Here is a 142,611-nt window from a genome sequence, read left to right as displayed (position 1 = left end):
GCAACTTAATACTGGAGGGGGTTCGGATGATAACCTAAAGGTGGACTTTTTAGGCATAGATGCAGTTGGATGGCGGTCTATGTACTTTGTCGTAATGCCCAATTAAATCTCACTATACTCATCATGATATGTATGTGCATTGTCATGCTCTCTTTATTTGTCAATTGCCCAACTGTAATTTGTTCACCCAACATGCTGTTTGTCTTATGGGAGAGACACCTCTAGTGAACTGTGGACCCCGGTCCAATTCTCTTTACTGAAATACAATCTACTGCAATACTTGTTCTACTGTTTTCTGCAAACAATCATCTTCCACACAATACGGTTAATCCTTTGTTACAGCAAGCCGGTGAGATTGACAACCTCACTGTTTCGTTGGGGCAAAGTACTTTGGTTGTGTTGTGCAGGTTCCACGTTGGCGCCGGAATCCCTGGTGTTGCGCCGCACTACATCCCGCCGCCATCAACCTTCAACGTGCTTCTTGGCTCCTCCTGGTTCGATAAACCTTGGTTTCTTTCTGAGGGAAAACTTGCTGCTGTGCGCATCATACCTTCCTCTTGGGGTTCCCAACGAACGTGTGAGTTACACACCATCACATGTGTAATTTCTTCCTATCACAGAGCTTCTCAACATCGACTCTAGCCTTGACATTATCCTTTGACTTCCCGGGAATGTTTAGGCACGTGTGAAATAAGGACTCCGCGACATTCTTTACGGTGTGCATCACATCGATGTTATGGGGAAGTTCGAGGTCCTTGTAATACTCGAGCTTCGTTAAGGCTGCCTCGTGAGTCCAGTTGTGCGTTACACCATATCCCTCAAATTGATGGCCAGCTTCCGATGCCGCTGGCACGAGAGCACGTAGCTCGGCATCAACAGCTATACCATCGAACTTTGGCACCTCTGTTACTTCATGCACAACTTTGCCTTTCTTGAAGTTCTTTTTGTCTTCTCTGAACGGATGCCTCCGTTTGAGGTACTGCCAATTCGTGTCAAACGCAACATACTTGCGACCCTTATTTAGCCAAAGGAACTCAAGTTGATGCCCGCACACTGGGCATGGCCATTTACCAGCTGTACACCATCCGCATGTTAGGGCGTACCCGGGCATGTCATGCATGGTATACTGCAACCAAACTTTCATGCAGAAGTTTGTCTTTGATGCTCGGTCGTACGTCAACGTCCCGTGGTGCCAAGAGTGGTTCAAATCATCCACAATCGGCTGCATGTAGACACTCAAGTTCTTCCCCGGGTAATGGGGCCCTGGAATGATCAGCGACAGAAACATGGTCTTCCTCGTCATTAGGACTCCGGGAGGGAGATTGAGCGGAATTACAAACATGGGCCAACAACTGTAAGTGGCAGTCGACATACCATATGGATTGAAGCCATCTGTAGCTATCACAATTCTGACATTCCGAGCATCTGCTGCCCTTTGGGGTATTTTCTATCAAAGTTCTTCCATGCATTGCCATCAGATGGATGTCCCATCTTCGTCCGCCCCTGATTGTCCTTTATTCGAGTCCCCATCTTGTGCCACGTCATCTGTTTGGCGGTCTCCTCAGTCAAGTAAAGCCGCTGGATTCTTTTTATGAATGGGAGATACCGAAGAATCGACTTTGCGATCTTTGACTGCCTCACCTGACCATCCTTTCCCGTTACCTCTTCATACCTAGAGGCCTTACAAATGGGACAGTACTTGTCCTCCGCAAACTGTTTCCAGAAGAGAACGCAGCCTTTTGGACAACAGTCTATCCTTTGATAATCCATGTTGAGCGCCGACATGAGTTGCCTCGTCTCGTGCAGGCTTTTAGGCAGACAATGCCCCTTGGGCAACATGTTACCAGTTGTTCTCAGACTTGCTTCGAATCCGTCACGGGTGGTATTGTACCGGGTCTTGTCGGCTAGACATTGGGAGATGGCATCGAGCTGAGAAATCGCGGCGCCATCGTACAGAGGCGTCTTAGCAGCGGCTATCATATCATAGAAGGCCTTCGCGGCTGGCTCTGGTTCCTCCGGTTCTGGAGGTTCCCCCGGCTCTGGCGGTTCCTCCCGTGAATGTGGCGACTCTGGCATGTGGGCATCGACAAGATCATCTAGAAAGTCTCTAACCCCATCATACTCATTGCCATTGAGCCGCTGCCGCATCACCTCACCTCTGTCACGTTCATGCTCATCAAAGTCGATCTGCGTGACGTAACGAGGCATATACCCATATTGCAGAAGGTGTTTAAACATGTCATCCTTTCCACGACGGTGATGCTTCAAGCAACGATTGCACGGGCAAAGTGGCTGAACCTTCTGTTTTGTACCACGCGCCAACTCCTTCACTAAATGCCAAGTCTTCCTTATCCACTCATCTGTTTTATTAGTCGCACTAACACGGCCGGTGTACATCCATCCATTATCAGCCATCCTCTGCTCTATTAGAAGCCAAACGACAAGCATAGCATTTATATCAAATAGGAAAATGCATCAGATTTTAATTTTTTTACCAGGCAAAACGAATGCATCAACCTACATCTCTACTAGGTGGGATCCTAGCAGCCGCCGGATCCGTAGATTGAGTACGTTCTCCATGCTCTACCCCGGTCCGAGTCAAAATTTCGGTAGCACCTCCCCGCTGCTCTCCCGATACACGTCTCGCCAAAAAGACAAGAGGATGTGCATCCGGAGAACAACGGTGAGGCGCTACCGAAATTCTGACTCGGACCGGAGCAGAGCATGGAGAACGTACCCAACTACGGATCCGCCGACTGTCCCGTAAATGCCGCAAGCGTTACGGTTGAAAATATGCCGACCACTAATGCATATTTATCCGCGTAACGCTTGAGGACGGGAAGTGACACCTAGGTTACGCAACTTGACTTGGAAAATGAATCTAGTGACATAAATAAAATGCGGAGAAGAAGTTGGAAATTTTGCTCACCCTCGGCTGTAGAGGAAGTAGTCGAACAACCGACTGTCGATGTCGGCGACCGTCGAGAAGCGCGTCAAGATCCGGGATCGTCACGCCGGGGTGCTCAAGACGAGGCGGTCACGGCATGGCCTATTACAAATACATATTATTAGAAGAAATTCACATTTGCATTTCTATTTCCATTCACATTCACATTTCTATTTCACATGCACATTACACAATACAAATCCGGGATCGTCATTTCTATTTCACATTCACATTACACATTACAAATCCGGGATCGTCATTTCTATTCACATTACACATTTCTATTTCAGCTATACACAGTTCTATTTCAACCAATACTAAAGCAAAACAAAAATGAAATAAAAGAGCTGCAATTTTATAGGAAGAAAGACAAGCACCTGGGGGATCTGCGGGACAAGCGGCGACGGGAGGAGGGGGCCAGAGGAGGCGGGCAGCAGGCGGCGTCGGGCAGGAGGCGGCGGCGGCTGCGGTGGCGGGCACGAGGTGGCGACGAGAGGAGGGGGCGGGGGCCAGAGGAGGCGGGCAGGAGGCGGCGACGGGAGGAGGGGTCCGGGGCCAGAGGAAGCGTCGGCGGGAGGAGGGGGTTGCAGCGGAAGCTCAGGCGTCGGGCAGGAGGCGGCGGCGCGGGGCTCAGGCGGCGGCGGTGCGGGGCTCAGGCGGCGGCGGCTCAGGCGATTTTGCGGCGGGCGGGAGAAAAATGAGTGGGGGAAAAGTGCGTGCGGGAGCGTGGCCGACCAGGTGAAAATCTCGGCCACCTCATACGCCGAGGGCAACCTCATACGCCGAGGGCCACCCTCGGCTTATGTGTGTCGCCCGGGCCGACCAGGTGGACCCTGGTTTACTCTAGGGTTTCCCTGGCTACGCCGAGGGCAACCTAATACGCCGAGGGCCACCCTCGGCATACTATTTTTATTTTATTTTTTCTTTCCTTGTTTCTTCTAACCATAATTAATATACTAGTGGGAGAATTATTAAGAGAGGTTAGCTAAGGGAGAACCAGCAGGGCAGTTTCCCTTTTGCCCCTTCGATCGGGCGGTCTACCCCGACCTCCATCGGCGGTGCCTCCATAGGAACAAGTAGTAAAATTAATTATATCATCTTACCTAAAGATTCCCTCTGGTACATGAAATCCTAACCTCATAAAATTAATTTTTGGCTCCGTTTACTTTGCCAACTGTGCAAAACGGGGTCGCCGGGACATGCGGTATGGCCGTACCGGGCGCGCGCGTGCACCCATCCGCCAACGCGCGAAACGGAAAACATTTAGCACATAAAATGACGCGTCCTAGACCTAAATTTTTTTTCCCTCCATTTATTGAGCGAAGGAAAGTGTCGCCCCAGTTCAAATCTGGTCAGTTTCCAGCGGATTCGGCGGGACACCGCAGGAAGCGGGAGGGATTCCCAGATGGCTGCCGCGCGCATATGGCATGTGATAGGTGGTGCGTAGGAGGTATCCTACCGCTGCGCGGAGGTCCCGCGCAATACTAAAATGCGCACCATGCAGCTCCTTCACAAAAAAAAAAACCCTTCCGGCACCCCGGAAATGGAAAACCCGTCGCCCGTGGTTCGGATTGGAAATCCGCGACCGGGGCCTTGCTTCCCATCCTAAGGCCCACGCACGTGCCAAATATGGCCTCGTTCCGACAAACTATGTTGTGAAACGGGCCGTTTCCTACTCATTTTCCCTAAAAGCCATAGAACTCCGGACGTGATAGCCCTATTCGTGAAGAGTTTTTCAAGATAATTTCCGTATCCCAGTTCCGTCTTTTGCAGTGGTTACTAGGACACATAAAATGACGCCACGCGGCTCCGCTCGATTTTTTGGCTCCGTTTGCTTTGCCAACTGTGCAAAACGGGGCCGCCGGGACATGCGGTATGGCCGTACCGGGCGCGCGCATGCACCCGTCCGCCAACGCGCGAAACGGAAAACATTTAGCACATAAAATGACGCGTCCTAGACCTAAATACAATTTTCCCTCCATTTATTGAGCGAAGGAAAGTGTCGCCCCAGTTCAAATCCGGTCAGTTTCCAGCGGATTCGGCGGGACACCGCAGGAAGCGGGAGGGATTCCCAGATGGCTGCCGCACGCATATGGCATGTGATAGGTGGTGCGTAGGAGGTATCCTACCGCCGCGCGGAGGTCCCGCGCAATACTAAAATGCGCACCATGCAGCTCCTTCACAAAAAAACCCTTCCGGCACCCCGAAAATGGAAAACCCGTCGCCCGTGGTTCGGATTGGAAATCCGCGACCGGGGCCTTGCTTCCCATCCTAAGGCCCACGCACGTGCCAAATATGGCCTCGTTCCGACAAACTATGTGGTGAAACGGGCCGTTTCCTACTCATTTCCCCTAAAAGCCATAGAACTCCGGACGTGATAGCCCTATTCGTGAAGGGTTTTTCAAGATAATTTCCGTATCCCAGTTCCGTCTTTTGCAGTGGTTACTAGGACACATAAAATGACGCCACGCGGCTCCGCTCAATTTTTTTGGCTCCGTTTGCTTTGCCAACTGTGCAAAACGGGGCCGCCGGGACATGCGGTATGGCCGTACCGGGCGCGCGCGTGCACCCGTCCGCCAACGCGCGAAACTGAAAACATTTAGCACATAAAATGACGCGTCCTAGACCTAAAAACAATTTTCCCTCCATTTATTGAGCGAAGGAAAGTGTCGCCCCAGTTCAAATCCGGTCAGTTTCCAGCGGATTCGGCGGGACACCGCAGGAAGCGGGAGGGATTCCCAGATGGCTGCTGCGCGCATATGGCATGTGATAGGTGGTGCGTAGGAGGTATCCTACCGCCGCGCGGAGGTCCCGCGCAATACTAAAATGCGCACCATGCAGCTCCTTCACAAAAAAAAACCCTTCCGGCACCCCGAAAATGGAAAACCGTCGCCCGTGGTTCGGATTGGAAATCCGCGACCGGGGCCTTGCTTCCCATCCTAAGGCCCACGCACGTGCCAAATATGGCCTCGTTCCGACAAACTATGTGGTGAAACGGGCCGTGGCGGGAGTTTCCACATACATATCCTGGATTTTACCAAGTGCTAGCCCATGTATGCGGAAATCGTCAACGCCGGGTACATGCAAGGTTAGCAAAACCATACATCACACTTGTACATATATGTTAGGGGCAGATGCAAGTTTTCCAACAATTTTGACGCTCCGGTGATCTGTATCTTGGAAAACCCTAGGGCGGGACCCCGTCGATCTACCCCTATAGCTTTCTCCGTGCGAGAGTTTACCAATGTAATTTTTTACTTGTTTTGGTTTATTTAGGATATATGTACATGGAAACCATAGTTTGGGCATACTTTACCATAAAATAGGCTCCATTTGAGCCGTGGCGGGAGTTTCCACATACAGATCCTGGATTTTACCAAGTGTTAGCCCATGTATGCGCAAATCGTCAACGCTGGGTACATGCAAGGTTAGCCAAACCTTACATCACACTTGTACACATATGTTATGGGCATATGCAAGTTTTCCAGCGATTCCGATGCTCCGATGGTCTGTATCTTGAAAAACCCTAGGGCGGGGACCCCGCAGATCTACCCCTATAGCTTTCTCCGTGTGAGGGTTTACCAATGGACTTTTTTACTTGCTTTGGTTTGTTTAGGACATATGTACATGGAAACCATAGGTTGGGCATACTTTACCATAAAATAGGCTCTGTTTGAGCCGTGGCGGGAGTTTCCACATACAGATCCTGGATTTTACCAAGTGCTAGCCCATGTATGCGGAAATCGTCAACAACGGGTACATCCAAGGTTAGCCAAACCTTACATCACACTTGTACACATATGTTATGGGCATATGCAAGTTTTCCAGCGATTCCGACGATCCGATGGTCTGTATCTTGAAAAACCCTAGGGCGGGGACCCCGCAGATCTACCCCTATAGCTTTCTCCGTGTGAGGGTTTACCAATGGACTTTTTTACTTGCTTTGGTTTGTTTAGGACATATGTACATTGAAACCATAGGTTGGGCATACTTTACCATAAAATAGGCTCTGTTTGAGCCGTGGCGGGAGTTTACACATACATATCCTGCATTTTACCAAGTGCTAGCCCATGTATGCGGAAATCGTCAACGCCGGGTACATGCAAGGTTAGCCAAACCTTACATCACACTTGTACATATATGTTAGGGGCAGATGCAAGTTTTCCAACAATTCTGACGCTCCGATGATCTGAATCTTGGGAAACCCTAGGGCGGGGACCCCGCAGATCTACCCCTATAGCTTTCTCCGTGCGAGAGTTTACCAATGTAATTTTTTACTTGTTTTGGTTTATTTAGGACATATGTACATGGAAACCATAGTTTTGGCATACTTTACCATAAAATAGGCTCCATTTGAGCCGTGGCGGGAGTTTCCACATACAAATCCTGGATTTTACCAAGTGTTAGCCCATGTATGCGGAAATCGTCAACAACGGGTACATCCAAGGTTAGCCAAACCTTACATCACACTTGTACACATATGTTATGGGCATATGCAAGTTTTCCAGCGATTCCGACGCTCCGATGGTCTGTATCTTGAAAAACCCTAAAGCGGGGACCCCGCAGATCTACCCCTGTAGCTTTCTCCGTGTGAGGGTTTACCAATGGAATTTTTTACTTGCTTTGGTTTGTTTAGGACATATGTACATGGAAACCATAGGTTGGGCATACTTTACCATAAAATAGGCTCTGTTTGAGCCGTGGCGGGAGTTTCCACATACAGATCCTGGATTTTACCAAGTGCTAGCCCATGTATGCGGAAATCGTCAACGCTGGGTACATGCAAGGTTAGCAAAACCTTACATCACACTTGTACATATATGTTAGGGGCAGATGCAAGTTTTCCAACAATTCTGACGCTCCGGTGATCTGTATCTTGGGAAACCCTAGGGCGGGGACCCCCCAGATCTACCCCTATAGCTTTCTCCGTGCGAGAGTTTGCCAATGTAATTTTTTACTTGTTTTGGTTTATTTAGGACATATGTACATTGAAACCATAGGTTGGGCATACTTTACCATAAAATAGGCTCCATTTGAGCCGTGGCGGGAGTTTCCACATACAGATCCTGGATTTTACCAAGTGTTAGCCCATGTATGCGGAAATCGTCAACAACGGGTACATCCAAGGTTAGCCAAACCTTACATCACACTTGTACACATATGTTATGGGCATATGCAAGTTTTCCAGCGATTCCGACGATCCGATGGTCTGTATCTTGAAAAACCCTAGGGCGGGGACCCCGCAGATCTACCCCTATAGCTTTTTCCGTGCGAGGGTTTACCAATGGATTTTTTTTGCTTTGCTTTGTTTAGGACATATGCACATGGAAACCATAGGTTTGGAATGAAATAGACCCCGGATGAGCCGTAGCAGGAGTTTCCACCGATTCGGACGCTCCGGTGGTTTGTATCTAGGGAAACCCTAGGGCGGGGACCCCGCAAATCTACCCCTAGGGTTAGGGTTAGGGTTTGAGTTAGGGTTAGCAATGGACTTTTTTTCTTTTTTTTAGGACATATGTACATCGATAGCAGATGTTGGGCCTACTGGCTCCCGTCGACCCGTCTACGAAGAGCGTCATTCGTGGGATCTACATGAGCCATCTACCATTTTTTCCTTTAAAAAGTAACTATTTTTACATAATTCATACTAGTACATAAATAAAACAAACATAATATAAAGTAAATGAGAGAGAAGAAAAAAAGAAAAAAAAAATGTATGCCGAGGGTGGCCGTCGGCATAGGTGGGTGATGCCCTATGCCGAGGGTGGCCCTCGGCGCCTCACTGACGCCGTGACCGAGCCGTCCCGGCCGGAGCGGGACCGGAGCACATGCCTGTGGTACGCCGACGGCCTGGCATACGCCGAGGGTGGCCGTCGGCGTAGCTCTCTCTACGCCGAGGGTTTCATACGCCGAGGGGCTCGGTGGGCTGCTGCCATGGACCGGACGTACGCCGACGGCCCCGACATTTGGCCGTCGGCGTACGCCACGGCCGTCGGCGCAGCGAGCCATTCCTGTAGTGATCATTAAGTAGGAGGCAACTATTACTTGATTTCTCTCAACGTGCAAGCATGACACATCATTAAATCCACCTAAGCTACCCTTCCGTTTCCATTATGTACGTGCAACCCCATTCCGTTGCATTGAGCAAATTGCACTTGACTGTTTCCAACTAGAAATTATTGACAAACAAGAAAAATGAAGCCCATTACGTTTAATCTTCTTCCCAGGCCTGCTTCTTCCCAACAACAACTTCCAGAAAACGAAAAGATGGCCTCTTCCTCTCCCCCGCTAATGAATTTAATGAATGGAAAAGGGAAAGTTTGTCGTTCCTATTAAATCCATTCGAACCCAATTCATGCCTCCTGTCCTTAGATGGACCAGTTCAGCCGAGGCTGCCTTTGTCTCCCGCGAGCATGTCGAGGCTGAGGCTTCCATCGCCTCCTCCGTGATCCATGTCACACATGCCTATCAAGATATAGGAGTATTAGGTCTCTCTCTCTCTCTCTCTCTCTCTCTCTCTCTCTCTCTCTCTCTCCATTTAAGCTATGTGTTTTTCTCGCAAATTCAGTTATGTGTTCTTCCCGCAGATGTGTTTCAACAACAGGGATTTCTGGTGGGAAATTGCAGTTTCAGGATAATTGTTTGATTCTGTATTCTGATATTTTTGTAAGTCTTCTTTTACCTTTTTGGTGATGTGGGCAGGAATGAACTTATTCACTTATATTCTACCATTTCAGATTCACTCGACAGTCCAATGTTAATATGTACAGTTACAATTTTTCTACCATCCTGGAAGTGTAAAATGGGAGTTCTCAGTTTATGAAACTGATGTATCATTACTCGAAATGTTTGATAGGTAATTTGTAAAGAGTTTCATTCTATGCCCCCTGCAAAATTCCATGCCCCTGATTCTAAAGTCTCATGCTGCTTTCCATTGGAATAGCCCGCTCTTAATATTTTCCTATTTCAGGTCAAAGATATCACAGATGCTGGAAAAAATTATGTTACCGACACCTAGCTACACACAAAAGTTAGCCTATTTGTTTGGTTCCTACACCTAGCTACACACATAGAAACATTGGTTACCGATAATTACGAGCACTTTTCTACTCATTGCCGTTGGAAGAGAGTCAAATCAACTCTTCTGGGAAAGCTCATTTTTTGTAGCTCGTCGAAGCTAGCCTCTCGGCAAAGATAATTTTGTTTACCTCCTACCAAATGCATAGCCTTGCTTAGCTAGGATATAACCAACTTTGCTTAGGACCCAAAGGCACCCTAAGAGCTTTTTTAATTTGCTGACTTTTTTAAAAAGCACATGGATATAATACACACATGATTTCAGTGTTAGGCCAACTGGAGTCCTATAGTGTCGAATTCATATCAAAGTCCGTTCGATTGGACAACCCTACACACGGAAAAATTCCTTTGAATCATCATTTTCGAAGTGGTGAAAATTATCATTTGAATTAGGGATTCAATCTACTAAGCAAATAACCCTGCACAAGGGAAACATTATCCTATGAATTATCATTTTCGATTTGATGAAAATTATCCTTTGAATTAGGCATTATATTGTACAAAGCAAACAACCTAACACAACACTAAAAATTATCCCTATGAATTATCGTTTCCGAATTGACAAAAAATAATCTTTGAATTAGGGATTCAGTTCAACGAAACAAACAACCCATTAAAGGGAAAAGTATATCCTTTGAATCATCATTTCTGAATTGATGAAAATTATCCTTTGAATTATGGATTCAATTCTACAAAGCAAACAACCCTGCACAGGGAAAAAAATTATCCTCTAAATTATCATTCCCAAATTGATGAAAATTATCCTTTGAATTAGGGATTCAATTAATTCAACGAAGCCTACAACCCTGAACAACGAAAATAAAATAATCTTCTAAATTATAATTTCCAAATTGATGAAAATTATCCTTTGAATGAAGCATTCAGTTTTAGGAAGCAACCCTGCATTTGGTAGGTGCTAATAAAAATGGTTGGAAGAACATGGTAAAACGTTATAACAATGCGAGTCCTCCCGAATTCTGAAGGAAAATGATTCGTTGCCCCCGGGGGATAAGGCGCTCCCAGCCTCCGGCTCGCGCGACGCACGATTGCGTGCCAATGCGTGGTCCTGGTAAAGCCACGTCATAGTTGGGGCCCACACCACCGTTTCCCTGCACGCGAGTCTCTTCTTCCCCAAATCCATACGGGACAAACAGGAGCTTGGCCCCAGCGCCGTCGCCGCCTCCCAGCCGCCTCCTGAGCCACGCGCCGCCGCCTCCCGTTCCACGCGCCGCCGCCTCCTAGCCGCTCGCCGGCGCCGCCTCCCGGCCGCTCGCCGCCGCCGCCTCTGTGCCACGCGCCGCCGCCTCCCGTTCCACGCGCCGCCTCCTAGCCGCTCGCCGGCGCCGCGTCCCAGCCGCTCGCCGCCGCCGCCTCCCGTGCCACGCGCCGCTGCCTCCCGAGCCACGCGCCGCCGCCTTCCAGCCGCTCGCCGGCGCCGCCTCCTAGCCGCTCGTCGGAGCCTCCTCTTAAGCCGCGCGTTGCAGCATCCCAGTGGCTCAATGCGTGCGGCCGCCTCCCTGTGTGCGACACCCATCACAAGCACGGCGCCGACGACCCGGCGAGACCATGCACCGCCACTGCGGCTCCGCCTCCGGTATGAGGAAGCCAGCCCATGCTCACCCCGCAAGTGCCGCTTCGTCATTGATTTTCTGCAGGCGGCGGTCCACAGAGCAGCTGATGCGGAGTTTTTTTTCTTTGCTACGAGCGGTGGTTACCGGAGCTGCAAACGTTGCGGGGTGATGCTACTAAGGGAGGGCGCCGGTGCTACCGGCGGTCGACGATACTGCTGTCTAGTCCAATTCGAGATGCTACTACTGGTTGTCACGGGTGCTACTAGCAGAGGACATCGATGCTACGTGTGGTCGTCGCCGATGCTACCAGCATAGGGCTATCCATCGCCCATGCTAGAATTGTTTTATGGTTTTGCTATGTTAGTATATAAATTTTGCTACTAAGTATTTGCGGTGATGTATTGGGCGAAGTTTGTTTTGACACAATAGCAACGATCTCGCCAAAGACCTTGTAAAAAATGCTATGATGCTTTTTTTTTTTGCTATAATTGTTTTGTTGTTTTGCTACTTTAGTATAGAAATTTTGCTACAAGGTCTCCGACGAGGTCATCATCAATTTTTTTCGATGATATTTGGGTTTTGCTACATTAATATTTTTCTGCTACAATAGCATAATTTTTTGCTACGAGGTCTCCGGCGAGGTTTCCGGCGAGCTCAGCCTTTTTATTTAATTTCGTGACTGAACCGTTTTTTGCTACAATGTAGCAAAAGCGGGTTATTTTTTTGCTGCCGGGAGGTGTTTTTTTGCTACATTCAGTAAAACCAGATCTGGCCGTCCAAGATGGCTGATCCAACGGCTGGCGACCCGGGGGCTAGGAAATCAGATCCCCCGGGGGACGCCCAGCAGTTTCCAATTCTGAATGGGTTCCGCTGAATCAGTGGGAGGTAGTATATACAGTAAGGGAGTGATTGGTTGCTCGCATGGGATTTCTCATGTTTCTTTATTTGGCCCGGAGGATGCTGTATGAGGGGAAACGGAGCTTGATCCATGTTGTGCACTATGTTTGGTTGCCAACAATCTTAAGACCAACGTGTTTCGAAGGCCACAAATCGTGTTTTTTTTTGACTCCGTTGATGCAAAGCATAATGTTTGGCAGCCGCATAAGGCCTGATACGGTCACCTTGCATCACGATTAGTGAGGTTACCATCGACAGGTCAGAAGTTTAGGGTATCGTCAAGCGGGTGGGACTTACGACAACCACAATTACTATCGTGATGTATAAAAGCCCCAAGAATATAAAACACATATGATTGGAGTTTAAGGCCAACTGGAATTTGTAGTGTTGATTCTTTTTATCAATGTACGTTCGATTGGACAACCCTGAAGGGAATAAAAAAATCTTTTGAATTATAGTTTCCGAAAGGTCTCAGAATTTATAAACGATGTCCTTTTAATTAGGGATTCAATTTTACCAAACAAACGCACTAAACACACGTTTTCAGTTAGGGACCTTGGACCCGTCTCCTCCCTACAGTTTCGGAGGCGATTTCTTGGAAACACCTAGTCAATCCACCTCGTCGGCGCCGACTCGCTGGTTCCCCTTCCCTCCGCCGCCCGCTCTGGCGGCGGGAGGGTGGGGGAACCCCGGATCTCGTCGTGTACATAGTGTAGGCTTGAGTTGGGTGACCACCGTGCACGCTCGTTCCCCGGCTGGATCCCGGAGCGGCGGATCCAGATCTAGAAACCTGAGCTGCTGGTGTTGGAGTTCGGCGGTGGTGCTGGCTTGGCGAAGGATGGAGGCTCTCTGCAGTTCGAGTTTCGACAACTTTCCGTCCGTAGGGGGTCATCTTTGTTCCAAGGTTTGGAAGATGCAGCTTGGAAGATGCAGCGGGCGGCGCGTCGTCGATGCGTTTGGTTCCTCGCCATCGTGTTATTTCTATCTTTGTGGGGTGTCTTTCTGTAATTTCTGGACTTTAATATAATCCGTGGTTTCTCGCAATTTTTTTTTACCAAACAAACAACCTTAGATAGAGAAAGCAATTATAACAATCCGAATTCTCCTGAATTTTGAATGGGTTCGATGAGCTGGTCAAAAGTGTTACAGTAAACATGGCTTTGTCAAATTACACGAACCAATCGGCCGTCCGGAGGCTTCCCGGCCACAAGAGGCCTTGGGTCACATGCAAATTTGTCCCCCAAAAAATACGAAACTTAAGCATATTTGCTCACGCTTGTACTCTACCTTGTAGTAGAAGTTTCTTGGTCCACCATTATGAATGACAGACAATAGGGTAGAGCATCCCAAGATTAACAATCTGACCTCACACCATCCAACTGCAAACTCCGGTCAATCAGTTACCCTACCTTTATCCTACTGCAGTGGGCATACCATAACACTCAATGGATGCTTTGACAGACGCATGGTTCTAGAATCCACAAGAACGAGCGGTGCGTAGGAGATTCAATCGACTATCATTTCCAAAAAAACACGCATCCCAGATTAGCTTCTATGTACACATCAAAAAGACGAAAGAACGGGGTTTTCAGAGGCGTGGGCATGCACACATTACTCCTATGAGCACCTCCGAGAAACTGCGTCTAAGAAATTTCATCCGACGTATCTTAAGATTGACACCATGGACGCCTCTCTGTCGACGGAAACGTCGCCTTCCACTGAAAAATATTCCGCCTTTAATAAAACACCAAAATGTTAAATCTAAGATTTAAACTCTCGTGAGCTGGGGGTGCCACCGCCCTCCTAACCACCTAGCTACGTGATGGTTATCAGACGGAACTCAGTCGTGAGCTTAAAGCCATGGGAAGTTTGGGAACTGAGGAGTGAACACGTACGTACGTACGTTGTGGTGCCGGCACCAACCCAGTCCGTATTGCGCGCACGTACGCATCAGACGGTTAGACAGCAAGCACTAGCAGACGATAAAAACTAGCGTGGAGGCAAGGTAAAAATGTGTAGCGTGTAGAAGCGAAGCAAGTAAAAGATGGGTTCCCAAAGTAAAGCGCCGCTAAAGAAACCAATCAGACACGATAGGAAAAGAGTCTTTCGTAAAAGAAGAAGCTCGAGCAGTAATATTTTTTCTAAAAAAAGGGTAAAACTTTACTTTTGGCTTTCCATGTGGCGACAGAATGAGTGGGATGCACTGTAACAAATATTCTGAACCTCGTAACGGCGACAGGAAGGTGCCGCCGGAGGACAGATCGCTCGCCGTTCCGACCATGTTATACTAGCTAGGCCGTAGCTAGGGTAGTTGCGCTTGCGCATTCGGATCCGTGTGCCGTCAGTTTTGTGGGAGCAGGAGCTCCGACGACGTCACACCGCGCCTGCAGGCGGCAGGCCACCGCGGAGCTACCACAAAGCTAACTTGTTGCTGAGCTCGCTGGATTCATTCACATCTTCCCCAAATCGGTTCATTCCGTTTGGCCGCCCTAAGAGCATGTCTAACAGGCCCCGTATTTTTTCGCCCCGTATAACACGAGTAAAGGGTCCTGTATCCGGTTTTCGCCGGCCAAAAACTCGGACGAGCTAGCAGAGCCCGTATCCCCACCCGAGTTTCCGGCACCTCAAAACAGGGTGTTTTGACAATTTGGATATTAAAACCAACACAACATTGACATAAAATAAATGTTTTACATCACACAATAATCGTCATAATATTACAATAAATGTTCTAATGGAAGAATTAAACAAATAACAATTGTTTCACACATACAAGAATAGGAAATGAATGTTTTACACATACAACAATGGGAAATGAATGTAAAAACTCATTGGCCATGCAACTGCCAATGGTGATCAATCAGATCTTGGGTGAGCTGGTGATGAGTCTCGGCATTTTCAATGCCTCGATGAGCTGCAAGAATAGCTTCAATCCGATCAGGGTTCCTCTCGGGCTGCACTCGGACGCCAACATTGTCATAGAAACATGGCAAGTTCAAACCTCTTTCATCTTCAATGATCATGTTGTGAAGAATGACACAACATGTCATGACATCAACAAGAGTTTCCTTGTCCCAAAACCTAGCAGGACCCCGGACAATTGCAAACCTTGCTTGCAAGACACCAAAAGCTCTCTCAATATCTTTGCGGCATGCCTCTTGATTTTTGGTGAAGCAAGCTTCCTTTCTTGTCAAAGCCCTGTCCTTTTTCTCTTTTATGGACTTGACAAAGGTTGCATAGTTAGGGTAAATACCATCTGTGAGATAGTATCCCATGGTGTACTCATTGTTCATAACTTTGTAGTTACAAGGTGGAGCTTCACCCTTAACTAGTCTTGCAAACAAAGGGGATCTATTCAAGATGCTGATGTCGTTGAGTGTCCCCGGCAATCCAAAAAAAGCATGTCAAATCCATAAGTCTTGAGAGGCCACAGCTTCAAGAACAATGGTAGCATCACGGCTTTTGCCACAATACATTCCATGCCATGCTTTTGGATAATTTTTCCATGTCCAATGCATGCAATCCAAACTACCAAGCATCCCCGGCCACCCCCTCTTTTCATTGATCTCCATGAGCCTTTTTGTATCATCCTCATTTGGAGCTCGGAGATACTTCTCTCCATACAACTTGATCACCATCTTGGCAAACATACGCACGCAATCCGTGGTTGTTTGCACACCAATGCGAAGGTACTCGTCGGTATAATCTGCTGGTATACCGTATGCAATAACCCTCATGGCGGCAGAATTTTTTTGATATGGGCTAAATCCCATGACTTGGGCAGCATTTCTTCTTTGCTTGAAATAATTGCAATTTGCCTCGCAATCTTTGACGATTCTCTCGAACAAAGACCTACGCATTCGGTAACGTCTACGGAAGAGGCGGGGAGGATAGGTCGGTACCTCGGCGAAATAATCTTGCATCATCTGTTCGTGGCCGAGCGCGCGGTTCCGCGGAATGCACATACGCCCCATCACGGATCCTTTCCGCTGATCCAGCAGCTTCATGCGGTCCTCCGTTTGCTTCAAGCCGAACAGCAGCACCATCATCTCTGTGTCGTCGTCGTTGAGCAACTCGTCGATGTCGGAATCATCGGAATCCGACGACGACCAATCGGTCGACGTCACCTCCAAATCCACCATGTGCACATCCTCCGAAGCCATCTACCACGGGGTACCATACATCAGCCCGAAATCCGACCAATTTACCGGCGGCAACGAAGAAGAACGCGGTGGAATACTCACCGGCGACAAACGGCGGAGAAGACCACGGGCCGACGGCGCGCGCGCGAGGAGGACGCGGAACTTGGCGGGGGTGCGCGAGGAGGTGCGGCGGGCGTCGGCCGCAGGTCGGCGCGGGTCGGCGGACGGCGGAGGGGCGCGGATCTGACGGATCCCGGCGGCGGCGCGCGGGTGGCTGCGGCGGCGCGCGGGGGGAAATGGATGGGGACAACTGAAATGTCCGCGCGCGCTTTCGGAATTGGGATAGTGGTTTCGCCCACTATCCCCGCTCTCACCCCGCACAAGTAGAGGGCGACGACCCGCCCCGTAGTCCAAAACAGCAAAAAACGATGCGGGGGGCATTTTTACGGGGCGTGCTAGACGGCCGGGTAGACGCGAAACCCTCAAATCGGCGGTTATTATACGGGTTTGCCCCTTTTACGGGGTCTGTTAGACCTGCTCTAAGCTATACGGACCACTTATCCACTTCAGGTCTTCAGTTTAAGCACCAGTACTTCATCAGCCAACTCCCAATCATCTTTCCTTAATTAATCTCATGCTTGTTTCCTCACTACTTTATCAGACTTGCAACAGATGATGGCCAGTTCGTAATGGAACCCAAATTAAAGTACAGGCGAGCAGTTCCTGTCACCAGCCCCAAATGATTACATAAATGAAGCCAGGGTAACGGGCCTAATGGTCGAGTTCCCCAAAGACATGACTCGTGAGAGACAATGGCGTGGGCGTGGTATGGCTTGTGCGGAAGCATGCATTTGGCAGCAACCGGGAGTAAGAGCATCTCCACTCGTCCCCCCGAACAGGCCCCCGGCGAGCGTTTTTTCCATCCGGACGGCGAAATTCGGCCCAGTCGCGCCCCCGGTTCCTCGTTTTCGTCCGGATTTGGGCCTAAATTCATCCGGCGATCCCACGCCCCCCCGGCCCCCCGGGGAGCGCTCGGGGACTCCGGACGAAACGAAAGCGCGCGAAACGGCGAGGAAACTTCCCGCGCGTCTGGTGGCCCCAACTTGTCGGCGAGAGAAACCGATCGTCGTCCTCATCGCATCGTCTTCCGCGCGCTGTAAAAGCCTGCCGCCGGCATGCATTCGCCGGCCACGCGGCGAGTTAATGTCGTCGTCTTCCGCGCACGCATCGTCTTCCGCGCGCACTAAAGGCTGCCGCCGGTCAGCTCGCCGCGGACGCGTCGCAATCCACGCGGCATTTAATCCCCGCGCCAGCCACGCCTATATACGCCGGTCCGCTCGCCGCGAGGCGTACCCCGTGCTCCACTCTCCCTCCACTCTCCCTCTACTCTCAAGATGGCGTTCTACGACGACGACGGCGCAGCCAACAACGGCTTCCCCCGCCGGTCGCTGCACGCGTGGGAGGGGCACCTCCTCCACCAGGCGGGGTACCCCTGCCCGCCGGACACGAGGCCTCCCGGCGGCGGGTGGCGGCTTAGTGCTGGCGGCGTACCAATCCCGCCGCCGCCTCGGGGCCACGCCCTCGACGTCGCCATCGAGGAGGCGCGGATGACCTTGACGGACGAGGAACGCGCCGAGCCACGCCACCACCCCGACAACTACACGGCGTGGAACTCGTACTTCTGCGGCGGTGGGAGCGGGAGGCGGCGGCCTACGACGGCCCGCCGCCTCCGCTGCGGCGCAACAACGCCGCGGGCCGCCGACGGTGGTGGAGCGCGCCGGGCCGGACACTCGAGGCCGTCGTCGAGCACATCGAGGGCGGCAACTCCCCGGTGCTCACGATGCCCCCTCTATCGGCATCGAGGGCATCGGCGAGCCGCCGTCGGGGAAGCGTCACGGCAGCCACGGCGCATGGCTGCCGGCTCGTCGTCTTCCGGATCGGCGTCAAGGTCATCCTTGGCGCCGGTGAAGAGGAGGAGGCGTCGTCGCCTTCGACGCCGGTGCGCGTCAAGAAGGAGCCGGCGTCTCCGCCGGCGACCGAAGAGGCGCAGCAGCGGCGCCCTCGTCATCAGAACGACCTTCCGCGCCGCGAGCGGCCGGAAGAACGAAGAAAGAGGCCGCCGCCGCAAGCCAGCTCGCCGAGGAGGAGGCGAAGCGCGCGGAGGACGCCGCGATGGCGGAGGCGATCGCCGGTCGGCGCACGACATGGAGGAGGAGAAGCGCGCGGACGACGCCGCCTTGGGCCCAGGCCGGCGCGGCGGCGCGCCGGGAGGCGGAGCGACGGCGGCGAGCTGCTTGGACACGGCCGCCGCACGCCAACTCGCCGCCGCGCCGCTCCAACCGCCAACGACGATGTCGCGCGGTACCGCCGTCCTACGACACCTCCATCCGGCGTGCCGTCCCCGTCGTCGACCTCGAGTCCTCCGACGACGGCGGTACAAGCCATCCCGGGGTGGGGAGACGCCGGCGCAGCGACGGCCAGGCCGCGCAGCCGAAGGCCAACGACGACGGCTCCGACGACGACGGCGACGGCGACTACACGGTGTTCTACCGCCATTTGGGCATGTAGAGCGCCGTGTTTTAAAATTAGCGTTTGAATTCCCCTAGCCGAATTCGAAATATAGTCGAATTCGGCCTCTATGTATGAACTCCGCCCGTTTTAGTCTAAATATCATTAAATTTAGTCTATATTCACCCGAATTTAGCCGAAGTTTGTCAAGTTTCCGTTTTTTAAATTCGCATCGTCGACTTCGCCTGGGCACGCGGCTGGGAAACTACTACTCCCCACGCCAAATCTTCCTCCAATCCGGACGAAAATTTCGCCGGATTTGGGCGTGGGGAGCGCCAACGAGTGGGGATGCTCTAAGCACCAGCAAGGACGACGCGCATGAACTCGTCTATCAGCCGGCGCTATCATGCATCATCCCCAACCACTGCACCATCTAAAACAATTTCGTTTCAGCTAGCTGCTCCCGCGCGCGCTTGTCAGCTTGGGTGAGTGTGCGACTAATTAAACCAGGCCCACGCACGAATCATGCGTGATCTAACTGCTGGCGCACGCGATAATGCTACATTTCGTGGTGGTGGTAGTACTTAGACAAATGTAGTACGTCAGCAAGTTACCAGATGTTTTACTTTAGGCATCGAATGATCTATCTCGTTTCTCTGTCAATGCCTCTCTACATAGAGAAGCTAGCTAATCCGCTGCTTCGTCAGCAATCAGAGAGGAGGTGGCAGGTTTTACCAGATGTTATACTACTTTAACCATCGATCTGTCTCGTCTCTCTGTCAATGCATCTACGTAGAGAAGCTAAGCTAACCCGCGCGCTGCTTTCTTTTGAAAGGCGTGGGCTTTTGCTCGTCACGTCAAATCTTGCCCTTCGTCAGAGTGAAAGATGTGGTGGTTTCATCCTGCTGCATCTTTGTATTACCACTCTTCTCCCCTTTCCATGAATCCATGATGTGCTAATTTCGTGTCGAAACGCTAAAGGCAGACCGACGCTACTCGTAGCTTCTTTTCGTCCCGTTCAACGGCAGCATCAAGTAAACGTTTGCAGCGTCAGGCCCGAGAAAGCTCGAAACTTTCGGGTGAGATCCATCCATCCATCCAAGAAGAACAAGCCGTATGTTCAGACTTCAAACGAAGCACAAGGAAACATAACTTAATGGAGCAGATTTGTCAACGGCGCAAATATCCGTCACCTGTCGATAGATCGGGTACAGCTAGCTAACTGCCCCATGCTGATGACATCTGAATGCGCCGGCCTAAGGATTATCCGCTCAGAAAAAGCCGTGTGGATCATCATCCGATGGATGGCGTTCAATATGTTTCATGTGTGGATAAAACAAATCTGGGCGGACAGCGGTAGTTCGATTGCAATTCGGATTTGGAAGGGTCCAGAAGCAAGACGACGATAGGGACAAGGTACAGAGAGGACGACAAGCGGTGAGGTAGCAAAATGGAACAAAGTTCAGTCTGATCCGTTGTTTTCTTCTGTACGAGATAAGCATATGTAAAACCAGGGCAGCTTAAGAACCGAACAATCTTGATCGTAGTTTAGTTGAATGGAAGAGGCCCAATGTACGCCCGTGACGGCGAAGAAAATGACCTGTGTAAATGGTGCTGTGAACTCGAGTTTGGTACACATCAATATAATAGTGAAAACGCAGAAATCCTAACAAACATGACCAAATCAAAGTTAATTAGATCACACGTAAAGTTTAATTAGAATGCTATTGTACCACTGACGGAAGACCCCACTCTTGTTCTCCATGCATACGAATTTGAAAAGGTGTAAATAGATATTAAAACTCATACTTTTGTCGTTTTAAACTGAGATGGAGGCAAATTTTCATGTGATTTGCTCCATTCTTTTGAACCAAAAGGATGAAATAGTGCCACAATAGTATTTTTTTATCCCTATGTTATTCGTCCACTTTTTCTTTGAACCAAACAAGTCATACCTACATCGGCATAATATTCCGTCACATTGCTCAAATGTATGTGTTATATGATGTGCCTAATAAAGGGGAAGGTACCTTTCAAGGATTTAGAAGGATAACAGATGAGGAAATTCATGATCTCACAATCCACGGATTCAATACTCCTCTAGTGCCGGTGGCAACGCGAGGAAGTGTGCCAACTTTGGTATTTTAACATCTTGGAAGGAGAGTTCATAGTGACCGAATTAACATGGAGGAGGAAGTACCCTGAACTATCTAAGAGGCTTGGAGCAATACCACTAAGGATGTGGCTATCCACACCCTGATGCCGTACGTGTTGTTCTAAATATAACCTTTTTATATGAATAATAAAGGTTACAATACATCGTACATGGCTTCAAACCATGGATCAAGAAGTGCCTATCTACATAAAAATAAGAAAATGATGGAAGGAACTATTTAAGAAGATACCAAGATGGTACGCTTATCCCTCGACAACTCTGACTCGAAGGTACTGCATCTACAATCTTCAAGGGCCTCTTTTGTGCTCCATTGCAGCTAATGTCCTGCAAATGGCTCTCCAAACTATCTATCTGACATATGCAATGCCTATGAGGATGTCACCAAACTGTTCTACTCAGCAGTTTGTTAGCTTCTTTTTTAGGGGGAGCAATTTTGTTAGCTTGCATCAGGTCCTAATAAAACATATAAACCCTGTTCTTCAACAGGTAATCCTGGTTTGGGCTTAGCCTTTTTATTGGTCGTTTGGGCTTAGTCTAAGCGGCAGTACAAATCGGTAGCTGGAGCGTCAAACCTGGGCTTAAAATAAGCCCACCAGGCCCGTGAACACATGCCCGGGTGATATTGCGCAGTGACGTGGCCCTAGGCCGGTAAACCAGAGGCCCAGCACGCAGCACGGCATCCACCACCCAAAATCGCGAGCATCTCCGGAGCGCCGACGGCGAGTTCGATTGGGTAGGCGGAAGCTAGGGTTTAGGTCTTGGTTCCGGAGAGCGACAGGAGTAGAAGCGTCGGCGGAGGCGGAGGCGATGGCGTCAGCGGAGGAGGAGATCGCGGTGAAGGAGCCCCTGGATCTGATAAGGCTCAGCCTCGACGAGCGCATCTACGTCAAGCTCCGCTCCGACCGCGAGCTCCGCGGCAAGCTCCATGTAAGCGCTCCGGATTCTCTTCAGATTGCTTGTTGTAGCCTGCGCGGCCTATTCCTGTTTCTGGTTCACGGGGGGTGGAACAAATTCCTGGTTACACTGGCCTGCAGTGCAGCGATTCGTTTTGCGCGAGGAGGGAGGAGCTTTTAGGCTCCTGATTCCGTCCCCTTTTTGTTTGTTTAGGTCTTATATCCTTGCTGCTTCTAGTACTGTCATCACTGAAGCAAATGCGAGCTAAAGCCTAATGTAATTTAGGAGCTTAATGCGTTCATGTGCAAGAGCAGAAAAATACCATGGTAGCAAGTTCACACAGATAAAAATAAGCACTTTAATAACATAAAACATAGGGCGTTCAACAGGTTTCTTTGTAACACTGGTTACACTGGCCTGCTGTGATTCGTTGTGCGCTAGGAGGAGCTTTTAGGCTCCCGATTTTGTCCCCCTTTTGTTTGTTTAGGTCTTATATCCTCGCTGCTTTTAATACTGTCGTCACTGAAGCAAACGCAAACTAAATGTGTCGGTTTATGCCTAATGAAATTTAGGTGCTTAATGCGTTCATGTTGAAGGACAGAAAAATACCTTGGTAGCAAGCATTTCAATAACATAGAACATAGGGCATTCAACAGGTTTCTTTGTAACACTGGTTACACTGGTCTGCAGTGATTCACATGCACAAGGAGATGAGTTTTTAGGTTCCCATTTTCATCTCCTTTTTTTTTTCCTGTTTAGGTCATATCCCCACTGTTTTCTCCAAATATCTTCACTGTGCTTCATACCCAAAGTGATCCAAATGTGTCAGTTTAATTGTACTGCGATGTAAAATGTTTGGTATGTTTTTGTGCAATATAACAGAAAAATGTGTTGGTAGCGATTCGACATAGATAATGACAACCATCTCAATAACAGAATACTGCGAGGGATAGCAGGTTGGTTGGTAGCATGGGATGAGTTCTGGGTGTATGTGCTTGTTATTTTAAGTATGCCTTTGGCAACATGGTGATTTTTGTTTACTAATTTGTTGAGAATTATCGGGATCACAACGTGATATATATGATGTGCATGTTTCAATCCTATGTTGCGCTGCTCTGCAATGGCTTTGCTGTTAATACATGTAAGGCATAGTGGGATGATAGCTGCTGATGTCTCCCTTGTTGCCCAGGCATATGATCAGCACTTAAACATGATCCTTGGAGATGTTGAGGAGATTGTAACAACTGTTGAAATCGATGATGAAACATATGAAGAAATAGTGCGGGTAAGTTTTTGACCTTTTGTTCTTATTTTGTGATTACTTTGTGATGTCAACACTTCTGGAGGTCATGTTAGGAATGTCCGACACAGACCACCATCGACGAATGATGGCAATTGTTGCATGAAAATGTCCAATTTTGGGATTTGTTCAGCGTGTGTATTTGAAATGTATGAGTAATATTGCCCAAGGCATGCCAAAACATCCTTGCACACATGTTTCTCATGGATTGCCAGTATTTCATGGATTTCTGACATTATTATCCACTAAATATCATAAAAAACAAGGCGTATTGAACCTTCAATATCCTGGAGCTCTGTGAGTCTGATATAGTCTGGCGTTTTATCCATTGAATATCACGAGGGAATAGTTATTTGAATCTTTAATAACCCTGGAGCTTTATGAATGACTTGTTTTGGATGTATGTAATTATACAAGACAAGCTTATCTTTAAATTTGTCAGGAATATGTTGGTATACTAACTACTTGCAAATGCTGTACATTTGGCAGACTACCAGGCGTACCATCCCCTTCCTTTTTGTCCGAGGAGATGGTGTTATATTGGTTTCTCCGCCTCTGCGAACTGCGTGAGCCATGAAGTTTGATGGGAGGATCCTGCTGATTGCCAACTATGAATGATGTGCATTTGGTCAGCTGATGAAATGGATTGTGCGTTATCTGTTGCACTATCATTGTTGGACTGTAGTCTTAGCCTGTGATACAGCTGTGTAACAACTCCTTGTGTTTGAATTTATTGACTGAGCTGATAATATGGATTATGTGTTATGTGTTGCACCATCAATCTTGCTTGGATTAACAGTATGTGGTCTTGCACACTTGCAAGCTCTGTGATCGTTTTGTTGTACTAATAGGTGCATAGATTGGTAAAATCTACCATCCACTGCATCTGGCGTGGTCTTGCACTCTCGCTGGAATCTTTTGCTTCTTTGAACTGTTGCTTGATGCTTAGAAGCGTTGTTATCTCAGTTCTCAGCACTGCAATTCTGAAATATGAGATGTTCCGTGAAATTCACCAGCCATGGAAAACCAGGAATTGTTCGATTCCCAGGCCACTATGGCTCCTGGAAAAACAAGCAGAACATCGTGATTCCCTCAGAAAAAAAAGAAGAGAACACCGTGAAGGGCAAATTCGTGATTCTGCAGAGACGGAGACCACATCTGAAATATTCTTCCTGGCAAGTTGAACAAGGTAGATAAACGGGGACAGGCCAAACTGGAAGTCGCCTTCTTTGCTTACCTTCGCTCCGCCGGAACAGATTCGCCGCTTCGCCATCCATGGGCGTCACCAAGGAGGACGTGGAGGCCGCCGTCGCCGCCGCGCTCAGCCCGACCCATCTCGTAAGCCTCCTTCCCATCCCCCTAAACCCCTCCCGCCATGCGCCTTCTCCGCCTTAAACCCTAACTGCTGTTCTTGCTTCGATTTTCAGGTGGTCACCGATACATCCGGCGGGTAAGCAGCCCACACAAATCCGTCGAAACTTTTCCTTTCTTGTTTCTAATCTTGTTCGATTGGTAGTCTTGATGTGGTTGGTTGATTCGTTGGTGCCAAGGTGCGGCGCGAGCTACGAGATCGAGGTGGTGTCGGACAAGTTCGAGGGGAAGCGGCTGCTGGAGCGGCACCGGATGGTCAACACCGCGCTGGCGCCGCACATGGCCGAGATCCACGCCGTCTCCATCAAGAAGGCGCTCACCCCGGCGCAGGCCCAGCCGGAGCCCGCCGCCGCCGACAAGGCGCAGGCTTGATTTCGCTCGCTACAAGCACAATCGTCGTCTCTGTCTGAATAATGTAGTAGCGGATGCATTTGCAGAACTGGAACTTTCGTAGTACCGATGCTCTATGCTGCTTAACTGATTAGATTTCACTGCGCCGTGCCTATGTGAATGTGATTACTCAATCTGCTTGCTGTAATCTGTTCCGCTGAATCATGTCCCTGAATCATAGTATGTCATATATGGTACGCGGTGATGAATCTGATGACGTTTTATCGCTGCAAGTTTGTTGGTTGGATTGCCGTCTGATATAGTACTGTTACTTTGGAGTTCAGATAGCACATTGTTTTCTCTCCATGATGAAGCCTACAAACGTTCCAGGTTGCTGCTGCTGCCGTGTTGGACTGCCATATATTCCAAATATCTCCAAAGGCATTGGAAAATAGCATATGCCTAGCCTGTGTTGGTACCTGCATCGTACGTAATTCTAGTGGATTCGGTAAAATAGAAACAACGCACTCTATCTTTCTGATTCTGTTTCTCGGCTCAGATGGATAGGTACTTCCGCTGCCATATCTAATTCAACATTTAGGAAAAACTAACCTGAAATACAAAATAATTCTGTACCATCAGATTCATCGAAGACCACAAAAGGATGACAGCCATACTAACACAACCAATGGTGACCCGCTCCACTGCACTGAAGAGAAGAAGCCGCGTCTGCTATGGGAGGAGCAGACATATGTCCCTCTCAGGCTCTCACAAAGACGAGCTCACAAACATTCTAATCAATTGAGAACATCAATACTCAATACTGCTAATTTTTTTTTATTTCATGTATGGAACTACCATGGTAATTTTTTTTTATTTCACCATTAGTAGGTAAAATGTGATGGGAAAATGAGAAATTAACCCAAAAGAGGAAGGCGACACCATGTTGAAATGGCATCAGATTCTTTTGATGCAAAAAATGTACTAGTAACTGTTTTAAGCCTCAATGTGCCTGCAAAGTTACATATTCGACATCCGAATGCTTCAACTTAAGTTTTAATGCGCATGGCGTCTATTTTCCAACCTACCTCATAAGGTCAGAAATGTAGATACTAATTTACGCATACAAGAAGATGGCAACAATATAAATTTCGTGTGTTGCTACTTATTAAAAGTATGGGCATCACCATCTATATCTATCAGGATTCACATATAACTTCTTCAAATTGTTTTACTAAATCTGACAGCAACCACAACATTAATGGCCATACAAAAAAAAACATTGCTAGTGTCAAAGTTTGTATCGACCTGTCCAAATTAGGGAATATTACAGTTCCAATGTAAATGCTAAACCAGTTTGTCTTACATTATTTTACTAGTTTCTCTCTTATATAGTCCCATTGGGCCTAACTGTACTTTATACAGGTATATAGGAAATAAAATCAGAACATCAAAGAAAACCAAAGGTATAAAATTGGGGCATCTAGCTAAGAACATAACTGTTGGAAAAAAGCTAACAACAGATAGTTCTATCTCCTATAAGATACATTGTTTCCTGCCTCAGCAACTCACATAACTACGGACTGCTTTGCAATTTTTTTTTAAAAAAACCACAGATGTGGAAAATCTCAGTAACCACTAGGACTGAACTGAAGAACTAAAAATTTCGAAAAGTGGCTAGCATACATTTTAAGGCATATAGTCAGCTGACTCCTTCCTACCAATAACTTTTAAGATTAACAGTGGTAAACACTGTCCTAAAAAACAAGTATATACTGAATAAATATATTACATTTGTTCCTCCAGATGTGTCAATGAAGTTTCAATTTGACATATAAAATGCTCCGGTTCAAGTCCATTCTAGTTTGTTGTCGATTTCCACCTGTGGTGTGGCTTATGCTAAAAAAAAACCTATGTACAGTGTAAAGAGAACCATAGTAAACTACCATGGTAGTTCCTTAGAGGGCCGTTCAACTTGATTACATAGAAAACAATGTGGCTTTAAGTTATAAGTTTATGGGGAAATTCAAGTTGATAGTGACACTTCAGAAGTACAGTAAAGTAATTCTAGCAAACCATGTATAGAAAATAACTGGAATCAATTTCGTAAGTACGGTTACCTTCGTATAGAAACTTGTGAATGGATGATAGGTGCCCATATAATTATTTTTGCTTCTAAAAAGTTCCTTAGACTGCATCGACTCAAGTTGAACCATGAAAATATAAGATTACACCCGTACAAATATTGCAAGAACACTCTCCACATATTGCACTACATGTGGCATCGCCGTGTAATTCACAAATATCTTCTGCGGTATAACGGACTTGCTCAACATCCATGTAGCAACGCCATAAGGATTAGGATTCCTCTCCCATATTTCGAGGCAGCGTTGGTTGTAGTCAGCACCATGGAAAGCAGCTAAGCCAAGACCGTCATCCTCCGCTTGGATGATCTGAACAGTGTCAACACGTTTAGCCCTAAAAGGATTCACGATCACAGCTAGCCTTTGTTTATCCGTATCAAACGCAACTATAGCACTGCTACTCAACCAGTAAAGGGCGCTACCAACAAGTGTGCTTGAACTGGAAATATCCATACAAATACCCCTGTACTTATCTGGAAGAACTGTTGAGGTGAGATCACCCCATAAGCCGGTGTTGGAGGAGTAAACACCCGTGACGGTTTGATCGCCATCGCCGACATAGGTGCGCAGCAGGACCACTTTAAAAGGCCACAACTGACAGCTACCATGGACGTGACCCTTGTCGTTGGCAGACAGCGCCGCCACGGTGTAGATTATGTAGATCTCTGGTGGAAAGTCCACAAGGCTGCAGTTGTTGGTGATGGGGTCCCACACCATGACTTGATGCTTCCGCCAGTTGAGGAGGAGCACACGTCCATGGCGACACTCGGCCAAATCCCAGCCCAGCCAATTGTTGAGCCGTAGGGAGAAGCACTTGGGAGGTATGCGGCAGGGTGAGTCCAGCGTCGGTGTGAAGATAATGCTCCAGCCAGGTTGCGAGAAGACGCCTAGGTGGGGAGGCCTCTGGTGGTGGAGATGGAAGCGTTGGAGAAAGTGGGAGTCGGCCGTGAGACGCCGCCAACGCTTGCAGACAAGCGAGTCACGCAGGAGGTAGGACTGCTGTGGGGGCAGGCGAAGTAGGATCTCGTGGAGTAGGTCGTCGTCTTCCAGAGGAGGTGACAGTACCACGGATGACGGTCGGCACCGGTGGCTGGTCATGTCACTCCATGAAGTTGCTATTGGAGAAGGGAGGTATTGTCGAGGCTGCTGAACCGCGATGCCTTGAATCTATATTGCTGCGTATATTATAGTAAGTCAGGGGTTGGAGTACAACACGTAGAGATCTAGTATTGCAATACAAGGAAATCCTAGGATCAGCACGGCGTTGGCAGGTAGTAAAACATATATCAAATGTACTCAACACCATTGGCAAACCATAATTTGGCGCCAGCACCAAGTCAAACTGGAGGTCCATTGTCAAGGCCAACACTGCCGACATAACCCAACCATTTCAGACTTCAGTTAACAAGTACATACTGACATACTATTAGATACAGATAGATAGATTGATAGATGAAGCACTACGCCAGTCAACATATTAGTTGATTTCCGCAGGACAGCTGCAGTACATGTAGCCATACACATTGACATAATCAGACTTCAGTCGCATCCCAGGCTGCGCACATCATCCAGAGAATAGCTGCTCCTGCTTCAAACTGCTAATGGCACCTCTGCACAAACACATGTTACATTAGTTAATTCAGCAGTGTGGCTCATTATTTTTAGCCAGAACATTTGAACACTAATAGGTAAAATACTACTCCCTCCATCCCACGAAAGTCGTCTTAGATTTGTCAAAATTTGGATATATCTAGACACTATCTAGTATGTGTGTAGATACATACAGATTTAGACAAATTCTAGACAAGTTTCATGAGACGGAGGGAGTATTAGAAAGCGATAAAAGAGGAAGATCAGCATGAACAAACTAGCAACCTGAAATACAAAATAATCCTGTACCAGCAGATTTTTCAGAAGAGAACATGCAACTAGTTTTAAGCTTCAATGTGCAAATCAAGCTGCCAATTTGACACCCATTTAGTGTGTTTCTTGTCTACTTCAAATTTGAGGCAGCTCTAGCGATAAAACCACTTCACTGGATTATGCACATGTACAAGATGAAGACAGCAATAAACTTCTCTCGTATCTATAGGCATAAGCAACAGCAAAATTCAGGTTCATACGAAAAATAATATTGCTGGTGTGTATTGATATGTAAATCCTAGTTCTACGACGTGACATCACCTAGTACACAGATCAATGGTCTCATATTATATTACTGGTTTATATTGTAAATAGTCCGATATAACCAGTATGGGACACAAGTAGAGGATACCACAATTAGAACTCTCAGCTAACAACAAAAGCTTTATAAAAATGGCTTCTATTTCCTGTAGGCTACTGTTTCCTGATGCATACTAATGCCCCTTTCAACAACTGACGAATACACATACCATCTGCTAAGACTACAACAATCATGACACGTGAAAAAAACCCAGTTGTTCTCATATTATAGTATTACTAGTTAATCTCTTAAATAGTCCAATATGACCCTACAGAAATCAGCACATCAAGGAAAATAAGGCATATATATCGGGGCATCCTACTAACAACAAAAATATTGTAAAAAAGCTAACACAAATATAATTCTATCTCTCGCGCGATGATTCTTGAGTCAGGACCTGACATATATGTGGAACACTTATCCAGACCACAACATACATAACACATGAAAATTCAGAACCACATTGGACTGAACAACTGAAAATGCGAAAAAGCGGCAAGTGTACAGTTTAAGCCATGCAGTCACATGCAAGACAAACTTTTCAACAAAAGATGAAATAGTGAAACATGTATACCAGTGTGATTAATAGCAAGATCAACAATGATAAACACTATCTTACAAAAACAATTATTAACAAGAGAAACACAACTATATTTCAGCATTCAAATGTGCCAATAAAGTTCCCATTTGACATACAAGATACTCCAGTTAAGTCTACTTCATAGATTGTTTGTTGTCAATTTTCACTTCTTATGTGGCTCATGCTGAAAATAAAATGTAATGTAGTAGTTGTACAAAGATGATCAACTGTAATTATAGTGGTAGTTCCGTAGATACACCAGATGCTTCTACCCAGTTGCCAATTATATTCAACCTGCAGCCAAGTTGCCGATGTGACACACCAGGTGCTTAAACATAAGTTTTTAGTGCTTCTGTTGTCTACTTCAAATCTAAGGAAGCTCATGGTATCCGATCAGCACAATTGATGTACATGTACAAGAAGAGGACATCGATAAATTTTTGTTTTATCTATAGTCATCATGATTTTATATCTATAGGCAGCAGCAACCACAAAAATCATGTTCATAAAAAATATATACCTGGTGCGTATTGATATGTAAATCCTAGTTCTACGATGTGGCATCAGCTAGTATACAAATCAATGATCTTATATTATATTACTGTTTATCTCATACATAGTCTGATATAACCCTACTATATTAGACACAACTAGAGAAACAGCAGAGCCCAGCTAACAACAGAAATTTCATAAAAATGGCTAACAACAGAAATGGCATTCCATCTCCTGTAAGCTTGCTACTTCCTGACGCATACAAATGATCCTTTCAGTAACTGACGAATACGCAGACCACCTTCCAAGACCACAGCAATCATAACATGTGGAAAAATCAGTCACACCATGCTGGACTGAATAAATGTTCTATCACATATATGTATTTCAAGCCCTCCTATACTCAAGCACTTGCATGACAACTCCTCAACAAACAGATAGAAATAGAATAGTACTTCCACTACTTATTTTATAAGGTACGATAGATATTATAGATTTACGGTTAATACCAAGATCAGCAGTGATAAAAAAAAAAACTCAAACAAGTACCGAGTGTCCAAATAGAACTGTATTACTCCCCAAATCTGCCCAACTAAATTGCTCGTTTGTCATAGTCTCCAACTCAAGTATACTTTGTACTTTGATTGTTGCCAATTTCCACCTTGTATGTGGCTTATGCTGGGTATTTAATTGTGTGCAGGTGAACAATAATACACTACAACGGTAGTAACATAGACACCCGCAGTTCAATGATAACATACAGACATAAAAGACAACAAGGCTATAAGTTCATAAAATAAAAAAGTTCAGTTGATAGTTCACAGTTCAGAAGTACATTGGTTATTCCTATGAAAAATAATTGGATTTAGGAGTCCTGCAATGTTATGACGAGCAGACGAGAAAGTAGTTACCTTCGGCATAGAAACTTGTGAAAGGACGATAGATGCAATTATCTGTGCTTTCGAAAAGTTTCTTAGGCTGCAATGATTCAAGCTGAATCATGTAGACAGATGACTGCACCTGCAATAAGATTGCCTGAACATCCTCCATATAGTGCAGTATATATGATTTGCCATCAATCCTAGACTCCAATCCAAGAATCTTCTGCAGTTCAACAGTCTGCCGCAACACGCCCGTGGGAAATCCATAAGAATCAATCTTCCTGTCCCAGATTTGCAAGCAGCGGCGGTAATGGAAGTCGCACAAAGCAGCAAAGCCAACAGTGCCATCCTCTGCCTGGATGATCTGAAGATTGCCACCGCGAGGAGCACCAGCAAACCTCCCGGTCACAGCTGCTCTCTGTGCCTCCAAATCAAACTTAAGCATGAAAGTGCTTTCCAGCAGCCAGTAAAGGGTGTTACCAACAAGTGTGCGGCGAAGAGCGATGTCAATAGCCCTGCCCGAGAAAACCTGTTGAGATGAGATCGCTCCACATGTCGGTCTCGGAGGAGTAAACACTAGCCAATACTTCGGTTCATAATCATCATCTTCATCCGAAAGATCATCGTCGTGCTCGTTGCGATGATCGCAACCACTTTAAAAGGGCTTGAGTGGCAGGCGCCATGCACGTGCCCCGATCGCCGGCGGCGCGAGCACCGCCACTGTGTATCCCCATGTGGCTGAACTGCGGCGGAAAGGCCACAACGCGGCGGTCATCAGTGATGGGGTCCCACACAATTACCCGACTCCGCATGTCGTCGTTGATGAGCACGCGTCCGTGGCGGACGTCGAGGCACATCTGGCTGGATCTGATACGTGGGCGCATGGAGAAGCGCTCAGGAGGGATGCGGTAGGGCGGGTCCAGAGTGGAACTGAACGACATGCCGCCCCTAGTACATGAGAAGACGCCTAGAAGGGGCGGCTTTTGGTGGTGGATGGGGAAGCGGCGGAGGAACTTGGGGTCGGTGGCAAGGCTTCGCCAGCGCTTGGAGACGGTGGACGCACGCAGGAGGTAGGGCGGCTGCGGTGGGAGGCGCAGCATGATCTCATGGAGGAGATCGTCGACATCCAGCGGATGCACCACTTCCGGCGACAACGGCAAGGGTGGGCGGCGGCGGCGGCTCATGTCGCCCTCACCCCTCGGTCGCTATTGGATTGGGGGACTGGAGAGAGAAATCCTTATTCAACCCTACCAAACCCTATTTGACACTTGGTCAGAATTTGTTGCCTAATATAGCACTAGTTCATTTTGAGCACTAACAGTGTTAAACAACATGAAAAGACACTTTTGACCCTGGTGCACTATGTGGCCAATTTTTTAAAGACAAGCAAAAATACTGTGCCGTATTTGTTCATGGACTTTAATTGAAAAACTCCGTCATCGGAATTTAATTCAAAATGCTCAAAAGTTGGGCAAAATCTCCCCTGTAAGTTGACACCATATCCCCGCACACAGTTCATACCTACATGGAGAATAGATCGCAAAACATCTACAAGTACCATAACATCCAGGTTCACACATGTCACATCCGTGTTCACATTCACCACATACAGCACATAATTTCTCCTTCACGACATTGCGAGTATTTTCTCTTGTACTGCATTTTTTTTACGGAAAATCACAATTAGCCGTATTTACGAAGGTATCAAATATTCTTTTCATTTTCATTCCCTTACATCCAGTAGCCAAATTCATTTCCTATAGGAGCAAATCGGAAGAATCATTCAGTATTCATACATTTTTTTTTTTTGGAACATGGACGTCATTGTATGAATTCAGCTCGAAAAGGAAGCAAGAGAAGCAAATCACAAAAACTAATCATACAAACTTATCTGAAACGTGGACGTAATTGGAGGAGCAGGCGACGCTCGTTGCAGGCACTCGCGCTCGCGGAGATGGTGATGTCGACGCATTTCTGTAGGAGCAGGTGCTCCACTCAAGGCTTCCGCGACGGCGCTGGCGGAGGAGGAAGTGCTGGAGCGCAGGCTCGAGGGTGCACCAGCCGAGCCACTCGTCGCCGACCACCACGACGGCGCGGCCGCGCCTTGCCAGCCCTCCGCCGCCATGCCGGGCTCGCCATCCATATCCTTGACCCTAACCTGTCCGCCCTCCACAGCCACCCCCTAGTCTCCCATAGCTCTCAGCCTCTTGCCACTGCTTCTATGCGCCGGCGCCGCCGCCGCCGCCGCCGCTAGAGCTCTTTTATCGGCTGAGTCGGGGGACATGGACGAAGGTTAGATTTCTTTTCCCCAGCATTACATAGTGGTTAAGTGAAGGGGTATTTTTGTCTATGAGAAGAAAAAACAATCACGGCAGAGGACCAGAGGTAACGGGCTGGACGGCGATGCAGATATTTTGACTATGTTAAATAGGTAAATTTATTTTTACAGGATCAAATGGGAAGTTCTAATGAAAAAATATCTCAGCCACCTCTCCCAAACCGCCTTCGGTTAAAGCGTCTAAGAGCATGTCTAACCGACCCGGTATCAAAAAAATTGTCACGCACGAACCAACCCCTTATTTCATCCCGTATTTAAAAAAAATGCAAAACCCGGAAGAATTTATAGATAGTTCTTCATATTGACCATAGATAGAGGATATACAAAATTGCGTGATTCTACTGGATCGCGACTTCTACAATGCTAGGGATCCGTCGAGGATGATGATTTTTGCAGTGGCGGCGGCCTCCGAGCCTTCATCTCCTTGACGGCGTGATGGCCTGCGCCGCCTCCTCCACGTCCGCACGAGCCTTGTCGGCGGCCTCCTTCTTGGACGCGGTCACCGCCTCCAAGAAGAAGGGGTCCTCCCCCTCCTCCGCCTCCTCTTCCTCGTCGCCGGCTCGCGGCGCTCCGCCGCTGGAGCTCCCCTCCCATGCGGCCTTCCACGCGCGCTCCTGCTCTCACGCGCTCCGCCACTTCTCGAAATCGTCCGCTCATCGGCTTCAACGGCGGGTCGACCTTGTGGTAGCGCCCGCCCTCCGCAAAGTCCCGGAGCGTCGGCGGCATCCACTCGGAGCCGACGTACTTGCACGCCGCACGCCGACTCCCGGCGGCGGAGAATTTGCAGTGGCAGCGCCACGCCTCCTCCACTGTGGCCGGCTCGCGGGAACGCTTCGATCCGGCGGCGGGCGAGAGGCTGCTCCTACGCTGTGCGCTCATGGCTGACGGCGGTGCAAATGCGGCGGCGTGCGCGTGGGAATTCCTCCCAGGAGTGGTTATGGCTGGCGGCAGCGCACGACGGGGCTAGGGTTGCGAGTGAGGGGTTGGAGCCCCACTCGCACCTTCACCCTCTATTTGTAGGGGGCGGCGGGGTGAGTTTGACGGGCCCCGTATTCTGCCGATACGGGTCGGAAGCTCAGATCTGACATACCGCGAAGTACCTATTCGCATCCTGGAAGAAGCTTTCAGAACCACCCGTACCCGAAGTATCAAGTTTCTGAAGATCCAATGGAGTAATCACACTGAAGAAGAAGCCACATGGGAGAGAGAAGACTTTATGAGGACTGAGTACCCAGATCTCTTTAGTACCTAGTTTTCTCAGATCTCGGGACGAGATCTTTTGTAAGGGGGAAGGGTTTGTAACATCCCAAGTTTCAACAATAATAAACAAGAGAGATATTTTCCCCAAAGTCAACATTTGCAATTAACAAAAACTTTTTCTATGCATATAAGTGCCACATATAGGTTCATGCAATTGAGTGATTTTCTTTGGTGCAATTGCCATGATGAGTGTTGGTATGCTTAACCATTGCTATGTGAACCCTAATCAAGATCACTAAACCCTAATTTGAAGGGAATTGGAGAAAATGGGAAAAACCCATTTTCCACTCACATACACATTATGCAAAATATCAAATCCTCAACCAAGGCCAAGATTGCTTGCTCCCTTGCTTCTAAAATACTTCAATATGATAAACTAACACTTTTGCATCCTTGAATCAAGAATCAAATACCAAGAAATCAAAAATCCTACATACATATGATAATGGTCACTTCTCCCCAAAATATTTTCTTCACCTCTTTACCCCCCTGGCTTTCTCAATTCTTGAACTAAACTTGGTCAACCAAAGCCCTGCCATCCAAGACCATGTCAAGGTGAGCAACTTTGATGTTGACCATCATGACTAGAGTTGACTAGGTTGACAAGAATAATAGTGTCAAGAAGGGATGCTGAAATAAAGAGAAGATCATGTCACTTTTGACATTTTGCAAAACAACTCCAAATTGAGTGCCACCACCACCAATACTTCACATTAATTATATAAATGAGATTCACCAAAATGATTTCCAAAATTCAAATAAAATTCTCTTGCGGCCATTATGTCGAACAGGTGGCAGGCATGATTTCCAAATTGAGTTACACACTATTGTCCACTGGTTTCTTCACTAAACCCCTTTTAACTTTGATCATTACACTCTCTTACAGCCCCTGCATGATCCCAGTACTTGCCTTGGTCGATTAAAGTGAGAGGAGGAAGAAGAAAAACCCTAAAACTATGCCATGTCATGTACCCCGGCCACCTTTGGGCATCCCTCTCTCTGGCCTCCCTCTCAACCTTTCCTCTTGTCTTCAAGCATCTCTGAAGCACAAGGATCACGCCAGTACCACTCGATCGATCGCCAACGCACCCCATTGGCCGGAACGCCCGCGTCCAAAACCTTGCCAGCACACGCCCGTGCACGCGGTGAGCGCGCACTGGCCGCGCCAGGACGCCGTGCACTCGAGCGCGACCGCCCTCCCCCTGCATCCCTACCACGGCGTTGAGCAGCTACTCCCCGCCCTCTACAAGCTAGACACAAGCCCAGGCCTGCCCCTGCACCTTCGCCGTCGTCCTCGACCGAATGATGCCGCACGCCCTGCCGCAAACCCTGCACGCTCCCGAGCCATCCCGTCGCCTTTCTCCTGCGCCAGCCAGCCGTTGAGCATCGCCAGGACGACGCCTACAAGATGCCGTCCTCGCCTTGCCCTTTCGACCGACGGAGAGGCCACGCCGACGACGCTCCTCCGCAGCACCTCACGGCCTCCATCGCCTGCTATAAATAGAGCTCCTCCGCCCACCATTTCTTCACACACTTTGCTCCCCTCCCTTCTCTGAACAAGCTCCCCACCTCAATTTAGCACCACCTCGCCGGAGCTGCTCGAATCGCAAGCTCGAGTCCGCCGGAGCCCGCGGAAGCTCTGCTTCGATTGGCGCTTCCCCGAGCGCCGCCGCTGCTCCCAGGACTTCCTCATCTACTACACCTTCTCCGCGCCTACTGCTAGACCCCTGCAACGGCCTGGTACTCCCTCCCACCCCCTAGGCTCGCCGCCAGGGAGCTCGCCGCTCGTCGGTGACGACGACGCTCACACGCCGTCGATCTTCTTTCTAATCCTACGGTCGAAATGGAAAATAACGTTTCGCTGTTTAAAGAGGCGCCGACTGGTGGCTGATACGTCTCCAACGTATCTATAATTTCCGATGTTCCATGCTTGTTTTATGACAATACCAACATGTTTTGTTCACACTTTATATCATTTTTATGCGTTTTCCGGAACTAACCTATTGACGAGATGCCGAGAGGCCGATTCTTTGTTTTCTGCTGTTTTTGGTTTCAGAAATCCTAGTAACGAAATATTCTCGGAATCGGACGAAATCAACGCCCAGGTTCCTATTTTTCCCGGAACCATCCAGAACACACGAGAAGGGCCAGAGAAGGGGGACAGGGCCACCAGACCACACCCCGGCGCGGCCAGGGAGGGGGGCGCGCCCCCCTATGGTCTGGGCAGCCCGTGGCCCCTCCGACTCCGACTCTTCGCCTATTTAAGCCGTCGTGACCTAAAACCTCGACACCAATTGACGAAACTCCAGAAAGACTCCAGGGGCGCCGCCACCGTCGCGAAACTCCAATTCGGGGGACAGAACTCTGTTCCGGCACCCTGCCGGGACGGGGAAGTGCCCCCGGAAGGCTTCTCCATCGACACCGCTGCCATCTCCACCGCCATCTTCATCACCGCTGCTACTCCCATGAGGAGGGAGTAGTTCTCCATCGAGGCTCGGGGCTGTACCGGTAGCTATGTGGTTAATCTCTCTCCATGTACTTCAATACAATGATCTCATGAGCTGCTTTACATGATTGAGATTCATATGAGTTTTGTATCACAATTCATCTATGTGCTACTCTAGTGATGTTATTAAAGTAGTTCTATTCCTCCTGCACGTGTGTAAAGGTGACTAGTGTGTGCACCGTGTGGTTCTTGTCGTAGGCTATGATCATGATCTCTTGTAGATTGTGGAGTTAATTATCATTATGATGGTATTGATGTGATCTATCTGGTTATGTTGATCTATCTACACTATAAGGTTACTTAAATATGAACAAATTGTGGAGCTTGTTAACTCCGGCATTGAGGGTTCGTGTAATCCTACGCAATGCGTTCATCATCCAACAAGAGTGTAGAGTATGCATTTATCTATTCTGTTATGTGATCAATGTTGAGAGTGTCCACTAGTGAAAGTATAATCCCTAGGCCTTGTTCCTAAATACTGCTGAGTTACTATCGCTTGTTTATCGTTTTCTTGCGTTACTATTTTGCAATACTACCACCATCAACTACACGCCAGCAAGCTATTTTCTGGCACCGTTGCTACTGCTCATATATATTCATACCACCTGTATTTCACTATCTCTTCGCCGAACTAGTGCACCTATTAGGTGTGTTGGGGACACAAGAGACTTCTTGCTTTGTGGTTGCAGGGTTGCATAAGAGGGATATCTTTGACCTCTTCCTCCCTGAGTTCGATAAACCTTGGGTGATCCACTTAAGGGAAAACTTGCTGCTGTTCTACAAACCTCTGCTCTTGGAGGCCCAACACTGTCTACAGGAAAAGGAGGGGGAAGTAGACATCAAGCACTTTTTAAGGCGCCGTTGCTTGGGAGGAAAGGTAAAAGGTACTCACACTCCGGACCTCGGCTACCAAGCTATTTTCCGTCATTGTAAGTACTCGAAGCTATTTCCTTTAGATCCTGCAATTGCAACTTTTTGTTTCTTGTTTACACTAGTTAGGCATAATGGAAAACAACAAAAAAATTGGTGAGCTTTTTAGTCTTTTTCCTGATTTAGAATTGTTTGATGCAAAAATTAAAAAACCTATGGAACCTTATTTGCATGTTAGTAGCGATGTTATTAGTATGAATGCAATTACTGCTAATGCTATGAAAAAGTCTAAGCTTGGGGAAGCTAGTTTTTGTGATCTTTTTAGCTTCCCATCTTTAGGGGAGAAAATTTGTTCTGATAATGCTTTATCTCCCATATGCGATACCTCTAATGATGCTCCTGATATTTTGAATCCACCTGCTGAAAGTATTCCGTATAAAATACCTATGAAAATTATTGAACGTGTTATGGACAATCACTATAAAGGGGATGGAACAGTCCATCCTAGAGATCATTCTTGTTTTTGCACGAATTATGTGGGTTATTCAAGTGTGCAGTATCTCTATGGATGAAGTGAAGAAGAAGCTATTCTCGGTTTATTTGTCACGGTAAAGCGGCGCATTGGTATAAATTGTTAGAGAATAGGCATTCTCTTGGTTGGGAGGAAATTGCATCTCTCTTTTATTCTAAATTTTATCCTCCGCATGAAGTGCATATTGATAGGAATTATATTTATAACTTTTATCCTCGTGATGGAGAGAGTATTTCTCAAGCGTGGGGGAGATTGAAATCTCTAATGCTCAAATGTCCCATTCATGAGCTCCCCCGTAATGTTATTGTTAATAATTTTTATGCGAGGCTTTCAGGACAACACAAGGACTATCTGGACGCGTGTTCGGAGGGATCTTTCACAAGCAAGGAGGTTGAAGCTAAGTGGGACCTTCTTGATCGGATTGAGGACAACGCTGAAGGATGGGAGAACAATGAAGGTAAAGAGTCAGGTATAAATTATGATTATGAATGCATTGAAGCTTTTATGGATACCGATAAATTTCGAAATATGAGTGCTACTTATGGTCTTGACTCTCAAGTTGCTGCAAATCTTTATAAAGCCTTTGCTTCTCATTTTGAATTGCCTAAAAATAATTTTGATAAGTATCATGAACCTTTTAAAGAGGCTTGCATGAAGAATGAAATTGTTGTTAATTATTGCAATAAGCATGCTCAAACTCCTAAGAATGCTATTTCCTATAAGCATGTTAATTTTTGTGGAATACATAGACCTTGTGGAATTAATCAAATCAAAGATGAATATTGTATCCATCATGCTAATGAAAAAACTAGAAAGTGGTTTAGGGCTATAGATGATCTTGGTAAAAAAGTTTGTGCCCTCTATCCTTTTATTTGTGAAGTTTGCCATGAAGTGGGTCATTTTAATTTTCAATGCTCCTCCAATGATAATTTGAACCCAATGAGTGCTGCAAATTTGTATTGTGATGATGAAATTACTCCTAATCAGCATGATGAACTTACTTTATTTTTGGGGTGTGAAGAACTGTCGAGAAAAATCTCTTTGTTACATATGAGTGATCTTGATATTGATGATGTCCTGCATGGGTGTTTTTCTTATTGCATTGATAATAGCCATACAAATACTTACATACAAAATATTTTAGAAGATGACACCTTGCCAAAATATGATAGGACCGCTGTGTGTTTTCAACTAATTAATGAAAAGGAGGGATTCCCCCAAGTTTCTTCTATTATTTCTGAAAGTAAATCAGGTTATGCGGACAAGCCACCCCTCAAGCCTCTTCCTCCTAAAGAAGGGAACGAGGAGAAGGAAGAGAAGAAGAAAAAGAAGGGAACAAAGAAGAAGAAGAAGAAGGGGAATAAAAAGAAAGAGGTAACATCATATCCCCGCGTATATGAGATAACAATAGGTAACCGTAAGTATGTTGCTCCTAATGATTATTGTGATAATGAATCTGAATATGATGATCTTCCTATGCCCTTTACATACATTAGCAATCATGATTTGAATGAGCACACTACTTTTGATATTGCAAATCTCTGGGAAACTAATTCTGAAAATGATGATGATAATAATTGCCATAGTGTCAGTACTATCCATGCTTCCTCCCATAATGATATAGAAAGCTCTAAGCTTGGGGAAGAGGTGTTTGCAAATCCTTTAGCTACTGGTCATTATGTTCTTGATACATCTCCTTCTAATAACAATAATGGTGTGGACACAGATAAACCGATTGTGAAGGATAACTATTCTATTTCTTATGATGACACTATGCCTCCGATCTCTAATGATTATTATAAAGAATGCTATGATATAGGTTCTAACTATCCTTATGAAACTTGTCATAGTCATGATTGGATTACCAAAAGCAATTCCCTTAATAGGCAACTTGTTTACCATGTTCAAATTCTTGATAATAATCTTGCTCCAATTACTATTAATGAGAATAACTCTTCTTATGCCAAATTTAATGATACTTCTATGCATATGAACCATGATAAGAATGTTTTAAGTGATGGGTATATTGTGGATTTCATCAATGATGCTACTGAAAGTTATTATGAGAGAGGGAAATATGGTCGTATGCATCTTAATAATATTAAGTTTCCCCTCTTTATGTTGAGAATCTTGAAGTTACTCGTGTTTTATCCTCTTATGCTTGTCACTTTGTTCTTCATGAATTCATTTGTGTACAAGATTCCTCTTCATAGGAAGCATGTTAGACTTAAATTTGTTTTGAATTTGCCTCTTGAAGCTCTCTTTTGCTTCAAATACTATTTCCCGCGAATGGATTATTAAAACTGCTGAGCCCATCTTAATGGCTATAAAGAAAGAACTTCTTGGGAGATAACCCATGTGTTATTTTGCTACAGTAATTTGTTTTTATTTTGTGTCTTGGAAGTTGTTTACTACTGTAGCAACCTCTCCTTATCTTAGTTTTGTGTTTTGTTGTGCCAAGTGAAGCCTCTAATCGAAGGTTGATACTAGATTTGGATTTCTGCGCAGAAACAGATTTCTATCTGTCACGAATCTGGGCTGTTTTCTCTGTAGAAAAATCAGAAAAATATGCCAATTTACGTGCGTGTTCCTCAGATATGTACGCAACTTTCATTAGTTTTGAGTTTTCTGATCTGAGCAACGGAAGTATTTATTAGAAATTCGTCTTTATGGACTGTTCTGTTTTGACAGATTCTGCCTTTTATTTCGCATTGCTTCTTTCGCTGTGTTGGGTGGATTTCTTTGTTCCATTACCTTCCAGTAGCTTTGAGCAATGTCCAGAAGTGTTAAGAATGATTGTGTCACCTCTGAACATGTGAGTTTTTGATTATGTACTAACCCCTCTAATGAAGTTTATGAGAAGTTTGGTGTGAAGGAAGTTTTCAAGGGTCAAGAGAGGAGGATGATATACTATGATCAAGAAGAGTGAAAGCTCTAAGCTTGGGGATGCCCCGGTGGTTCACCCCTGCATATTCTAAGAAGACTCAAGCGTCTAAGCTTGGGGATGCCCAAGGCATCCCCTTCTTCATCGACAACATTATCAGGTTCCTCCCCTGAAACTATATTTTTATTCCGTCACATCTTATGCACTTTACTTGGAGCGTCTGTATGTTTCTTGTTTTTGTTTTTATTTGAATAAATGCTTGTATGGGAGAGAGACACGCTCCGCTGGTTCGTATGAACACATATGTTCTTAGTTTTTAATTTTCATGGCGAAGGATGAAACTGCTTCGTTAATTATTATATGGTTGGAATTGGAAAATGCTACATGTAGTAATTGGTATGATGTCTTGAATAACTTGATACTTGGCAATTGTTGTGCTCTTGTTTAAGCTCTTGCATCATATACCTTGCACCTATTAGTGAAGAAATACATAGAGCTTGTTAAAATTTGGTTTGCATAAGTGGTTTCTCTAGAGTCTAGATATTTTCTAGTAAGATGTTTGAACAACAAGGTAGACGATGTATAGTTTTATAATGCTTGTAATATGTCTTTTATGTGAGTTTTGCTGTACTAGTTCGTGCTTGTGTTTGCTTCAAACAACCTTGCTAGCCTAAACCTTGTATCGAGAGGGAATACTTCTCATGCATCCAAATCCTGAGCCAAACAACACTATGCCATTTGTGTCCACCATACCTACCTACTACATGGTATTTTCCGCCATTCCAAAGTAAATTGCTTGAGTGCTACCTTTAAAATTCCATCATTCACCTTTGCAATATATAGCTCATGGGACAAATAGCTTAAAAAACTATTGTGGTATTGAATATGTAATTATGCACTTTATCTCTTATTAAGTTGCTTGTTGGGCGATAACCATGTTCACTGGGGACGCCATCAACTACTCTTTGTTGAATTTCATGTGAGTTGCTATGCATGTCCGTCTTGTCTGAAGTAAGAGCGATCTACCACCTTATGGTTAAGCATGCATAATGTTAGAGAAGAACATTGGGCCGCTAACTAAAGCCATGATCCATGGTGGAAGTTTCAGTTTTGGACATATATCCTCAATCTCAAATGAGAAAATTATTAATTGTTGTTACATGCTTATGCATAAAAGAGGAGTCCATTATCTGTTGTCTATGTTGTCCCGGTATGGATGTCTAAGTTGAGAATAATCAATAGCGAGAAATCCAATGCGAGCTTTCTCCTTAGACCTTTGTACAGGCGGCATAGAGGTACCCCATTGTGACACTTGGTTAAAACATGTGCATTGTGATGATCCGGTAGTCCAAGCTAATTAGGACAAGGTGCGGGCACTATTAGTATACTATGCATGAGGCTTGCAACTTGTAAGATATAATTTACATGATACATATGCTTTATTACTACCGTTGACAAAATTGTTTCATGTTTTCAAAATAAAAGCTCTAGCACAAATATAGCAATCGATGCTTTCCTCTTTGAAGGACCATTCTTTTACTTTTATTGTTGAGTCAGTTCACCTATCTCTCTCCACCTCAAGAAGCAAACACTTGTGTGAACTGTGCATTGATTCTTACATACTTGCTTATTGCATTTGTTATATTGCTCTGCATTGATAACTATCCATGAGATATACATGTTACAAGTTGAAAGCAACCGCTGAAACTTAATCTTCCATTGTGTTGCTTCAATGTCTCTACTATGAATTTATTGCTTTATGAGTAACTCTTATGCAAGACTTATTGATGCTTGTCTCGAAAGTACTATTCATGAAAAGTCTTTGCTATATGATTCAATTGTTTACTCATTGCATTTACATTGTTTCGAATCGCTGCATTCATCTCATATGCTTTACAATGGTATGATTAAGATTATGTTGGTAGCATGTCACCTCAGAAATTATCTTTTATCGTTTACCTACTCGAGGACGAGTAGGAACTAAGCTTGGGGATGCTGATACGTCTCCAACGTATCTATAATTTCCGATGTTCCATGCTTGTTTTATGACAATACCAACATGTTTTGTTCACACTTTATATCATTTTTATGCGTTTTCCGGAACTAACCTATTGACGAGATGCCGAGAGGCCAGTTGCTGTTTTCTGCTGTTTTTGGTTTCAGAAATCCTAGTAGCGAAATATTCTCGGAATCGGACGAAATCAACGCCCAGGTTCCTATTTTTCCCGGAACCATCCAGAACACACGAGAAGGGCCAGAGAAGGGGGACAGGGCCACCAGACCACACCCCGGCGCGGCCAGGGAGGGGGGCGCGCCCCCCTATGGTCTGGGCAGCCCGTGGCCCCTCCGACTCCGACTCTTCGCCTATTTAAGCCGTCGTGACCTAAAACCTCGACACCAATTGACGAAACTCCAGAAAGACTCCAGGGGCGCCGCCACCGTCGCGAAACTCCAATTCGGGGGACAGAACTCTGTTTCGGCACCCTGCCGGGACGGGGAGGTGCCCCCGGAAGGCTTCTCCATCGACACCGCTGCCATCTCCACCGCCATCTTCATCACCGCTGCTACTCCCATGAGGAGGGAGTAGTTCTCCATCGAGGCTCGGGGCTGTACCGGTAGCTATGTGGTTAATCTCTCTCCATGTACTTCAATACAATGATCTCATGAGCTGCTTTACATGATTGAGATTCATATGAGTTTTGTATCACAATTCATCTATGTGCTACTCTAGTGATGTTATTAAAGTAGTTCTATTCCTCCTGCACGTGTGTAAAGGTGACTAGTGTGTGCACCGTGTGGTTCTTGTCGTAGGCTATGATCATGATCTCTTGTAGATTGTGGAGTTAATTATCATTATGATGGTATTGATGTGATCTATCTGGTTATGTTGATCTATCTACACTATAAGGTTACTTAAATATGAACAAATTGTGGAGCTTGTTAACTCCGGCATTGAGGGTTCGTGTAATCCTACGCAATGCGTTCATCATCCAACAAGAGTGTAGAGTATGCATTTATCTATTCTGTTATGTGATCAATGTTGAGAGTGTCCACTAGTGAAAGTATAATCCCTAGGCCTTGTTCCTAAATACTGCTGAGTTACTACTGCTTGTTTCTTTGTTTCTTTGCGTTACTCTGCTGCAATACTACCACCATCAACTACACGCCAGCAAGCTATTTTTCTCGGCACCGTTGCTCTTTGCTCATATATATTCATACCACCTGTATTTCACTATCTCTTCGCCGAACTAGTGCACCTATTAGGTGTGTTGGGGACACAAGAGACTTCTTGCTTTGTGGTTGCAGGGTTGCATAAGAGGGATATCTTTGACCTCTTCCTCCCTGAGTTCGATAAACCTTGGGTGATCCACTTAAGGGAAAACTTGCTCATTGTTCTACAAACCTCTGCTCTTGGAGGCCCAACACTGTCTACAGGAAAAGGAGGGGGAAGTAGACATCAAGCACTTTTCTGGCGCCGTTGCCGGGGAGGAAAGGTAAAAGGTACTCACACTCCGGACCTCGGCTACCAAGCTATTTTCCGTCATTGTAAGTACTCGAAGCTATTTCCTTTAGATCCTGCAATTGCAACTTTTTGTTTCTTGTTTACACTAGTTAGGCATAATGGAAAACAACAAAAAAATTGGTGAGCTTTTTAGTCTTTTTCCTGATTTAGAATTGTTTGATGCAAAAATTAAAAAACCTATGGAACCTTATTTGCATGTTAGTAGCGATGTTATTAGTATGAATGCAATTACTGCTAATGCTATGAAAAAGTCTAAGCTTGGGGAAGCTAGTTTTTGTGATCTTTTTAGCTTCCCATCTTTAGGGGAGAAAATTTGTTCTGATAATGCTTTATCTCCCATATGCGATACCTCTAATGATGCTCCTGATATTTTGAATCCACCTGCTGAAAGTATTCCGTATAAAATACCTATGAAAATTATTGAACGTGTTATGGACAATCACTATAAAGGGGATGGAACTGTCCATCCTAGAGATCATTTACTGTTTTTGCACGAATTATGTGGGTTATTCAAGTGTGCAGGTATCTCTATGGATGAAGTGAAGAAGAAGCTATTCTCGGTTATTTGTGCGGTAAAGCGGCGCATTGGTATAAATTGTTAGAGAATAGGCATTCTCTTGGTTGGGAGGAAATTGCATCTCTCTTTTATTCTAAATTTTATCCTCCGCATGAAGTGCATATTGATAGGAATTATATTTATAACTTTTATCCTCGTGATGGAGAGAGTATTTCTCAAGCGTGGGGGAGATTGAAATCTCTAATGCTCAAATGTCCCATTCATGAGCTCCCCCGTAATGTTATTGTTAATAATTTTTATGCGAGGCTTTCAGGACAACACAAGGACTATCTGGACGCGTGTTCGGAGGGATCTTTCACAAGCAAGGAGGTTGAAGCTAAGTGGGACCTTCTTGATCGGATTGAGGACAACGCTGAAGGATGGGAGAACAATGAAGGTAAAGAGTCAGGTATAAATTATGATTATGAATGCATTGAAGCTTTTATGGATACCGATAAATTTCGAAATATGAGTGCTACTTATGGTCTTGACTCTCAAGTTGCTGCAAATCTTTATAAAGCCTTTGCTTCTCATTTTGAATTGCCTAAAAATAATTTTGATAAGTATCATGAACCTTTTAAAGAGGCTTGCATGAAGAATGAAATTGTTGTTAATTATTGCAATAAGCATGCTCAAACTCCTAAGAATGCTATTTCCTATAAGCATGTTAATTTTTGTGGAATACATAGACCTTGTGGAATTAATCAAATCAAAGATGAATATTGTATCCATCATGCTAATGAAAAAACTAGAAAGTGGTTTAGGGCTATAGATGATCTTGGTAAAAAAGTTTGTGCCCTCTATCCTTTTATTTGTGAAGTTTGCCATGAAGTGGGTCATTTTAATTTTCAATGCTCCTCCAATGATAATTTGAACCCAATGAGTGCTGCAAATTTGTATTGTGATGATGAAATTACCAAGGGCCAGAGAAGGGGGACAGGGCCACCAGACCACACCCCGGCGCGGCCAGGGAGGGGGGCGCGCCCCCCTATGGTCTGGGCAGCCCGTGGCCCCTCCGACTCCGACTCTTCGCCTATTTAAGCCGTCGTGACCTAAAACCTCGACACCAATTGACGAAACTCCAGAAAGACTCCAGGGGCGCCGCCACCGTCGCGAAACTCCAATTCGGGGGACAGAACTCTGTTTCGGCACCCTGCCGGGACGGGGAGGTGCCCCCGGAAGGCTTCTCCATCGACACCGCTGCCATCTCCACCGCCATCTTCATCACCGCTGCTACTCCCATGAGGAGGGAGTAGTTCTCCATCGAGGCTCGGGGCTGTACCGGTAGCTATGTGGTTAATCTCTCTCCATGTACTTCAATACAATGATCTCATGAGCTGCTTTACATGATTGAGATTCATATGAGTTTTGTATCACAATTCATCTATGTGCTACTCTAGTGATGTTATTAAAGTAGTTCTATTCCTCCTGCACGTGTGTAAAGGTGACTAGTGTGTGCACCGTGTGGTTCTTGTCGTAGGCTATGATCATGATCTCTTGTAGATTGTGGAGTTAATTATCATTATGATGGTATTGATGTGATCTATCTGGTTATGTTGATCTATCTACACTATAAGGTTACTTAAATATGAACAAATTGTGGAGCTTGTTAACTCCGGCATTGAGGGTTCGTGTAATCCTACGCAATGCGTTCATCATCCAACAAGAGTGTAGAGTATGCATTTATCTATTCTGTTATGTGATCAATGTTGAGAGTGTCCACTAGTGAAAGTATAATCCCTAGGCCTTGTTCCTAAATACTGCTGAGTTACTACTGCTTGTTTCTTGTTTCTTTGCGTTACTACTGCTGCAATACTACCACCATCAACTACACGCCAGCAAGCTATTTTACGGCACCGTTACTCTTGCTCATATATATTCATACCACCTGTATTTCACTATCTCTTCGCCGAACTAGTGCACCTATTAGGTGTGTTGGGGACACAAGAGACTTCTTGCTTTGTGGTTGCAGGGTTGCATAAGAGGGATATCTTTGACCTCTTCCTCCCTGAGTTCGATAAACCTTGGGTGATCCACTTAAGGGAAAACTTGCTGCTGTTCTACAAACCTCTGCTCTTGGAGGCCCAACACTGTCTACAGGAAAATGAGGGGGAAGTAGACATCAGTGGCCCCCACCTCGTCAGCGCGGCCCGAGCGCACCAGATGCGTGTTGGGCTGCGAAGTAGAATTTAAACCCGTTTCGGCCCAGTAACATTTCCCGCCTAGCCCAGGAATTCAAATCTAGTTTTAATCTTTATTCAAATTTGCTCTGCTGAGTGTTTAGCAAATTTTGAATAGTTTGAATTATGCCAAACTTAATTTAGCAAACTTTATACCGTTGGAAAGCCCATGAATTTATCTATCCAATGCCACTGGCCCCATCTCCAATTTCATGGTAGATTTAATTTGACAAAAAAGACAAGACAGGGACTTTTGAACATTCAAACTTTATTTAAAATTCAACCAGAATAGATTTTGAAGTAATTCCAATTCTAATAAATCACAAATGATGTCCTCTAATTGATTATGCAATAACATAGCCCTGTTGTTTGTATGATCATGGACTAGATCAAATAAAATGGCTATGTAGTCATTTCTAGAGCATTTTAAAGTGGAATTCAAACTCAACCCTAATATGAGAGCTACCTCTCAATTAAATTTTGATCCTAAGTACTAATAACCAGGGGGAATGACTTAGGCTAATGAACCCTTGAGAATTATTACTTAGAGATTTTAATTCATTTAAATGTTAAGTTTTAAAACTATGTGAAGTGTAGCACTTCAATTAAATTGAACTCACATATAATAGATATGAAATGTTGACTTTGGGTCAACCTATATTTCATACCTTATTATTATATGAAGAGATTAAATCTTAATAAGAGGTAATAAAAAGAAATGAATTCTTTTAAAGACCTACATACCAAATTTAAGAAATAGGAATAATGAGAGGAAATTATTTTCTTTCAAATAAAGACAAATCAAATAATCCACCATGCCATGTTTGATTGATACTAGGACTAGTGTGTGAACTCTTTGAGTGTCTCTAGTATAGTATGTGAGCTTGGTTTAGTATTTATACCTCGTATTCGTATATAGACGCTAGTAACGAGGAATACCAAGAGGAGGAGGGCTACTCTCAGGAAGAAGAAGAGAACTTCGATAACTACCCAGCTCAAGGCAAGCTAACCCTTGCTAAACACAAGTGCTTAGCTCTACAAGAGCAAAGGCACCATCACACTTTACTTTTATGTATTACCTATCCCATGTTTTTACTTACATTTACTTTTGCTTATTTATTTCAAAGTACCTCTTTGATTTATGATTTCACTTGGTCTAAGAGTAGAAAAATACTTGGAATAGATTAGCCCCACTCAAAGCTAGATAGCACCCCTCATATAGTTGCTAGAGCTAATCAATTAAAATTGACTACTCTAGATGGGAACATGGTGAAGTGAAATGACTTTGAAAGAAAGTAAAGTGGAGGTGGATTTGAACAAGAGAAGATGGTGATTTTTGATAAAATTGATGATTGAGTTTGAATGCGATACCCTTCCAATTATACAAGTACCCCCACAATACCTGATTATGGGTAGGGCTTAACTAGAAACTTGTGTATTTTAGTATGGGTTCCCTCTGAACAAACATCATAGGGGTTACGCTGCGGCTGCCTCCGTTAAGTGTGGATTGATGTTGAAATGAGGTGAATGTACGGCCCAAGCCTGTGCGGTTCCCGGGTTAACTGCGGTTTCCACCGGGAGGCCAAGCTCATGGGGAGAGGTGCTCATACTAGCATATATAAGTGAAAGGTTTCGATTGATGATCCGCGTACTGTGTTACGATGATTCGGGGTTATCCTCGACGGATGAAGTCAAAAGTTGTGGCACAAGAGTACAACCTCTGCAGAGTGTTAAACCTATTCGAATAGCCGTGTCCACGGTTACGGACGATTGGAAAGGCCATACTATCTCCGTTATCATTAAAATGTTTTGAGTCTAGAATTGAATGGTGGATTGAAAGGTGACGTTATGGTGAACCATAATGAGTTGTGGGAATGACACTAATGTTCCCCCTTGAGTTAGTCTAGCACATGATATAGGCTTTTACCAAAGATTTAGGAAACTAAAACTTGGCTTTATGCAAATAAACCTAGAGCTTAGCACCCCCTTACACTTAATGAGTATTTATCTTAGAGTTAGTTTGCGAGTACTTTAAAAGTACTCATGGCTTTGCCCTGGCTATTCAAATGCCAGACTATGAAGGAGAGCACCGATATCGGGATGACGGACAACGGGACGTCTACGATAACTAGGATCGTCTTCTAACGTCAAGCGTTACTGTGGAATAGATCGTCCACTACTACTTCGCTTCCGCTACTATTTGTGATGTTGAACAATATATTCGTGTAATATTAGATCATGTGATCTATGGTTGTAAGACAATATGTGTTGTAATAAATGATGACTCTATGCTACTTACTATTATGTCTCGCAAAAACATTATTCCTGGGATTGCGATGTACGGCATAATAGGCATCTGGACTTAAAAATCCGGGTGTTGACAAGTTGGTATCAGAGCCATTGTTTGACCTTAGGAGACCCTAGTTAGAATGGACGCTCAAAAACTTAGTTTCAAATTTCATGATTTGACTAGTTATGAAAACCTTATTCACCTTCTTACCTTGAAGAGTCTATTACAAACTTTAAATTCATGCCCTTCTTCAAAGTGAATTAAAATTTGGAACACTTGCACTTATCTAACTTAATCATCTCATCTCTCTACAGATGGATCATGTCGTGGATGCGCAGCCCTTTCTCCAGACTGAGTTCTATCAGTTGGGGAACGGTGGAGAGATCATCTTCGAGAGGGACCTCTTCTCCCTCTCAGAGTTTCTCGGGCGCCCACCACCGGAAGTCTTTGGCGGAATGCTGAATGACCAACCCGGTGGTCAACTTCAGTGGGTGATCATGGTGGACCTTCATGGAAGGTTCACGCTCCCAATGAGCGCAAGGATCCAGTTCTCCTTCGGGGAGAACAATCGGGCGGATGGTCTCGCAAGGGGACTTCAGGAAGGACTCGCACGTCTGTGCGGGCAGAACTTCATGGACTTCACGGATAGTCGCTTTGTGCACTATGCAAGGCACAACTCCCTCGGAGTGCCAATGAACCTGCCGTCACACCCGCAGCTTCGCCACCATGTTGATCATCTTGACTTCATGCTGAGTGAGACCCGCATCGACCTCGACAACTCCCGCGAATACGCCAACCACACTCACATCCAGTTGGCGCAGCAGGCGGACACCATCAGGGTGATCGCCGGAGAACGCAGGGCACTCCGCCGTGCCAACCAGAAGAAGGATCATGCCATCAACCGCCTGAAGGCCAGGATCGCCACTCTGAAGGCGACCATCGCTGCCCAAGCTGAGCAGATCCAGGAGCTGGAAGGCGAAGGTGAAGGGGAGAACATCCAGGGGGACGGCTACTCCTACATCAGCAACGACGACGACTACGAGGAGGAGGAAGACGACGACCTGGAGTTCCACCCTTACGAGGATGGCCACGAGCACTTCGATGCCGGGGTAGACAATGTCTACCCTATCAACGTCGATGGCGAGTAGTCCCGTCTGAGCACTTGCGTCCCGTGTTATGTATCGGTCCTTTGTACCCGCCCCATGTATCGTAGTTTGTTGAAAGGGTTCTTAAAACCCTCCTGAACATTTGGCTTGTAATATGTGCTACCTCCATGACTATGTTTGTGTGTGTGTAATATTATTATTATTATGAATCAAGTTTTAAGTTGTGTGAAAATTTATCCCAAAATGAGCCATAGAAAATTCCCTCTCATCTCATGATCCCTATCACTGTTCAGATGGCACCCCCAACTCGCAACGAAACCGCAATGATGCAGATGTTGCAACAGATGATGACAGAAAGAGAAGCTGAGAGAGTTGACCGTCAAGCCAACCTAGCTGCACTTCAACAACTTGCTCAGGGCAATCAAGGCCATGGAAACCACGACCACCCAGGGTCGAAGCTGAAAAACTTCCAGAACACTAACCCACCGGTGTTCAGCAAGACCGAGGAACCCCTCGATGCTGATGATTGGCTCCAAACTATGGAGAACAATCTCGAGGTTGCCGGAGTGGAGGACAACGAGAAGGTGTTGTTCGCCACCCACTATCTGGCTGGACCTGCACGTGCCTGGTGGACAAGTACCCGCGCCTTGCATGCGGGGAACATGATGACTTGGGAAGACTTCAAACTCAAGTTTAGCAAGTATCACGTGCCCCCGGGTTTGATTAAGAAGATGAGGGATGAGTTCAGGGAACTGAAGCAAGGCAGAATGACCGTGGTGGAATACCGCGACAAGTTCCTCACTTTGTCAAGGTACGCCCCGGATGAGACGGACACCGTCGAGAAGAGGAAGGAGAGGTTCCTGAATGGACTGCACGATGAGATGCAGACTGTGCTGATCAATATCCCCTTTGCTGACTTAGAAGCCCTCGTTGACTCCACCATTCAGATGGAGGGGAAGATACACCAAGCCAATGAGAACCGCAAGCGCCGTATGATGAACCAGAGTGGGCCCAGCAACAACCACAAGTATCGCCCCAACTCAGGTGGAGGGTTCGCCCCAAGAAACAACAAGCCCCCGATGCAGAATCCACGTCCGAGTTATCAGAACCGGAGTGGAGGAAACCCAGTCGGAGGACACAACAACTACAACAACAACAACAACTTAAACCGAGCTCCAACTCGCGCCCCCAAAAAGAACACCAACACCGCTCCAAGGACTCGGGAGCAACGATGTTCCCATCACCCCCAAGGACAAGTCCACCTACAACTGCTCCGAGTTCGTAGGGGCTGGCCACTTCTCCTATGAGTGCCCCAAGAAGCTCGCCAAGACCGCCGCCAACACCTCGGGCCACTGCGCAGCAGAGCGTCGTGTCACCACCAACAAGAAGTTCGCCCCCAACAAACCGATCAACCGCAACTGCCGCCTCTACCACATGAATGCATAAGAAGCTCGGGAAGCCCCGGACGTGGTGCTTTGGGTATGTTCTCTGTTAACTCAATACCCGCAAGAGTGCTGTTTGATTCTGGAGCATCGCATTCATTCATTACCGAAGATTTTGCATGCACTAGTAAGATTCAACCCATCAGTTTGAAGCATGTCATGATAGTTCAAATACCTGGATCAACAACTAAAGCTAGAAAAATGTGCAAAGATGTGCCAATCAGAATACATGAAATAGAATTCTATGCAAATTTGATTGTTCTGGGAGCCAAAGGTTTGGAAGTAGTCCTGGGAATGGACTGGATGGCGAAACATCATGGACTGATTGATTGTGCCAAGAAGGCCATCACCATGACTAGTAGCACCGGAATAATAGTCGAACACATATCTGAACAGATGCCCCGAAAGTTCACTTGTAACCAAAGCCTAGCCAAACCCACCTTGGATCAGATCAGGGTCGTTTGTCGATATCCTGATGTGTTCCCGGATGATCTACCCGGTATGCCCCCAGATCGGGATATCGAGTTTACCATCGAGTTAATCCCCGGAACCGGACCTATAGCCCAGAGAGCCTACAGCATGAACCCGGCAGAGTTAGTGGAACTGAAGAAGCAACTGGATGATATGCTATTCAAGGGTCTGATTCAACCAAGTGCGTCACCTTGGAGATCGCCAGTTTTGTTTGTGGATAAAAAGGACGGTGCCACTCGTTTGGTTACGGACTATCGTAAGCTTAACGATGTCACCATTAAGAACAAGTATCCGTTGCCCAAGATCGAAGATCTGTTTGACCAGCTGACCGGAGCCCAAGTATTCTCGAAGATTGATCTGCGGACAGGATACCATCAGTTGAAGATTCGTGCCACCGATATCCCCAAAACTGCCTTTACCACCAGATATGGATTGTATGAGTACAATGTCATGTCATTTGGATTGACCAATGCCCCCGCTTACTTCATGAATCTCATGAATAAGATCTTTATGAACTTCCTGGACAAGTTTGTGGTTGTCTTCATCGACAACATCCTCATATACTCCAAGTGCGAGGAAGAACATGAGCAACATTTGGAAGTGGTCCTAGATACCCTTCGGGAACATCAGTTGTATGCCAAGTTCAGCAAGTGTGAGTTCTGGTTGAAAGAAGTAGGATTCTTGGGTCATATCTTGTCAGCCGGAGGAATTGCCGTTGACCCCGCAAAAATCAAGACTGTTGAAGAATGGAAAGCCCCAACCACCCAGACTGAAGTACGTGCATTTCTCGGATTGGCGGGATATTACCGCCGATTCGTTGAAGGATTCTCGAGCATAGCAAGACCGATGACCCAATTGTTGAAGAAGGACCGGAAGTTCGAATGGACCGACAAGTGTGAAGAGAGCTTTCAACAGCTCAAGTTAAGATTGACCACAGCCCCAATACTGGTTATGCCCGACATTACCAAGCCCTTTGATGTGTACTGTGACGCCTCCAAGATCGGTCTTGGATGTGTGCTGATGCAAGAAGGCAAAGTGATATCTTACCTATCAAGACAGCTGAAGCAGCATGAATAGAACTATCCAACCCATGACTTAGAGCTAGCAGCGGTGGTGTTAGCACTGAAAGTATGGCGTCATTACCTCATGGGTAATCGATGCGAGGTTTACTCGGATCACAAGAGCCTGAAGTATATCTTCACGTAGAAGGAGCTGAATATGAGACAGCGCAGATGGATAGAGTTAATCAAGGATTACGACATGGAAATCCACTATCACCCCGGCAAGGCCAATGTGGTAGCGGATGCCCTGAGTAGACTGCCGTGTCAGTTGAACTCCATGTTAGCAATTGAGCAACCTAGCCTGTTTGAAGAGTTTGATCAGTTTAGGCTTGAACTGGTTAGCGAAGGATACCTCGCCAGCATTGAACTCCAACCCACCCTGATTAGTCAGATCAAGGAAGCCCAGAAAGGAAATGCTAGCATTGACGGAATCAAGAACCAAATAGCCGCCGGAAAAGCACCGGGATTCACCGTAGATGAAGAAGGAGTGCTATGGTATAACAAGCGTCTTTGCGTGCCGTCAGACTCAGAATTGAAGCAAGTTATTCTGAAAGAAGCCCACGACACCCTATACTCCATTCACCCCGGAGGAACCAAGATGTACCAGGATTTGAAAGAACAATTCTGGTGGCATGGAATGAAGAGAGAAATTGGAAGCTACATCGCCAAGTGTGACATCTGTCAAAGAGTCAAAGCAGAACACCAACGCCCCGCAGGACTGTTGCAACCCCTACAGATTCCCGAATGGAAGTGGGATTCCGTAGGAATGGACTTTATCACCGGACTGCCCAAATCTAGTAAAGGAAATGATTCCATCTGGGTAGTGGTCGACAGACTAACCAAAGTCGCCCACTTCATCCCCGTCAAGACCACCTATCAAGGACCGAGACTCGCAGAGCTATATATCTCAAGGATAGTCAGCCTGCACGGAACCCCGAAGTCAATAGTATCTGACAGAGGATCCCAATTCACCTCCCGATTCTGGCAGAAAGTACATGAAGGACTCGGAACTCGTCTGAATTTCAGCACAGCCTATCACCCGCAGAAAGATGGACAGACTGAAAGAGTCAACCAGATACTAGAAGATATGTTGAGAGCATGTGTGCTAGAGTATGGATCTAAGTGGGAAGACTGCTTGCCGTATGCAGAATTCTCATACAACAACAGCTACCAAGCCAGCTTGCAGATGGCCCCCTTCGAAGCACTGTACGGAAGGAAGTGCCGTACCCCTCTGAATTGGTCGGAAGTAGGAGAGAGTCAAGTCTTTGGACCAGATATTCTCCGAGAAGCCGAAGAGAAGGTTCATAAGATCCGCGAGTATCTCAGGACAGCCCAATCAAGACAGAATAGCTACGCCGACAAAAGACGCCGAGAGATGACCTTCGAGATCGGAGATTTCGTATATCTCAAAGTGTCCCCCCTTAAAGGAATGCAGAGATTCCAGCTTAGAGGAAAGCTCGCACCCCGATATGTCGGACCTTTCAAGGTCCTGAGTCGCAGAGGAGAAGTATCCTATCAGCTAGAGTTACCGGAAGAAATGTCAGCGGTGCACAATGTGTTTCACATCTCGCTACTTCGGAAGTGTTTAGAAGTGCCTGAGAAGACCGAAGTTTTCAAGAACATCGACCATCGAGCTGTGGATATCAACTCAGATCTGACATACCGCGAAGTACCTATTCGCATCCTGGAAGAAGCTTTCAGAACCACCCGTACCCGAAGTATCAAGTTTCTGAAGATCCAATGGAGTAATCATACTGAAGAAGAAGCCACATGGGAGAGAGAAGACTTTATGAGGACTGAGTACCCAGATCTCTTTAGTACCTAGTTTTCTCAGATCTCGGGACGAGATCTTTTGTAAGGGGGAAGGGTTTGTAACATCCCAAGTTTCAACAATAATAAACAAGAGAGATATTTTCCCCAAAGTCAACATTTGCAATTAACAAAAACTTTTTCTATGCATATAAGTGCCACATATAGGTTCATGCAATTGAGTGATTTTCTTTGGTGCAATTGCCATGATGAGTGTTGGTATGCTTAACCATTGCTATGTGAACCCTAATCAAGATCACTAAACCCTAATTTGAAGGGAATTGGAGAAAATGGGAAAAACCCATTTTCCACTCACATACACATTATGCAAAATATCAAATCCTCAACCAAGGCCAAGATTGCTTGCTCCCTTGCTTCTAAAATACTTCAATATGATAAACTAACACTTTTGCATCCTTGAATCAAGAATCAAATACCAAGAAATCAAAAATCCTACATACATATGATAATGGTCACTTCTCCCCAAAATATTTTCTTCACCTCTTTACCCCCCTGGCTTTCTCAATTTTTGAACTAAACTTGGTCAACCAAAGCCCTGCCATCCAAGACCATGTCAAGGTGAGCAACTTTGATGTTGACCATCATGGCTAGAGTTGACTAGGTTGACCAGAATAATAGTGTCAAGAAGGGATGCTAAAATAAAGAGAAGATCATGTCACTTTTGACATTTTGCAAAACAACTCCAAATTGAGTGCCACCACCACCAATACTTCACATTAATTATATAAATGAGATTCACCAAAAAGATTTCCAAAATTCAAATAAAATTCTCTTGCGGCCATTATGTCGAACAGGTGGCAGGCATGATTTCCAAATTGAGTTACACACTATTGTCCACTGGTTTCTTCACTAAACCCCTTTTAACTTTGATCATTACACTCTCTTACAGCCCCTGCATGATCCCAGTACTTGCCTTGGTCGATTAAAGTGAGAGGAGGAAGAAGAAAAACCCTAAAACTATGCCATGTCATGTACCCCGGCCACCTTTGGGCATCCCTCTCTCTGGCCTCCCTCTCAACCTTTCCTCTTGTCTTCAAGCATCTCTGAAGCACAAGGATCACGCCAGTACCGCTCGATCGATCGCCAACGCACCCCATTGGCCGGAACGCCCGCGTCCAAAACCTTGCCCGGCCTGCGCCGTGCACGCGGTGAGCGCGCACTGGCCGCGCCAGGACGCCGTGCACTCGAGCGCGACCGCCCTCCCCATGCATCCCTACCACGGCGTTGAGCAGCTACTCCCCGCCCTCTACAAGCTAGACACAAGCCCAGGCCTGCCCCTGCACCGTCACCGTCGTCCTCGACCGAATGATGCCGCACACCCTGCCGCAAACCCTGCACGCTCCCGAGCCATCCCGTCGCCTTTTCTCTGCGCCAGCTAGCCGTTGAGCATCGCCAGGACGACGCCTACAAGATGCCGTCCTCGCCTTGCCCTTTCGACCGACGGAGAGGCCACGCCAACGACGCTCCTCCGCAGCACCTCACGGCCTCCATCGCCTGCTATAAATAGAGCTCCTCCGCCCACCATTTCTTCACACACTTTGCTCCCCTCCCTTCTCTGAACAAGCTCCCCACCTCAATTTAGCACCACCTCGCCGGAGCTGCTCGAATCGCAAGCTCGAGTCCGCCGGAGCCCGCGGAAGCTCTGCTTCGATTGGCGCTTCCCCGAGCGCCGCCGCTGCTCCCAGGACTTCCTCATCTACTACACCTTCTCCGCGCCTACTGCTAGACCCCTGCAACGGCCTGGTACTCCCTCCCACCCCCTAGGCTCGCCGCCAGGGAGCTCGCCGCTCGTCGGTGACGACGACGCTCACACGCCGTCGATCTTCTTTCTAATCCTACGGTCGAAATGGAAAATAACGTTTCGCTGTTTAAAGAGGCGCCGACAGGTGGCCCCCACCTCATCAGCGCGGCCCGAGCGCACCAGATGCGTGTTGGGCTGCGAAGTAGAATTTAAACCCGTTTCGGCCCAGTAACATTTCCCGCCTAGCCCAGGAATTCAAATCTAGTTTTAATCTTTATTCAAATTTGCTCTGCTGAGTGTTTAGCAAATTTTGAATAGTTTGAATTCTGCCAAACCAAATTTAGCAAACTTTATACCGTTGGAAAGCCAATGAATTTATCTATCCAATGCTACTGGCCCCATCTCCAATTTCATGGTAGATTTAATTTGACAAAAAAGACAAGACAGGGACTTTTGAACATTCAAACTTTATTTAAAATTCAACCAGAATAGATTTTGAAGTAATTCCAATTCTAATAAATCACAAATGATGTCCTCTAATTGATTATGCAATAACATAGCCCTGTTGTTTGTATGATCATGGACTAGATCAAATAAAATGGCTATGTAGTCATTTCTAGAGCATTTTAAAGTGGAATTCAAACTCAACCCTAATATGAGAGCTACCTCTCAATTAAATTTTGATCCTAAGTACTAATAACCAGGGGGAATGACTTAGGCTAATGAACCCTTGAGAATTATTACTTAGAGATTTTAATTCATTTAAATGTTAAGTTTTAAAACTATGTGAAGTGTAGCACTTCAATTAAATTGAACTCACATATAATAGATATGAAATGTTGACTTTGGGTCAACCTATATTTCATACCTTATTATTATATGAAGAGATTAAATCTTAATAAGAGGTAATAAAAAGAAATGAATTCTTTTAAAGACCTACATACCAAATTTAAGAAATAGGAATAATGAGAGGAAATTATTTTCTTTCAAATAAAGACAAATCAAATAATCCACCATGCCATGTTTGATTGATACTAGGACTAGTGTGTGAACTCTTTGAGTGTCTCTAGTATAGTATGTGAGCTTGGTTTAGTATTTATACTCGTATTCGTATATAGACGCTAGTAACGAGGAATACCAAGAGGAGGAGGGCTACTCTCAGGAAGAAGAAGAGAACTTCGATAACTACCCAGCTCAAGGCAAGCTTACCCTTGCTAAACACAAGTGCTTAGCTCTACAAGAGCAAAGGCACCATCACACTTTACTTTTATGTATTACCTATCCCATGTTTTTACTTACATTTACTTTTGCTTATTTATTTCAAAGTACCTCTTTGATTTATGATTTCACTTGGTCTAAGAGTAGAAAAATACTTGGAATAGATTAGCCCCACTCAAAGCTAGATAGCACCCCTCATATAGTTGCTAGAGCTAATCAATTAAAATTGACTACTCTAGATGGGAACATGGTGAAGTGAAATGACTTTGAAAGAAAGTAAAGTGGAGGTGGATTTGAACAAGAGAAGATGGTGATTTTTGATAAAATTGATGATTGAGTTTGAATGCGATACCCTTCCAATTATACAAGTACCCCCACAATACCTGATTATGGGTAGGGCTTAACTAGAAACTTGTGTATTTTAGTATGGGTTCCCTCTGAACAAACATCATAGGGGTTACGCTGCGGCTGCCTCCGTTAAGTGTGGATTGATGTTGAAATGAGGTGAATGTACGGCCCAAGCCACATGCAGTTCCCGGGTTAAGCTGCGGTTTCCACCGGGGAGGCCAAGCTCATGGGGAGAGGTGCTCATACTAGCATATATAAGTGAAAGGTTTCGATTGATGATCCGCGTACTGTGTTACGATGATTCGGGGTTATCCTCGACGGATGAAATCAAAAGTTGTGGCACAAGAGTACAACCTCTGCAGAGTGTTAAACCTATTCGAATAGCCATGTCCACGGTTACGGACGATTGGAAAGGCCATACTATCTCCGTTATCATTAAAATGTTTTGAGTCTAGAATTGAATGGTGGATTGAAAGGTGACGTTATGGTGAACCATAATGAGTTGTGGGAATGACACTAATGTTCCCCCTTGAGTTAGTCTAGCACATGATATAGGCTTTTACCAAAGATTTAGGAAACTAAAACTTGGCTTTATGCAAATAAACCTAGAGCTTAGCACCCCCTTACACTTAATGAGTATTTATCTTAGAGTTAGTTTGCGAGTACTTTAAAAGTACTCATGGCTTTGCCCTGGCTATTCAAATGCCAGACTATGAAGGAGAGCACCAGTATCAGGATGACGGACAACAGGACATCTACGATAACTAGGATCGTCTTCTAACGTCAAGCGTTGCCTGTGGAATAGATCGTCCACTACTACTTCGCTTCCGCTACTATTTGTGATGTTGAACAATATATTCGTGTAATATTGGATCATGTGATCTATGGTTGTAAGACAATATGTGTTGTAATAAATGATGACTCTATGCTACTTACTATTATATCTCGCAAAAACATTATTCCTGGGATTGCGATGTACGGCATAATAGGCATCTGGACTTAAAAATCCGGGTGTTGACAAATACCCCTGTACTTATCTGGAAGAACTGTTGAGGTGAGATCACCCCATAAGCCGGTGTTGGAGGAGTAAACACCCGTGACGGTTTGATCGCCATCGCCGACATAGGTGCGCAGCAGGACCACTTTAAAAGGCCACAACTGACAGCTACCATGGACGTGACCCTTGTCGTTGGCAGACAGCGCCGCCACGGTGTAGATTATGTAGATCTCTGGTGGAAAGTCCACAAGGCTGCAGTTGTTGGTGATGGGGTCCCACACCATGACTTGATGCTTCCGCCAGTTGAGGAGGAGCACACGTCCATGGCGACACTCGGCCAAATCCCAGCCCAGCCAATTGTTGAGCCGTAGGGAGAAGCACTTGGGAGGTATGCGGCAGGGTGAGTCCAGCGTCGGTGTGAAGATAATGCTCCAGCCAGGTTGCGAGAAGACGCCTAGGTGGGGAGGCCTCTGGTGGTGGAGATGGAAGCGTTGGAGAAAGTGGGAGTCGGCCGTGAGACGCCGCCAACGCTTGCAGACAAGCGAGTCACGCAGGAGGTAGGACTGCTGTGGGGGCAGGCGAAGTAGGATCTCGTGGAGTAGGTCGTCGTCTTCCAGAGGAGGTGACAGTACCACGGATGACGGTCGGCACCGGTGGCTGGTCATGTCACTCCATGAAGTTGCTATTGGAGAAGGGAGGTATTGTCGAGGCTGCTGAACCGCGATGCCTTGAATCTATATTGCTGCGTATATTATAGTAAGTCAGGGGTTGGAGTACAACACGTAGAGATCTAGTATTGCAATACAAGGAAATCCTAGGATCAGCACGGCGTTGGCAGGTAGTAAAACATATATCAAATGTACTCAACACCATTGGCAAACCATAATTTGGCGCCAGCACCAAGTCAAACTGGAGGTCCATTGTCAAGGCCAACACTGCCGACATAACCCAACCATTTCAGACTTCAGTTAACAAGTACATACTGACATACTATTAGATACAGATAGATAGATTGATAGATGAAGCACTACGCCAGTCAACATATTAGTTGATTTCCGCAGGACAGCTGCAGTACATGTAGCCATACACATTGACATAATCAGACTTCAGTCGCATCCCAGGCTGCGCACATCATCCAGAGAATAGCTGCTCCTGCTTCAAACTGCTAATGGCACCTCTGCACAAACACATGTTACATTAGTTAATTCAGCAGTGTGGCTCATTATTTTTAGCCAGAACATTTGAACACTAATAGGTAAAATACTACTCCCTCCATCCCACGAAAGTCGTCTTAGATTTGTCAAAATTTGGATATATCTAGACACTATCTAGTATGTGTGTAGATACATACAGATTTAGACAAATTCTAGACAAGTTTCATGAGACGGAGGGAGTATTAGAAAGCGATAAAAGAGGAAGATCAGCATGAACAAACTAGCAACCTGAAATACAAAATAATCCTGTACCAGCAGATTTTTCAGAAGAGAACATGCAACTAGTTTTAAGCTTCAATGTGCAAATCAAGCTGCCAATTTGACACCCATTTAGTGTGTTTCTTGTCTACTTCAAATTTGAGGCAGCTCTAGCGATAAAACCACTTCACTGGATTATGCACATGTACAAGATGAAGACAGCAATAAACTTCTCTCGTATCTATAGGCATAAGCAACAGCAAAATTCAGGTTCATACGAAAAATAATATTGCTGGTGTGTATTGATATGTAAATCCTAGTTCTACGACGTGACATCACCTAGTACACAGATCAATGGTCTCATATTATATTACTGGTTTATATTGTAAATAGTCCGATATAACCAGTATGGGACACAAGTAGAGGATACCACAATTAGAACTCTCAGCTAACAACAAAAGCTTTATAAAAATGGCTTCTATTTCCTGTAGGCTACTGTTTCCTGATGCATACTAATGCCCCTTTCAACAACTGACGAATACACATACCATCTGCTAAGACTACAACAATCATGACACGTGAAAAAAACCCAGTTGTTCTCATATTATAGTATTACTAGTTAATCTCTTAAATAGTCCAATATGACCCTACAGAAATCAGCACATCAAGGAAAATAAGGCATATATATCGGGGCATCCTACTAACAACAAAAATATTGTAAAAAAGCTAACACAAATATAATTCTATCTCTCGCGCGATGATTCTTGAGTCAGGACCTGACATATATGTGGAACACTTATCCAGACCACAACATACATAACACATGAAAATTCAGAACCACATTGGACTGAACAACTGAAAATGCGAAAAAGCGGCAAGTGTACAGTTTAAGGCATGCAGTCACATGCAAGACAAACTTTTCAACAAAAGATGAAATAGTGAAACATGTATACCAGTGTGATTAATAGCAAGATCAACAATGATAAACACTATCTTACAAAAACAATTATTAACAAGAGAAACACAACTATATTTCAGCATTCAAATGTGCCAATAAAGTTCCCATTTGACATACAAGATACTCCAGTTAAGTCTACTTCATAGATTGTTTGTTGTCAATTTTCACTTCTTATGTGGCTCATGCTGAAAATAAAATGTAATGTAGTAGTTGTACAAAGATGATCAACTGTAATTATAGTGGTAGTTCCGTAGATACACCAGATGCTTCTACCCAGTTGCCAATTATATTCAACCTGCAGCCAAGTTGCCGATGTGACACACCAGGTGCTTAAACATAAGTTTTTAGTGCTTCTGTTGTCTACTTCAAATCTAAGGAAGCTCATGGTATCCGATCAGCACAATTGATGTACATGTACAAGAAGAGGACATCGATAAAATTTTGTTTTATCTATAGTCATCATGATTTTATATCTATAGGCAGCAGCAACCACAAAAATCATGTTCATAAAAAATATATACCTGGTGCGTATTGATATGTAAATCCTAGTTCTACGATGTGGCATCAGCTAGTATACAAATCAATGATCTTATATTATATTACTGTTTATCTCATACATAGTCTGATATAACCCTACTATATTAGACACAACTAGAGAAACAGCAGAGCCCAGCTAACAACAGAAATTTCATAAAAATGGCTAACAACAGAAATGGCATTCCATCTCCTGTAAGCTTGCTACTTCCTGACGCATACAAATGATCCTTTCAGTAACTGACGAATACGCAGACCACCTTCCAAGACCACATCAATCATAACATGTGGAAAAATCAGTCACACCATGCTGGACTGAATAAATGTTCTATCACATATATTTATTTCAAGCCCTCCCACACTCAAGCACTTGCATGACAACTCCTCAACAAACAGATAGAAATAGAATAGTACTTCCACTACTTATTTTATAAGGTACGATAGATATTATAGATTTACGGTTAATACCAAGATCAGCAGTGATAAAAAAAAAACTCAAACAAGTACCGAGCGTCCAAATAGAACTGTATTACTCCCCAAATCTGCCCAACTAAATTGCTCGTTTGTCATAGTCTCCAACTCAAGTATACTTTGTACTTTGATTGTTGCCAATTTCCACCTTGTATGTGGCTTATGCTGGGTATTTAATTGTGTGCAGGTGAACAATAATACACTACAACGGTAGTAACATAGACACCCGCAGTTCAATGATAACATACAGACATAAAAGACAACAAGGCTATAAGTTCATAAAATAAAAAAGTTCAGTTGATAGTTCACAGTTCAGAAGTACACTGGTTATTCCTATGAAAAATAATTGGATTTAGGAGTCCTGCAATGTTATGACGAGCAGACGAGAAAGTAGTTACCTTCGGCATAGAAACTTGTGAAAGGACGATAGATGCAATTATCTGTGCTTTCGAAAAGTTTCTTAGGCTGCAATGATTCAAGCTGAATCATGTAGACAGATGACTGCACCTGCAATAAGATTGCCTGAACATCCTCCATATAGTGCAGTATATATGATTTGCCATCAATCCAAGACTCCAATCCAAGAATCTTCTGCAGTTCAACAGTCTGCCGCAACACGCCCGTGGGAAATCCATAAGAATCAATCTTCCTGTCCCAGATTTGCAAGCAGCGGCGGTAATGGAAGTCGCACAAAGCAGCAAAGCCAACAGTGCCATCCTCTGCCTGGATGATCTGAAGATTGCCACCGCGAGGAGCACCAGCAAACCTCCCGGTCACAGCTGCTCTCTGTGCCTCCAAATCAAACTTAAGCATGAAAGTGCTTTCCAGCAGCCAGTAAAGGGTGTTACCAACAAGTGTGCTGCGAAGAGAGATGTCAATACCCCTGCCCAGAAAACCTGTTGAGATGAGATCGCTCCACATGTCAGTCTCGGAGGAGTAAACACTAGCCAATACTTCTGGTTCATAATCATCATCTTCATCCGAAAGATCATCGTCGTGCTCGTTGCTGATGATCGCAACCACTTTAAAAGGGCTTGAGTGGCAGGCGCCATGCACGTGCCCCCGATCGCCGGCGGCGCAGAGCACCGCCCCACTGTGTATCCCCATGTGGCTGAACTGCGGCGGAAAGGCCACAACGCGGCGGTCATCAGTGATGGGGTCCCACACAATTACCCGACTCCGCATGTCGTCGTTGATGAGCACGCGTCCGTGGCGGACGTCGAGGCACATCTGGCTGGATCTGATACGTGGGCGCATGGAGAAGCGCTCAGGAGGGATGCGGTAGGGCGGGTCCAGAGTGGAACTGAACGACATGCCGCCCCTAGTACATGAGAAGACGCCTAGAAGGGGCGGCTTTTGGTGGTGGATGGGGAAGCGGCGGAGGAACTTGGGGTCGGTGGCAAGGCTTCGCCAGCGCTTGGAGACGGTGGACGCACGCAGGAGGTAGGGCGGCTGCGGTGGGAGGCGCAGCATGATCTCATGGAGGAGATCGTCGACATCCAGCGGATGCACCACTTCCGGCGACAACGGCAAGGGTGGGCGGCGGCGGCGGCTCATGTTGCCCTCACCCCTCGGTCGCTATTGGATTGGGGGACTGGAGAGAGAAATCCTTATTCAACCCTACCAAACCCTATTTGACACTTGGTCAGAATTTGTTGCCTAATATAGCACTAGTTCATTTTGAGCACTAACAGTGTTAAACAACAACATGAAAAGACACTTTTGACCCTGGTGCACTATGTGGCCAATTTTTTAAAGACAAGCAAAAATACTGTGCCGTATTTGTTCATGGACTTTAATTGAAAAACTCCGTCATCGGAATTTAATTCAAAATGCTCAAAAGTTGGGCAAAATCTCCCCTGTAAGTTGACACCATATCCCCGCACACAGTTCATACCTACATGGAGAATAGATCGCAAAACATCTACAAGTACCATAACATCCAGGTTCACACATGTCACATCCGTGTTCACATTCACCACATACAGCACATAATTTCTCCTTCACGACATTGCGAGTATTTTCTCTTGTACTGCATTTTTTTTACGGAAAATCACAATTAGCCGTATTTACGAAGGTATCAAATATTCTTTTCATTTTCATTCCCTTACATCCAGTAGCCAAATTCATTTCCTATAGGAGCAAATCGGAAGAATCATTCAGTATTCATACATTTTTTTTTTTTGGAACATGGACGTCATTGTATGAATTCAGCTCGAAAAGGAAGCAAGAGAAGCAAATCACAAAAACTAATCATACAAACTTATCTGAAACGTGGACGTAATTGGAGGAGCAGGCGACGCTCGTTGCAGGCACTCGCGCTCGCGGAGATGGTGATGTCGACGCATTTCTGTAGGAGCAGGTGCTCCACTCAAGGCTTCCGCGACGGCGCTGGCGGAGGAGGAAGTGCACCAGCCGAGCCACTCGTCGCCGACCACCACGACGGCGCGGCCGCGCCTTGCCAGCCCTCCGCCGCCATGCCGGGCTCGCCATCCATATCCTTGACCCTAACCTGTCCTCCCTCCACAGCCACCCCCTAGTCTCCCATAGCTCTCAGCCTCTTGCCACTGCTTCTATGCGCCGGCGCCGGCGCCGCCGCCGCCGCTAGAGCTCTTTTATCGGCTGAGTCGGGGGACATGGACGAGGGTTAGATTTCTTTTCCCCAGCATTACATAGTGGTTAAGTGAAGGGGTATTTTTGTCTATGAGAAGAAAAAACAATCACGGCAGAGGACCAGAGGTAACGGGCTGGACGGCGATGCAGATATTTTGACTATGTTAAATACGAGTAGGTAAATTTATTTTTACAGGATCAAATGGGAAGTTCTAATGAAAAAATATCTCAGCCACCTCTCCCAAACCGTCTTCTAAGAGCATGTCTAACAGACCCGGTATCAAAAAAATTGTCACGCACAAACCAACCCCTTATTTCACCCCGTATTTAAAAAAAATGTAAAACCCGGAAGAATTTATAGATAGTTCTTCATATTGACCATAGATAGAGGATATACAAAATTGCGTGATTCTACTGGATCGCGACTTCTACAATGCTAGGGATGCGCCTACTCGTCGAGGGTGATGATTTTTGCAGTGGCGGCGGCCTCCGAGCCTTCATCTCCTTGACGGCGCGATGGCCTGCGCCGCCTCCTCCACATCTGCCCGAGCCTTGTCGGTGGCCTCCTTCTTGGACGCGGCCACCGCCTCCAAGAAGAGGGGGTCCTCCCCCTCCTCCGCCTCCTCTTCCTCGTCGTCGGCTCGCGGCGCTCCGCCGCTGGAGCTCCCCTCCCATGCGGCCTTCCACGCGCGCTCCTGCTCTCACGCGCTCCGCCACTTCTCGAAATCGTCGCCGCTCATCGGCTTCAACGGCGGGTCGAACTTGTGGTAGCGCTCGCCCTCCGCGAAGTCCCGGAGCGTCGGCGACATCCACTCGGAGCCGACGTACTTGCACGCCGCACGCCGACTCCCGGCGGCGGAGAATTTGAAGTGGCGGCGCCACGCCTCCTCCACTGTGGCCGGCTCGCGGGAACGCTTCGATCCGGCGGCGGGCGAGAGGCTGCTCCTACGCTGTGCGCTCATGGCTGGCGGCGGTGCAAATGCGGCGGCGTGCGTGTGGGAATTCCTCCCAGGAGTGGTTATGGCTGGCGGCAGCGCATGGCGGGGCTAGGGTTGCGAGTGAGGGTTTGGACCCCCACTCGCACCTTCACCCTCTATTTGTAGGGGGCGGCGGGGTGAGTTTGACGGGGCCCGTATTCTTCGGCCCGAATACGGGGCCTGCTAGACGGCTCATTTCGCCCTCACCCCTATCCTGCCGGAATAATATGGGGTTCCAGCATTTTGAGGGGCCTGCTAGACATGCTCTAAGGACGTTGCCACTTTTAGGATGCGTCGGTTTTCAGCCGCATCTACAGATGCGACCCCCAATTTTTTTAAAATTTTACTTAAACATACCATATAAATAAATGTGTTTGAAAATATTGTTTTTAAATTAAGCGTTAACAAATAACAAAGCAAATAAATAGAAGTTGGGCTAGATCAAGGGGCCGACGCCAGTTGATGCCTCTCTTTTGAGCTTCCATGACTGATATACGAGTCAGTGTCGCGGCATAGTCCAACACAGTCAAAGTATTGCGTCGGTGGTGGCTGGCGATTTGAGCGGCGGTGGAGGGGCGGGATGCGAAGGAGAGGAGGCGCGAAGCAATGGTATCGTGTGTGGTCGCTAGCAGGTGGGAACCGACGTCGCTTTTTGTTGCATCTGGCGCCCCCGCAGTATTTCCAGTGTAGCGGGATGGCCTCGTGGACCGCGCCGGAAGCAAAAGAGCTTTGGGACGCGCTACTAGGACGGTCAAACAGCGCGCCCTAAATCCCTTTTGGGACGCTTTGGAGGTCGCGGCTGAAGATGCTCTATTAATTCGAAACAAGACCCTCACATGCTGGTTTCTTGCCAAGTAAGCTAATGATGGTACAATCTAACTGATTTTGATTTGGTGAAGGCGCGAAGGAAGACAGCTGGCCATCCATGCCACTGGTGTTTCCCTCTGTCGGGTCAAGGCCAAAGCGCAGAGAGAAGCCGATAGCGAAAGAAGCAGGGGCTTTCGTTTGTAGAAACCTGGGAACCATCCAGGATGGACAGGTCCACACTGATCAAGCACTCGACGAGTTTGCAAAAATGTTCACTGATCAGGCTGCTGCTGATACGGTGAGGGCACTGCGTGTCCTTTTCAAGCTGACGAACTAAGACGAATCAGGAGATCGAGATGGAATTTCGACAGGGATTACGAGCATGCTATGTCAATATAGCAGACAAAGCTTTTGCCTCCTTCGGACTAAAAAAAGGAAGACTGGCCTCCAGCTTGCTGCATCAGGAATGACACGAGGAAAGCTTCAACCGTGACACTGTAAATGGAAAACCGAGGCATTCTTGTGCCCTGTATGCAACGAGAGGTGACCCCCTTTGCAGTCTGAGACAAGTCTTCTTGTTCCCCTCCGTTCCGACAGCTACACGAACAAATCGGGTCTGTCAGAAATACACCCGTTGCCACGGTCACCCGCTAGCTAACAACACCCATAACGAGGGCCAGCACAGCATTACCAAGTAAAACATATCAGATGTACTCAACTCAACACCAGGCAATTGGCACCCATAATTTGGCGTCAGCACCAAGTCAAACCGGTGATGGATTACAATCGATTGTCAAGGCCAACACAGCCTAATTAACACAAATATTTTAGACTTACGTTGACAAGTACATAATGCTCCATTTGACAGACTTTAGTTGACAAGTACATAATGCTCCATTATGAAGTACTACTCCACAGTTTAACATATTTGAAGATTACGGCAAGACAGCTGCAGTACATGTAGACATAGACATGGACATAATCAGACTTTAGTCGCATCCCAGGCTGCACATCATCTAGTGATAAGCTGCTGCTTCTTCAGACTGCTAAAGACACCTATGCACAAACCCATCTTACATTACTTAACTCAGCAGTATTAACTTCACACTAAAGGAACATGTGGCTCAATAAATTTAGCCAGAACATCTGAGCACTGCCAGGTAAAAAATAGTATAAGAAAGTGATAAAACAGGAAGATCAGTATGAACACATTACCAACCTTTTCCTTTTCTTTTTATCGGGGGAACGCACTAGCAACCTGCTTGCCTGAAAAACAAAATAGTCATGCACCGTCAGATTACTTAGATGAAAACATGAAACTAGTTTTAAGCTTCAGTGTGCAAATCAAGTTGGCAATTTGACACACCTTCAGTGTGTTTGCTCATGCTATAAAATCAGTACCATTGGAGTATGCACATGTACAAGAAGAGGACAGCAGTGGACTTTTCTTGTATCTATAGGCATTATGATTTTATATCCATAGGCATCAGCAACCACAAAACTCATGTTTCATACGAAAAATAATACTGCTGGTGTACATTGATACGTAAAATCCTAGTGTTTATAGGCATAATGATTTTATATACAAGGCATCAGCAACCACAAAATTCATGTTCATACGAAAAATAATAAAGTTGGTGTACATTGATACATAAATCCTAGTTCTAGGATGTGACATCTATATTACTGGTTTAGCTTATAAATAGTCCGATATAACCCTACACCCTACAGTTGGACACACATAGAGGATACCACAATCAGAACTCGTAAAAATAAAATAGCAGCGCCAATCTAACAACAAAAACTTCACAAAAATGGCTAACAACAGAAATGTTATTCCATCTCCTGACGCCGACTAATGCTCTTTTCAGCAACCGGCGAATATGCACACCACCTTCTAAGACCACAATAATCATAGCATCTGAAAACAAAAATAGTAACCACACTGCACTAACTGAAAATGAGAATTTTTTTTGGCTACTACACAATCGAAGGCACGCAATCGGCTATCTACTTTCTGTCTACAACTATTTCAAACCTCTCCCATCCAAACACTTCTAGGAAAACTCAATAAAATATAGAAATAGAATAGCACTACATATTTTTTAAGGTATGATAGCTGTTATAGATTTACTTTTAATAGCAAGATCAGCAGTGATAATTTTTTCACAGAGACAATTACCGAATAGAACTGTATTTCACTCCCCTAAATGTTGTATTTGTTGGCAATTTTTCACCCCGTATGTGGTTTGTGCTAAAAAGAGGTGTACTTAAGATCGAGGGGCAACTAGTGCGCGACCAAGTGGGGCTAGACCAAGCTGGAAAATTATATGGCAATGTCCTATCCCACCAAAGATGAAGGTTCTAGCTTGGAAGGTGTGCCGCAATCCTATTGCAACTCAGGTGAACATGAGCAGGAGAGGTATGGCTACAGCAGCAATTTGCCAAATATGTGGGAGTGACACGTTCCATGTCTTTGGCCGGTGTCTGCATGCACGTGCGCTAATAGAGGTCTGGGAACTCCCGTCAGATAGCCTGATAGTCCATACGTGAGACGATTGGTTGCTTCACTTACTGCGCTCCTTGTCTGAAACCCAGCAGGCCATGACACTGATGACAATCTGGAGAGTATGGGACAATGAACTCACCCATAATAAACCATGCCCACCTGTGGAGGGATCTCGACAGTTCCTTGTCAGTTACCTTAACTCCGTGCTGATGATCAAGCAAAGACCAGACTTCGATGTGGTAAAAGGGAAAATGATCATCTCCGTGAATGAAGGATTCAGCAGGCAGTGTGATCAGGAGGATGGATGACAGAAAGTCACGAAGAAATGGATGCTGCCATGAGAGGGCACTGCAAAACTGATTGTTGATTGCGCTTTCTCTCCCCGCGGGGTACAGGGATGGTACTACGTGACCATGAAGGACAGGTTATCTACGCAACTTGTCGAGAACTGAAGCAGTGTCGAAACGCGACAGAAGCTGAAATGATGACGATCAAGGAAGGAATGCAACTTGCTCTGCATTGGTCACCATCAGACTTCAAAATCGAAACTGATTGCGCGGAGGCAACTGAGCTAATAAAAGATAGCACACCAAATTCATCTATTTATGCGTTCAGCTTCCGCATCAGTGTAATTTGTGAGTTGTTTAGGGAAAAGGTTACTAGACTAGCTAAGATCAGTAGGGATGCTAACATGGTAAGCCATGAACTAGCTAGAGTTCGTAGGGTTCATAAGAAAACTGCAGTCATAAAAACATAAAAAAAAATCCAGAAGAAAACTCCAGAAATCGCCAAAGCATTAGCTGATGATTGTAATCCTGTCATAAATTAATTTAATCCCTTTTCCCCTTCAAAAAATGAAGTGTGTGTGCAGAGGAACAATAATACATTACCATGGTAGTAACATAGGCACCCACCGTTCAATGATAACATAAAAACATAAAAGACGAGCGACCCTGGTCAAAGCGGTGATCAGCGCCATCCCCATCCACCAGCAACTTGTGCTTGGACTTCCCAAGAAAACCCTAAAGCTCATCGACAAGATCAAGAGGGGATTCCTGTGGGAGGGAAAGAGGGAGGCCAAGGGCGGCAACTGCCATGTCAACTGGAAGCGCGTGTGCAGGCCCATCTCGTACGGCGGCCTGGGCGTGCCAGACATGGAGCGGACGGGCCTCGCGCTGCGACTACGCTGGCTCTGGCTCTCCCGCACGGACGATCGGCGGGCGTGGAGCGACCTGGACCTACAGTTCACGGCCGAGGAGCGAGCGCTGTTCTTTGCCTCCACCACCATGGCGGTTGGGAACGGCCAGAACGCTCTGTTTTGGGAAGACCAGTGGATCGACGGCCGCGCTGTTCGGGAGATAGCGCCCAGGCTCTACGATTGCATCCCCAAGCGCCAACGCAAGGTCAGGACCATCGCCCAAGGGCTGCATGGAAATGCCTGGGTGGGCTCAGGACATCCACGGCCTTCTCGGCGTGCACAAGATTGGCCAATACCTGGCGCTTTGGGCGGCCGTATCGCGCACGACGCTAGGCCTGGAGCTCGATAGGCTGATCTGGAAGTGGACGGACAGCGGCACTTACACCGCCAAGTCCTGCTACCAGGCGCAGTTCCAGGGCTCCACCACTTCCAGTTCCTGGAAGCTTACCTGGAAGACGTGGGCGCCGCCGAGGGTCAAATTCTTCAGTTGGCTCGCCGGCATGGACCGCTGCTAGACCGCCCAACGCCTAGCCAGACGAGGCCTACAGCACCATCCCCCTGCCTCCTTTGCGACCAGATGCCAGAGACCATGCATCATCTCATCCTCGCCTATCCTTTCTCACGATAGGTCTGGCATGAGGTGCTGGCTCGTCTACGCATGACTTGCCAGCCGCCCGACGACGACGCCGCCTCCCTTGATGAGTGGTGACGCAAGGCCAGGCAGCTGACCCCGACGCCCATGCGCAAAGGACTGGACTCCTTCACCCTGCTCACGCCATAGCTGATCTGGAAACATCGCAATTCGTGTGTTTTTGACAGAGCCCAGGCCTCGGTGCATGACCTGGTGAACGAGATCTTCGAAGAGGCTACTCTTTGGGCTAGGGCCGGTGCGAAAGGCATTAGGGTAGTGCTACTGACGACCTGGGATGTGCACTGAGACACATTATCGTATCTGTACCCCGCCTCCTAGGAGGACTGTAAAACTATCTATCTTTTCAATGAAATGAAACGCAAAAGTCTTTTGCGTTTTCTCAAAAAAGAAAAGGCTATAAGTTAATAAAAAAATGTTAAGTTTGTAGTTAACACTTCAGAAGTACACTAGTTATTCCTATGAAAAACAATTGGATTAGGAGTCGTGCTATGTTAAGATGAGCAAGGTTCGGTCCAGAAACTTGTGAAAGGCAGATAGATGGAACTACAGATTCTTTTGACAAGTTCCTTAGACTGCATAGATTCAAGCTGAACCATGTAGACAGATGACTGCACCCGCAAAAAGATGGCATGAACATCATCCGAATAGTGCAGCATAGATAATTTGTTATTCTCAATCCTAGACTCCAATCCAAGAATCTTCTGCAGTTCAAGAGTCTTCCGCAACACCCATGTGATAACTCCATGAGGATCGACCTTCCTGTCCCATATTTGCAAACATGGGCGGTAGCGAGGGCCAGACAATGCAGCGAAGCCAACACCGCCATCCTCTGACTGGATGATCTCAACACTATCATCGCAAGGAGGAGCACCAAGAGGCCTCTTGGTCACAGCGAGCCTCTGTGTATCCAAATCAAACTCAAGTATGCCAGTGGTATTCATCGCAAGCAGCCAGTGAAGGGTGTTACCGACAAGTGTGCTGCGAATTGGAAACATTATAGCGCTCCACGGAAGTGTTGTTGATACGAGATCACTCCATATGCCAACAGTGTCTGAAGAGTAAACGCTTGCGAAGGTGATAATTTCATTGGCGGCTTCATCTTTGTGCGGGTAGCTGCTCAGCACAACCACTTTGAAAGGGCTCGAGTGGCAGGCGCCATGAACATGGCCCTGGTCGGCAGCAGCACAGAGCACCGCCCCACTCTGGATTAGCACAATCCTAGATTCGTGGAACCGCAGCGGATATGGAATGATGTGGAGGTCATCTGTGATGGGGTCCCACACAATTACCTGACTCGATATCATGTCATCAAAGAGTAGGAATCCATGGCGGCAGTCGAGGCAAGTCCATTGCTTGCTGCCGCTGGGTTGTAGGGAGAAGCGCTCGGGAGGGATGCGGTAGGGTGGATCGAGGTAGGATCTGAACAAGAATTTTCCGCGTTGATACGAGAAATCACCGAGGATGGGAGGCTTCCGGTGGTGGATGCGGAAGCGGTGGAGGAACTTGCGGTCGGTGGCGAGGCGGCGCCAGCGCTTGGAGACGATGGATGCACGCAAGAGGTAGGGGGGCTGCGGCGGGAGGCGCAACATGATCTCGTGGAGGAGGTCATCATCATCCAGTGGATTCACCAATTCCGGCGATGACAACGAGAGTCGTCGACGGCGGCGGTGGCTCATGTCGCCCTCACCCCTCGGCCAGTATTGGATCTGGGAATGGGGAATGGAGAGATGATTTGGGGTTTTCAGATAATTCCTTATTTGACACTACCTAAAAATCTGCTTCCCTATTTGACATTGGAAATTTTTTCTTCACTATTTGACATCTGGCCAGAATATGTTACCTAATATGACACTCTAGTTCATTTTTCGAGCACTGCCGGACAGCGACATGAAAAGACGCATTTACCCCTGGTGCGCTATGTGACCATTTTTTGTTGTTGTAAAAACAAGCAAGAATAATGTGACATATTTGTTCACGGCTAAACGACCAAATAAGACCCGTACATTTGGTCACAGAACCGACTTACATATGTTAACTGAAAAAAAAATCCTCCTCAGATTTTAGTTCAAAAGGCTCAAAAGTTGGGCAAAATCTCCCCACACCATATTCCTGCACACAGTTCATACGTATATGGAGAATAGACCGCACAACAACATCTACAAGTGTCATAAGCATCCAGGTTCACACATGTCATCCATGTTCACATTCACCACATATAGTTTCAGGTACATCACGTAGTTTCTCCTTCACAACATTGCGGGTATTTTCTCTTGTAGTATTTTTTTTATGGGAATGCACAATTAGCTCAGTTTTTACGAAGGTGTCAAATATTCTTTTCATTTTCATTCCCTTACCGTCCCGGATCATAGAGGTGAAGATCCACCACAGAAATATTCATACAAAGATCCTTGCGATAATCTTTGAAGAAACTTGATACATGCAAGATCCAACAGACAAAAGCAAAAGTAATTTCGCATAGGCGCAAATCGGAAGATTCGTTCAGCATTCGGACGTAATTAATTGTATGAATTCAGATCGAAAAGGAAACCACAGAAGCAAATCACGAAAACTAATCATAGTACAATCCTATCTGGAACGTGGACATAATTGGAGGAGCAGGCGACGCTCGTTGCAGTCACTCGCGCTCGCGGAGATGGTGATGTCGACGCAGCTCCACGACGACGCTGGCGGAGGAGGCAGTGCTGGAGCGCAGGATCGAGGGTGCATCAGCCGAACCCCTCGTCGACGACCACCACGACAGCGCCGCCGCGCCTTGCCAGTCCTCCGCCGCCGCGCTGGGCTCCATCCATAGGCTTGACCCCAACCTGGCCACCCTCCACAGCCACCCCCTAGTCTCCCATAGCTATCGCGTCTCGCCGCTGCTTCTATTCTATGCGCCGCCGCCACCGGCTCGAGTCGGGGACAGGGACGACAGTAAAAGGTTTTTTTTTGTCCACAGCGTTGCGTAATTACTTAGGGGTATTTTTGTCCAAAAAAGAAAAACTGACAGCAGAGTGTAACGGGGACCTGGCCATGGGCAGCCCGGCCCGAAAAACTTGGGCCTGAGCTGAGAAATGTTGGCCCAACTGTTGGGTGTGGCTCATGCAAAAAAAAAAAACTATGTACAGTGTACAGAGAACCATAGTAAAGTACCATGGTAGTTCCTTAGAGGGCCGTTCAACTTGATTACATAGAAAACAATGTGGCTTTAAGTTATAAGTTTATGGGGAAATTCAAGTTGATAGTGACACTTCAGAAGTACAGTAAAGTTATTCTAGCAAACCATGTGTAGAAAATAACTGGAATCAATTTTATTTTTTTTTCGATAAAGGGAATATATTAATATCAAAACAATACCAATTACACCCAGCCTCTGCAACAACGCACCACCCTAATGGCACTACGGATGCACACACCCAAAAAAAGAAAAGAAAACTAAGAAACAAAAGTCCCGCTACAGTATCTCGGGCCTAACAACAGCAATACATTCACCGCCAAGACAACACCTGAAATACAGAACCTCCAAAAACGACGCCTCCAAGAAGGGAACAGTGCGCTAACACCATCGTCGCCCGATCAACGATCTTAGGTTTTCACCCTGAAGATAGTCCCCGCTCTCAAAACAATGTCTCCAACAAGGTCATTGCCAGGCACAACCAGTTAAGGCCAGACTTTGGGTTTTCACCCTGAAAGGTAGGACTCTGAACTTCACCTGTGTTGTCGCCCCCACTTTCATACCGCTGCTGTGAAGCCCGGAACACCAAGCAAGTCCCTCAACAACGCGGAGACTTGAACCTCCCTTAGCTAGTCCTCCCCTCCGGCCTTCATGAACTTCTCTTCTTCCGACTTTCATCATGGATCCATAGTCACTTGATGTTAACACAGAAAAAGAGCTTCGCGCCGCTCCCTCCAGAACCAATCGGTCGGAATAAAAGCATGGGTGCGCACGACCAAATACCACCGATCCAGCAAACTCCAGGCAAAAAACACTATTACATTTGCCGGCGGAGCCTTCCGGAACTCAACACTCCGGCTAGATCACGAGTCTAGGCCTCCGGTAGGTCTTCCTCTTCACGCAAGAGAGACCCTAGGACCACCGCCTTTATTCAGGTCAGACCCCCACGTCGGCGACCATCCCGGGCTGGCCACTCCAACCCTCCACCGGCGACTCCGTCGTCGGCTTCCAAGCATCTCCATCTCGCCGCCGGAACGCGGTGATAGATCGATAGATCCACCACCACCAACCGCAGGCCGACCCTCTCCAGCAAAGAAGAGGGCCACCTCCACCGTCGTACCCAAGGCTGCTGCCCCGGGCGACCTCGTGTCGCGGGTGAAGCCCGAGATCGCCTCCACTCACCAGCGAGAGGCGGGGGGAAATTGGCGCAGGCCATGAGCCTGGCCGCCGCCCACCACCAGCCCCTGCCGGAGTGCTGCGGAGAGCCGACGGGAGGAGAGAGGCCACAGCGCTGGCTGCCGCCGCCCATCCCAACCGCGCCGGCCGATCCACCAGGGGAGAGCCGACGGGAGAAGGGGCGCAGCGCAGGCCGCCGCCGCCCAACCCATCCGCGCGCCCGCCATGCGTCGAGGAAGGAGTTCCGGCCGCCGTCCACCAGGCGTCGACGAGGAAGGGCCCCCGCCGCCGCCATGCCCCGAGGGTCTTTGCCCCGGCGGCGCTACCGGCGGTGGCGGCGGCGGCGTTTAGGGCTGGGGAGGCTGGAGGGTTACGGGAGGCTGGGAAGGAATCAATTTCATAAGTACGGTTACATTCGTATAGAAACTTGTGAATGGATGATAGGTGCCCATATAATTATTTTTGCTTCTAAAAAGTTCCTTAGACTGCATCGACTCAAGTTGAACCATGAAGATATAAGATTGCACCCGTACAAATATTGCATGAACACCCTCTAGATTGCACTACATGTGGCATCGCCGTGTAATTCCCAAATATCTTCTGCGGTATAATGGACTCGCTCAACATCCATGTAGCAACGCCATAAGGATTAGGATTCCTCTCCCATATTTCGAGGCAGCGTTGGTTGTAGTCAGCACCACGGAAAGCAGCTAAGCCAAGACCGTCATCCTCCCCTTGGATGATCTGAACACTGTCAACACGTTTAGCCCTAAAAGGATTCTCGATCACAGCTAGCCTTTGTTTATCCGTATCAAACGCAACTATAGCACTGCTACTCAACCAGTAAAGGGCGCTACCAACAAGTGTGCTTGAACTGGAAATATCCATACAAATACTCCTATACTTATCTGGAAGAACTGTTGAGGTGAGATCACCCCATAAGCCGGTGTTGGAGGAGTAAACACCCGTGACGGTTTGATCACCATCGCTGACATAGGTGCCCGGCCAGCAGGACCACTTTAAAAGGCCACAAGTGACAGCTACCATGGACGTGACCCTTGTCGTTGGCAGAGCATAGCACCGCCATGGTGTAGGTTATGTAGATCTCTGGTGGAAAGTCCACAAGGCTGCAATTGTTGGTGATGGGGTCCCACACCATGACTTGATGCTTCCGCCAGTTGAGGAGGAGCACGCGTCCATGGCGGCACTCGACCAAATCCCAGCCCAGCCAATTGTTGAGCCGTAGGGAGAAGCGCTTGGGATGTATGCGACAGGGTGAGTCCAGCGTCGGTGTGAAGATAATGCTCCAGCCAGGTTGCGAGAAGACGCCTAGGTGGGGAGGCCTCTGGTGGTAGAGATAGAAGCGGTGGAGAAAGTGGGAGTCGGCCGTGAGACGCCGCCAACGCTTGTAGACAAGCGAGGCACGCATGAGGTAGGACAGCTATGGGGGCAGGCGAAGTAGGATCTCATGGAGTAGGTCGTCGTCTTCCAGAGGAGGTTCCAGTACCATGGATGATGGTCGGCACCGGCGGCTGGTCATGTCACTCCGTGAAGTTGCTATTGGAGAAGGGAGGTATTGTCGAGGCTGCTGAACCGCGATGCCTTGAAACTATATGGCTGCATATATTATATATAGTACAGGGGTTGGAGTACAACACGTAGAGATCTAGTATTGCAATACAAGGAAATCCTAGCCTGGTGCGGCCCACCTTGGAATCGGAGGCCTGGCTGAGGGTCAATCCTATGGTAACCCGAACCTAGGAATGCCTGTTTCACTTCCTTGACAGAGCCAATTGAGATGCTCTGTCTCGATGTTGACCTAACATGGATTGATTCTCAATTCTGAAGGGTCTCATCCTGATCTCGCAAAGGATCAGCAATAGATGTGTGTACTCGAGGACTCTTAGGGAAAGAAAAGCACTTTTATCTCTCAGTAGTTAGACCGGCTATGGGTGGGTTGGTTATATACTGCGCCTTTCTTCTTCGAACCTTTTGGTTATAAACTCAATTCCGCACTGCTGCTGAGTCGTCGGACTTATCCACCTCAGGGATTCGTGGAATTTTCGTTTTTGAATTGCGTTGGGAGAAATATACCAAAGCTAGGCAGATAGATAGACTCCTTTCCCGCTGCTAAGGGAGAGCAAGAAAACTAAATCAAATGATTGTTTTTTTCACCAGCGCCCTTTTTTTGCGGGTACTAAGAGTCCTCTCACTACCAACCAGCAGACATTTCGCATAGATGTGAAGTGACTCACAAGTAATAACGTAGATAGGTGGAGTTCTCCGATCTGAATTAGATGCGTGGGAACTCGCCGACTACAAGAAATATAACGGTGGTCGTGGTAATGGTGGCCGCGGACAGCAGAACCAACACACCGGTCAATGGGGCCCCTTCTACCCACCTTGGGCCGGCATGTTTCAAACATGGCCCGGACAAGGAACAAAGAGACTAAGCTTTCGTAAATGCAGGGACGCACAGCGTTGTAAGTTTTAGACTCGTGACTACACGAGATACGGATTCTCTTCTTACCACAACTCATTGACCTTTTCCCTATATCTTAGTTAGTTTCGGAGCTAGTACATTGTTCCCTCCGGTCACAACTCCTCTTTATCGGAAGTAGAACATTGCTACTTAGGGGCACAATGTCCTTGCCAAAGAAGAAAAGAAGTCGTGATGGACGATCTTGACGATGACAATGGCACATCTCAGTCGTCGGCTGTGTGTAAAGTCCACCAATTCCAAAGGAGTGGTTTGTTTGCTTCACTTCACTTTACGATACTGTTCCATTGCTTTTGTGCAGTAAGAAGTTGGCAACAAGGATTCCTATTTGGGATAGGCAGGTCAGATCCAAATTAGTCTACCGATGTTGGTCATGCAGATTTGGTTCAGTCATTAGTCGAACCCTGCGTGGAAGCTAAGGCACAGGTATGTATGTGAAAGGTGAAATATTCTTACTGAATCGCACTATTGCTCTCTATAGATTCGGATCGGAGAAACACTTGGTTGGTTCCCTTTAATGGGGCAATCTCAAAGCTAACATCTTTCTGTGGATTTCAGATCGTCGGTCCATCTATGAGAAAAGGTCTTCCCATATTTGTCTATATAGAAGGAGGAATTACAAGGAAACCATTCCCTCCCACACCAGGGATATTTTCATAGGAATAAGAAAGCGATGTCGGTGGAAGAAATACGAAGAAACCTATCAAACTTTTGTAGTATAGACGCGGTGCACCTGATTTTATAGGCATCGGAATGGGTTTATCTTGGAAGATCTTGACTTCTCCGTGCCTTTTGCCTCCGACACATCATATCTCCTATGCCGACCTCGTACTTTTGATCACTTCTTCCTCACGAATTGTATCTATTACGAATTGTGTCTATTTAAGCTGTTTCTCGCCGGTGGCAATTGATATTTTTTTTTTCATATATCTCATGAAATTTCCCTTCTATTAAGCGATAAAGAGCAATTAACGAAGTTAGCAGGAAGTCCGTCAGATGATGGTATGGATCAAAGGAATCCTCCTATCTTCGACTGAACACCCTTTTACTGGGATTTCGCATTCCTATTCCGACTGGCAGAAGCCTTTCTTTCTGTTCGTGCCACCCTATGGCGATTTCTTACTCAACTTTTGCACTTTCTAACCAACTCTTGTACAAGTTAGGTTCAGCGTTGTTCTGACGATTAAGATTTCTCTGTTTGACGGAGAGCCTGACCTTCAACAACCTGCATCACTTCTCGATAGCTTTAGTGCTCGGAGAGTAAGCATAGCATATTGTCAGCTAGTTATTTATTGATAGCAAACAACTAGTAGGTCAAGCCGGAGCCTTCACTCACTCAGCTTGGGTCAACACCGTATCTCTAATTGGCGGAGACGAACTCCAATCCACCCACTTCATTTGTTTCCCAAGGAGGGTCATCAGCGAGTCCGCTCTCCCCAAGGTAGTTAAAAGGCGTAGGTACGCATTCCCCTGCACCAATGTACCGAAGCACTTTACCTTTAATCACTAGATGGGCTCGAGCTAGGGTCCTATTTTCGTAGATTGGAAGGACCCTCGCTAGATATGTTGGTGTAGGGAATTCCTGTTCTCTTTCATAGATAGGAGGGGCATGCGTGTTTACAGCCTGTTCTCACATATAGATAGTGGGACATGCGTGCTTAGAGATAGTCGAAGGTGTAATCTTTCAAAAAGTAGTAAGTAAAAGAATTGCAACTCGCTCTGGATGGATATTTAGGTACCCTCCCCTATTATGGATTTTGACTAGTGTATGGAAAGAGAATCGTGTGCCCCATACATAGGAAAGATAGAATCATCCTACTGCATTCCTTCTCCAGTCTTTTCATGGCCCATGCTGTTCAAAGGCTAATACAGAAGTAGGATTACTTACGAGCTGGGATGGGATGCAGAGTATAGCCCAGAGTTTTTTAGTAGGAATACAACCTTAATGGAATTCGGAATGGGACTTTAGCATTTCCCTCCAGCACACTTTGTTTGGGGATGGTTGATTGATTTTTGATTCTCTAAATCCAAATCCTGCCTCAATATTTTGGATTGATCAGACCGCCTATTGTAGAAGAGATTGCTTGCTAAAAGTAGTACTGCATTTGTGCTTAAGAAAAGGCTTTCTTGTCCGGGGTCTATATCCACTTTTAATACACCACACACCCCACTATCAAAAACTTCTCTTTCAATTCTAAACAAAGAGAAAGCCTCAGACGGCTGCTCAACGAGGAGGTTCATGCTAGAATTAAGAACCCCCCTAAACAATGACAGCATACCAAGCGGGCCCTACGTCTATCGGGGAGCTCAAATCCTCACTAGAGTGAGGCACGTCTCGATCAATACATCTATCACATCTCAAGTGCATACGCATGCAACCCGGGCTCTGCAGAGTTCGTGTCCTCTAACAAGGACCAGCACGGCGTTGGCAGGTAGTAAAACATATATCAAAGGTACTCAACACCATTGGCAAACCATAATTTGGCGCCAGCACCAAGTCAAACTGGAGGTCCATTGTCAAGGCCAACACTGCGACATTACCCAACCATTTCAGATTTCAGTTAACAAGTACATCCTGACATACTATTAGATATAGATAGATAGATAGATAGATAGATAGATAGATAGATAGATAGATAGATAGATAGATAGATAGATGAAGCACTACGCCAGTCAACATATTAGTTGATTTCCGCAGGACAGCTGCAGTACATGTAGCCATAATAATCAGACTTCAGTCGCATCCCAGGCTGCGCACATCATCCAGGGATAAGCTGCTCCTGCTTCAAACTGCTAATGGCACCTCTGCACAAACACATGTTACATTAGTTAATTCAGCAGTGTGGCTCATTATTTTTAGCCAGAACATTTGAACACTAATAGGTAAAATACTACTCCCTCCATCCCACGAAAGTCGTCTTAGATTTGTCAAAATTTGGATATATCTAGACACTATCTACTATGTGTGTAGATACATACAGATTTAGACAAATTCTAGACAAGTTTCATGAGACGGAGGGAGTATTAGAAAGCTATAAAAGAGGAAGATCAGCATGAACAAACTAGCAACCTGAAATACAAAATAATCCTGTACCGGCAGATTTTTTAGATGAGAACATGCAACTAGTTTTAAGCTTCAATGTGCAAATCAAGCTGCCAATTTGACACCCCTTTAGTGTGTTTCTTGTCTACTTCAAATTTGAGGCAGCTCTAGCGATAAAACCACTTCACTGGATTATGCACATGTACAAGATGAAGACAGCAATAAACTTCTCTCGTATCTATAGGCATAAGCAACAGCAAAATTCAGGTTCATACGAAAAATAATATTGCTGGTGTGTATTGATATGTAAATCCTAGTTCTACGACGTGACATCACCTAGTACACAGATCAATGGTCTCATATTATATTACTGGTTTATATTGTCAATAGTCCGATATAACCAGTATGGGACACAACTAGAGGATACCACAATTAGAACTCTCAGCTAACAACAAAAGCTTTATAAAAATGGCTTCTATTTCCTGTAGGCTACTGTTTCCTGATGCATATTAATGCCCCTTTTAACAACTGACGAATACACATACCATCTTCTAAGACTACAACAATCATGACACGTGAAAAAAACCCAGTTGTTCTCATATTATAGTATTACTAGTTAATCTCTTAAATAGTCCAATATGACCCTACAGAAATCAGCACATCAAGGAAAATAAGGCATATATATCGGGGCATCCTGCTAACAACAAAAATATTGTCAAAAAGCTAACACAAATATAATTCTATCTCTCGCGCGATGATTCTTGACTCAGGACCTGACATATATGTGGACCACTTATCCAGACTACAACATACATAACACATGAAAATTCAGAACCACATTGGACTGAACAACTGAAAATGCGGAAAAGCGGCAAGTGTACAGTTTAAGGCATGCAGTCACATGGAAGACTAACTTTTCAACAAAAGATGAAATAGTGAAACATCTATACCAGTGTGATTAATAGCAAGATCAACAATGATAAACACTATCTTACAAAAACAATTATTAACAGGAGAAACACAACTATTCAAATGTGCCAATAAAGTTCCCATTTGACATACAAGATACTCCAGTTAAAGTCTACTTCATAGATTGTTTGTTGTCAATTTTCACTTCTTATGTGGCTCATGCTGAAAATAAAATGTAATGTAGTAGTTGTACAAAGACGATCAACTGTAATTATAGTGGTAGTTCGGTAGATACACCAGATGCTTCTATCCAGTTGCCAATTATATTCAACCTGCAGTCAAGTTGCCGATGTGACACACCAGGTGCTTAAACATAAGTTTTTAGTGCTTCTGTTGTCTACTTCAAATCTAAGGCAGCTCATGGTATCCGATCAGCACAATTGATGTACATGTACAAGAAGAGGACATCGATAAAATTTTGTTTTATCTATAGTCATCATGATTTTATATCTATAGGCAGCAGCAACCACAAAAATCATGTTCATAAAAAATATATACCTGGTGTGTATTGACATGTAAATCCTAATTCTACGATGTGGCATCAGCTAGTATACAAATCAATGATCTTATATTATATTACTGTTTATCTCATACATAGTCTGATATAACCCTACTATATTAGACACAGCTAGAGAAACAGCAGAGCCCAGCTAACAATAGAAATTTCATAAAAATGGCTAACAACATAAATGGCATTCCATCTTCTGTAAGCTTGCTATTTCCTGACGCATACAAATGATCCTTTCAGTAACTGACGAATACGCAGACCACCTTCCAAGACCACAGCAATGATAACATGTGGAAAAATCAGTCACACCATGCTGGACTGAATAAATGTTCTATCACATATATTTATTTCAAGCCCTCCCACATTCAAGCACTTGCATGACAACTCCTCAACAAACAGATAGAAATAGAATAGTACTTACACTACTTATTTTATAAGGTACGATAGATATTATAGATTTACGGTTAATACCAAGATCAGCAGTGATAAAAAAAACTCAAACAAGTACCGAGCGTCCAAATAGAACTGTATTACTCCCCAAATCTGCCCAGCTAAATTGCTCGTTTGTCATAGTCTCCAACTCAAGTAACCTTTGTACTTTGATTGTTGCCAATTTCCACCTTGTATGTGGCTTGTGCTGGGTATTTAATTGTGTGCAGGTGAACAATAATACACTACAATGGTAGTAACATAGACGCCCGCAGTTCAATGATAACATACAGACATAAAAGACAACAAGGCTATAAGTTCATTAAAAAAAAGTTCAGTTGATAGTTAACAGTTCAGAAGTACACTGGTTATTCCTATGAAAAATAATTGGATTTAGGAGTCCTGCAATGTTAAGACGAGCAGACGAGAAAGTAGTTACCTTCGGCATAGAAACTTGTGAAAGGACGATAGATGCAATTATCTGTGATTTCGAAAAGTTTCTTAGGCTGCAATGATTCAAGCTGAATCATGTAGACAGATGAGTGCACCTGCAATAAGATTGCCTTAACATCCTCCATATAGTGCAGTATATATGATTTGCCATCAATCGTAGACTCCAATCCAAGAATCTTCTGCAGTTCAACAGTCTTCCGCAACACGCCCGTGGGAAATCCATAAGAATCAATCTTCCTGTCCCAGATTTGCAAGCAGCGGTGGTAATGGAAGCCGCACAAAGCAGCAAAACCAACAGTGCCATCCTCTGCCTGGATGATCTGAAGATTGCCACCGCGAGGAGCACCAGGAAACCTCCCGGTCACAGCTGCTCTCTGTGCCTCCAAATCAAACTTAAGCATGAAAGTGCTTTCCAGCAGCCAGTAAAGGGTGTTACCAACAAGTGTGCTGCGAAGAGAGATGTCAATACCCCTGCCCAGAATACCTGTTGAGATTAGATCGCTCCACATGTCAGTCTCGGAGGAGTAAACACTAGCCAATACTTCTGGTTCATAATCATCATCTTCATCCGAAAGATCATCATCGTCGTGCTCGTTGCTGATGATCGCAACCACTTTAAAAGGGCTTGAGTGGCAGGCGCCATGCACGTGCCCCAGGTCACCGGCGGCACAGAGCACCGCCCCACTGTGTATCCCCATGTGGCTGAACTGCGGCGGAAAGGCCACAACGCGGCGGTCATCAGTGATGGGGTCCCACACAATTACCCGACTCCGCATGTCGTCGTTGATGAGCACGCGTCCGTGGCGGACGTCCAGGCACATCTGGCTGGATCTGATACGTGGGCGCATGGAGAAGCGCTCAGGAGGGATGCGGTAGGGCGGGTCCAGAGTGGAACTGAACGAAATGCCGCCCCTAGTACATGAGAAGACGCCTAGAAGGGGCGGCTTTTGGTGGTGGATGGGGAAGCGGCGGAGGAACTTGGGGTCGGTGGCAAGGCTTCGCCAGCGCTTGGAGACGATGGACGCACGCAGGAGGTAGGGCGGCTGCGGCGGGAGGCGCAGCATGATCTCATGGAGGAGATCGTCGACATCCAGCGGATGCACGACTTCCGGCGACAACGGCAAGGGTCGGCGGTGGCTCATGTCGGCCTCACCCCTCGGTCGCTACTGGATTGGGGAATTGGGGAATGGAGAGAGAAATGCTTATCCAACCCTGCCTAACCCTATTTGACCCTTGGTCAGAATTTGTTGCCTAATATGACACTCTAGTTCATTTTGAGCACTAACAGTGTTAAACAGCAACATGAAAAGACACTTTTGACCCTGGTGCACTATGTGGCCAATTTTTTTGTAAAGACAAGCAAAAATACTGTGACACATTTGTTCATGGACTTCAATTGAAAAACTTCGTCATCAGATTTTAATTCAAAATGCTCAAAAGTTGGGAAAAAAACTCCCCTGTAAGTTGACACCATATCCCCGCACACAGTTCATACCTACATGGAGAATAGATCGCAAAACATCTACAAGTACCATAACATCCAGGTTCACACATGTCACATCCGTGTTCACATTCACCACATACAGCACATAATTTCTCCTTCACGACATTGCGAGTATTTTCTCTTGTACTGCATTTTTTTTACGGAAAATCACAATTAGCCGTATTTACGAAGGTATCAAATATTCTTTTCATTTTCATTCCCTTACATCCAGTAGCCAAATTCATTTCCTATAGGAGCAAATCGGAAGAATCATTCAGTATTCATACATTTTTTTTGGAACATGGACGTCATTGTATGAATTCAGCTCGAAAAGGAAACAAGAGAAGCAAATCACAAAAACTAATCATACAAACTTATCTGAAACGTGGACGTAATTGGAGGAGCAGGCGACGCTCGTTGCAGGCACTCGCGCTCGCGGAGATGGTGATGTCGACGCATTTCTGTAGGAGCAGGTGCTCCACTCAAGGCTTCCGCGACGGCGCTGGCGGAGGAGGAAGTGCACCAGCCGAGCCACTCGTCGCCGACCACCACGACGGCGCGGCCGCGCCTTGCCAGCCCTCCGCCGCCATGCCGGGCTCGCCATCCATATCCTTGACCCTAACCTGTCCTCCCTCCACAGCCACCCCCTAGTCTCCCATAGCTCTCAGCCTCTTGCCACTGCTTCTATGCGCCGGCGCCGGCGCCGCCGCCGCCGCTAGAGCTCTTTTATCGGCTGAGTCGGGGGACATGGACGAGGGTTAGATTTCTTTTCCCCAGCATTACATAGTGGTTAAGTGAAGGGGTATTTTTGTCTATGAGAAGAAAAAACAATCACGGCAGAGGACCAGAGGTAACGGGCTGGACGGCGATGCAGATATTTTGACTATGTTAAATACGAGTAGGTAAATTTATTTTTACAGGATCAAATGGGAAGTTCTAATGAAAAAATATCTCAGCCACCTCTCCCAAACCGCCTTCTAAGAGCATGTCTAACAGACCCGGTATCAAAAAAATTATCACGCACAAACCAACCCCTTATTTAAAAAAAATGTAAAACCCGGAAGAATTTATAGATAGTTTTTCATATTGACCATAGATAGAGGATATACAAAATTGCGTGATTCTACTGAATCGCGACTTCTACAATGCTAGGGATGCGCCTACTCGTCGAGGATGATGATTTTTGCAGTGGCGGCGGCCTCCGAGCCTTCATCTCCTTGACGGCGCGATGGCCTGCGCCGCCTCCTCCACATCTGCCCGAGCCTTGTCGGTGGCCTCCTTCTTGGACGCGGCCACCGCCTCCAAGAAGAGGGGGTCCTCCCCCTCCTCCGCCTCCTCTTCCTCGTCGTCGGCTCGCGGCGCTCCGCCGCTGGAGCTCCCCTCCCATGCGGCCTTCCACGCGCGCTCCTGCTCTCACGCGCTCCGCCACTTCTCGAAATCGTCGCCGCTCATCGGCTTCAACGGCGGGTCGAACTTGTGGTAGCGCCCGCCCTCCGCGAAGTCCCGGAGCGTCGGCGGCATCCACTCGGAGCCGACGTACTTGCACGCCGCACGCCGACTCCCGGCGGCGGAGAATTTGAAGTGGCGGCGCCACGCCTCCTCCACTGTGGCCGGCTCGCGGGAACGCTTCGATCCGGCGGCGGGCGAGAGGCTGCTCCTACGCTGTGCGCTCATGGCTGGCGGCGGTGCAAATGCGGCGGCGTGCGCGTGGGAATTCCTCCCAGGAGTGGTTATGGCTGGCGGCAGCGCATGGCGGGGCTAGGGTTGCGAGTGTGGGGTTGGACCCCCACTCGCACCTTCACCCTCTATTTGTAGGGGGCGGCGGGGTCAGTTTGACGGGGCCCGTATTCTGCCGATACGGGTCGGCCCGAATACGGGGCCTGCTAGACGGCTCATTTCGCCCTCACCCCTATCCCGCCGCAATAATATGGGGTTCCAGCATTTTGAGGGGCCTGCTAGACATGCTCTAAGGACGTTGCCACTTTTAGGATGCGTCGGTTTTCAGCCGCATCTACAGACGCGACCCCCAATTTTTTTAAAATTTTACTTAAACATACCATATAAATAAATGTGTTTGAAAATATTGTTTTTAAATTAAGCGTTAACAAATAACAAAGCAAATAAATAGAAGTTGGGCTAGATCAAGGGGCCGACGCAGTTGATGCCTCTCTTTTGTGCTTCCATGACTAATATACGAGATCATATTGCAACCGAGCGTTAAAAGTGATGCCACAGATTTTCGTATGCATGACGAAAAACTCAGCAAACTCTGCAGGCACCTGGTGATCAACCTCCGCAAGAGGTCCCTGCCACTCGTATGACCAACATGCCTAGCTCGAGTCTTGCGATCATTTTCAATGATAATGTTGTGCATGATCCCACAAGCTTGCATCACCTCTCACATTTAATCGTGAGACCAGGAAAGACCATGATACCGAACAATAACAAATTGAGCTTGCACCAAATGCCCGCTCGACATCCTTCCGGCAGCTCTCATGGCGCTCAGCAAAATAGCAATTGTTCTAACCCATTGGCGCGAAGATCGTCTCAATAATGTCGCCCATATTGAATAGATATCATCGGCTAGATTGCCTTTGGTATATTGGTTGACATTGATCTTATAGTTGAATGGTGGAGCATGACCGTCCATAAGTTTCGAAAACACCGAAGAGCGTTGCAACCAAGGATAAAAAAATAGGGCGCTATAACAAAATAGCGTCGGCCAAAAAATACGCTATTAGTGTGCTATAGCGCGCTAATAGCGTGATATAGCGCGATATAGCACGCTATAGCGCCAGAACGATGTAGCGTGAGCTGTCTAAAAACGCTATAGCGTGCTATTAGCGCCAAAATAGCGCGCTATGTTTTTCCATGTTGCAACACGTTGATGTCATTGTACGATCCCACCATGCCAAAGAAAGATTGTTAAATCCAGAGGTCATAATCCGCCATAGCTTCAAGCACCACACTGCAATATCCATGACGTCCTTTGTATTGCCAAGCAAACATACATCCTTCCATGATCAATGCATACAATCAATGCTGACAAGCATTTCAGAGAATCCTCTCACTACATTTTGTACTAGGATCCTAGCGGTCTCTACTTCAGTTGGCCTCCTCAAATAGTAGGGGCCAAACTACCCCACAACGGCTCGATAGAATTTGTACATGCACTCAACGGCAGTGGAGTCCCTCATGCGAAGGTAGTTTTCCTGTGCGTCGGCAGATGCTCCATATGCAAGCATTCTCATGGCAGCGATGCATTTCTGGATCGACGAGAAGCCAGCCATGCCAACGACGTCGTGCTTCAGCATTAAGTAGGGGTCAAACTTTCTCACGCCATGAAGGACGGAGAAGTAGTCGTTGTACGGCATACTATGACCCTCCAACCTCTGTTGAGGCTCCGACTTTCTTCTTCCCGGCCTTGAACCTCCACAGTGTGGCCTCGTCTTCATCAAGCATTTTTGGAAAGGAAGCGATGATCGCCAAGTGCTCGTGAACCTCGTCGCCGCAGGCTGCCTCGTTATCAAGCATTTGTTGGATCATCTCGTCGTCGCTATACATGTTCTGCACGCGGAGGAAGGAGAGACTAGCCGCCGCGTTCTGGTCAGAGTAGGCAAACTACCGGTGGTGAAAATGGCAGCGAGGGAGTCAGTGTCGCGGCATAGTCCAACACAGTCGAAGTATTGCGTCGGTGGTGGCTGGCGATTTGAGCGGCGGTGGAGAGGCGGGATGCGAAGGAGAGGAGCCACGAAGCAATGGTATCGTGTGTGGTCGCTAGCAGGTGGGAACCCTTTTTGTTGCATCTGGCACCCCCGCAGTGTTTCCTGTGTAGCGGGATGGCCTCGTGGACCGCGCTAGAAGCAAAAGAGCTTTGGGGCGCGCGACTAGGACGGTCAAACAGCGCGCCCTAAATCCCATTTGGGGACGCTTTGGAGGTCGCGGCTGAAGATGCTCTATTAATTCGAAACAAGACCCTCACATGCTGGTTTCTTGCCAAGTAAGCTAATGATGGTACAATCTAACTGATTTTGATTTGGTGAAGGCGCGAAGGAAGACAGCTGGCCATCCATGCCACTGGTGTTTCCCTCTGTCGGGTCAAGGCCAAAGCGCAGAGAGAAGCCGATAGCGAAAGAAGCAGGGGCTTTCGTTTGTAGAAACCTGGGAACCATCCAGGATGGACAGGTCCACACTGATCAAGCACTCGACGAGTTTGCAAAAATGTTCACTGATCAGGCTGCTGCTGATACGGTGAGGGCACTGCGTGTCCTTTTCAAGCTGACGAACTAAGACGAATCAGGAGATCCAGATGGAATTTCGACAGGGATTACGAGCATGCTATGTCAATATAGCAGACAAAGCTTTTGCCTCCTTCGGACTAAAAAAAGGAAGACTGGCCTCCAGCTTGCTGCATCAGGAATGACACGAGGAAAGCTTCAACCGTGACACTGTAAATGGAAAACCGAGGCATTCTTGTGCCCTGTATGCAACGAGAGGTGACCCCCTTTGCAGTCTGAGACAAGTCTTCTTGTTCCCCTCCGTTCCGACAGCTACACGAACAAATCGGGTCTGTCAGAAATACACCCGTTGCCACGGTCACCCGCTAGCTAACAACACCCATAACGAGGGCCAGCACAGCATTACCAAGTAAAACATATCAGATGTACTCAACTCAACACCAGGCAATTGGCACCCATAATTTGGCGTCAGCACCAAGTCAAACCGGTGATGGATTACAATCGATTGTCAAGGCCAACACAGCCTAATTAACACAAATATTTTAGACTTACGTTGACAAGTACATAATGCTCCATTTGACAGACTTTAGTTGACAAGTACATAATGCTCCATTATGAAGTACTACTCCACAGTTTAACATATTTGAAGATTACGGCAAGACAGCTGCAGTACATGTAGACATAGACATGGACATAATCAGACTTTAGTCGCATCCCAGGCTGCACATCATCTAGTGATAAGCTGCTGCTTCTTCAGACTGCTAAAGACACCTATGCACAAACCCATCTTACATTACTTAACTCAGCAGTATTAACTTCACACTAAAGGAACATGTGGCTCAATAAATTTAGCCAGAACATGTGAGCACTGCCAGGTAAAAAATAGTATAAGAAAGTGATAAAACAGGAAGATCAGTATGAACACATTACCAACCTTTTCCTTTTCTTTTTATCGGGGGAACGCACTAGCAACCTGCTTGCCTGAAAAACAAAATAGTCATGCACCGTCAGATTACTTAGATGAAAACATGAAACTAGTTTTAAGCTTCAGTGTGCAAATCAAGTTGGCAATTTGACACACCTTCAGTGTGTTTGCTCATGCTATAAAATCAGTACCATTGGAGTATGCACATGTACAAGAAGAGGACAGCAGTGGACTTTTCTTGTATCTATAGGCATTATGATTTTATATCCATAGGCATCAGCAACCACAAAACTCATGTTTCATACGAAAAATAATATTGCTGGTGTACATTGATACGTAAAATCCTAGTGTTTATAGGCATAATGATTTTATATACAAGGCATCAGCAACCACAAAATTCATGTTCATACGAAAAATAATAAAGTTGGTGTACATTGATACATAAATCCTAGTTCTAGGATGTGACATCTACATTACTGGTTTATCTTATAAATAGTCCGATATAACCCCACACCCTACAGTTGGACACACATAGATGGCTAACAACAGAAATGTTATTCCATCTCCTGACGCCGACTAATGCTCCTTTCAGCAACCGGCGAATATGCACACCACCTTCTAAGACCACAATAATCATAGCATCTGAAAACAAAAATAGTAACCACACTGCACTAACTGAAAATGAGATTTTTTTTTGGCTACTACACAATCGAAGGCACGCAATCGGCTATCTACTTTCTGTCTACAACTATTTCAAACCTCTCCCATCCAAACGCTTCTAGGAAAACTCCTCAATAAAATATAGAAATAGAATAGCACTACATATTTTTTAAGGTATGATAGCTGTTATAGATTTACTTTTAATAGCAAGATCAGCAGTGATAATTTTTTCACAGAGACAATTACCGAATAGAACTGTATTTCACTCCCCTAAATGTTGTATTTGTTGGCAATTTTTCACCCCGTATGTGGTTTGTGCTAAAAAGAGGTGTACTTAAGATCGAGGGGCAACTAGTGCGCGACCAAGTGGGGCTAGACCAAGCTGGAAAATTATATGGCAATGTCCTATCCCACCAAAGATGAAGGTTCTAGCTTGGAAGGTGTGCCGCAATCCTATTGCAACTCAGGTGAACATGAGCAGGAGAGGTATGGCTACAGCAGCAATTTGCCAAATATGTGGGAGTGACACGTTCCATGTCTTTGGCCGGTGTCTGCATGCACGTGCGCTAATAGAGGTCTGGGAACTCCCGTCAGATAGCCTGATAGTCCATACGTGAGACGATTGGTTGCTTCACTTACTGCGCTCCTTGTCTGAAACCCAGCAGGCCATGACACTGATGACAATCTGGAGAGTATGGGACAATGAACTCACCCATAATAAACCATGCCCACCTGTGGAGGGATCTCGACAGTTCCTTGTCAGTTACCTTAACTCCGTGCTGATGATCAAGCAAAGACCAGACTTCGATGTGGTAAAAGGGAAAATGATCATCTCCGTGAATGAAGGATTCAGCAGGCAGTGTGATCAGGAGGATGGATGACAGAAAATCACAAAGAAATGGATGCTTCCATGAGAGGGCACTGCAAAACTGATTGTTGATTGCGCTTTCTCTCCCCGCGGGGTACAGGGATGGTACTACGTGACCATGAAGGACAGGTTATCTACGCAACTTGTCGAGAACTGAAGCAGTGTCGAAACGCGACAGAAGCTGAAATGATGACGATCAAGGAAGGAATGCAACTTGCTCTGCATTGGTCACCATCAGACTTCAAAATCGAAACTGATTGCGCGGAGGCAACTGAGCTAATAAAAGATAGCACACCAAATACATCTATTTATGCGTTCAGCTTCCGCATCAGTGTAATTTGTGAGTTGTTTAGGGAAAAGGTTACTAGACTAGCTAAGATCAGTAGGGATGCTAACATGGTAAGCCATGAACTAGCTAGAGTTCGTAGGGTTCATAAGAAAACTGCAGTCATAAAAACATAAAAAAAAAATCCAGAAGAAAACTCCAGAAATCGCCAAAGCCTTAGCTGATGATTGTAATCCTGTCATAAATTAATTTAATCCCTTTTCCCCTTCAAAAAATGAAGTGTGTGTGCAGAGGAACAATAATACATTACCATGGTAGTAACATAGGCACCCACAGTTCAATGATAACATAAAAACATAAAAGACGAGCGACCCTGGTCAAAGCGGTGATCAGCGCCATCCCCATCCACCAGCAACTTGTGCTTGGACTTCCCAAGAAAACCCTAAAGCTCATCGACAAGATCAAGAGGGGATTCCCGTGGGAGGGAAAGAGGGAGGCCAAGGGCGGCAACTGCCATGTCAACTGGAAGCGCGCGCGTGTGCAGGCCCATCTCGTACGGCGGCCTGGGCGTGCCAGACATGGAGCGGACGGGCCTCGCGCTGCGACTACGCTGGCCCTGGCTCTCCCGCACGGACGATCGGCGGGCGTGGAGCGACCTGGACCTACAGTTCACGGCCGAGGAGCGAGCGCTGTTCTTTGCCTCCACCACCATGGCGGTTGGGAACGGCCAGAACGCTCTGTTTTGGGAAGACCGGTGGATCGACGGCCGCGCTGTTCGGGAGATAGTGCCCAGGCTCTACGATTGCATCCCCAAGCGCCAGCGCAAGGTCAGGACCGTCGCCCAAGGGCTGCATGGAAATGCCTGGGTGGGCTCAGGACATCCACGGCCTTCTCGGCGTGCACGAGATTGGCCAATACCTGGCGCTTTGGGCGGCCGTATCGCGCACGACGCTAGGCCTGGAGGCCGATAGGCTGATCTGGAAGTGGACGGACAGCGGCACTTACACCGCCAAGTCCTGCTACCAGGCGCAGTTCCAGGGCTCCACCACTTCCAGTTCCTGGAAGTTTACCTGGAAGACGTGGGCGCCGCCGAGGGTCAAATTCTTCAGTTGGCTCGTCGGCATGGACCGCTGCTGGACCGCCCAGCGCCTAGCCAGACGAGGCCTACAGCACCATCCCCGCTGCCTCCTTTGCGACCAGATGCCAGAGACCATGCATCATCTCATCCTCGCCTATCCTTTCTCACGATAGTTCTGGCATGAGGTGTTGGCTCGTCTACGCATGACTTGCCAGCCGCCCGACGACGACGCCACCTCCCTTGATGAGTGGTGGCGCAAGGCCAGGCAGCTGACCCTGACGCCCATGCGCAAAGGACTGGACTCCTTCACCCTGCTCACGCCATAGCTGATCTGGAAACATCGCAATTCGTGTGTTTTTGACAGAGCCCAGGCCTCGGTGCATGACCTGGTGAACGAGATCTTCGAAGAGGCTACTCTTTGGGCTAGGGCCGGTGTGAAAGGCATTAGGGTAGTGCTACCGACGACCTGGGATGTGCACTGAGACACATTATCGTATCTGTACCCCGCCTCCTAGGAGGACTGTAAAACTATCTATCTTTTCAATGAAATGAAACGCAAAAGTCTTGCGTTTTCTCGAAAAAAAAGGCTATAAGTTAATAAAAAAATGTTAAGTTTGTAGTTAACACTTCAGAAGTACAAGAGTTATTCCTATGAAAAACAATTGGATTAGGAGTCGTGCAATGTTAAGATGAGCAAGCAGTTACCTTCGGTCCAGAAACTTGTGAAAGGCAGATAGATGGAACTACGGATTCTTTTGACAAGTTCCTTAGACTGCATAGATTCAAGCTGAACCATGTAGACAGATGACTGCACCCGCAAAAAGATGGCATGAACATCATCCGAATAGTGCAGCATAGATAATTTGTTATTCTCAATCCTAGACTCCAATCCAAGAATCTTCTGCAGTTCAAGAGTCTTCCGCAACACCCATGTGATAACTCCATGAGGATCGACCTTCCTGTCCCATATTTGCAAACATGGGCGGTAGCGAGGGCCAGACAATGCAGCGAAGCCAACACCGCCATCCTCTGACTGGATGATCTCAACACTGTCATCGCAAGGAGGAGCACCAAGAGGCCTCTTGGTCACAGCGAGCCTCTGTGTATCCAAATCAAACTCAAGTATGCCAGTGGTATTCATCGCAAGCAGCCAGTGAAGGGTGTTACCGACAAGTGTGCTGCGAATTGGAAACATTATAGCGCTCCACGGAAGTGTTGTTGATACGAGATCACTCCATATGCCAACAGTGTCTGAAGAGTAAACGCTTGCGAAGGTGATAATTTCATTGGCGGCTTCACCTTTGTGCGGGTAGCTGCTCAGCACGACCACTTTGAAAGGGCTCGAGTGGCAGGCGCCATGAACATGGCCCTGGTCGGCAGCAGCACAAAGTACCGCCCCACTCTGGATTAGCACAATCCTAGATTCGTGGAACCGCAGCGGATAGGGAATGATGTGGAGGTCATCTGTGATGGGGTCCCACACAATTACCTGACTCGATATCATGTCATCAAAGAGTAGGAATCCATGGCGGCAGTCGAGGCAAGTCCATTGCTTGCTGCCGCTGGGTCGTAGGGAGAAGCGCTCGGGAGGGATGCGGTAGGGTGGATCGAGGTAGGATCTGAACAAGAATTTTCCGCGTTGATACGAGAAATCACCGAGGATGGGAGACTTCCAGTGGTGGATGCGGAAGCGGTGGAGGAACTTGCGGTCGGTGGCGAGACGGCGCCAGCGCTTGGAGACGATGGATGCACGCAAGAGGTAGGGCGGCTGCGGCGGGAGGCGCAACATGATCTCGTGGAGGAGGTCATCATCATCCAGTGGATTCGCCAATTCCGGCGATGACAACGAGAGTCGTCGACGGCGGCGGTGGCTCATGTCGCCCTCACCCCTCGGTCAGTATTGGATCTGGGAATGGGGAATGGAGAGATGATTTGGGGTTTTCAGATAATTCCTTATTTGACACTACCTAAAAATCTGCTTCCCTATTTGACATTGGAAATTTTTTCTTCACTATTTGACATCTGGCCAGAATATGTTACCTAATATGACACTCTAGTTCATTTTTCGAGCACTGCCGGACAGCGACATGAAAAGACGCATTTACCCCTGGTGCGCTATGTGACCATTTTTTTGTTGTTGTGAAAACAAGCAAGAATAATGTGACATATTTGTTCACGGCTAAACGACCAAATAAGACCCGTACATTTGGTCACAGAACCGACTTACATATGTTAACTGAAAAAAATTCCTCCTCAGATTTTAGTTTAAAAGGCTCAAAAGTTGGGCAAAATCTCCCCACACCATATTCCTGCACACAGTTCATACGTATATGGAGAATAGACCGCACAACAACATCTACAAGTGTCATAAGCATCCAGGTTCACACATGTCATCCATGTTCACATTCACCACATATAGTTTCAGATACATCACGTAGTTTCTCCTTCACAACATTGCGGGTATTTTCTCTTGTAGTATTTTTTTTATGGGAATGCATAATTAGCTGAGTATTTACGAAGGTATCAAATATTCTTTTCATTTTCATTCATTCCCTTACCGTCCCAGATCATAGAAGTGAAGATCCAACACAGAAATATTCATTCATACAAAGATCCTTGCGATATTCTTTGAAGAAACTTGATACATGCAAGATCCAACAGATAAAAGCAAAAGTAATTTCGCATAGGAGCAAAGCGGAAGATTCGTTCAGCATTCATTAAATTTTTTTTTTGGAACATGGACGTAATTAATTGTATAAATTCAGATCGAAAAGGAAACCACAGAAGCAAATCACGAATAACTAATAATAGTACAAACTTATCTGGAACGTGAACATAATTGGAGGAGCAGGCGACGCTCGTTGCAGTCACTCGCGCTCGAGGAAATGGTGATGTCGACGCAGCTCCACGACGACGCTGCCGGAAGAGGCAGTGCTGGAGCGCAGGCTCGAGGGTGCATCAGCCGAACCCCTCGTCGCCGACCACCACGACAGCGCCGCCGCGCCTTGCCAGTCCTCCGCCGCCGCGCTGGGTTCCATACCCCAACCTGGACACCCTCCACAGCCACCCCCTAGTCTCCCATAGCTATCGCGTCTCGCCGCTGCTTCTATTCTATGCGCCGCCGGCGGCGGCTCGAGTCGGGGACAGGGACGATAGTAAGAAAGTCGTTTGGTATCCAAATTCATTTTGCAATTGCATAGCTGGGCTGTTTAGTTGCTACAGAATTGGGTCGTCATTTTATTTAGTAAATCCAACAAAATAACGTCATGGGTAAACACAATTCCGAGAGTTGAGACTTGTCATTTGCCTTTTTCTATGAAAGCCATTTCCAAATTCAATATTAAATTCTGCTGTCATTTGCAATTTCTGTGGCAACCAAGCAAGTGTCCATTTCTGAAATTACAATGTAAATGAAATGAATACATATATTCATTTCAAAATGCTACAAGCGAAATGAAAGTCTGGCTTCCAAACGAGCTCTAAAGGTTTTTTTTCCACAGCGTTGGGCAATTACTTAGGGGTATTTTTGTCCACAAAAAGAAAAACTGACAGCAGAGTGTAACGGGGTGGAGGGCGATGTAAAAATTTCCTCCGGAGGAAACTTTAACTAAGTGTCAAATATGGAAAGATTTTTTTTTTTTACGGGATCAAACGGGGAAGCAATGTTTTAGGTAGTGTACCGTGATAGTGAAACAAGTATATACTGAATAAATATACTACATTTGTTTCCCCAAATGTGCCAATGAAGTTTCCATTTGACACGTAAAATACTCAGCTTCAAGTGTATTCCAGTTAGTTGTCGATTTCTACGTGTGCCGTGGCTCATGCTAAAAAAAAAAAAAACTATGTACTGTATACAGAGAACCATAGTAAACTACCATGGTAGTTCCTTAAAGGGCCGTTCAAGTTAATTAGAGTACATTGAAAACAATATGGCTACAAGTTATAAGTTTGTGGGGAAATTGAAATTGATAGTGACACTTTTGAAGTAAGCAATTATGTATAGAAAATAATGGATTTGCTAGACATGCGTCAAAAGTACGAGCGGACGAGCGGTTACCTTTGTATAGAAACTTGTGAATGGATGATAAGTGCAGAAACTCAATTCGGCTTCCGGGTGCGTATGATCCCTCTACCATAAAAATATATTTTCAAGTGTTAAAAAATTTTGACAAAAAATTTTACATGTACATCTTCATAATATATGTGTGTTTGTCAAGTTTCACGAAAAAATGATATTTTTTAATAGTCTAAACGAAAAAGAGAAAATTTATCTTGTGACAAGTCTTTGTTTCAGCACCGAATTTTGTCTTTTTTACACACGCCACATGACATGTCGTTTTTTTATGAAACGATTTTGTGAGCGCGTAGCACATGAAGATGTACGTGCGAAATTTTTGTTTCAATTTTTTTAACATTTTAAAATGTGTCTAACATGCATTTCAAAATAAAGGGAGCATACGCTCCCATGTACCAAAACATCACTGATAAGTGCCCATATAGTCATTTTTGCTTCTAAAAAGTTCCTTAGACTGCATCGACTCAAGTTGAAGGGGGAACGGGAAAACCCGTTTTGCTCTCTCGGGTCGCCCCTCCAGGCGACTGAGAGGGCGAAACCCTAGCCCACCGCCGCCGCCCCTCCCCCCTTCAGGCTCTCCTCGTCGCCCCCCAAGGCGCCGCCGGGCTAAGCCCGCGACGCCGGTGAAGGGGGCGGCGGGGATCTGGGCGCCCGCCTCCCCGCGCGTTCGCTAGCTGGAGGATCTCGCGCGGGGTCTGCTTCGGTCGATGTTGCCGTTCCGGGGCGCCCTCTGCTCCTTCGGCAGGTCTCTGGCCTGTCCGAAGGCTCGGGAGGCGCTCTACGGCGGTGGCCTCGGCGGGGCCCTGGGTTTCGAGGCGGCGGCCTCGTCGTGGGTGAGGGCGGCGTGGGCCTGCCGGCGGGCTCCGTCTGCTGATGCTGGTTGCCGTGCTCCTTGGCTACGCGGGTGGCGAGGCGCCGGTGGAAGAGACGCGGTGGGGAGATCGCCCCGGTGGTCTCTCGCACCGGATCTGGAGTTGTTGCCTTTCTGCGCGTCGAGCTCGACCCTGCCCAACCCTGGACTTGTTCTGGTGGGTTGCTGCAGTTGGAGGTGGAGCGCTGGACCGGGGGAAACTCTTGGCCGATGGGGCGGCCACGAAGTCGTCGACGCTGTTGGCGCCGATCTCCTTCTTCAAGGCGATTTCGAGGTACTCTATCCCCTCCCTGTCTAGCCTATCTCGGGTGAAAACCCAAAAGCCTCGGCTTGGGCGGCGGCGGCGCTCCGGCGTCGTCCCCTTCCTGAAGGCGCTGCCTTGGGATGGCTAGGTCAGCGGTCGTGTCGTTGACGGTGGTTTGGCTGCTGGGAGCGGGCGTCTTTTGTGTTGCAGGGCTAGTGCTGGCGTGGCGTTCTGCTCTCCCTGGTGATCTCTGCCTTGGTGAGTGAGAGGGGAAGGGTCCCCTCTCCGGTAGCCGCAGTGCTCCGGTGGTTGAGCTGGGTACCAACTTCTTTTCCCGCAGCTTCGGTGTATTCTTTTCTGGCAGTTTGGGTCGCGGCGTGGTGATGGGTGCTGTGGCGGCGGTGGCGGTCTCCGGCAATGTCGCGGTGCGGCGGGGTTCAGCGTCTTCCCAATCCCATATCTTTGTCCAGACGTGCTCAGGGTGAGCAGATCCCCCTCTTGACGGGTGCGGCGCCCCCGATCCGAGGCGAGAAAACAGGGTGTTTTCTTCGGAGGTGGAGCGTCTGGCATTGTGTTTCTCCTATGGTGTTCGACGCTGGTTCAAGTCCTCCATGGCGTGCTTCCAATACCTCACTTCCTCTTCAGTCAGATCACAGCGCGGGACAACAACGTCGATGATCAAGCTTCGCTTCAATGTTTTTTCTTTTTAGTGCTTGTTTTTCGTCGCCTGTAAGCTGTTTTTCAGCATTTTGTAAACTCTGGCCGTTGTGGGCTTTATTAATTTAAAGTCGGGCTCGTGGAGCCTTGAATCTAAAAAAAATCGACTCAAGTTGAATCACGAAGACAAAGTGATTGCAACCGTACAAATATTGCATGAACACCCTCAACATATTGCGATTTTTTTTAAATAATACACATTTTTTTGTTTATTTCAGAAATAATACTCGGTTTGGAGATATTCCAGGAATAATACACTGTCGGGTTCAGGAAACCCGAAATTTAAAACTCGGGGTAGATGAACCCGAAATTTCAAAATCGGGGTAGAGGAACCCGACTAAATCATGTTTCCACGCGTTGAAAAAAGAAAAAAAGAAGGAATTGGGGTAGAGGAACCCGAAATTTCAGAATTAGGGTAGAGGAACCCGAAATTTCAAAATCGGGGTAGAGTAACCCGAAATATGCAGGAATCTCGGGGTCGCCTAACCCGATTCACTAATATCGGGTTTCTAAAACCCAATTCTTTCTTTTCCTTTTCTTTCTCCTTTTTCGCCTCTCGCGAAAAAAATAAGTCGGGTTGCCTGCCCCGATTTTAAGTACTCGGGTTCTGCTACCCCGATATTTAAAAATCGGGTTCAACGAACCCGACGGTGTATTATTCGTGGAAAAACCTAAAAATGAGTATTATTTCTAAAATAAACAAAAAAAAGTGTATTATTTAAAAAAATCGCCAACACATTACAATACATGTGGCTTTGCCATATTTTTTTGATAAAGGGAATATATTAATATCAAAAGATACCAATTACATTTAGCCTCTGCAAGAACGCAATGCCTAATAACATTACGGATGCACAGAGCCAAAAAAGAGAAAAAGAAAACTAAGAAATAAAAGTCCCGCTATAGTATCCCAGCCCTAGCAACAGTAATACATCCACCACCAAGACAACACCTGAAATTCAGACTCTTTAAAAGCGACGTCTCCAAGAAGGGAACATTACACCAGCGCCGTCGTTGCTCGATCAAAGATCTTAGGTTTTCCCCTGAAGATAGTCTCCGCTCTCAAAACAAGGCCTTCAACAAGGACATTGCCAGGCACAACCAGTTAAGACCAGATTTTGGGTTTTCACCCTGAAAGGTAAGACTACGAACTTCACATGTGTTGTCGCCCATACCACTGATGCGAAGTCCGGAACACCAAGCAAGCCCCTTAACAACGCAAAGACTTGAATCTCCATTATTAGCTAGTCCTCCAATCCGGCCTTCATGATATTCTTTTCTTCTGACTTCACCATGGATCAGCTGCCACTTGGTGTCAACACAGAAAAGAGCTTCGCGCAACACCCTCCATAACCAAATGGTTGGAATAAAAGCATGGGTGCGCACGACCAAATACCACAGATCCAACAAACTCTAGGCAATGGAAGCATTGTTACATTCGCCGGCGGCGCCTTCTGGAACTCAACTCTCCAGCCAGATCATCAAGGGAAGACCTCTGGCAGGTCTTCATCTTTGCCCAAGGAGAGACCCTAGTACCGCTGCCTTTATTCAGGTCTGGCCCCCATGCCGGCGACCATCCAAGGCTGGCCATGGTTGCCGCCGGAGACACCAAGCATATCGCATAGTCCGGAGACACCGCACACGCCTGGGCACCGCCGTAGCCGAGAGCCCGCCCTCCATTGTCGGCCGCTGATAGGCGAGGAGAAGGGGGCCTAGGGTTTCCCCTTGCAGCCCCCAAATATAATCCCCAAATATCTTCTGCGGTACAACGGAATTCCTCAACACCCATGTAGCAGCACCATAAGTATTAGGATTCGTCTCCCATATTTTGAGGCAACGTTTGTTGTGGTCAGAACCCTGGAAAGCAGCTAAGCCAAGACCGCCATCCTCCACCTGGATGATCTGAACATTGTCACCACGTTTCACCCTAAAAGGCTTTTTGATTGCAGCTAGCCTCTGTTTATCACTGTCAAACGCAATTATGACACTGCCACTCGACCAGTAAAGGGTGCTACCAACAAGTGTGCTCGAACTAAAAATATCCATACAAATACTTATCTGGAAGAACTGTTGAGGTGAGATCACCCCATAAGGCGGTGTCGGGGAATAAACACCCTTGACGAGCTGATCACCATGGCCAACATAGGTGCCCAGCAGGACCACTTTAAAAGGGCACGAGTGATAGCTACCATGGACGTGACCTTTGTCGTTGGCAGAGCATAGCACTGCCACGGTGTAGATCATGTACATCATGTAGATCTCTGGTGGAAAGTCCACGAGGCTGCAGTTGTTGGTGATGAGGTCCCACACCATGTCTTGATGCTTCCGCCAGTTGAGGAGGAGCACGCGTCCATGGAAACACTCGACCAAATCCCAACCCAGCCAATTGTTGAGCCGTAGGGAGAAGCGCTCGCGAGGTATGCGACAGGGTGAGTCCAGCGTTGGTGTGAAGGTAATGTCCTAGCCAGGTTGCGAGAAGAGGCCAAGGAAGGGAGGCCTCCGGTGGTGGAGATGGAAGCGGTGGATAAATTGGGAGTCGGACGCGAGACACCGCCAGCGCTTGCAGACGAGCGAGGCACGCAGGAGGTCAGACGGGTGTGGGGGCAGGCGGAGTAGATCTCGTGAAGTAGGACGTCGTCTTCCAAAGGAGCTGCCGGTACCATGGACGACGGTCAGCACCGGCTGCTGGTCATGGCTGCTGAACCACGATGACTTGGATCTGTATTGCTGCGTACAGGGGTTGGAGTACAACAGGTAGAGAGCTAGTATTGCGATACAAGGAAATCCTAGCCTGGTGCGGTCCACATCCGAAGTGCGTACACGCATGCAACCCGGACTCTACAGGGTTGGTGTCCTTCTCCGGCGAGGACCAGACCAGCACGGGATTGACACAAAGTGGCAAACCATAATTTGGCGTCAGCACTAAGTCAAACTGGAGGTCGATTACCATCGATTATCAAGGCCAACACTGCCGAAATAACCCACACGTTTCAGACTTCAGTTGACAAAAGTACATACAGACATACTATTAGATGGATAGATGAAGTACTACACCACAGTTAACATATTACTCCCTCTGATCCAAAATAAGACTTAGTACAAACTTTGTACTAATTAGTACAAAATCTCCAATACTTATTATGGATCGGAGGAAGTAGATGATCTCCGCAAGCCAGCTGCAGTAGATGTAGCCATAGGCATAGACATAATCAGACTTCAGTCGCATCCCAGGCTGCACATCATCCAGAGATAGGCTGCTTCTGCTTCAAACTGCTAAAGACACCTGCACACAAACACATCTTACATTAGTTAATTCAGCAGTATTAGCTTCACACTAAAGGAACTTGTGGCTCAATATTATTAGCCAGAACATTTGACACTACTATGAACACACTAGCAGCCTGAATACAAACTAATCCTGTACCGTCCGATTTTTTAGAAAAAAGTCCACTTTTGGTCCTTAAATTCTAGTGGAAGTTCACTTTTGGTCCTAGAACTTCTGTTTGGTTCAAAATGGCCCTTATACTGTAAGAATAGTTCAATTTTAGTCCTTGTCCCGATGAGCTAGGCAATTATCTGCCACGGGTGACAGAAAACTCAAGGCAATGCAACATGGGCACATAGGCAGGCACACCGTTTTCAGCTTCTGTGATGCATATGCCATGCGCCACAGAAGTCACACGCGACATATATTTATTTCTCTGGCGCATGTCGGGTGCGCCACAGAATTCATGTTGCCCCATGCGCCACAAAAAGGAAGAAGATTCTGTGGCCACAAAAATATTTTTGTGGAGCACGCACTTGTAGGTCCGCCACAGAATACATTCCTACCTATAATGATTTTACTAGTACTAGTAGTGTCGGGGACACAAGGTTTTCAATTTTTTCATTAAGATGTTGGGTTCGACATCCCAACTAGCTTGGGTCTAGTTCAATACAATTCGGTTGGTTGATTGTTTCTTCTTTCCATGTCAGCGATTTTCGCAATTAAACCAAAAAAGGATGAAAAGTGAACTATTCCGAGAGTTCAAGGCCCGTTCTAAACTAAAGATAAATTTTAGGACGAAATGTGAACTTCCTCAAAAGTTCAAGGACGAGAAGTGGACTTTCTTCGATTTTTTATATGAAAACAAACAACTACTTTCAAGCTTCAATGTGCAAATCAAGATGCCAACTTGACATGCCTTCAGTGTGTTTGTTGTCTTCTGGAAATTTGAGGCAGCTCATGCTATAAAGTCAGTACCATTGGATTATGCACATGCACAAGATGAAGACAGCAATAAAATCAGACCATTGATAAACCCCATCTTACAAAAACAATTATTAACAGGATAAACACAACTATATTTCTTCACTCAGATATGCCAATAAAGTTCCCATTTGACATACAAGATACTCCAGTTCAAGTATACTTCATAGATTGTTTGTTGTCAATTTTCACTTGTTATGTGGCTGACGCTGAAAATATAATGTAATGTAGTAGTTGTACAAAGATGATCAATTGTAACTACAGGGGTAGTTCCATAGATACACCATATCATATTACAAGTATATCTCAATAACCCATACATAGTCTGATATAACCCTACGTGTATTAGACACAAGTAGAGAAACAGCGGAGCCCATCTACCAACAGAAATTTCAGAAAAAAATGGCTAACAACAGAAATGGTAATCGATCTCCTGTAAGCTACTATTCCCTGACACGTGCAAATGCTCTTTTCAGTAACTTGACAAATACGCAGACCACCTTCCAAGACCACAACTGAAAGTGAGAAAAAAGTGGCTACTACACAACCGAAGGCATGCAATCAGCCATCTACTTTCTATCTCATATAGTTATTTCAAGCCCTCCACCATTCAAGCATTTGTATGACAACTCCTCAACAAACAGATAGAAATAGAAGTACTATTTTGCACTTTGATTGTTGTCAATTTCCACCTTGTGTGTGGCTCGTGCTGAAAAGATGTGTATTTAATTTTGAGCAGGTGAACAATAATACACGGGTAGTAACATAGGCACTGGTTCAGAAGTTCATAAAAAATGTTAAGTTGATAGTTAACAGTTCAGAAGTACACTGGTTATTCCTATGAAAAATAATTAGATTTAGGAGTCCTGCAATGTTAAGATGAGCAAGCAGTTACCTTCAGTCAAGAAACTTGTGAAAGGACGATAGATGCGCTTCAGGCTGCTTTTGAAAAGTTTCTTAGACTGCAGTGATTCAAGGCGAACCATGTAGACAGATGACCACACCCGCAGTAAGATTGCCTTACCATCCTCCACATAGTGCAGTATAGATGAGTTGCCATCCTCAATCCTAGAGTCCAATCCAAGAATATTCTGCAGTTCAAGAGTCTTCGGCAACACCCATGTGGCAACTCCATGCGAATCAACCTTCCTGTCCCACATTTGCAAGCAGGGGCCAGACAAAGCAGCAAATCCAATACCACCATCCTCTGCCTGGATGATCTGACCATTGTCACCACGAGGAGCACCAGGAGGCCTCTTGGTCACAGCTAGGCTCTGTGCCTCCAAATCAAACTCAAGCATGAAAGGGCTATTTACCAGCCAGCTAAGGGTGTTACCAACAAGTGTGCTGCGAAGAGACAAGTTAATGCCCCTGCCCGGTTTAGTTGTTGAGATGAGATCGCTCCACATGCCAGTCTCGGAGGAGTAAACACTTGCCAATACGACTGGTTTATAATCATCATCTTCATCAGAAAGATCATCATCGTGCTCGTCGCTGATGATCGCGACCACTTTAAAAGGGCTTGTGTGGCAGGCACCATGCACGTGGCCCTGGTCGCCGGCGGCGCAGAGCACTGCCCCACTGTGTATCCCCGTGTGGCTGAACTGCGGCGGAAAGGCCACGACGCGGCGGTCGTCAGTGATGGGGTCCCACACGATGACCCGACTCCGCATGCCGTCGTCGATGAGTACGCGCCCGTGGCGGACGTCGAGGCACATCTGACTGGATCTGATAGATGGGCTCAGGGAGAAGCGCTCGGGAGGAATGGGCGGGTCCAGTGTGGATCTGAACGAAATGTCGCCCATGGTACATGAGAAGACGCCGAGGAGGGGAGGCTTCCGGTGGTGGATACGGAAGCGGCGGAGAAACTTGGGGTCGGTGGCGAGGAGTCGCCAGCGCTTGGAGACGATGGAGGTGCGGAGGAGATAGGGTGGTTGCGGTGGGAGGCGGAGCATGATCTCGTGGAGGAGGTCGTCGTCTTCCAGCGGATGCGCCGATACCGGCGACGGCGAGGAGGGTCGGGGGCGGCGGCGGCTGCTGCTGGCCATTGTTGCCCTCGGCCGTCAGTCCTCTACTGGGTTCGGGTTGGGGAACGGGAGGCGAGGAGGGAGCGGGGACTGGAGACTGCAATAATACTAGACCTGGAGACTGGGGGTTTCTATTTTTTTTCATTTGAAAGGAGGGGCTTTTCAGGAGCCAAAGGGTAAAGTGTGAAGGGGCTGTTCTTCTCGGACGTGAGATTTTCTCCATTTTTTTGAGAGCCGATTTTCTCCATTGTGTTAACTGTATCCGTATGGTTTGATATACTCCAGACCTAGTTTTTATCAGACAATGAGGTTGCCAACACTTCTTCTCACAATTTTCTGCATGTTAGAACATCTCCACCGGCAGCCCGATAGGGTCCGGCATCGGGAAAAAAAAAGGGTCCGGCATCGAAAATGGGCTCGCACCGGCACACCCTAAAAAGCGTCGGCGCTTTTTCGAGCACAATTGAAGCGCCGGCAACCCCAAGGGCGCGAATCGGACGCCCTGGCGCCTCGTGGCACAACGGTTTTCACGGGTGGGACCGTCTTGGCAGCGAGAGGACGCGACGGTTCGCGTCGGAAAAGACGCGGGAAGGTTGGTCGTCGGCGTTAATGGCCTCCCGTAAGAAAACCGAAGCGGCGACGAGGGCGGCGACTAGCCACGCGGCGTCCACCCACCTTTTCCACGCGCCTTCAATGCGCGTCCGTCGCCTCCCTTAAAACCCCACCGGCACGCACCTCTCTTCTTCCTTGTCTTCCAACCCTAGCCGACGCCACCGCCATTGTCGCAGAGGCCGTGCAAACACCCACCTCTCCCACGCACCCCACCGACGCGATGTCACACAACGACGAGGCCGGTGGCAGCGGCGGCGGCGTGCTCCGCTCACTGCAACAGACGTACGACAAGGCGGATGTACTGTACTGGCAGCACATCCCGGCGCCAGTACAGTACTGTCGCACGGGTGGCACATCTCCAATGCCGGCTTCGCCGTGCCACCGCCGCCACCGACTGGACTAGAGTTGTGATGTCTACTTCCCCCTCCTTTTCCTGTAGACAGTGTTGAGCCTCCAAGAGCAGAGGTTTGTAGAACAGCAGCAAGTTTTCCCTTAAGTGGATCACCCAAGGTTTATCGAACTCAGGGAGGAAGAGGTCAAAGATATCCCTCTCATGCAACCCTGCAACCACAAAGCAAGAAGTCTCTTGTGTCCCCAACACACCTAATAGGTGCACTAGTTCGGCGAAGAGATAGTGAAATACAGGTGGTATGAATATATATGAGCAGTAGCAACGGTGCCAGAAAATAGCTTGCTGGCGTGTAGTTGATGGTGGTAGTATTGCACGTGATAATGTAACGCATAAAACGATAAACAAGCAGCGATAGCAGTATTTAGGAACAAGGCCTAGGGATTACACTTTCACTAGTGGACACTCTCAACATTGATCACATAACAGAATAGATAAATGCATACTCTACACTCTTGTTGGATGATGAACACATTGCGTAGGATTACACGAACCCTCAATGCCGGAGTTAACAAGCTCCACAATAATGCTCATATTTTAGTAACCTTTAGTGTAAGATAGATCAAAAGACTAAACCAAGTACTAACATAGCATGCACACTGTCACCTTCATGCATATGTAGGAGGAATAGATCACATCAATATTATCATAGCAATAGTTAACTTCGCAATCTACAAGAGATCATGATCATAGCATAAACCAAGTACTAACACGGTGCACACACTGTCACCTTTACACACGTGCAGGAGGAATAGAACTACTTTAATAACTTTGCTAGAGTAGCACATAGATAGTAGTGATACAAAACTCATTTGAATCTCAATCATGTAAAGCAGCTCATGAGATTATTGTATTGAGGTACATGGGAGAGAGATTAACCACATAGCTACCGGTACAGCCCCGAGCCTCGATGGAGAACTACTCCCTCCTCATGGGAGCAAAGCGGCGGTGATGAAGATGGCGGTGGAGATGGCAGCGGTGTCGATGGAGAAGCCTTCCGGGGCACTTCCCCGCTCCGGCGGCGTGCGGAACGAGAGACTCTGTCCCCGGATCTTGGCGTCGCGATGGCGGCGGCTCGGGAAGGTTTCGTGGTTTTCGTCGAACGTTTCGGGGTTTTCGATCCAGGGGCTTTATATAGGCGAAGAGGCGGCGCAGAGGGTCGAAGGGGCGACGAAACCATAGGGCGGCGCGGCCGGGGCCTGGGCCGCGCCGGCCTATGGTCCAGGGGCCCGATGCCCCCTCCGGTCCTTCCCGGGTGTTACGGATGCTTCCGGTGAAAATAGGAACTTTGGCGTTGATTTCGTCCGATTCCGAGAATGTTTCGTTACTAGGATTTCTGAAACCAAAAACAGCAGAAAACAGGAACTGGCACTTCGGCATCTTGTTAATAGGTTAGTTCCCGAAAATGCACGAATATGACATAAAGTGTGCATAAAACATGTAGATAACATCAATAATGTGGCATGGAACATAAGAAATTATCGATACGTCGGAGACGTATCAGCATCCCCAAGCTTAGTTCTGCTCGTCCCGAGCAGGTAAAACGATAACACAGATAATTTCTGGAGTGACATGCCATCATAATCTTGATCATACTATTTGTAAAGCATATGTGGTGAATGCAGCAATCCAAGACAATGGTAATGACATGAGTAAACAACTGAATCATAAAGCAAAGACTTTTCATGAATAGCACTTCTAGACAAGCATCAATAAGTCTTGCATAAGAGTTAACTCATAAAGCAATAATTCAAAGTAAAGGTATTGAAGCAACACAAAAGAAGATTAAGTTTCAGCGGTTGCTTTCAACTTGTAACATGTATATCTCATGGATATTGTCAACATAGAGTAATATAACAAATGCAATATGCAAGTATGTAGGAATCAATGCACAGTTCACACAAGTGTTTGCTTCTTGAGGTGGAGAGAAATAGGTGAACTGACTCAACATTGAAAGTAAAAGAATGGTCCTCCATAGAGGAAAAGCATCGATTGCTATATTTGTGCTAGAGCTTTGATTTTGAAAACATGAAATAATTTTGTCAACGGTAGTAATAAAGCATATGTATCATGTAAATTATATCTTATAAGTTGCAAGCCTCATGCATAGTATACTAATAGTGCCCGCACCTTGTCCTAATTAGCTTGGACTACCGGATCATCACAATGCACATGTTTTAACCAAGTGTCACAAAGGGGTACCTCTATGCCGCCTGTACAAAGGTCTAAGGAGAAAGCTCGCATTGGATTTCTCGCTATTGATTATTCTTCAACTTAGACATCCATACCGGGACAACATAGACAACAGATAATGGACTCCTCTTTTATGCATAAGCATGTAACAACAATTAATAATTTTCTCATTTGAGATTGAGGATATATGTCCAAAACTGAAACTTCCACCATGGATCATGGCTTTAGTTAGCGGCCCAATGTTCTTCTCTAACAATATGCATGCTTAACCATAAGGTGGTAGATCGCTCTTACTTCAGACAAGACGAACATGCATAGCAACTCACATGAAATTCAACAATGAATAGTTGATGGCGTCCCCAGTGAACATGGTTATCGCACAACAAGCAACTTAATAAGAGATAAAGTGCATAATTACATATTCAATACCACAATAGTTTTTAAGCTATTTGTCCCATGAGCTATATATTGCAAAGGTGAATGATGGAATTTTAAAGGTAGCACTCAAGCAATTTACTTTGGAATGGCGGAAAATACCATGTAGTAGGTAGGTATGGTGGACACAAATGGCATAGTGGTTGGCTCAAGGATTTGGATGCATGAGAAGTATTCCCTCTCGATGCAAGGTTTAGGCTAGCAAGGCTTATTTGAAACAAACACAAGGATGAACCGGTGCAGCAAAACTCACATAAAAGACATATTGAAAACATTATAAGACTCTACACCGTCTTCCTTGTTGTTCAAACTCAATACTAGAAATTATCTAGACCTTAGAGAGACCAATTATGCAAACCAAATTTTAGCATGCTCTATGTATTTCTTCATTAATGGGTGCAAAGTATATGATGCAAGATCTTAAACATGAGCACAACAATTGCCAAGTATCATATTATCCAAGACATTATAGCAATTACTACATGTATCATTTTCCAATTCCAGCCATATAACAATTTAACGAAGAAGAAACTTCGCCATGAATACTAAAAGCTAAGAACACATGTGTTCATATGCAACAGCGGAGCGTGTCTCTCTCCCACACGAGCATGATGTAATCCAATTTATTCAAACACAAACAAAAATAAAAGCATACAGACGCTCCAAGTAAAGCACATAAGATGTGACCGAATAAAAATATAGTTTCAAGAGAAGGAACCTGATAATTTGTCGATGAAGAAGGGGATGCCTTGGGCATCCCCAAGCTTAGACGCTTGAGTCTTCTTGATATATGCAGGGGTGAACCACCGGGGCATCCCCAAGCTTAGAGCTTTCACTCTTCTTGATCATAGTATATCATCCTCCTCTCTTGACCCTTGAAAACTTCCTTCACACCAAACTTCTCATAAACTTTATTAGAGGGGTTAGTACATATTCAAAAACTCACATGTTCAGAGGTGACACAATCATTCTTAACACTTCTGGACATTGCTCAAAGCTACTGGAAGGTAATGGAGCAAAGAAATCCACCTAACACAGCGAAAGAAGCAATGCGAAATAAAAGGCAGAATCTGTCAAAACAGAACAGTCCGTAAAGACGAATTTTTAATAAATACTTCCGTTGCTCAGATCAGAAAACTCAAAACTAATGAAAGTTGCGTGCATATCTGAGGAACACGCACGTAAATTGGCATATTTTTCTGACTTTTCTACAGAGAAAACAGCCCAGATTCGTGACAGATAGAAATCTGTTTCTGCGCAGAAATCCAAATCTAGTATCAACCTTCGATTAGAGGCTTCACTTGGCACAACCAAACACAAAACTAAGATAAGGAGAGGTTGCTACAGTAGTAAACAACTTCCAAGACACAAATATAAAACAAAATACTGTAGCAAAATAATACATGGGTTATCTCCCAAGAAGTTCTTTCTTTATAGCCATTAAGATGGGCTCAGCAGTTTTAATGATGCACTCGCAAGAAATAGTATTTGAAACAAAAGAGAGCATCAAGAGGCAAATACAAAACACATTTAAGTCTAACATGCTTCCTATGCAAAGGAATCTTGTAAATAAACAAGTTCATGAAGAGCAAAGTAACGAGCATAGGAAGATAAAACAAGTGTAGCTTCAAAAATTTCAGCACATAGAGAGGTGTTTTAGTAACATGAAAATTTCTACAACCATATTTTCCTCTCTCATAATAATGTCCAGTGGCATCATGAACAAATTCAACAATATAACTATCACATAAAGCATTCTTATCATGAGTCTCATGCATAAAATTATTACTCTCCACATAAGCATAATCAATTTTATTAGTAGTTGTAGTGGGAGCAAATTCAACAAAGTAGCTATCATTATTATTCTCATCAAGTGTTGGAGGCATAGTATAATCACAACAAAATTTACTCTCCATAGTAGGTGGCACCAAAAGACCAATATCATTATAATCATCATAAATAGGAGGCAAAGTATCATCAAAGAAAATTTTCTCCTCAATGCTTGGGGGACTAAAAAGATCATGAAAACCAGCTTCCCCAAGCTTAGAACTTTCTATATTATTATCAACAATGGTGTTCAAAGCGTTCATACTAATATTACTACCAGCATGCAAATAAGATTCCATAGGTTTTTTAATTTTCGCATCAAACAATCCATGTTTTAAATCAGGAAATAGAATAAGAAGATCATTCTTGTCCATTATGCCAAACTAGTGTAAACAAGAAACAAAAAGATGCAATTGCGGGATCTAAAGGAAATAGCTTCGAGTACTTACAATGCGCCGGGAAATAGCTTAGTAGCCGAGGTCCGGAGTGTGAGTACCTTTTACCTTTCCTCCCCGGCAACGGCGCCAGAGAATAGCTTGATGTCTACTTCCCCCTCCTTTTCCTGTAGACAGTGTTGGGCCTCCAAGAGCAGAGGTTTGTAGAACAGCAGCAAGTTTTCCCTTAAGTGGATCACCCAAGGTTTATCGAACTCAGGGAGGAAGAGGTCAAAGATATCCCTCTCATGCAACCCTGCAACCACAAAGCAAGAAGTCTCTTGTGTCCCCAACACACCTAATAGGTGCACTAGTTCGGCGAAGAGATAGTGAAATACATGTGGTATGAATATATATGAGCAGTAGCAACGGTGCCAGAAAATAGCTTGCTGGCGTGTAGTTGATGGTGGTAGTATTGCGAGTAGTAACGCAAAGAAAACAAGAAACAAGCAGCGATAGCGATATTTAGGAACAAGGCCTAGGGATTACACTTTCACTAGTGGACACTCTCAACATTGATCACATAACAGAATAGATAAATGCATACTCTACACTCTTGTTGGATGATGAACACATTGCGTAGGATTACACGAACCCTCAATGCCGGAGTTAACAAGCTCCACAATAATGCTCATATTTTAGTAACCTTTAGTGTAAGATAGATCAAAAGACTAAACCAAGTACTAACATAGCATGCACACTGTCACCTTCATGCATATGTAGGAGGAATAGATCACATCAATATTATCATAGCAATAGTTAACTTCGCAATCTACAAGAGATCATGATCATAGTATAAACCAAGTACTAACACGGTGCACACACTGTCACCTTTACACACGTGCAGGAGGAATAGAACTACTTTAATAACTTTGCTAGAGTAGCACATAGATAGTAGTGATACAAAACTCATTTGAATCTCAATCATGTAAAGCAGCTCATGAGATTATTGTATTGAGGTACATGGGAGAGAGATTAACCACATAGCTACCGGTACAGCCCCGAGCCTCGATGGAGAACTACTCCCTCCTCATGGGAGCAGCAGCGGTGATGAAGATGGCGGTGGAGATGGCAGCGGTGTCGATGGAGAAGCCTTCCGGGGGCACTTCCCCGCTCCGGCGGCGTGCCGGAATAGAGACTCCTGTCCCCCAGATCTTGGCGTCGCGATGGCGGCGGCTCTGGAAGGTTTCTGTGGTTTTCGTCGAACGTTTCAGGGTTTTCGATCCAGGGGCTTTATATAGGCGAAGAGGCGGCGCAGGAGGGTCGAAGGGGCGACGAAACCATAGGGCGGCGCGGCCAGGGCCTGGGCCGCGCCGGCCTATGGTCTGGGGGCCCAGTGCCCCCCTCTGGTCCTTCCCGGGTGTTCTGGATGCTTCCGGTGAAAATAGGAACTTTGGCGTTGATTTCGTCCGATTCCGAGAATATTTCGTTACTAGGATTTCAGAAACCAAAAACAGCAGAAAACAGGAACTGGCACTTCGGCATCTTGTTAATAGGTTAGTTCCCGAAAATGCACGAATATGACATAAAGTGTGCATAAAACATGTAGATAACATCAATAATGTGGCATGGAACATAAGAAATTATCGATACGTCGGAGACGTATCAAGTTGCACGCCCTAATCAACGAGCGGTGGAAGCGTATGACACCGGCAGAGAGGAGCTTGCCGTCGAACGGGCTCAATAGCCCGGCGTGGCTGCGACGCTTCGAAGAGGAGCGCGCCATCGAGCTCGCGCGGGCGGCCGGCCGCACGAACGGCCGCTTCAACGTCGGCTGCCGTGCCTAGTGGCACGGCTGCGACATCGACGCCACGCTGCAGCAGTATGCTACCGCCAGCGTGCCCGCGGCGACCCTCCGTGCATCCCACCGTACTTCCAGCAGGCGGAGTGCATGGCGCCGGAGGTGCCGCCTGTACAGAGCGCGCCTGTTGCGGTCAAAACCCACCGGCGGGCAGCGACGGGCAACACAGTAGAGCCGGGAACAACCTAGGGCTGCGGCTGGCCGAGGTCCCTCCGAGCGACGGCCCGCAAAGCTTCTGGTACACACGTCCGATGCTGATGCAAGGGCGTGCCACCTGACCTATACCTGGTCAGGAAGGTGATGAAGATGCCTCGCTTAGTTTCCTGCATGGCATACACGTAAACATTAAATACGAGCCTCGATCGGCTCTCAGGTTATCCTGTGAATCGGCTCAAGGAGCCGATCCACCCATGATTCGTACAAGGTGCACGAATATATGGTGGTCCTGCTTGATCAAGATAAAGCTAATACGATCTACGATGATGTAGGATTTTCACCACATAATCGGATCATCCTACTCACGATTGGGCCTCGCGGCCACGCACGGTGATCGTAAGCCGATCCTAGATAGGGCCTAAAAACCAACACGAGGTTGATCCCCGGAACATCCTGTCTAGGACTAGCAAACGACACCCTACGTGCCGCTGGATCCTCCAACCCTTTGTAAGGCCTAACTATTGCAGATATTAAACTAATCCTTGATGAACAAGGAGCAACCGTAACGGATCGGATCTACTAAATAATGATCAAGCGGGGTGCCGCCCCTACACCTAAGATAGGTGTAAGGGCGGCTAGATATGCAAGGGTTGCACTACGATAACATGTTATACGAAGAACTATGCTAACCCTAACACATCTATGATAACTACGTTGCTCGCCATCAAAAAGGCTTCAGTACGAGCAACGCATGAACAACATAAAGCCTTGCCTAGATCGCAAGATGCGATCTAGGCAGCATGATGCTTACCGGTAGAAACCCTCGAGACGAAGGAGTTGGCGATGCGCCGAGATTGATTGGTTGGTTGAACGTTGGTTGTTGTTTATTCCATAAACCCTAGATACATATTTATAGTCCAGGGGACTCTCTAACGTGGGAATAATCCCCACCGTGCACGATACAAACTCTAACTTTTAATCTAAGATACAATCTACCATAATTAAAGATACACGGGCAATCTAGCCCAAACTCTTCGTGCAAGGCCGCTTCAGAGATCTTCCACATGTAACCTTCCAAGCCCATCTCCCTTACGGCCCACTTCCTGATTTGGCCTAAATCTGGTGATAACACATGCCCCCTGGTTTTGGCAATGATAATTCCAAAACCACTCTGTTTTTCCTTCGAAGGGTCATGTCGTGGCAAAGCAGACCTGGCGCAGTATTCCTCATCATGATGACCTGCCTTCTCAACTTCTCTGCATGATTTGACAATTTTGGCCCCATCCCCTCGGAAACTGCCTGAGCAATAAATTTCCACTAGGTTCCTTATTATTTAACCGTGCCGATCGATTAGCCCACTTCATCCCCTTCCTCTGTTCCAGCTATCGGCACCAAAAAACCCTCTTCCCCTGTAGCGATGCCTTCCTCTTCCTCTGTCTCCTCCGGCCTCTCCCTCCAATCCTTCTCTTCGAGCGAGCCGGAGTGGAACTCCGATCACGCGCCAGAAGGCGACGTGCCTCTGACCGATGGGGAAGAGGACCTCAAGTTCCTCATCGATGGGGAGTTGATAAGCGAAAGTGAAGACGACCTCCATCCCTGGGCGAAACCCACCTCCCCCGACGGAAAGGGGGAAGAAGTAGAGGAAGAAGAAGAAAAAGAGGAGGGCGGCCCCTCTTCCCCCGCTAAGCTTCTGCCGGCCAAGCGAACCCGCGCTTGGGCGGACAGCGAAGACGATGATGATGACGAGGATGAAGAGGAGGAGGATGAATCCTCCTCCTCCATCGGGTATCCGCCGACCAAGCGCTTCCGCTCCTGGGCGGACAGCGAGGATGATGATGATGACGAGGAAGACGAGGCTCCGGCCAAGGGCTGGGGCAGCAGCGACGAGGAGCTTCCTGGGAGCAGCGCCGACGACATCGACGACGGTGATGACGAGGACAGCGACGACTAGTAGAATAGGACTAGTAGTGGCAGTGCACTAGGCACCAGATCCTTCTTTTGAGAGCCATCGGCTCTTTCTTGTAAAGCCGTTCCTTTGAATTAATGAAAATTGTTCTTTCAATTCATCTTTCAATTAATCCAATTTCATTCCTTCCGCCTGTCATACCAAGACCGATAGCAACGTATCGGATTCCTTTTCCTTTGGACGCCCGTGAAGCCGGACTCACATGTCAATTAGACCGTCAGTCAAGCACTTCTTAAATTCAGGCTGCGATTTGATATCTGACCATAATTTTCGCAATCCCTTAGCCGATGACTACTCATCGGCTATTTTGAGAATCCAGTCCCTTTCCTTTTCTTGCAGCAACAGGACGGTCCAAAAATCTGTAAAACCGACGGCCTCCTTTTCCAGTTCCTCTCCGTAGCTTTAGCAGTTTTCTTTTGCAACACCTGAACTGCTTTCAGAGAAGATCACGATGCAGGGTCAGTCGATGCGACTCCAATCGGCTCCCAAAACAGAACATCTACCAAGTTAGCTGCCCCCCGAGCCTTAATCAAGGCGAGAATACCGGCGAGGATGCACAGGTCGTTGATCAGCTTTCTTCCACTGAACGTCGATGTTGATGTGAACTTTGAGCACATAGCCAGTAGGTCTTGGTCTTGTGTAACTGTACTAGAGTCGATGGCTGCGCATCGGCTTCGTTTCTCAGTTCTAAAGTCGATGCCCTTGCATCGGCTGTAAAAAAAAAATTTTTTACTGGCCGATTTTTCCTAATCGGCTCCCAGTGTTTCACTGCACACATGTTTACACATGTTTATCTGCACATGTTCATCTGACTATATGCCCCCCGAGCCGAATCTGCCAGGTGACTGCAGATATCGGCTTTGTGGTTAACCAAGGCACTGTACTGGCACGTCGGCTCCGCGAGGATTCGTGCTGACTTTCATCCGCCGATGTGGCCGCTGCCCAGTAGATCGATGTTGAGCACAAGCATAACATGTGGTGAAGATAATTTTGGCCGATTGCTGGGATCGGCCTCCATAATGATTGAAGCACTGACTGAAGGTTCTGTAATGTCCCTTCATAGATTTTTGGGGCCGATCACAAGGATCAGCCTCGCCACGTTTGCTCATCGCTTTGCTTCAGCTACTCGGTCAGGCTGGTGGATAAAACCAGCCCAACCTCTGACTTGATGCGCTTGCTGTCGTCCACCTTGAATGCATCGTGTAACCGTGGAGCACTAAGCTCCGTCGGAAGGACGAGCACCATGTTTGTACCAGCCGATGTTTCATCATCGGCTTTCCTTTGCTTGGGACGCCATTCCATTTTCCGTGGACGACCCTCTTCGTCCAGGGTTCGCTGAACTTTCGCAGCCAGATCAGGTCGTGCCTTCCTTAGCGTATGCAAGTATAACCTTTCGGCTTCCTCCAGGCCGCGCAATCGCTGAACCCTGCGCTTTTGGGAACGGCTGAGTCCATCAGGGCACCACCTTGGACGGTGGTACCTGTCTTCTTCTTCTTGTCCCTCGTCTTCTGAATCCTCGAGATCTTCCCACCGAGGGGACTCAGTGCGTTTGCTTTGTGGCGGGAGAGGCCCTAAGCGCCTGAACACAGACACGTTGGCTGCCTCCTTCTTCTTCTGGTTGCATTCTGGGCAATTGCCGATTGTGGGCAATCGGCTTATTCCTGAATCCCAGCAGTGTCTGAAGAAGGGGCAGTCCCAGTGCCTGTCGTTGTCATCTTGCTCCCTTGATTTTTCTTCGGCGCGGCGCTCGTGCTCCTCCTCATCGCGATCATGCCGACGATATCTTCTGGCTTCTCTAGCCAGACGATCTCTTTCATCATCATAGCTGGACCGTCGGCGTTGGTCATACTGACTCACATACTTGTTGAGGAGGTGATCAGAGAGGGGTCGCTGATATCTTATGCTCTTCACTTCTCCCTCTGTGACGTAGCGCTTGCCATCATGACGGAGCCGATCGCGTGGAGCGGCCTCCTCTGTGTCCTTGCTACGAGAGCAGCTGCCCTCGTCTCCATCTTTGCCAGAGTGGTTCCCAGGTCCTACCATGTTGATGCCGAACGAGGATCCTGGCTGGCAACCTTCAGGGTAAGTGCATTCCACCATGTTAACGGCGGGGAAGGGTTGGGTGTCGACCTTCATGGCGTACTGGTTGAAAATCAGACGCCCTTTTTCTATCGCCGCTTGGATGTGCTGACGCCACACCCTGCAGTCGTTGGTGGCATGGGAGAGCGAGTTATGCCATTTGCAGTATGGCTTTCCGTTCAGCTCTTGCACCGTGGGGAATTTGAGACCTTCGGGAATCGTCAACTGCTTCTCCTTGAGCAGGAGGTCGAAGATTTGCTCAGTTTTGGTCACGTCAAAATCAAACCCCCTGGGCGGGCCTGGTGGCTTTACCCATTTGCAGGACACGGGGGTTCCCCCCGAGTCCATTCAGCCGCTGCTACCTCTTGATCTCCCGCAGAAACTTTGTCTTCCTCTGCCTCGACCAGGACTACTGCACGCTTGAATTTGTCTGCACGAGTCCGGTGGCGCTGTTCATATGCCGACGGTTTACGAACCATGTGCGCCAGTGAGGGGTAGTCTGCTTGGGAGGCCATGTCCTTGAGCGGTGTTGCAAGGCCCGCTACTGCCAACTCGACTGCTTCCTTTTCAGTCACACGAACCGAATAACATCGGTTCCTAAGAGTCCTGAAGCGCTGGATGTATTCTGTCACAGTTTCTCCACGCTTCTGACGTATTTGTGCTAGATCGGCAAGGCCAGACTCGGAAACCTCTGAGTGGTACTGCATATGGAACTGTTCTTCCAACTGCTTCCAAGTCCGGATCGAGTCTGGTGGCAACGAGGTGTACCACCCGAAAGCCGATCCCGTGAGGGACTGTGAGAAGAACCTCACGCGTAGCGAATCCGACACTGAGGCCGTTCCTAGCTGTGCCAAATATCGGCCCACATGCTCGATGGAGCTGGAACCATCTGATCCACTGAATTTGGAGAAATCAGGGAGCCGATATTTAGGTGGTAGCGGGATCATCTCGTAGTCGTCGGGGTACGGCTTGGAATAGCCGATTGCCCTCCTTTTCGGCACCATGCCGAACTGGTCTCTCAGTATGGTGCTGATCTGATCCGCCGTGCTGGCTGCAGGAGTTGAACTCTGAAGATTTGCCGGAGTGGCGTACTTAGCCAGCCATGCTTGCTTTTCCAGCTCTGAGCCAACTGCAGGAGCTGAGCTCTGGAGGTTCGTCGGGGTGGCGTACTTAGTTAGCCACGTCTGCTTCTCAAGATCTGTCGCTGACGTCCCTCCTATTTTCCCAGAAGTCCCTGATGTTGTGGCCTGGTTTGTGAGCGCCCAGTTACCACAATCTGGCACATACGTGCACGTGTACCCGTGAGGGATCTCCTTAGGCGCCTCATGCAAGAACTGGTAGTCACTAGGGTCACCACCGATCTTGTAGACGACGAATGCCGGTGAAGTCGGCACTTCTGGTGCTGCCAACGCAAATAGCAGCGGTGGACGGGACTGGAGTGGCAACTCTCCTTGATGCGTCCCGAGAGCTGGTCCTGACGGCGAGTACTGGTGGCTCATGATCTCCTGGATCACACGAAGAGCGACACGCTCCAACATGTTTACCAGGTTCTCAGAGTGGCGGTGTAGCGAGTGAGCCACCAAGTAGTTGATCTCCTGCCGCAGGGACCTGGTGCGTTCTTCCGACGGGGCAGAGAGGTCTATCCCATCGAGTGCACCATTAGGCGAGAACCCCTTCCACCTGATGCCATGTGAACGGGTTCTGTGGAAAGAGCCGATGAGGTCGGCTTCGAGGATGACTTGGCTCTCGTCATACTTCTTCTTGAGCTCGTCGGTCAGATCCTCGTACGTGACTGGAGTGCCGTCCGCCATCTCAGATGTAGATGGCGAGCTGGTTGATGTCGAAGCTTGTCCCACCGGGCGTGCCAGAATGTGTTGCGGTCAAAACCCACTGGCGGGCAGCGACGGGCAACACAGTAGAGCCGGGAACAACCTAGGGCTGCGGCTGGCCGAGGTCCCTCCGAGCGACGGCCCGCAAAGCTTCTGGTACACACGTCCGATGCTGATGCAAGGGCGTGCCACCTGACCTATACCTGGTCAGGAAGGTGATGAAGATGCCTCGCTTAGTTTCCTGCATGGCATACACGTAAACATTAAATACGAGCCTCGATCGGCTCTCAGGTTATCCTGTGAATCGGCTCAAGGAGCCGATCCACCCATGATTCGTACGAGGTGCACGAATATATGGTGGTCCTGCTTGATCAAGATAAAGCTAATACGATCTACGACGATGTAGGGTTTTCACCACATAATCGGATCATCCTACTCACGATTGGGCCTCGCGGCCACGCACGGTGATCGTAAGCCGATCCTAGATAGGGCCTAAAAACCAACACGAGGTTGATCCCCGGAACATCCTGTCTAGGACTAGCAAACGACACCCTACGTGCCGCTGGATCCTCCAACCCTTTGTAAGGCCTAACTATTGCAGATATTAAACTAATCCTTGATGAACAAGGAGCAACCGTAACGGATCGGATCTACTAAATAATGATCAAGCGGGGTGCCGCCCCTACACCTAAGATAGGTGTAAGGGCGGCTAGATATGCAAGGGTTGCACTACGATAACATGTTATACGAAGAACTATGCTAACCCTAACACATCTATGATAACTACGTTGCTCGCCATCAAAAAGGCTTCAGTACGAGCAACGCATGAACAACATAAAGCTTCTGCTGCCTAGATCGCAAGATGCGATCTAGGCAGCATGATGCTTACCGGTAGAAACCCTCGAGACGAAGGAGTTGGCGATGCGCCGAGATTGATTGGTTGGTTGAACGTTGGTTGTTGTTTATTCCATAAACCCTAGATACATATTTATAGTCCAGGGGACTCTCTAACGTGGGAATAATCCCCACCGTGCACGATACAAACTCTAACTTTTAATCTAAGATACAATCTACCATAATTAAAGATACACGGGCAATCTAGCCCAAACTCTTCGTGCAAGGCCGCTTCAGAGATCTTCCACATGTAACCTTCCAAGCCCATCTCCCTTACGGCCCACTTCCTGATTTGACCTAAATCTGGTGATAACAGCGCCGACAAGGACGACGGCTTCCGGAAGCTCGCGCACCAAATCGTCAGCAGCCGGCGACCGCACGCGCCTCCTTCGGGTGGCGTCGGCATCCACCACGGGGCGAGGCGCGCGTCTTCGGCTCTGGCCTGTCGGACGACGGGGTCAGCTCGATGCCGCCACCTCAAGGAGGAGGATGCCGCGGGCTCGCCACCACTTTCGCCGGCGAAGAAGCAATGGTGGGAGACGGAGGCGCAGGCGGCCCTCTGTGGCGGCGACGACACAGAGGAGTTCCCTGGCCAAAACTTCATCATCAGCCGCTCCGTCGAGGAGGACTACCGGAAGATGACGATGGACCCGCGGCAGGCGGCATTGTGGTCTGCCAGGAACCACGGCGCCAACTTCGTCGACCTAGGCGGACCTTCCGAGCTGCCGGCACCAAAGGAGGAGGAGGACGACAACGAGTCCTTCGGGGCGTCTAGTGATGACAGCGACGACGACAACAACCTCAACTTCAGCGCCTTCAACGCACACCACCGCTAGCTTTTTATTAGTTTTTAATTTAAATTCGAGTAAGTTTCGTACAAAACTAGTCAATATTCGTATAAATATTATTTTAAAAATGTCATTTTAAGTTTGAATTTCTATTGGGGCTACCATATGGGGGCGCCGGTGTGGGAACAACATCTCCAAATAGAGGATGCTCTACCGGCGGCCCCATACGACACTGCCGGCGCCCTTGCCGCGTCTATTTGGGGACCGCCGGTGGCCGGTGGAGATGATCTTAATGTCCCAAACTTCTAAATGAAATGCAGGGTTGTTAATCCACACGAAATACCATTGGGATACTTCGGATAAACTGGACACCACTTTCTAATGTTTGCGGAGCTAACGTTAAGCACGGTCCTCTCGACCGCTTCATTCACCACACGTACCTGTACTTGTTTTCGAGAATGCGAGGACTAAGACAAATCAGGAGATGCAGACATAATTTCAACAAGGATTTGACGAGCATGCTATCTCGATCGGATACAAGCAGCAGCTGCCCCTCCTCTTCTTCCCCACCATTCCAACATCTACACGGAAAATCGGGTCTGTCAGAAATTCACCCGCTAACTAACAACGCCCAGCAGAGCATTACAAGTAAAACATACTCAACACCAGGCAATTGGCATCCATAATTTGGCGTCAGCACTAAGTCAAACTGGCGGTGGATTACAATCAATTATCAAGGCCAACACTGCCTTATTTAACCCAAATATTTTAGACTTCAGTTGACAAGTACATACTACTCCATTAGACAGACACGTAAAGTACTACACCACAGTTCAACATTGTCGATGATTTCGGCGAGACAGCTACAGTAGATGTAGCCATAAACATAGACATAAGCGGATTTCAGTCGCATCCCAGGCTGCACATCATCCAGTGATGAGCTGCTTCTGCTTCGAACTGGTAAACACGCCTGTGCAAAAACCCATCTTACATTACTTAATTCCGCAGTATTAACTTCGCAGTAAAGGAACTTGTGGCTCAATATATTTAGCCAGAACATCTGAACACTACTAGGTAAAAATAGTATAAGAAAGTGATAAAACAGGAAGATATGTATGAACACACTACCAACCTTTTCCTTTTCTTTTTATCGGGGGGAACGCACTAGCTCTAGCAACCTGCTTGCCTGAAAAACAAAATAATCATGCACCATCAGATTACTTAGATGAAAACATGAAACTAGTTTTAAGCTTCAATGTGCAAATCAAGCTGCCAATTTGACACACCTTCAGTGTGTTTGCTCATGCTATAAAATCAATACCATTGGAGTATGCACATGTACAAGAAGAGGACAGCAGTGGACTTTTCTTGTATCTATAGGCATTATGATTTTATATCCATAGGCATCAGCAACCACAAAACTCATGTTTCATACGAAAAATAATATTGCTGGTGTACATTGATACGTAAAATCCTAGTGTTTATAGGCATAATGATTTTATATGCAAGGCATCGGCAACCACAAAATTCATGTTCATACGAAAAATAATAAAGTTGGTGTACATTGATACGTAAAATCCTAGTTCTAGGATGTGACATCAGCTAGTACACAGATCACTGGCCTCATATTCATTACCGGTTTATCTTATAAATAGTCCGATATAACCCTACACCCTACAGTTGGACACACGTAGAGGATACCACAATCAGAACTCGTAGAAATAAAATAGCAGCGCCCATCTAACAACAAAAACTTCATAAAAATGGCTAACAACAGAAATGTTATTCCATCTCCTGTAAGCTAATGTTTCCTGACACCTACTAATGCTTCTTTCAGCAACCAAAAAATATGCACACCACCTTCTAAGACCACAACAGTCATAACATCTGAAAATAAAAACAGTAACCACAGTGCACAACTGAAAATGGGAATTTTTTTGGCTACTACGCAATTGAAGGCACGCGATCGGCCATCTATTTTCTGTCAAATACAACTATTTCAAACCTCTCCCATCCAAACAGTTCTAGGAAAACTCCTCAATAAAATATAGAAATAGAATAGCACTATGTATTTTCTAAGGTACGATAGCTGTTATAGATTTTAGGTTAATAGCAAGATCAGCAGTGATAATTTTTTCACAGAGACAATTACTGAATAGAACTGTATTTTACTTTCCTAAATGTTCTGCCACCTAAGAGCATCTCCAGCCGTCCCCCCGACGAGGCCCCCAGGACGCCTTTTTTTCATCCGGACGGACGAAAACGGCCCAGTCGCGGCCCCGGCTCCTCGATTTCGTCCGGATTAGGCCTTTCATCCGTCCGGAGAACCCAGGCCATCCCCGGCCCCCCGGGGAGCGCTCGGGGACTCCGGACGAAACGAAAGTGCGGGAACCGTCTGGTGGCTCCGACCTGTCGGCGACAAAGGCCTGGTTTCTAAGGCAATACCCTCGTCTTCCCGATAGACGACGCGGCTGCGTTTCCGGCGAAATTTAATTCTACGGCAAACTTAGACTACTTTGAACATAGAAAAATTGCATATAAACCTTCAAGTAAACATAAAAATTACATACAAAAACTTTAAAACAAACTTAAACTACTTCTTCTTCCTAGATGGCCCCGCCTCATCGTCCTGGCGGTGACGCTTCCGGCTCGACACCTCCTCCGAAGATCCGGTGTCCTTCGACGTGTCGGAGGAAGTTGACTCCTCCTCGTCGCTCGCCGGCTGCGCCTTCGCCTTCGGCCGGGCCGCCGCGTCCTCAGCCTCCTCCTTAGCCTCTTCCTCGGCCTGCTCCTCGGCCTCTTCGTCCTCCTCCTCCTCGTCATCCCATTCCTCCTCGCTGGACGGCGGCGGCGAATCGTCGCTGCTGGACGATGCAGCTCGGTCCCACCAATGGCGCCATCCAGGCGATTTCCCCTCGCTGTCGGTGTACGATGGCCAAGAGAGATCGCTCATGGTGACAGAGGATGGTGAGAGAAAAGATGAATGGCGTCGGCCATCGGAAACCTTATATGTTGGTCTACCGACGAAGAGAGCGGCGATTGCTCTTCTGCGAAGTTCGTCCTCCATACGGGGGCGGTTCTTGCGTCGAGGCCACTTTGCCCATTCCCGACGAGGCGTTTGGGCTCCCCAGACCACTTCGCGGACCATTACGGCGGTTCAATGCGTCGAGGCCACTCCGACGGTTCCCCTTCCCGGCGAATGCACCGTCGCAATGCACGCGGTGGGTGAGCGTCAGCAGGCGACCATGGGGTCGCCGCTGGGAAAATGGGCCTCCCTAGGCCAAAAAATACATCCATCCGGCGCTAAATAGCGCCGGATTTCGGCCTAGGGAGCCCCAACGGCTGGAGATGCTCTAAATTGCTCATTTTTCACAGTCTCCAATTCAAGTTCACTTTATAGTTTTATTTGTTGTCAATTTTTCACCTGTATGTGGTTTGTGCTAAAAAGAGGTGTACTTAGAGCAACTCTAACAGAGACCGAAAACCCCGCCGAAACCGTATTTTTCTGGTGAGTTTACGGGTTCCGGCCGAAAGTTGCCCAGACAAGAGCCTGAACTCGCGGCCTGGCCCATAAACTCAGTTCGGGGGCCCGAGAAACGCGACGCTCGCCACCATGGAGGGGAGTTCGGTTTTCAAACCCTACTTCCCTCCGCCACGGCCACCGCTCCGCCGTCTTCCTCCACCTCCTCCGACGAGAAATCTCCCTACCGCCAGCGCCACGTTCGCTCAACCGCGACCTCCCCATGGCTAGCCGCGAAAGCTCCGCGAGGGGAGGAGGTCAGTTGGGCGGCGGAGACTCGCCACTGCGGCCCCCCGTTTTCCGCTCAAAGGCGGAGCGGCGGAAATGGAACCGGTCGGAGGGCGCGCGCAAGCGCACTGCCCGCCGGTGCACGAACTGGGGGCGACGCAAACGGCGGCGAGGGCTCCTCCTCTGGCGGGTCGTGCCGCCCCCTCTCCCGACGATGTACGACAGCAGCTCGGAGGACGCAGCGCCGGCGCCTCTCTTCTCCCCTAGCGACTACGTCCACGACGACCAGGAGGAGGAGGCCGTGATCGCGCAGGTCACGGTCGTGTCCGAGACGCGAGCATGATTCCGCAGGGAGAAGGCCGACGCCGTCCGCCAGGTCCACGAGTACGAGGCGGCGCGCCGGGAGGCACGCGTCCGCCGCGTGAAGCTCGAGATCGTCAAGCTTGACTCGGAGTAGAAGCTCGAGACCGTCCAACGCCTCGCCTTCCTCCGCCACCCCTTCGCCGCTGTGCGTAGCCTGGGGCCGAATTTTGGTGAAATTAGGTCCCGCGGCGGAGGATTTTAAGTTAATTTTATGTTCGTAGTACAAATTATGTAAGTATGATGCTCAATCGGAGCAACAACTATCGTCGTTTAATATGTGTTCATCGATGAATTCTCCCGTGAAAAGTTAATTTCGTTTTTTCAGTTCGTATTAACGGGTTCTATTCTGCGCGAGTGCCAAAATCAACCGAACAAGCGTTTTCGGGAGACTGAACTCACCGTTTTCAGTTTCGGTGAGTTCAGTCTCTGTTAGAGATGCTCCCTAGGCAACTAGTGCACGACCAAGTGGGGTTAGACCAAACTGGGAAATCATATGGCGATGTCCTATCCCACCAAAGATGAAGGTTCTAGATTGGAAGGTGTGCCGCAATCCTATTGCAACGCAGGTGAACATGAGCAGAAGAGGTATGGCTACAACAGCAATTCGCCAAATCTGTGGGTGTGAACCGGAGGACACGTTCCATGTCTTCGGCAGAAGTCCGCTTGCACGTGCACTGAGAGAGGTCTGGGAACTCCCCTCAGATAGACTGATAGTTCATACGGGAGATGATTGGCTGCTTCACTTACTGTGCTCCTTGTCTGAAACCCAGCAGGCCATGACACTGATGACAATCTGGAGAGTATGGGATCAGCTCAATGAACTCACCCATGATAAACCATGTCCACCTGTGGAGGGATCTCGACGGTTCCTTGTCAGTTACCTTAACTCCGGGCTGATGATCAAGCAAAGACCGAACTTGGATGTGGTAAAAGAGAAAATGGTCGTCTCCGTGAATGAAGGATTCAGCAGGCAGTGTGATCAGGAGGATGGATGACAGAAAGTCAGAAAAAAATGGATGCTGCCAGGAGAGGGCACTGCAAAACTGAATGTTGATGGCGTTTTCTCTCCCCATGGGGGTGCAAGGATGGTACTACGTGACCATGAAGGACAGGTTATTTATGCAGCTTGTCGAGAATTGAAGCAGTGTCGAAACGCGACAGAAGCTGAACTAATGGCGATCAAGGAAGGAATGCAACTTGCTCTGCATTAGTCCCCATCAGACTTCATAATCGAAACTAATTGCGCAGAGGCAATTGAGCTAATAAAAGATAGCAAACTGAATCCGTCTATTTATGTGTTTCGCATCAGTGTAATTCGTGAGTTGTTTAGGGAAAAGGGTACTAGACTACCTAAGATTAGTAGGGAAGCTAACATGGTAAGCCATTAATTAGCTAGAGTTGGTAGGGATCAGAAGGAAACTGCAGTTTGGCTAAGGGATTTCCCTCCAGAAATCGCCAAAGCACGTCATAATCTAATTTAATCCCTTTTCCCCCTAAAAATAATGTGTGTGCAGATGACCAATAATACACTACCATGGTAGTAACATAGGCACCCACAATTCAATGATTACAAAAAAACATAAAAGACAATATCTAAGTTAGTAAAAAATGCTAATTTTGTAGTTAACACTTCAGAAGTACACTAGTTATTCCTATGAAAAATGTTAAGATGAGCAAGCAGTTACCTTGGCCTTCGGTATAGAAACTTGTGAAAGGCAGATAGACGCAACTATGGATGCTTTTGCCAAGTTCCTTAGACTGCATGGATTCAAGCTGAACCATGTAGACAGATGACTGCACCCGTAAAAAGATGGCATGAACATCATCCAGATAGTGTAGCATGGATAATTTGTCATTCTCAATCCTAGATTGCAATCCAAGAATCTTCTGCAGTTCAAACGTCTTCCGCAACACCCATGTAATAACTCCATGAGGATCGACCTTCCTGTCCCACATTTGCAAGCAGGGGCAGTAGCGAGGGCCAGACAATGCAGCGAAGCCAACACCGCCATCCTCTGACTGGATTATCTCAACACTGTGATCGCAAGGAGGAGCACCAAGAGGCATCTTGGTCACAGCGAGCCTCTGTGCATCCAAATCAAACTCAAGTATGCCAGTGGTATTCATTGCAAGCAGCCAGTGAATGGTGTTACCAACAAGTGTGCTGCGAATCGGAAACATTATAACCCTCCACGGAAGTGTTGTTGATACGAGATCACTCCATATGCCAACAGTCTCCGAAGAGTAAACGCTTGCGAAGGTGATGGTTTCATTGACAGCTTCATCTTTGTGCGGGTAGCTGCTCAGCACGACCACTTTGAAAGGGCTCGAGTGGCAGGCGCCATGAACATGGCCCTGGTCGACAGCAGCGCAGAGCACCGCCCCACCCTGGATTAGCACAATCCTAGATTTGTGGAACTGCAGCGGATAGGGAACCATGTGGAGGTCATCAGTGATGGGGTCCCACACAATTACCTGACTCTTTATCCAGTCGTCAAAGAGTAGGCGTCCATGGCGGCAGTCGAGGCACGTCCATTGCTCGCTGCCTCTGGGTCGCAGGGAGAAGCGCCCAGGAGGGATGCGGTAGGGCGGATCGAGGTAGGATCTGAATGAGAGTTTGTTGCCTTCCCAGAAATCGCCGAGAAGGGGAGGCTTCCGGTGGTGGATGCGGAAGCGGCGAAGGAACTTGCGGTCGGTGGCGAGGCGTCGCCAGCGCTTGGAGATGATGGACGCGCGCAGGAGGTGGGGCGGCTGCGGCGGGAGGCGCAGCATGATCTCATGGAGGAGATCGTCGTCATCCAGCGGATGCGCCACTTCCGGCGACAACGGCAAGGGTCGGCGGCGGCGGTGGCTCATATCGGCCTCACCCCTCGGTCGCTATTGGATTGGGGAATTGGGGAATGGAGAGAGAAATCCTTATCCAACCCTACCTAACCCCTATTTGCCCTTGGTCAGAATTTGTTGCCTAATATGACACTCTAGTTCATTTTGAGCACTAACAGTGTTAAACAGTGACATGAAAAGACACTTTTGACCCTGGTGCACTATGTGGCCAATTTTTTTGTAAAAACAAGCAAAAATACTGTCACATATTTGTTCATTGACTTTAATTGAGAAACTTTATCATCAGATTTTAATTCAAAATGCTCAATAGTTGGGCAAAATCTCACCTGTAAGTTGACACCATATCCCCGCACACAGTGTATACCTACATGGAGATTAGATCGCACAACATCTACAAGTGCCATACACATCCAGGTTCACACATGTCACATCCATGATCACAATCACCACATACAGGTTTAGGTATATCACATAGTTTCTCCTTAAGGACATTGCGAATATTTTCTCTTGTAGTAGTATTTATGGAAATGCACAATTACCGCAGTATTTACAAAGGTATCAAATATTATTTTCATTTTCATTCCCTTACCGTCCCAGATCATAGAGGTGAAGATCCACCACAGTTTCACAGAAATATTCGTACATAAATGCATACAAAGATCCATGCAATGGTCTATGAAGAAACTTGATGCATGCAAGATCCAACAGATACAAGCAAGATCTGCATCATATCCAGTAGCCAAATTAATTTCGTATGGGAGCAAATCGGAAGATTCGTTCAGTATTCATGCATTATTATTTTTTTGGAACATGAACGTAATTGTAGGAATTCAGATCGAAAAGGAAACCACAGAAGCAAATCACGAAAACTAATCATAGTACAAACTTATCTGGAACGTGGACATAATTGTAGGAGCAGGCGACGCTCGTTGCAGGCGCTCGCGCTCGCGGAGATGGTGATGTCGACGCAGCTCCACCCAAGGCTTCCGCGACGACGTTGGCGGAGGAGGCAGTGCTGGAGCGCTGTCTCGATGGTGCACCGGCCGAGCCCCTCGTCGCCGACCACGACGACGGCGCCGCCGCGCCTTGCCAGCCATCCGCCGGAACGTTGGGCTCGCAATACATAGCCTTGAATCTAACCTGGCCGCCCACCACAGCCACCCCCTAGTCCCACATAACTATCGCGTCTCGCCGCTGCTTCTATCTATGCGCCGCCGCCGGCGGCTCGAGTCGGGGACAGACAGGGACGACAGTAAACGGGTTAGATTTTTTTTTAGCGTTGCGTAATGACTAAGGGAGGGGTATTTTTGTCCATGAAAAGAAAAACTGACAGCAGAGTGTAACGGGGTGGAGGGCGATGCCATATTACTTACTACGGAGGAAATTTTGACTAAGTGTCAAATACGTAAAGATTTTTTTTTACGGGATAGCAATGTTTTAGGTAGTGTACCGTGAGAGTGAAACAAGTATATACTGAATAAATATATTACTGTACATTTGTTTCCCCAAGTGTGCCAATGAAGTTTCCATTTGACACGTAAAATACTCAGCTTCAAGTGCATTCTAGTTAGTTGTTGATTTCGAAATTTTGTCAAAAGAGACCACCTGCCCCAATTAATTGACAAAAAGGACCACCTCGAGAAAAATTGACAAAAGGACCACCTTGTGTGTGGCGGTAGAGCTCCCAAGCAACACGTGGAGGATGCCGCCGGGGTGTGTGGCGGCAGGGGCCCGCCGCCGACTGATACGTCTCCAACGTATCTATAATTTCTTATGTTTCATGCTAGTTTTATGACAATACCTACATGTTTTATATATACTTTATATCATTTTTATGCATTTTTCGGGACTAACCTATTAACAAGATGCCGAAGTGCCAGTTCCTGTTTTCTGCTGTTTTTGGTTCCAGAAAAACTGTTCGGGTAATATTCTCGGAATTCGACGAAACAAAAGTCAAACCTCCTATTTTTCCGAGGGACACACGGAGCCAGAAGGGCAAGCCCGGGGGAGGCCCACGACCTCCTCCCCATAGGGCGGCGCGGCCAGGCCCCCAGGCGTGCCGGGGTGTGGGGAGCCCACCTCGGGACTCCACCGACATCGCCCATTTGCCTATTTATTCCCCCACGACGCGAAAACCCGGAGGAGATCGATCATATTCCAGAAGAACTCCCGGAGCGCCGCCGCCATCGAAACCTACTTTCGGGGGTCAGAAGGTCCTGTTCCGGCACCCTGCCGGGACGGGGATTTACCCCCGGAGCCTTCTCCATCAACGCCACCGCCTCCATCATGCTCCGTGAGTAGTTCCCCCATGGACTACGGGTTCTAGCAGTAGCTAGTTGGTACTCTCTCTCCCATGTACTTCAATACAATGATCTCATGAGCTGCTTTACATGATTGAGATCCATCTGATGTAATCGGTGTTGTGTTTGTTGAGATCCGATGAATTGTTACATTATGATCAGTCTATCTATATAAGTTTGTAAAGTTATTGTTGCTGCAACCTTGTTGTGTTTAATGCTTGTCACTAGTGCACGAGTGGCTGATACGCGTACAGCACGCGTCCGTTGGGAACCCCAAGAGGAAGGTGTGATGCGTACAGCGGCAAGTTTTCCCTCAGAAAGAAACCAAGGTTTATCGAACCAGGAGGAGCCAAGAAGCACGTTGAAGGTTGATGGCGGCGGGATGTAGTGCGGCGCAACACCAGGGATTCCGGCGCCAACGTGGAACCTGCACAACACAACCAAAGTACTTTGCCCCAACGAAACAGTGAGGTTGTCAATCTCACCGGCTTGCTGTAACAAAGGATTATATGTATAGTGTGGATGATGATTGTTTGCAGAAAACAGTAGAACAAGTATTGCAGTAGATTGTACTCAACGTAAAAGAATGGACCGGGGTCCACAGTTCATTAGAGGTGTCTCTCCCATAAGATAAATAGCATGTTGGGTGAACAAATTACAGTCAGGCAATTGACAAATAGAGAGGGCATGACCATGCACATACATGATATGATGAGTATTGTGAGATTTAATTGGGCATTACGACAAAGTACATAGACCGCTATCCAGCATGCATCTATGCCTAAAAAGTTCACCTTCAGGTTATCATCCGAACCCCTTCCAGTATTAAGTTGTAAACAACAGACAATTGCATTAAGTATGGTGCGTAATGTAATCAATAACTACATCCTTAGACATAGCATCAATGTTTTATCCCTAATGGCAACAGCACATCCACAACCTTAGAACTTTCTGTCACTGTCCCAAATTTAATGGAGGCATGAACCCACTATCGAGCATAAATACTCCCTCTTGGAGTTAAGAGTAAAAAAACTTGGCCAGAGCCTCTACTAATAACGGAGAGCATGCAAGATCATAAACAACACATAGGTAATAGATTGATAATCAACATAACATAGTATTCTCTATCCATCGGATCCCGACAAACACAACATATAGTATTACAGATAGATGATCTTGATCATGTTAGGCAGCTCACAAGATCCAACAATGAAGCATAATGAGGAGAAGACAACCATCTAGCTACTGCTATGGACCCATTGTAATGTCCCAGGTTTAGAGACGATCGAGGGGTAGATTTTAGAAAGGGATGTGCATTGCATGGTAAATTCTGGGGAAATTTCGCGCTTTTAAACAAAAACTGCATCGAAGGGGGACAAGTTTCTCTCTCGACACCTTACAGGGTTAGGGTTTCGAGAGTGCGACAAACTTGCATCTCACCTAACTAGTTTAGGGTTTTGAGAAGAGAGGGGAGAATTTGCATCAAATTTAAGTTGCATGATTGAATTCTAAATTAAGTGACATGATTGAATTCAAACCAAAGTTGAATTTGAATTTCAAATTCAAACATTAAATAATTACCCTAAATAATGAAATGTGAGGAAATTCATTAAGTAAATTATAAATAATAAACAATATGAGCAATTAAAATAAAGTAAAGCTCATTAGGGAAAACTTTGAGCTTTATTGATCATCACACAATTTACATTGTCATTACAATATTCATAAGAGAAATAAATGAATAATACAACACATTACAAGAATTGCTCAAATAAGAAAAAGAAGATTACAATCAGAGACCTATCCTAAATTACAAGTCTAGTTTCATAAGATGCTTGGATCTGATGATCTTCATCTTCACTTGGTTACACTTTTGATTCCCTGCACACAACAAAGCAAGACAAGAATTATGCCAAGTGGCATTGCCACTTGGCAGGTTAGAAGAATAATGAAAAATGAGGGGATATGGATCAGCTCTGCCGAGCTGATCATCTCTCAGCCAAGTGCAAAGTATCAGGTGCACACACACACATAGGCAGCACACACTGCATGTGTGCATGCTGTACAACCCACAAGCCAGAGAAGAATCACCAAGGGTGGCCAGGCCAAGCTGTCGACCAGGGAGAGCAAGAAAGCACCATATATAAACTTTTCAGAGCCAAACCCTAGCCATTTGCTTCATCCATCGACAAGCAACAGGGTAAGTCACCAAGAACACCAAGAACAGTTAGAACAAGAAGAATGCCGGTCTTTGTTCAACCTGTTCAACCTCACCACTGAACCAAACCAAGAATCACAAGCCACAAGAAGGAGCAGGGCAAGTCAAGCAAACCACCAGAAGCAAATCCTCTACAACAACACTTTAATCTAGGAGCTGGAGTGAGGTATACACATCATCATGAACAAACCAGATGGTTTTGTTCATAAATTGCATAGGCATGACCTCAAACACACCACAAGGGTAGAAACCCTATATGTGAGTCATCATATGGCTACTGGCCAAATTGGTGCAAGTGAACAAGAGGGAAACAAATAGGAAAGCCCCCTGGGAACATTGGCTATGCCAAACCAGTGACATAATCAAAGAAATCCAACAAGGGATGATCCTATCTAGCTAGTCAGCTTCACTTAGCACCTATAGCCACTACACCATCAGACAGATAGACTATCAAGTATCTATTCTTGTTTATCAACATCAAAGGAAACTGGAAAAACCACAAGGATTCTTCCAGTGAGATATTTCCCAAATCACAGCAAGCCAACAAAGGTGGGAGCTACCCTAACAGCAAAGCTTTGCTGTCAGGGCCACCTCAACCACTTCACCAAATCCCACAGAGAAGCCATGCACAAATATCATCACCCAGATGGGTTCAAAAAGGAGCTAGGGTTCCCAATAGATGTTGGCATCCCTCTAGCTCAATCTTATTAATATTAAGATGATCATTACTGATAAACAACTCACATCATTTATCTATTTAGCCAAGCAAAGAATTACAGATAAATGAAACAGACCAGTAACCAAGCACCAATTCCTTGCCAGTGAACCAATTGCTCACTGCAAGCATCAGATGATGCTTGAGCAAGCTTTAACACACACTAGCACAAGTGTAGGAATCACACAGACACTAGGAGAGCACAAGCTTAACATAAGCATGAAACATCAGCCAGTCACCAAGCATCTGATGATTATAAGATCATCAGAGCTTGGCAGAGCTTGCTAGAGCCAAGCCTAGCATCAACACATGCACACTATAAATTAATTGGTCACAGAACAGGAATAATGGCCTAGCAGACAATCAAATACATGTTATATAAATGTATAAAGAAGCACATCATCAAGGGATGGTGTTGTTTAGCCCACAGGCATGCTCAAGTGAGCAAGACTATGAATGATAGCACACTGAAGAGCACCCATGTGCACTGGTTCTTGCAAATTTGCAAGCAATTGCACAATATAATCAAGCCAGGGACAGGATTAAGCACACACAATATGTCCAAGTGACAGTAAAAAATAATAGGAGCAAGTCAGTAGGCCATGAGCATCACTGGATGCTCATGAGCAACCACAGGAGGGCCACAACCGGAGGTCACCATGAACAGAAGTAGCTAGGAAGCACAGAAGTATGGCAGTAACAGCACAGCAAGCAACATACGCATAGCAGAAGGGCAAGCACATTAGCTAGGAGCCATGGCGCATGTAGACAGCAGCAATAAGCACAGCCACAGAGCAGCATAGGCACAAGGAACAGCAAGCAGTGGCCAGAGCTAGCTTAGAAGGAAAGGAAGAGAGGAAGAACAAGCAGTAGAGCAGTAGGGAGGCGGAGCGAGCTTACCAGTAGACGGAGAAGGGCACGGCCATGGCGGCATGGCGGCACACGCCGGTCGAACGGCGGCGCCAGGCCATGGCCACGCCAAGCCAGCTCGTTGCCAGGCGCACGGGTCCCAGCAGCATCACGACGAGGCACACCGCCGCGCCAAGTCCCCAGGAGCAACGGCGGCGACGAAGTCGCCGTGGATCAACCGACTAGGTCACAGAGGGGTTGGGGAAGAACAGCAGCGGCGAGGAAAAGCAGATCGACGCGGATCAATCGAAGCGCCATCGAACGGCGGTTCGATTGATACCCATCTCACCGCCGGCGATGGCCGGAGTTGGCCGGAGAAAATCGGCGAAGGCGGCGGCGACGCGGGAGTCGCCAGAGCTCAGAGGGGTTAGGGTTAGCGCGTGCGCGAGAGGAAGGGGACGGGTGCGTCCGACCAAGCCGGACAAGCGGCTCGGGTTAGGGTTAACCCGCTGGGCCGCACTGACAGGTGGGCCCAGGGGCAAATCAGTCATTTCATAATTCCAATAAATACAGAAACTTTGAAATTATATAAGAAATGTTTAATAGCTCTAAAAAATAATTAAAAATATGAAAATAGATCAGCATAAAATTCTCTATTTAAATAAAATATCAAAGAGAATTTTTGAAGACAATTAAGAATAAGTCCTATTTTAAGGATTTAAATAATAATTTAAATCACATATTATTTCCAATAATAAAAACAAGTCCATCAATGCAATTGGACTTTCAAAACACCTTGACAATATTTCAAGGTTGTATTTCACCTTAAATCAAGTATCCCCAAATTATTCTTAGTATCAACCTCTTACATGAAATAATAACAACATCGGAAGGGGGGAACAAACCCTAAAATTGGAATCATGCATAATTGCTTCTTTAACCATTGCCCTTATCGGACAATGATGCTATTTTTCAGAGACAGAGGACAAGGGTCAGTCCACACCTTCCAACTGCAAAACTTTGCAGTGTTCAGGCAAGTTCATCACTTGCACATGTCATTTGAGTATTTCTATCAAATTACTTGCAAAGTATTATGGTTATCACTATTGCATAAAAATCAAAACCACTACTTTCATAACTATGAATATGACTATGTGGTGGGCAATGGAACCATGGATTGTGTTGATATGGTGGAGGTTCCATTGCACGGGTTTATATCCATCTAGGATTAAACAACAAATGTCGCCAGTGATTCTTGTGCCGTAATACCCGTGTTAACCATAAGATCCGGAGTGGGACGGAATAGTCAAAAGTGTTTCCACCTCTCGTTCATCAACGGATGCTCATTACCGGGTGCTCATGATCTTGCGAGACTTGATGCAGGGGTGGGAACCCGTAGAAGTCCCAACCGTAATGAGGTCTATGATGGGTTGCATCTGCCGGCGTAGGAATGTATGGTAGAGCCCTGCATTGACGTCGTGGTCGGAGTCCACCCTGAAATATATGGGAATAATGGGGCCGGCGTGGACCCAGGGTCGGAGTATGCAACAAAGGGTGGGTGTTCGAGGTAGCGGAGGAACATGATTGGCTAGACCTTATACCGGGCCTCACACCTAAGGAAGTGTGGACGGGAAAGCTGCCCGGTTGGCACCAAGGTTAAGATCTCTTATGGGTAAAGCAACACACCTCTGCAGAGTGTAAAGAACTGTGACCTATCACTCCCTGTTCCGGGATGAGGAACTGCGAACGCGGACGGAAAGGAGCTCCATGAAGTTCTAGTAAACCGGTGAAGGCTGACGGACATAGCTCTTTGAAATAAAAGCAATCTCTTGAAGAAATGTTTATCAAAACTTGCATTGGTATTAGACTTTCTGGTCTAATATCGTAGTTAGTGCATTAAACACCTCTTATCTATAATGAACTTGTTGAGTACGCTCGTACTCATACCACTCTTAAATCCCATGCTTAGATTGTTTGAATCATCTGGAGGAGGACTACAACAACAATGAAGGAGCCGAGATCATCGGCTACGAGGAACCAGACCTCTCAGGAGGAGTTGAAGGCGTAGACTATCTCATAGTCTACGGATCCGGGGAGGCTTCCGGAGGAGATCAAGCCTAGAGATATCCGATAGTAGTAGTAACCGAGCAGCCTGAACTCTTAGTATTTAGCTGCTCGATGAAATAAATGTTTAGTTTAATGAGACTCTGGTATTGTAAGTTAAGTTGGGTTCGCCTCGAACCCAGGAGTATTCCTCTTAGGACCCAAGAGGAGCTCCAAGACGACATGTGTATGTTAATTGTAATAATATGTGAATGAGTTATGGACCTGCTATGTTCTGTTGTACTACTCTGAGGGATGTAACATTTGCGGAATGGTACTTCGTGAATGTTATATCAACGACTGGCATACTACAACATGCAGTGGTATGCAGGGTCACCACACCCATAGTCCAGGGGTGAACTACTCACTCATCACTCCGGAGGCGACCATGGCGGTGAAGAGTCCTCCGGGAGATGATTCCCCTCTCCGGCAGGGTGCCGGAGGCGATCTCCTGAATCCCCCGAGATGGGATTGGCGGCGGCGGCGTCTCAGTAAGGTTTTCCGTATCGTGGCTCTCGGTACTGGGGGTTTCGCGACGGAGGCTTTAAGTAGGCGGAAGGGCAACGCGGGGGGCCACACGAGGGCCCCACACACCAGGGCCGGGCGGCCAGGGTCCAGGCCGCGCCGCCCTGTGGTGTCGGCACCTCGTGGCCCCACTTCCTTTCCCCCTCGGTCTTCTGGAAGCTTCGTGCAAAAATAGGCCCCTGGGCGTTGATTTCGTCCAATTCCGAGAATATTTCCTTACTAGGATTTCTGAAACCAAAAACAGCAAGTGGCTCTTCGGCATCTTGTTAATAGGTTAGTGCCGGAAAATGCATAAATATGACATATAATGTGTATAAAACATGTAGATATCATCAATAATGTGGCATGGAACATAAGAAATTATCGATACGTCGGAGACGTATCAGCATCCCCAAGCTTAGTTCCTGCTCGTCCCGAGCAGGTAAACGATAACAAAGATAATTTCTGGAGTGACATGCCATCATAAATTTGATCATACTATTGTAAGCATATGTAATGAATGCAGCGATCAAAACAATGGTAATGACATGAGTAAACAACTGAATCATAAAGCAAAGACTTTTCATGAATAGTACTTCAAGACAAGCATCAATAAGTCTTGCATAAGAGTTAACTCATAAAGCAATAAATCAAAGTAAAGGTATTGAAGCAACACAAAGGAAGATTAAGTTTCAGCGGTTGCTTTCAACTTATAACATGTATATCTCATGGATATTGTCAATGTAAAGTAATATAACAAGTGCAATAAGAAAGTATGTAGGAATCAATGCACAGTTCACACAAGTGTTTGCTTCTTGAGGTGGAGAGAAATAGGTGAACTGACTCAACATAAAAGTAAAAGAATGGTCCTTCAAAGAGGAAAGCATCGATTGCTATATTTGTGCTAGAGCTTTGGTTTTGAAAACATGAAACAATTTTGTCAACGGTAGTAATAAAACATATGTATCATGTAAATTATATCTTACAAGTTGCAAGCCTCATGCATAGTATACTAATAGTGCCCGCACCTTGTCCTAATTAGCTCGGATTACCAGGATTATCATTGCAATACACATGTTTTAACCAAGTGTCACAAAGGGGTACCTCTATGCCGCCTGTACAAAGGTCTAAGGAGAAAGCTCGCATTTGGATTTCTCGCTTTTGATTATTCTCAACTTAGACATCGATACCGGGACAACATAGACAACAGATAATGGACTCCTCTTTAATGCATAAGCATGTAGCAACAATTAATGTTCTCATATGAGATTGAGGATATATGTCCAAAACTGAAACTTCCACCATGATTCATGGCTTTAATTAGCGGCCCAGTGTTCTTCTCTAACAATATGCATGCTCTAACCATTTAATTAGTGGTAAATCTCCCTTACTTCAGACAAGACGGACATGCATAGCAACTCACATGATATTCAACAAAGAGTAGTTGATGGCGTCCCCAGGAACATGGTTATCGCACAACAAGCAACTTAATAAGAGATAAAGTGCATAAGTACATATTCAATACCACAATAGTTTTTAAGGCTATTTTGTCCCATGAGCTATATATTGCAAAGGCGAATGATGGAAATTTTAAAGATAGCACTCAAGCAATTTACTTTGGAATGGCGGAGAAATACCATGTAGTAGGTAGGTATGGTGGACACAAATGGCATAGTGGTTGGCTCAAGGATTTTGGATGCATGAGAAGTATTCCCTCTCGATACAAGGTTTAGGCTAGCAAGGTTATTTGAAACAAACACAAGGATGAACCGGTGCAGCAAAACTCACATAAAAGACATATTGTAAACATTATAAGACTCTACACCGTCTTCCTTGTTGTTCAAAACTCAATACTAGAAATTATCTAGACTTTAGAGAGACCAAATATGCAAACCAAATTTTAGCAAGCTCTATGTATTTCTTCATTAATGGGTGCAAAGTATATGATGCAAGAGCTTAAACATGAGCACAACAATTGCCAAGTATCAAATTATTCAAGACATTTTAGAATTACTACATGTAGCATTTCCCAATTCCAACCATATAACAATTTAACGAAGAAGATTCAACCTTCGCCATGAATACTATGAGTAAAGCCTAAGGACATATTTGTCCATATGCAACAGCGGAGCGTGTCTCTCTCCCACACAATGAATGCTAGGATCCATTTATTCAAACAAAAACAAAAACAAAAACAAAAACAAACCGACGCTCCAAGCAAAGTACATAAGATGTGATGGAATAAAAATATAGTTTCAGGGGAGGAACCTGATAATGTTGTCGATGAAGAAGGGGATGCCTTGGGCATCCCCAAGCTTAGACGCTTGAGTCTTCTTAATATATGCAGGGGTGAACCACCGGGGCATCCCCAAGCTTAGAGCTTTCACTCTCCTTGATCATATTGCATCATTTCCCTCTCTTGATCCTTGAAAACTTCCTCCACACCAAACTCGAAACAACTCATTAGAGGGTTAGTGCACAATAAAAATTTATATGTTTAGAGGTGACATAATCATTCTTAATACTTCTGGACATTGTATAAATCTACTGGACATTAATGGATCAAAGAAATTCATCCAACATAGCAAAAGAGGCAATGCGAAATAAAAGGCAGAATCTGTCAAAACAGAACAGTTCGTAAAGATGAATTTTAAAATGGCACCAGACTTGCTCAAATGAAAATGCCCAAATTGAATGAAAGTTGCATACATATCTGAGGATCACGCACGTAAATTGGCATATTTTTATGAGCTACCTACAGAGAGGCAGGTCGAAATTCGTGACAGCAAAGAAATCTGTTTCTGCGCAGTAATCTAAATCTAGTATGAACCTTACTATCAAAGACTTTACTTGGCTCAACAATGCACAAAACTAAGATAAGGAGAGGTTGCTACAGTATTAAACAACTTCCAAGACTCAAATATAAAATAAAAGTACTGTAGTAAAAACATGGGTTGTCTCCCATAAGCGCTTTTCTTTAACGCCTTTCAGCTAGGCGCAGAAAGTGTGTATCAAGTATTGTCAAGAGACGAAGTATCAACATCATAACTTGTTCTAATAATAGAATCAAAAGGTAACTTCATTCTCTTTCTAGGGAAGTGTTCCATACCTTTCTTGAGAGGAAATTGATATTTAATATTACCTTCCTTCATATCAATGATAGCTCCAACAGTTCGAAGAAAAGGTCTTCCCAATATAATGGGACAAGATGCATTGCATTCAATATCCAAGACAACAAAATCAATGGGGACAAGGTTATTGTTAATGGTAATGTGAACATTATCAACTCTCCCCAAAGGTTTCTTTATAGCATTATCAACAAGATTAACATCCAAATAACAATTTTTCAATGGTGGCAAGTCAAGCATATTATAAATCTTCTTAGGCATAACAGAAATACTTGCACCAAGATCACATAAAGCATTACAATCAAAGTCATTGACCTTCATCTTAATGATGGGCTCCCAACCATCTTCTAGCTTCCTAGGAATAGAAGCTTCACGTTCTAGTTTCTCTTCTCTAGCTTTTATGAGAGCATTTGTAATATGTTTTGTGAAAGCCAAGTTTATAGCACTAGCATTAGGACTCTTAGCAAGTTTTTGCAAGAACTTTATAACTTCAGAGATATGGCAATCATCAAAATCCAAACCATTATAATCTAAAGCAATGGGATCATCATCCCCAATGTTGGAAAAAATTTCAGCAGTTTTATCACAGGCAGTTTTTTGCAGTTTTGTAGGCTTTGCATTAGGAGTAGAAACATTGCCAACACCAATTATTTTACCATTGATAGTAGGAGGTGCAGAACTAGACATGGTAACAAAAGTAAAATGCAAGTAACTAATTTTTTTGTGTTTTTGATATAGAGTGCAAGACATTAAATAAAGTAAAACTAGCAACTAATTTTTTTGTGTTTTGATATAATGCAGCAAACAAGAAAGTAAATAAAATAAAGCAAGACAAAAACAAAGTAAAGAGATTGGATTGTGGAGACTCCCCTTGCAGCGTGTCTTGATCTCCCCGGCAACAGCGCCAGGAAAAGTGCTGTTGGCGCAAAGTTGACGTGGGAGTTAGAGATCTCTTGTGGTGTAACTTTTCTTCAGTTCCCCGGCAACGGCGCCAGAAAAAGTGCTTGATACGCGTACAGCACGCGTCCGTTGGGAACCCCAAGAGGAAGGTGTGATGCATACAGCGGCAAGTTTTCCCTCAGAAAGAAACCAAGGTTTATCGAACCAGGAGGAGCCAAGAAGCACGCTGAAGGTTGATGGTGGCGGGATGTAGTGCGGCGCAACACCAGGGATTCCGGCGCCAACGTGGAACCTGCACAACACAACCAAAGTACTTTGCCCCAACGAAACAGTGAGGTTGTCAATCTCACCGGCTTGCTGTAACAAAGGATTAGATGTATAGTGTGGATGATGATTGTTTGCAGAAAACAGTAGAACAAGTATTGCAGTAGATTGTACTCAACGCAAAAGAATGGACCGGGGTCCACAGTTCACTAGAGGTGTCTCTCCCATAAGATAAATAGCATGTTGGGTGAACAAATTACAGTCAGGCAATTGACAAATAGAGAGGGCATGACCATGCACATACATGATATGATAAGTATTGTGAGATTTAATTGGGCATTACGACAAAGTACATAGACCGCTATCCAGCATGCATCTATGCCTAAAAAGTCCACCTTCAGGTTATCATCCGAACCCCTTCCAGTATTAAGTTGTAAACAACAGACAATTGCATTAA

General features: G+C 46.5%; 12 protein-coding genes across 13 annotated transcripts; 2 read left to right on the top strand and 10 right to left on the bottom strand.

Annotated features, from left to right (window-relative positions):
• Positions 1 to 22,002: 22,002 nt before the first annotated feature.
• LOC127344263 (sm-like protein LSM3B) lies at positions 22,003 to 24,293 on the top strand. The gene is made up of 3 exons (XM_051370494.2): positions 22,003 to 22,245; positions 23,402 to 23,497; positions 24,002 to 24,293. The coding sequence occupies exons 1-3, from the start codon at positions 22,126 to 22,128 to the stop codon at positions 24,080 to 24,082; spliced, it is 297 nt and encodes a 98-aa protein (XP_051226454.1). The 5' UTR covers positions 22,003 to 22,125; the 3' UTR covers positions 24,083 to 24,293.
• Positions 24,294 to 24,695: 402 nt separating this feature from the next.
• LOC127344269 (protein BOLA2) lies at positions 24,696 to 25,506 on the top strand. Its single transcript, XM_051370503.2, has 3 exons — positions 24,696 to 24,850; positions 24,940 to 24,962; positions 25,063 to 25,506. Exons 1-3 carry the CDS (start codon positions 24,788 to 24,790, stop codon positions 25,253 to 25,255), a joined length of 279 nt encoding a protein of 92 aa, XP_051226463.1. The 5' UTR covers positions 24,696 to 24,787; the 3' UTR covers positions 25,256 to 25,506.
• A 1,935-nt stretch (positions 25,507 to 27,441) lies between these two features.
• LOC127339977 (uncharacterized) lies at positions 27,442 to 28,455 on the bottom strand. The gene has a single exon (XM_051365763.1). The coding sequence runs from the start codon at positions 28,453 to 28,455 to the stop codon at positions 27,442 to 27,444; it is 1,014 nt and encodes a 337-aa protein (XP_051221723.1).
• A 166-nt stretch (positions 28,456 to 28,621) lies between these two features.
• Positions 28,622 to 32,718, bottom strand: LOC139830117 (uncharacterized). The gene is made up of 3 exons (XM_071827575.1): positions 32,335 to 32,718; positions 31,565 to 32,063; positions 28,622 to 28,967 (listed from the first exon to the last, which is right to left on the bottom strand). Exons 1-3 carry the CDS (start codon positions 32,716 to 32,718, stop codon positions 28,948 to 28,950), a joined length of 903 nt encoding a protein of 300 aa, XP_071683676.1. The 3' UTR covers positions 28,622 to 28,947.
• A 27,971-nt stretch (positions 32,719 to 60,689) lies between these two features.
• LOC139838199 (uncharacterized) lies at positions 60,690 to 61,352 on the bottom strand. The gene has a single exon (XM_071827574.1). It carries the CDS (start codon positions 61,350 to 61,352, stop codon positions 60,690 to 60,692), a length of 663 nt encoding a protein of 220 aa, XP_071683675.1.
• A 166-nt stretch (positions 61,353 to 61,518) lies between these two features.
• Positions 61,519 to 66,729, bottom strand: LOC127344267 (uncharacterized). The gene is made up of 2 exons (XM_051370499.1): positions 64,461 to 66,729; positions 61,519 to 61,864 (listed from the first exon to the last, which is right to left on the bottom strand). Exons 1-2 carry the CDS (start codon positions 65,617 to 65,619, stop codon positions 61,845 to 61,847), a joined length of 1,179 nt encoding a protein of 392 aa, XP_051226459.1. The 5' UTR covers positions 65,620 to 66,729; the 3' UTR covers positions 61,519 to 61,844.
• A 6,046-nt stretch (positions 66,730 to 72,775) lies between these two features.
• LOC127339978 (uncharacterized) lies at positions 72,776 to 74,494 on the bottom strand. Its single transcript, XM_071827573.1, has 2 exons — positions 73,412 to 74,494; positions 72,776 to 72,952 (listed from the first exon to the last, which is right to left on the bottom strand). Exons 1-2 carry the CDS (start codon positions 74,492 to 74,494, stop codon positions 72,776 to 72,778), a joined length of 1,260 nt encoding a protein of 419 aa, XP_071683674.1.
• Positions 74,495 to 82,102: 7,608 nt separating this feature from the next.
• Positions 82,103 to 87,332, bottom strand: LOC127344268 (uncharacterized). The gene is made up of 2 exons (XM_051370501.2): positions 85,058 to 87,332; positions 82,103 to 82,474 (listed from the first exon to the last, which is right to left on the bottom strand). The coding sequence occupies exons 1-2, from the start codon at positions 86,211 to 86,213 to the stop codon at positions 82,455 to 82,457; spliced, it is 1,176 nt and encodes a 391-aa protein (XP_051226461.1). The 5' UTR covers positions 86,214 to 87,332; the 3' UTR covers positions 82,103 to 82,454.
• A 4,013-nt stretch (positions 87,333 to 91,345) lies between these two features.
• On the bottom strand, positions 91,346 to 97,777 carry LOC127344264 (uncharacterized). Its single transcript, XM_071828517.1, has 2 exons — positions 91,727 to 97,777; positions 91,346 to 91,563 (listed from the first exon to the last, which is right to left on the bottom strand). Exon 1 carries the CDS (start codon positions 96,483 to 96,485, stop codon positions 95,277 to 95,279), a length of 1,209 nt encoding a protein of 402 aa, XP_071684618.1. The 5' UTR covers positions 96,486 to 97,777; the 3' UTR covers positions 91,346 to 91,563; positions 91,727 to 95,276.
• A 4,290-nt stretch (positions 97,778 to 102,067) lies between these two features.
• On the bottom strand, positions 102,068 to 102,832 carry LOC127339979 (uncharacterized). Its single transcript, XM_051365765.1, has one exon. It carries the CDS (start codon positions 102,830 to 102,832, stop codon positions 102,068 to 102,070), a length of 765 nt encoding a protein of 254 aa, XP_051221725.1.
• A 610-nt stretch (positions 102,833 to 103,442) lies between these two features.
• Positions 103,443 to 106,925, bottom strand: LOC127344265 (uncharacterized). 2 transcript variants are annotated; one of them, XM_051370498.2, is made up of 2 exons: positions 105,664 to 106,922; positions 103,443 to 103,802 (listed from the first exon to the last, which is right to left on the bottom strand). In XM_051370498.2, the coding sequence occupies exons 1-2, from the start codon at positions 106,814 to 106,816 to the stop codon at positions 103,759 to 103,761; spliced, it is 1,197 nt and encodes a 398-aa protein (XP_051226458.1). In that variant the 5' UTR covers positions 106,817 to 106,922; the 3' UTR covers positions 103,443 to 103,758. The 2 variants fall into 2 exon arrangements, with proteins under 2 accessions (XP_051226458.1, XP_051226457.1); XM_051370497.2 differs by lacking the exon at positions 103,443 to 103,802 and adding an exon at positions 105,039 to 105,477 and having other exon boundaries at positions 105,664 to 106,925.
• Positions 106,926 to 122,928: 16,003 nt separating this feature from the next.
• On the bottom strand, positions 122,929 to 130,053 carry LOC127344270 (uncharacterized). Its single transcript, XM_051370504.2, has 3 exons — positions 128,015 to 130,053; positions 123,351 to 123,404; positions 122,929 to 123,188 (listed from the first exon to the last, which is right to left on the bottom strand). Exons 1-3 carry the CDS (start codon positions 129,183 to 129,185, stop codon positions 123,145 to 123,147), a joined length of 1,269 nt encoding a protein of 422 aa, XP_051226464.1. The 5' UTR covers positions 129,186 to 130,053; the 3' UTR covers positions 122,929 to 123,144.
• Positions 130,054 to 142,611: the final 12,558 nt, after the last annotated feature.

The sequence above is a fragment of the Lolium perenne genome, chromosome 3, assembly GCF_019359855.2.
Source record: "Lolium perenne isolate Kyuss_39 chromosome 3, Kyuss_2.0, whole genome shotgun sequence".
Classification (NCBI taxonomy): Eukaryota; Viridiplantae; Streptophyta; class Magnoliopsida; order Poales; family Poaceae; genus Lolium; species Lolium perenne.
Note: the sequence above shows the minus strand (reverse complement) of the source record. Positions and strands in the feature narration are given on the sequence as shown.

What these genes read in the sequence shown, in the direction of transcription:
- LOC127344263 (XM_051370494.2), top strand. Translation starts at nt 22,126, where the DNA reads ATGGCGTCAGCGGAGGAGGAGATCGCGGTGAAGGAGCCCCTGGATCTG. An exon ending in AGCTCCGCGGCAAGCTCCAT is followed by an intron (nt 22,246 to 23,401) that starts GTAAGCGCTCCG and finishes CTTGTTGCCCAG; the next exon opens with GCATATGATCAGCACTTAAA. An exon ending in CATATGAAGAAATAGTGCGG is followed by an intron (nt 23,498 to 24,001) that starts GTAAGTTTTTGA and finishes TACATTTGGCAG; the next exon opens with ACTACCAGGCGTACCATCCC.
- LOC127344269 (XM_051370503.2), top strand. Translation starts at nt 24,788, where the DNA reads ATGGGCGTCACCAAGGAGGACGTGGAGGCCGCCGTCGCCGCCGCGCTC. An exon ending in CGCTCAGCCCGACCCATCTC is followed by an intron (nt 24,851 to 24,939) that starts GTAAGCCTCCTT and finishes TTCGATTTTCAG; the next exon opens with GTGGTCACCGATACATCCGG. An exon ending in GTCACCGATACATCCGGCGG is followed by an intron (nt 24,963 to 25,062) that starts GTAAGCAGCCCA and finishes GTTGGTGCCAAG; the next exon opens with GTGCGGCGCGAGCTACGAGA.
- LOC127339977 (XM_051365763.1), bottom strand. Translation starts at nt 28,455, where the DNA reads ATGACCAGCCACCGGTGCCGACCGTCATCCGTGGTACTGTCACCTCCT.
- LOC139830117 (XM_071827575.1), bottom strand. Translation starts at nt 32,718, where the DNA reads ATGAGCCGCCGCCGCCGCCCACCCTTGCCGTTGTCGCCGGAAGTGGTG. An exon ending in ACGACGACATGCGGAGTCGG is followed by an intron (nt 32,064 to 32,334) that starts GTAATTGTGTGG and finishes TCATCTCAACAG; the next exon opens with GTTTTCTCGGGCAGGGCTAT. An exon ending in CACAAGTTTCTATGCCGAAG is followed by an intron (nt 28,968 to 31,564) that starts GTAACTACTTTC and finishes GTGTTTGTGCAG; the next exon opens with AGGTGCCATTAGCAGTTTGA.
- LOC139838199 (XM_071827574.1), bottom strand. Translation starts at nt 61,352, where the DNA reads ATGACCAGCCACCGGTGCCGACCGTCATCCGTGGTACTGTCACCTCCT.
- LOC127344267 (XM_051370499.1), bottom strand. Translation starts at nt 65,619, where the DNA reads ATGAGCCGCCGCCGCCGCCCACCCTTGCCGTTGTCGCCGGAAGTGGTG. An exon ending in CACAAGTTTCTATGCCGAAG is followed by an intron (nt 61,865 to 64,460) that starts GTAACTACTTTC and finishes GTGTTTGTGCAG; the next exon opens with AGGTGCCATTAGCAGTTTGA.
- LOC127339978 (XM_071827573.1), bottom strand. Translation starts at nt 74,494, where the DNA reads ATGAGCCACCGCCGCCGTCGACGACTCTCGTTGTCATCGCCGGAATTG. An exon ending in TGCAGTCATCTGTCTACATG is followed by an intron (nt 72,953 to 73,411) that starts GTTCAGCTTGAA and finishes CGATGTTTCCAG; the next exon opens with ATCAGCTATGGCGTGAGCAG.
- LOC127344268 (XM_051370501.2), bottom strand. Translation starts at nt 86,213, where the DNA reads ATGAGCCACCGCCGACCCTTGCCGTTGTCGCCGGAAGTCGTGCATCCG. An exon ending in CACAAGTTTCTATGCCGAAG is followed by an intron (nt 82,475 to 85,057) that starts GTAACTACTTTC and finishes GTGTTTGTGCAG; the next exon opens with AGGTGCCATTAGCAGTTTGA.
- LOC127344264 (XM_071828517.1), bottom strand. Translation starts at nt 96,485, where the DNA reads ATGAGCCACCGCCGCCGTCGACGACTCTCGTTGTCATCGCCGGAATTG.
- LOC127339979 (XM_051365765.1), bottom strand. Translation starts at nt 102,832, where the DNA reads ATGGTGTGGGACCTCATCACCAACAACTGCAGCCTCGTGGACTTTCCA.
- LOC127344265 (XM_051370497.2), bottom strand. Translation starts at nt 106,816, where the DNA reads ATGGCCAGCAGCAGCCGCCGCCGCCCCCGACCCTCCTCGCCGTCGCCG. An exon ending in CACAAGTTTCTTGACTGAAG is followed by an intron (nt 105,478 to 105,663) that starts GTAACTGCTTGC and finishes ACATCTTTTCAG; the next exon opens with CACGAGCCACACACAAGGTG.
- LOC127344270 (XM_051370504.2), bottom strand. Translation starts at nt 129,185, where the DNA reads ATGAGCCACCGCCGCCGCCGACCCTTGCCGTTGTCGCCGGAAGTGGCG. An exon ending in TTTCTATACCGAAGGCCAAG is followed by an intron (nt 123,405 to 128,014) that starts GTAACTGCTTGC and finishes TTTGTTTTTCAG; the next exon opens with GCAAGCAGGTTGCTAGAGCT. An exon ending in GATAAAAAGAAAAGGAAAAG is followed by an intron (nt 123,189 to 123,350) that starts GTTGGTAGTGTG and finishes GTTTTTGCACAG; the next exon opens with GCGTGTTTACCAGTTCGAAG.